The sequence below is a fragment of the Chelmon rostratus genome, chromosome 9 (assembly GCF_017976325.1).
Source record: "Chelmon rostratus isolate fCheRos1 chromosome 9, fCheRos1.pri, whole genome shotgun sequence".
In the NCBI taxonomy this organism is placed as follows: domain Eukaryota; kingdom Metazoa; phylum Chordata; class Actinopteri; order Chaetodontiformes; family Chaetodontidae; genus Chelmon; species Chelmon rostratus.
This window is the reverse complement of record NC_055666.1, coordinates 18,033,168-18,155,063: the sequence shown is the minus strand read 5'-3', so window position 1 is coordinate 18,155,063 and position 121,896 is coordinate 18,033,168. Positions and strand designations below refer to the sequence as shown.

At 42.6% G+C, this 121,896-nt stretch overlaps 8 protein-coding genes across 14 annotated transcripts; 5 read left to right on the top strand and 3 right to left on the bottom strand.

Annotated features, from left to right (window-relative positions):
* Positions 1-3,302: 3,302 nt before the first annotated feature.
* adgrg4a (adhesion G protein-coupled receptor G4a) lies at positions 3,303-5,457 on the top strand. Its single transcript, XM_041944826.1, has 5 exons — positions 3,303-3,537; positions 4,022-4,127; positions 4,357-4,637; positions 4,858-4,959; positions 5,075-5,457. Exons 1-5 carry the CDS (start codon positions 3,303-3,305, stop codon positions 5,221-5,223), a joined length of 873 nt encoding a protein of 290 aa, XP_041800760.1. The 3' UTR covers positions 5,224-5,457.
* Positions 5,458-6,384: 927 nt separating this feature from the next.
* Positions 6,385-10,470, top strand: vgll1 (vestigial like family member 1). The gene is made up of 4 exons (XM_041944206.1): positions 6,385-6,632; positions 8,290-8,486; positions 8,574-8,927; positions 9,798-10,470. Exons 2-4 carry the CDS (start codon positions 8,297-8,299, stop codon positions 9,833-9,835), a joined length of 582 nt encoding a protein of 193 aa, XP_041800140.1. The 5' UTR covers positions 6,385-6,632; positions 8,290-8,296; the 3' UTR covers positions 9,836-10,470.
* A 7,700-nt stretch (positions 10,471-18,170) lies between these two features.
* On the top strand, positions 18,171-25,367 carry tmtops3a (teleost multiple tissue opsin 3a). Its single transcript, XM_041944305.1, has 4 exons — positions 18,171-18,558; positions 19,460-19,788; positions 24,505-24,738; positions 25,143-25,367. Exons 1-4 carry the CDS (start codon positions 18,171-18,173, stop codon positions 25,365-25,367), a joined length of 1,176 nt encoding a protein of 391 aa, XP_041800239.1.
* Positions 25,368-27,089: 1,722 nt separating this feature from the next.
* Positions 27,090-29,063, top strand: cd40lg (CD40 ligand). Of its 2 annotated transcripts, none has more exons than XM_041943484.1 (4): positions 27,090-27,411; positions 28,003-28,030; positions 28,139-28,219; positions 28,348-29,063. In XM_041943484.1, the coding sequence occupies exons 1-4, from the start codon at positions 27,211-27,213 to the stop codon at positions 28,725-28,727; spliced, it is 690 nt and encodes a 229-aa protein (XP_041799418.1). In that variant the 5' UTR covers positions 27,090-27,210; the 3' UTR covers positions 28,728-29,063. The 2 variants fall into 2 exon arrangements, with proteins under 2 accessions (XP_041799418.1, XP_041799417.1); XM_041943483.1 differs by having other exon boundaries at positions 27,093-27,411; positions 28,136-28,219; positions 28,348-29,056.
* Positions 29,064-30,425: 1,362 nt separating this feature from the next.
* On the bottom strand, positions 30,426-57,540 carry arhgef6 (Rac/Cdc42 guanine nucleotide exchange factor (GEF) 6). 3 transcript variants are annotated; one of them, XM_041943481.1, is made up of 22 exons: positions 57,147-57,540; positions 55,959-56,042; positions 53,937-54,021; positions 51,121-51,242; positions 50,282-50,486; positions 50,128-50,180; positions 49,231-49,325; positions 48,930-49,025; positions 47,581-47,703; positions 45,658-45,796; positions 45,250-45,309; positions 43,753-43,899; positions 42,080-42,166; positions 39,701-39,785; positions 39,151-39,266; positions 38,768-38,947; positions 37,657-37,677; positions 35,784-35,880; positions 35,221-35,307; positions 35,003-35,099; positions 34,641-34,695; positions 30,426-33,313 (listed from the first exon to the last, which is right to left on the bottom strand). In XM_041943481.1, the coding sequence occupies exons 1-22, from the start codon at positions 57,309-57,311 to the stop codon at positions 33,191-33,193; spliced, it is 2,322 nt and encodes a 773-aa protein (XP_041799415.1). In that variant the 5' UTR covers positions 57,312-57,540; the 3' UTR covers positions 30,426-33,190. The 3 variants fall into 3 exon arrangements, with proteins under 3 accessions (XP_041799415.1, XP_041799414.1, XP_041799416.1); XM_041943480.1 differs by having other exon boundaries at positions 35,003-35,102; positions 57,147-57,537; XM_041943482.1 differs by lacking the exon at positions 37,657-37,677 and having other exon boundaries at positions 35,003-35,102; positions 57,147-57,537.
* A 570-nt stretch (positions 57,541-58,110) lies between these two features.
* On the bottom strand, positions 58,111-63,921 carry rbmx (RNA binding motif protein X-linked). 3 transcript variants are annotated; one of them, XR_006007115.1, is made up of 10 exons: positions 63,628-63,921; positions 63,393-63,518; positions 62,661-62,767; positions 62,422-62,587; positions 62,133-62,276; positions 61,701-61,818; positions 61,100-61,228; positions 60,923-61,017; positions 58,436-58,528; positions 58,111-58,247 (listed from the first exon to the last, which is right to left on the bottom strand). XR_006007115.1 is itself a non-coding variant. In XM_041944404.1 (9 exons), exons 2-9 carry the CDS (start codon positions 63,499-63,501, stop codon positions 59,794-59,796), a joined length of 1,185 nt encoding a protein of 394 aa, XP_041800338.1. In that variant the 5' UTR covers positions 63,502-63,518; positions 63,628-63,921; the 3' UTR covers positions 59,468-59,793. The 3 variants fall into 3 exon arrangements, 2 of the variants coding, with proteins under 2 accessions (XP_041800338.1, XP_041800339.1); XM_041944404.1 differs by lacking the exons at positions 58,111-58,247; positions 58,436-58,528 and adding an exon at positions 59,468-60,110; XM_041944405.1 differs by lacking the exons at positions 58,111-58,247; positions 58,436-58,528 and adding an exon at positions 59,468-60,110 and having other exon boundaries at positions 62,133-62,258.
* Positions 63,922-65,525: 1,604 nt separating this feature from the next.
* LOC121611779 (transmembrane 9 superfamily member 2) lies at positions 65,526-73,719 on the top strand. Of its 2 annotated transcripts, XM_041944470.1 has the most exons (18): positions 65,526-65,823; positions 66,384-66,451; positions 66,561-66,654; positions 66,782-66,909; positions 67,088-67,217; positions 67,656-67,783; positions 67,909-68,023; positions 68,153-68,232; positions 68,322-68,427; positions 68,971-69,021; positions 69,386-69,518; positions 69,703-69,822; positions 69,948-70,005; positions 70,107-70,266; positions 70,350-70,501; positions 70,623-70,734; positions 71,091-71,262; positions 73,051-73,719. In XM_041944470.1, the coding sequence occupies exons 1-18, from the start codon at positions 65,683-65,685 to the stop codon at positions 73,116-73,118; spliced, it is 2,016 nt and encodes a 671-aa protein (XP_041800404.1). In that variant the 5' UTR covers positions 65,526-65,682; the 3' UTR covers positions 73,119-73,719. The 2 variants fall into 2 exon arrangements, with proteins under 2 accessions (XP_041800404.1, XP_041800405.1); XM_041944471.1 differs by lacking the exon at positions 68,971-69,021.
* Positions 73,720-76,807: 3,088 nt separating this feature from the next.
* Positions 76,808-78,151, bottom strand: gpr101 (G protein-coupled receptor 101). The gene has a single exon (XM_041944750.1). The coding sequence runs from the start codon at positions 78,149-78,151 to the stop codon at positions 76,808-76,810; it is 1,344 nt and encodes a 447-aa protein (XP_041800684.1).
* Positions 78,152-121,896: the final 43,745 nt, after the last annotated feature.

Sequence of the window (121,896 nt, the reverse complement as noted above, 5' to 3'; positions counted from 1 at the left end):
GGATACGGTGGTGGAGAAGCTCATCGAAGTGGCCAATATCAGCGTCATCAAACCTGCTGTTGGAGCCGACATCGTCAGTCTTGTTGCTGATATCCTGCTTTCCAAAACAAACGTAGCTCCAGTGGCTAACATGTAAGTGGAGAGGGTGTCTGGTAAATTTGAGTATGAACATAAGAAATATGCAGTGTAGTCCTTCTAAATCCCAAAACTTTTGTCTTTGGAAAAAGTGTCCTTAATCTGACAGAGAGAATTGGGAACAATATGCATTTCCACGATGAATCTGTCAGCGTAACAGCCCCCTGGCTGGCCCTGTCCATGTTCAACGTTGATCAGGATGAGTTCAATGGCCTCACCTTTAGCGTGACCTCGGTTTCTTCATCCCTGAACCCAGAGGTGAGACTTTATGAATGCTTTAACAAGTGGCAGCAAATTTTTACTTATGAGCTGTTTACGTGACCCACAAACGTGACATATCCACAAGCAGAAGAAATTCTGTTTCATTTTTTTTCACAGCTCCAAAACTGGTTCCACCTGACTGCTTAAGGACACTTTCTGTTGCATTCATGTCCTTGAGCGACCAGGAAATTCAGGAGAGAGATTTAATAAACACACGTGGTGTGGCCTCAAGCAGTTACGGCACATTAAGTTTTACCTAGAACAAGCGAACGTACAAGAACTGGTAGAACATGGAGAAATACTCCATGATCCATGAAGTTAGTTTCAAAATAACCCTGCAGAGCCGTGATTCAGTCTTATTATTCTTTTTCTTTCCAGGTTTTCCTCAGCCAGAGCTTTGTGAGTGAACCACTCCCTGACACAGATGCAACTATCTCTTTGCCATCGGAACTCCAGAACTTTTTCATTCCCGGACAAAGAAAAAAAACTCGCATCCAGTTTCAGTTCTATGGAACACAAGAACTTTTTCAGGTTTTTCAATGTTCCTGTTGCTTTTTTGTCATCTTGTTCTTTTCTTCTTGTTTTTGTTGTAACATTTCATGCAGACCACATAATATATTTTAAAGGAATAGTTCAACATTTTAGGAAAAGAGCTTATTTGGGTTGGGTTACATGAGAAGATCGACACCACTCTTATGTCTGTGGAAAAGGCGACCAAACATCGGATAATTGTTAGTTCTACATTTTAACAAACAAGCATTATTGTGTTCGTTTGTGAGCTTTAGACGATTTTGGATGGAGTCAGGCAAGCTGTTTCCCCCTGTTTCCAATCTTCATGCTAAGCTAAGCTAACTCCTACCATACAGACACAAGAGTGGTATCAATAATCTCCTCTAACGCTTGGCAAGATAACTAATGAGCATATTCAGAAAATGTGACACCCAAATAATTATTTTTTTCTCAATATTTAGAGATGAAATAATCAATTGTTTAGCACACTGTAGCGCACGTTATTGACCAATGACCTTAATTAAACTTTGCTTCTATAGTGCTACTTCTACTTGCTTTGATTTACAGTCCTGCCTCTTAATGCGACAACCATTTTATTTTTAACAGGACCCACTCACAACCAATTCAACACAGAGCAACTGGACATTGAACTCCTACATAGTATCTGCCAGCATCAATAACAGCCATGCCAGCAACCTAAAGGATCGAGTGGTGCTGACCCTCAACCATCAAACACCCAAATGCGTAAGAAATGAATGCATTCAGTTCATCAGTAAAAGAGAAGAGTTTTGTATTTGACTCTAAAACTATCATCAGTACCCTGTTTTTCACAGCCCAAAGACAAGGTACAGTGTGTGTTTTGGGATTTCAAGAAAAACGGTGAGTTGGTTATTATTTATTATATTTTAGACATTTACAATTGGATTTAGATGATTTTCTGTAATTGAGCCTCATAGTACTTTTAAGAGAACCAGTGAGATTAATAAAGGTCCCTAAAACAGGAACTTGTGTCTGCTGATAAGCAGCTTTAATCAAAAGCAGTGTATGTTTTTGTCTCTCTCTCTCTCTCTCTCTCTCTCTCTCTCTCTCTCTGTGTGTGTGTGTCAGGTGGGCAGGGTGGTTGGAACGGCAGAGGTTGTGAAACCCGGAGTATTTCTTCATATCAGACCAGCTGTCTGTGTGATCACCTCACACATTTCGCTGTGCTCCTGGTGAGTCATCGGCCTGCTTTCAATTAATGAGACCAGGCAACAAACAACTCCCACAAGCACCAACATACTGTGTGCAATATGGCCAGCTGCCGACTGCGTGCATGCATTTCTACCAGTTATGGAATGTGCTGCAGTTAAAGACAGTTTTTTGCAATCATATCATTATTGAATTAACAATTCTCATGGGATGTGTTTTAACAGTGTGCACTGCTGGATTTAAATATAAGTAAATAATTGTGTTCTGTATGTGTATTGTGTTTCAGGATGTATCCAGGGCCCCTGTCAGTGAAGCTCACAGTGAGATCCTGACACTGATCTCATATGTCGGTTGTGGTGTATCCTCCATCTTTCTGGGCGTCACTCTTCTCACCTACTTTGCTTTTGAGTAAGCCCCTTGGAACCAACTAACATACTTATCACATACTAACAAGTTTATACTGTAAAGATCATCTTTGCTCCAACAACCAGCAAGAGGAGGCTGTAAGAAGATACAATACAATACAGATACAATCATTTATGATCAAGTTTTATTCTTTGGCATTAAAGTTAATAATTGACCTTGGAAATTAAATTAGACAAAGCACTCCCGAACCAAGGTCCACTCACCAGCTTTTCTTGGGTTCAGCAAAAGTGGGTGCTGGAGCACTGCTATTACAAATGCTCACGCAAACACCAATTACCCATTCACACCATGACTCACTCGTTAACATCCACCGACACCATGACTCATGTGAGTCGTTAGGATAGGTTGGTCAACAACCCTGCAAGAGGACATAGCCTCGGCCTCCCCACCAGTCTGTTAGAAGTGAAGCAGTCCAGCTGCCTTTATAAAGTGCTTAGAAGTATCATGATGTGGATTAATGAACAGCTTCACTGATCATCTCGTTGAAATCTCAGAATCATCATCACACAGTTCAAGACTACAAAAAAAGCTCAGAATTAGACTGAGAGTAGGAATTGCTTTGTCACCAAAGTGCTATATTTTTAGATTGCTATGCACAGATCAAATACTGTACATAGTGGTAATTCTGGCCAAGGAGATCAAATTTTGTCTCTTTGCACAAACCTAACATCGGCATGAAATCCAGAGGTCTTATTTTTCTGCCTCTAACTCGTTTTCTATGTTTATCCTTCACTCTGGGACACTCCAGGAAGCTGCGTCGAGACTACCCATCCAAGATACTCATGAACCTTTCTGCCGCCGTGCTGGGGCTGAGCATGCTCTTCCTCCTAGACTCCTGGCTCTCATCTTTCTCCAACTACGGTCTGTGCATCGCCACCGCTGCAACGCTGCACTACTTCCTGCTGGCTTCTTTCACCTGGATGGGCCTTGAGGCCGTGCATATGTACTTTGCGCTCGTCAAGGTCTTCAACATCTATGTTCCCTGCTACATCCTCAAGTTCTGTGCTGTAGGATGGGGTAAGACAGAACTTCAAGTGGAAAAAGTCAAGGCTCACTTGGCTTTGATTGGCTGATTGGGCTCAGGAGTGGATTTTGATTGGATGGGGTCAGGCAGCTGGGGCTTGAGTTGGCAACAAGTTATTTTACGAGTTCAAGAAGAAATATCCTGGAAAGAACTGCGTAATTTGGTACTATTTACAGGGAAAATATGAATGTCCTTGAAAGAAATTCTCAATTTACACCCATCATCTCTTACTTATCTTTACATTAATTTATGCATGTTCAGGTGACCCACTGTGCTGAGACCAAAAGACTCAACAAGTTCAGTTCTTCAATTAGTGTCAGCATAAAAAATGAGTACCTCAGACCGAAGTCCAAAATTTCAAATCTGGAATATATTTGAGAAGCTTTAATTGTTTCCTTTTGGTTGCAGTGTGTATGTTTAGCAGACTCTGATCTGAGTTTGCAGAATTAATTAGGATTTGTTTGTGTGTTTTCACAGGTGTTCCTCTGGTCATAGTCAGCCTGGTGCTGGCCATAGATAAAGATGCATATGGTAACATTGTGCCTGAAGGGACTGCAGTGGTGCTTCAGTCCACTGACCCATTGTAAGTGCAAGCACTGGGCGAGTCATCTCTATCTTTGGAGCAAATTGTGTGATAAAGATTGTGAGACTGGGTCACATGACTGCCTGGCATGAATTATAAAATGATGACGTTATAGAGAAAATTGTACAAAAAAAAAAAAAACACCCAGGCAAAATATGCATTGCTCATGCACTCGATGGTATTCATCATGAATCCCAGTTTGTATTACCAACCGTCTCCCTCCCTCCAGCTGCTGGCTGCAGAATGACGCCTTCCTCTATGTGACGGTGATAGCGTTCATTCTCCTGATCCTGTTGTGCAACCTCTTAGTGTTCATCATGGTTCTGATCCAGATCAGACAGATGAGGGCCAATAAGCCGTCTGCAGACAGCTGCATGTCTCTGCGTGACCTGAGGACGGTGGCCAGTCTCACCGTCCTACTAGGCCTGACATGGGCAATGGGCTTCTTTTCATTTGAGGCGAACAGGGTGGTCCTGATGTACCTGTTCTGCATCTTCAACAGTTTGCAGGGTAAATATGAGAACATTCGTTACAGGAGGGCAAGTCATTTTCAACACATCTGTAATTCTCTTAGTTAATTTTGATCATTGTGGTAGAGTTTTCATGACTCATAAAGAAGAATGTAATGGTGAGGTTTTCTCTTTTGAGAAGTAGCACAAATGTGATGATTATGGTTCAAGGCTGTAAACTGTGCTAGTCGTGCTAAGAGAAACTTGCTTTATTGTCCTAGGGTTCTTTGTTTTTTTGTTCCACTGTTTGATGAAGGAAAATGTGAGGAGACAATGGAGAGTCCACTTGTGCTGTGGACGTTTCAGACTCAGCGATTACTCAGGTGCCTTTTCTGAAGCAAAGCAATGCTAGTGCATGGAGGACATGATGACCACATGGTTGAAGTCATTTGAAGGTGGATGATTCATTGTTTTCTCTTTCTTGTCCCCTGTGTTCAGACGGGAGCCGCACTGTGACAGTGGGTGGTCCCCGCAAACCGAACAATCTTGTTAACTCTGACTCTGACGCTTCTAACAGCACCTCCACCATCAGGAGGGTCTCGGATTCCTCTGCTGGATCAGCACCAAACCACCACCAGGGGGCATGAGCATGCCTCCAGATGTGGATCTGTAGAGCTCTCGCTCTCAAGGTCCTCCATTCAGTCACAAACACTGATAGCAGAAAACAGCTCCATGTCTTTCATGGGCAGTAAAATAGCAAATAAACCACTTTTTCAGGGAGATACAGTGCACCTTCAATTGAAATCAGCCATAAAAAGTAAATACAGCGCTGACAGGCAATTCACAGCACAGTAAAGAAATGTATTCTGAATTTTTTTTTGCAAGCCGCCCTTATTTAAGAGCCCAAAAGCTTTTAGTCTAGTTCACCTTCAGGGTTTACTGACTGCTTTCACTGTTCAGTTGAATGACTCATGCTTGGAAAAGGAGGATTTTGTGTTTGTCAAACTTTTAATTGAAAAGAAATGAATACATGTAATGTTTCACAGGAAGCAGTTTTAACTACTTTTCCTTTTGAACGAAATGGGAAGGACAGTGTCTGTAACCATGAAGTGTTTTCAATTGTAGCACATGAGAGATTTTTACAGCTCATGATGTTTCCTCTGAAGACAACTTTTAAAGATCCTTAATTCCAATGCTAATAAAATTTTCATCTATTTCGTTTTGTTGAAAATAGTTTGTGTGATTTTATATTATAAAATGAGATTGAGATTGTTTTGTGTGAGTGTGTGTGAAGATTTCAACCCATCGAGAGCACTGCTGATTTTTCTTAACTATAGAAACTAGAAACTAGAAGCAGGCTTCTTATTTTATTAGACTGATCGGGGACCTGTACTACACAGTGTGATAAAATGATTTTTTTCTCCTAATGTTATTCTGTATAAAATATTGTAGCAATTGAAATAATCTTATTATTTGCTAACATCAAATTTTCACCATCAGCAAATAACTACAGTATTAGCATTTGCATGTATACACTGATTCTCTTATTAGACTTACGTTTCCTCATTTTTGTCTTTGTCTCTTAAAAAATTTATATTTACTTATATTTAAAATTATTTAGTGAGTCAAAGCTCCTAGAAACAAATCAGCTCCAACACTGACTTGTTGCAGTGGAAACAAGCTGCTGTATATGTTTCTGACAGTGCGGCAGGGGAATGTTTTAATAAGGTGTCATTTAGGTTCAGGAGGAACTGGCTGGATGACATTCTGCTCATAGCTGCCTGCATTCAACAAGCATCACACGCCCTCCCAGGCCCACACACCAAGGAACTCTAGAGGCCCAGTGGGCGAAATGTTTCGTCTGTAGAAGAGAGGACGAAAGGAAGGACACCTGTCGCTGGCTCTTCAAATCGAATAGATGACTCTGATGTTTAAGCTCCAGCTAAGCGACCAATTTGTTTTTTCCAACAAATTAGGCCGCTGCTCACATCAGCTTTGATCGACCAGTCAATGCAACGACGCCCTCCCTGGTCGTCTTTGGTCAATCATCAGTCCGGTAAGAGGAGCAAGTTCCTTCAAATTTAATTGACACAATGGTTTATATATATACATATACATATATGTATATATACATATACATATATATATATATTAGGGATTTTTTCTATCTGCATTATGGGATGGATGTAATCTGATGATTTACACTTCAGTCAGTCACTTACTGTTTCCCCCAAAAAAGGAAACATTCATTACACATTTCAGCTCCATTATCAAGACAGCAGTGCAAACCCACACAATATATTTCTTATTATGTTAAAAATGTAACTATAATCTCAATCTTTTGGCAGATTGAACAAAGTGATTTTTTTTCACATACTGACATTTCTTAGAAGTGATAATTTGGTGCTGGAGAACACGGATTGTGCGCGCCATCACCTGATTTTCATGCCTTGTGAGTAAAATATGTTTGTACTAGACCTGATTTCTGAGCTGTAAAAGTCACCAGAATGAAAGGTCTGCTTTACACGCATGCTGTTTGTGTTACTGTCTGTGTGCTATAATCAGCCTGTTTTTAAAGGCAGCCGTCAGCAGTCCATGTAGTGAGTCATCAGGGGCAAGTTCAGATTAAATTGCTTTAGATAAGGAGAGACTTTAGTTCGATTTGCCTTTTCAACAGTACAAAAGGTTATAAGAAACATATTCAAATCACTTTTGACTACATGAAAATGTCACCTCATTATTAAAGGAGCAACATGTAATTTAAATTGCAATTTTAGTCTGATAAATAAAGTAAACTCACAAAATGTCATAAGAAGAAATATGCTTACACCTATTTTCCTTGTTAAACAGAAAAATACAACCATACACCTTTTGAATTCAAGTTTCTCTCTTTTACCAAGCTGAGATGCGCTTAATTGCCTTGTGAGCTCATCGTCAAACACAGTTCATTCAAACAAAAAGAGACAAAAAAACTCACAGAAACCATCTTGGTCTGTCTGTCCGCTCTTCCAACAATCGCCAACTCTGGTTTGGTCGAAATTAACCCTTAATTAACTGAGGGAGATGTGAAAATATCCTGGCTTCACATGCTGCTTTTCACGCCTCTCCTGTTCCCGCCTGCCGTGTCCTCAACAACCCCGGAGTCAGTCCTGGTCGGAGCTGCTGTGAACCACCTCCTCACTGCCTTCGCTGTGCTGTGGTCAAACAGGTTCAATCCCAGTCCAGCTGTAATTCACTGGGAGCCTGCTGAGCCCAGTTCCACTGCTCACAGTGTAAACACCAACACCTCCAGTGCTCCAAGCTCCTGGACCAGGCAGACTCCAAGCAGCTAATAGGGCCGCTAGCTGCACAGCTAACTGAGCTAACTAGCTATTGACAGCTAGTAGCTACAGCCATAGATAGCTACGGCAAAGAGCACAGTGGGCAGCATTTTTGCCTTTTATTTGTTTGGACTAACCTTCGACAGGTGGCCAATTGTTACATATTGCACCTTTAAAAATAGACCAGGTGGTAAGTAAATACATCCTAAAGTGAAAGTAAGTAGAGCGATGATGACACTCACTTATCAGCATGAAAACAATAAATAAAAACCTTTTCACCATTACATGCAAAGAGAGACCAAAGAAAATGTGGACAGCCATGTTGTCTTTTTTGTGGCTGTAAATACAGCAGAAATATCAAATCTGTCATCCTGTTTTTCTCTTCCGTCACAGCTGACCCATGGAGGACAGAACCGACAGTCCGATGGCTGTGAAGGTGGAGAAGCACTCGCAGTACGTCATCCTGACTTACTTCCAGGGGGACATCAACAGCATGGTGGACGCTCACTTCACCCGTGCTCTCAGCAAAGTCTGCGTGGCCTCGGCGCCAGCTGCAAAAACAAAGAAAATGTGTAAAACTCTTAAACTGGGTAAGCGCACAAAACCAATACCAAAACCAAAAAGGACAGTCAGTCCCATTCATCCACCCTACATGACTTCTTCCTTTGTCCCCACAGAAGAAGCCAGCCCCTGTCAGGGGAGTGACGACCCTTACTCCGAGTCACAGGTCCCGCCTGTAGGACATCTCCTGACCTTCAGCCCTATGGACGATGCTCCTGACTCATGGCACTCATTCACCTCCAGGCCAGGAGAGGGCCCGGGACTGCCGTCGATTGCGTACTCTCTTTCCCCAGAAGGCTTGAGTCTCACTGGACAGCAGTACGCCAGATCCCTGCTCAACCTACTGCATAATGACCACGGTGAGCTGGGACCCAGCATGGCTTCCAGCTCTAAGCCAGAACTGCTTCCCAGCTGGACGGTGCCACAAGGATTTAGAGAGTCAGTAGACCCTGCAGTGGGCTTTGAACCTGGTAAGCCTTCAGCCGCACGAGAACATCTCTAAAAATGTATTGCAACAAGTAACACAATTAATTCTTAGACAGACGAATGGATGGACTTTAAGGTCTGAAGGAGATTTCCAAAGGTCTTCAAAACAGCATCAGGGTTATCTCACCTTAGACTGGGGACTTCAGATTGTTAACAAAAGGCCTGCGTAACAAACTAGGGTTAACTAGGTTAAATAGATGTACTGAGATGCATTATGGGAAGTGTTTTTGGCTCTTGTCACATGGGGTTCCCGAAAAACTTGGCACCGGGGTCAGTGCCTTGCATCCTGCGCCACACAGTGCTGTAAGCCTGACACGCATTCTTATCGGCTTATATTGGGTCGACTTTTGGATTTGGACTGAAGTCAGACCGCAGTCTGAAAATAAAAGCTCATCGTTGACCTTTGGCCTTACACTGGATTCAAACTCAGGTTTCCTATCTGTGTGAAAGTCCTTATTTATCCTCCCTGTATGGACCGTCCTCCTCTACATCACGTGCCTCATGAAGGCTTTCTGCCAGAAAGCCCAGAAGGCAAACTTGTCTCATAACCGCCCGAGCGGGCTTATGAGACATACTTTCAGTTTCCACATACCTAGGCATGAGACCAAATATACAAATTAGGAAAACAACGTTCACTCAGACAGTCACTTGTCACTATCTGATCCTATCTTGAGTACTTGTTGAGTATTAATGGTTAGTTCCTGCCATTCTTACACATTTTTTGTTCATTTGTGCATTTTATAAGAAATGCTACACAGTGAAAAAGATAAAATATGTGTACTACAGTCTAATTTTACTCAGCATGCATCGCAGTGCTGCTTAGAAACCGCTTTTTTTTGTATTCTCTCTGTCAGGACGGCGTCTGGACAAGAAGGACTTGTACTGGTACTGAAGAGAGAGCGGCTGGAGCAGCTTCAACTACACCACCTACATACCTGTGGCCCCGTAAAGCCACCTGGCTTCCTGTTCACTGGGGCAGCTGTCAGACATTTTCTCGTCAAACAAGCCTGAGTGTCATCTGAGAGCACACACGGGAGAAACAGCAGTGCTTCCTTTCCCTGCCCTGCTCCTTCCACGTCTCGGTAAAATGACCTCAGCTCCTCAGTATGTACTAACTGGAACACACTTTCTGAAAGGGGACACTCTCTGACAAACCTGTTCTGCAACTCAGTCATTCCTCCTGTGGTGCTCAGAGCACTGTGTATGTTGTTGTTTGGAGTTGGATGAAGGGCATTTTCTCTTCGTGGGCCTACACCAGTATTAAGTTAACGTGTGAACATTATGAGCCTGAGTGTATAAATATTAATGTCAAGAACAGTCTACAGTTCACTTGGATGAGTTTTTCTTGCTATGAGAATATTTTATGTATCCAAACGGTTAAAAAAAAGTGAAGTATAGTGATGATGTGTTAATGAGTTTTTTTCTTTCTGTAAAACTGCAAACTTAAAGCCATCTTCAAAGAGTGGAATGTACAAAAATGTAATCATACACAAACCTAAATAAATATTTGAGCAGACAAATCAAAAATCTCAAATGTCCTTCACTGATGAACACAGATAGCAACTTATTATAACAATATATTAATGTGTAATATGTGAATTAAGGTAAAGAGGTATCGTAACACGTGCTTTGTAAAGCAATGAGCATCAGACAACAAACCACACATCAGAGAAAGAGCCATACAATAACAGCTATAATACTAATCATAGAATTATGACTAATAATAGAACAGTATATGAGATGTAAATATGTATGATAGTACACATTATATAATTGTATGCTAGTATATGGTGTGTATGTATATAATCACAACAATATCTATATAACAATAATAGAGATATGATAACAGCAGCAGTATCTACATGTATCTGTCAGCTATAGTTGGGCCTGGCAGTTACTTTTCAGGTCAAATTTGATCTAAAACACACCATAAATTTGTAAAATATGATGAATTATTGTAGATTAAAGCATGCAGACAGGGACCATTCTGTACAATGAATGCAGGACTTTTGCTTGTAATGGAAAACTACCTTGAACAATGGTGACAAAATGTATTTTGTCCTACAGATTTATTCATTTAAGTGACATTTTCCCCACAATGTAGTTTAATAGACATCTGCGTCTGTGTGAAGTCAATGGTGCAAACCCATTAGAGCTACATTAGAGTGCCACTCAGACAGTGAATCGTTGAATGGCCAGTGTTCCCAGCAGAAAGTGTCAGGCTGAGATGTGCTTCAAATGAGTCTGCACACGCTGTTTTTCGAGGACACACACCGTTCATCATCATCACATCCCTGATTTTCTCGGCTCTATTTCTTCCTCTGCCTCCTCACACGTCCACACGACCTGTTTCTTTCAGTAACCCAGGCAGAGGCTGGTGCAAAAGGTAGCCTAATTAAAAATGTCGAGACAACAGTGGGTGTTTTTAGAAGGAAAATCTGTCATTTGGAGCACGTTCACACCTTGAGTTTGGCTCTCTCTGAACTTTACCTGAGGCTTTGTGACGAGCTTTATTAAACTTTTACACCTAGACAGCACTTTTTTAAAGGTGTTGACAAGATAAATTAAGTTTTTTTTTTGACTTGATGGATGAAAATAGGCCATGTAAAATTTAATCTAGGCTAATAGAACACTGGTCATTTTAACATTATCGAGTTTTGGAGAACATGGCCACAGTGACAACACTAACATGTTGATGTTTAGCAGGAATGTTTGTATGCATTTATGACTGTATGCTCACAGACCTTTTGTGGTTGGTTGGTTGATAATCTTTTCAGCAGTAATTGCTATTTTTTGATGTAGCAAAAGACACTAAAGGCAATGGACTCAGCTAAAAACAAGCCTCACTTATTCTGTTTCTGACCACGTTCTGGCCTTCGCCATCGCTCAAACACTGACATCCATAGAGAAGTTTGGTCTTATCTTGAAACGGAGCCTCCGCAGATTATTTCCACATCTAATATGTTATGTTCCACTTTGGCACGATATGAAATGAATAAATTCCCATTTTTGTTATCTTTGCTGCCATCTTGACTCTGAGCCTGGCAGAGATCTGAACTCCACTGAGTGCACTCCTCTAGTTTTTCAAATGTATGTGCGTGGAAAGGGAATTTAGGTGCATTATATATGAGTTCCCCACACTGTTGGCATTTACTGAAAGATGAAAAGCACAATAAAACATTCAGCTCTGTTTTCAGTTTGGACCTTTTGGACACCAAAGCCTTATTCAGACTGCCAGCCCTAATCCATTTTTCGGCTTGTCCAGATTTTACCCAGATTGATTTTAGAAAGTCTGGACAGCAATAAAAACACATAAAATGTGATTTTTGAAAACTGGATCAGAGCCACATTTGGAGGCTCAGATTTCCTAAAGCCTCAGTCAGGACGCTCTCGTCACTCAAGTCAGATTTCAAAGTCTCTTTCGCGTCACTCGCTACCCGACACACAGGCACAGTATGGAGGACATCACAGAGAACAACGGTCTTCTGCATCATTGTGGTTCTGTCTTAGTATCCACAGCAGCAGCATTCATGGCCACAGATGGAGGAGCAGTCATCTCCACATGATGGGTGGGTGGATTATTGATTGTGTTACGCTAATATTAGTTTCTTTCCATCTGGTACTGTATTGATAATGGACGTGTTACCAAATGGGCCAGTTGCGGGGCTGTTCCAGAGTTGCTCATGGACCCCAAGCCAGGTGCAGGCATTGGTGGAATAGATTACCTTTCACGTGTCTGTGCTCGGGATCCCAACATCTCATAATCAGTCCAAGGCATTAACCAATGCCAAAACACCTCAGCTGTCATCACGAAGGAACACACACATAACACATTTGTTGGCAAAAATAATGCACAAAAGCATATGGACATGATGCCCACACAGTCTGTATTTAGATTTCTTTACACAGACTATATATAGAGACATCTTCTCCCAAGCTGGACCGAGCTGGATCCATTCATCAGCTCAGTTAATCAGTGTATCTACCACCTGTTGAACGGCGAAGAATGCAGAATAATTTCTGCGGGTATCTGGTTATGTCTTTTAGCCTTACAGGCATCCAGGCCCAGGTCAGGAACATCCTCCAGCCAGCCACTGACCCATTCTTTCCAAACGATCATCTGCAGAACATTCATCAGCAGTTCATTCTGATCTTTTCTGCCAGTTGGGGTTTACGCTGTTGTCGGGGATGAGTGCTATCACAGCAGTCTCCCCCTGCATTAATGTGCCCTCTCCTGAAAATAACTTCCTGCTGTGTTGATTACAGCATCAGTAACACAGGACTCGGTGGTCCTGATAAAGCAGATCGACATGTGCTTCTTCTAGGGCCACCGTGAGGCAGACACTAGTGGTTTTGAGTGAAATGTCTCAGCAGCTATTAGGTGGATTGGCACAAATCCACAAAATTTGGCACACTCATTTGTGTCCACTTTAGGATGAACTGAAATAAGTTTAATGATCCTTTAAAGCACCAGTGTGTCGCAGTTAGTGGCATCTAGCAGTGAGGTTGCAGATTGAAACCAACTGAATACACGTTGTTTCACCTTCCCCTTCCAAGCACCTAAAGAGGCCAATAAAAACAGGAGAAATGCCCTCTCTAGAGCAAGTATTTGGTCCGTCCCTTCTGGACTACTGTAGATACAACATAATTGGCACTTGGCTAAAGCCCCTCCTACCAACAGCAACCACCCAAGCCTGTCAAGCCTTGCATTTATGTACATGTTGAAGTGGCGTGCTTGAGTCTGTAAGAAGAGCAACACTCTGTATCTCAAGAGTTTTGAGCGTGGCATCTTTTTTGTAGAGAGAGCAAAGGCAAAACCTGCTCTAACCTAAGATGCAAATGTAGCTTACTGCCTACAGTAGTAACCAAGCATTATCTCCAAAGGCAATGGCCATATGTTATAAGCTGTCTACATTATTTTGCGGGGTTGCAGGTTACATTTAAAAAATACCTGCTCAGGACCAACACATCCACTGTTTGTGCACAGGTTTATGTCAACCTGTGAGCCAAATGCAACTATATCAGTATTTAGCGCACTGATGGCAGCTCAGTCCTGCTCTGTGTTTGTTCTGGGGATGTTCACACTCCAGCAGCTGCAGCCAAACATCTCCTTCCTCCTCCTTCTCCTTTATAAAAGTGAAGCACACTGTTTGAAAATATGAATGCAATGAAGCACAGCCGAAATGGAAGTACTGTTTTTACTCCATGGTAAGCATCCAAACAATTCAAGAGAAGAACGTTTTAATTAGCCTACATTTGACTATTTTTATCTTTAATACCATGCCATGGGGAGACACTCTCTACACTGAAATACACTAACAATGCTGCTCCCTTCTATACATTTAAGGTTCAACAGCTGCTGAGGATGCTGGTGTTATGCCTGGGACACGTTGCTTTCGCCTCAGGCTTTTAGCATGGTGTCATGTAAGCAGCCATCAGGACCCATTAAGCCATTAAGACCCTTTTACAGGGCTCACATTTTGAAGTCACATGGAAATGTCAGCTGAATCATAGAGTTTAAGCATTAGCATTAGCTTATATTGGCGGCATAGAAAGGAGAATCCTGCTTTTGTTTACCCCTGTGATGAATCCTAGTGTTACTGTGAATTTCAGTGGTAAATCTGCCAACGTTGACACTGTAAACTCTGTGTGTGACAGGCGTACCAGCAGCAGGAGGTTTAGCAAAGGCACAATTATGAATATAAAATTTTGAATAAATTACTCACGATTATGATTTGATTGACTTGATGTTCTGTTGCCTTTTAATTCCTCTATTATTCAGAGACCCTGTAACATAAAGTGATTTTGGAAGAACAGTTTCAGTATCACTTTTAATGTGATAATTTGACAGCACTGGAAACTTATTGAAGCTGGTATTTAACACACTGTGGTCATTACGACACTGTATTTAACTGTACTGACAATAGGATTGGTTTTCCTGCTGAATCCCATCCTATCAGTGTCTTTTTAGATTTTTTTTCTCTTGTTTTGGCATTTCTGCTTTATTCAGACATTGACAGCTGGAAAGAGAGGGAAAAGTGAGAGAGAGGGATGCAGCAAAGCCAACTCAGACAATCTACGCTTGACAAAAGCCATCCAGTGTTATAATCTCACCCACTAGCTGCACCACAGCTTTGTCTGTTAGGCATCCTGGTGGTATTTGCCTGAAATGATACCCACAGTCCTTTGATTATGAATTTATGTCTACACTCTCTAGCCGTTCCTCCAGGATCAGCCAAGATCATTCTATTGATTGATTTGCTCTGCATGTCGGCCCTGTTGAAAGTATTTTGTGTGATTAATGGACAAAAATATCTTGAGCGTTCACGGTGAGCTTGTTTGGTACTTTGTGTTGCAGACAGACATCAGCTGATTTCTATTTCAAAAGAAAAGCAAATGGAAAATAGTCCTCTGTAATCAATCTGTACTGTACTACTTAGCGTTTTTGAGGTTTTATCTTTTAAGTGTACAAACATGACAAGCAGAATAATATGGAAAAGATCGTCCTCTTCTTTTCAATACAACTGGATAGCTCTTCTTAAACTGATATTTGTTCAGATGTAATTCATTCTGTTGTCTGTTGTCTTCAGAAGTCTGTCTACAGTTAAGTCAGCTAATTATTTCATGCTTCCTGGTTCTTTTATGTTCTTCACATCATAATATGGGCTGACTTTGCATTTTAAGAATTCCCATTTTATGCACATGCTATAACCTCCAAATGGTAAAGAGAAGTGAACTGCATGGTTCATGCTGCAGTTTAAGTGAACTACATTCCTCATCCCCTCCTCCAAAATGCATGCATGATATCAACAAACAGATTAAATCGGAGTTACGTGAGCCATCCTGGAGCATTTCCTTTTGGTTTCTAATATGTCTGGATAACCCAGAAATGTCAAGGGCAACTTTTCAAGAGGGATTTGGACTACAGCTGCCTATAAATTGACAAAAAAGCAAAGAAACAACTAAACAGGAGGTCATAACAACCTTTAAATCTGTGAGAACCTAAAACAGTGAAATAACAGTAAGTAAACAAAGTGATTTTTTATTTGTGATATTAAGTAGCTTATGTCAATTCAAAGTCATGTAACTTGTAATATCTATCTATCTATCTATCTATCTATCTATCTATCTATCTATCTATATGTATGTATGTATATATATATATATATATGTGTGTGTGTGCTTTAAGGAGATCTAAAGGATCAGATGTGTTTTCTTTAGTCAAAGCAAAGAAGCTGCTAAAAAAAGCAATTAAAAAAAGCCCACAGATACAGAATGTCTGTTGCAGATGAAATAATGAATAAGAAGCAGTGGAAACACAGCACAGAGTGTCAGTCTAAACGAAACCCTGAATCTAAACAAAAGCCTGCAAGCTCAGTACAACAGCAGGTGCCTGTTAGGAGGATACTTCACTCCTCTATGCCTTACAGGGCTCACATGGAGTCAGCGGTGTAAAAACGGCAGAAGCTGAACAAGCTGCAGCAGCTATGGATTGGAGGGCTTATTGTTAACAATTTAAGGATCTTTCTGGCATCTTTTTTTTCAAATATCCCAGAAAGATGATTGACAGCAGGTGTGGAGGAGGACCCGTTCTCCATTCCTCCAGGAGGCAGGCATGAATTCAGAAAGCCATGCAGACTTGAAAGTATAATCCCTCTTCCTCCCTAGTGTCAGGTGTAATCAGGCTGATCTGAGGAGGAAGAGGACGAGGGGATTGGGTCTGCAGTGATGATTGCCCATCGAGCTTGAAAGCTCGATGGACAAGCCAATGATGCTGATTGCAGAGTGGGAAGAGGTGGCATTATGTGTTCACGGCTGCTGCGAGTTTCCAGCTGACACCGGTGGCCACGGCAATTGAGATTGACAGAGGTCTCCCCTGAGATGCCGGTGTGAAAGAGCAGAGTGACGTCAGTCCCTCGTGTCATGTATCCACTGTAATCTCACATCCCATTTTTACTGTCTCTGTCCTCAGCATGAGCTAAACACACACTGAGAGATCTAATGTGTGGACACAGATAACAAAACATGGTGTTTGGTGTGAATCAGCGTCAGATAAAATTAATTTCATTGTTATTAGTGTCTGTGACCTGTCGTCTGAGTCTGATTTGGTTTCAATTTTGTTGGAAAGTAAAGTAGGAACAGCAGAGAAGGAAATGGCCAAAAAAGTGACAGTGTTTTGCTTTGGTATTAAAGGACCACACTGGTGTTTTTGCACATTTAAGACCGTTTGCTGCAACTTATATGTTCTTTACATTTCTGCTAAACATTTGTTAGGATTTGCTCACACTCATCCATTGATCTGCTTTTGCTGTTAAAGAGATGGTGTCATTTCAAAGCAAAGCAAAAACTGAACTTTGACAACTTAGATGTAGATTTTCCGCAGGGATTCATATCTGAAGAGAGCTTTAAATCAAGTTCACGCAATGCAGAAATGAATGGGAACTAGTGGTTCACTCTAAGGAGAATTTGAAAACTGGTAAATGTGATGTGGATGGGAAAAAACACTGGAATGGTCCTTTAAATTTGAAAATTGGTTTATTGTACTGGAGGCTGTGCAGAAAAGAAAGTGCTGAACAGGTGCGAAGCTTTCTTTGTTGGTGACTTACTTTGTGCTCAATTGAACCAGCTGTATGCAGCTACTAAGGCAGTCTGGCACAGAGAGAAGCAATGAATATGAAACGCACAGCTTAGCGAAATCATGCAACTAAAGTTTGTATTTCTGGAGCGGAACAGCCAGACTAATTCCCCCCAGTGTGACTGAAAAATTAGAACTTCATTTTGGACAATCGCTTAATCTGTCCTACATCTGCAGTGAAGACTCCTAAAATCCAGTGGAAGTCGGTGTAACTCTGCGAATTTGCTTCACGTCTCAGCACAAGGCATTGAAAGGCGTTGCAATTGCAGCTGGAAAGCAATAAATTTGGGGGATTTGCTGTATTTACACAGGCCATTGTGATCAAAAGGACTCATTATAATAACTGGAGTGACTCTGGGAAAGAAAGAAAAAAAGAAAGGAAAAGTGTTTGTGCGTGGCAGAGAGAAGGGGGTGGAGGTATTTACATACATTATAGAGGTGCAGGTATAAAGAAGTGCACAGGGCACACTCAACTCTCTCCACTCTCTAATAACTGTGTTGTATTGGCCCTCAGCGCGCGGAGCTGCTGCACGGGGGCTCCTCCGTGTCTTCGTCCAGGTCCTCTGCAGCCCTCTGCTCTCCTCTCACTGCTATGGTCGTGCACATCCGCGGTTGCAATTTCAGCACCACGGACAGTTCCCTCTCCAGCTCCAGCCTCGGCACCGACGCCTCCACCCTGCGGGACTCCGCGGCGCCCCAGAGCCCCGGCGGGCTGAGCCGGACCGGCCACACGGTGGTGGCAGTATGCCTCGGTTTCATCCTAGTGGCGGGCATCCTCAGCAACTTCCTCGTTCTTCTCGTCTTCGCGAAGTTTCGCTGCCTCTGGACGCCCATCAACCTCATTCTGCTGAACATCAGCCTGAGCGACATCCTCGTGTGCGTCTTCGGGACGCCCTTCAGCTTCGCTGCGAGCCTGCACGGGAGATGGCTGATAGGGGAGCACGGCTGCAAGTGGTACGCGTTCGCCAATTCCCTCTTCGGTGAGTGACATGTGCGATGGATGCAGATGTGGAACTTTTTTCTGTCTGTTTTTGCTTTTTCACTCGTGTTGAATGTATATATATATATATATTTTTTATTTTTTTTTAATGCAGAATTCAGAAAGTTGAAAGTCTGCCGGGTCATTAGTTTCCATGTATGCATGCGTGTCTGAATCAAATTTCATTGCAAAAAATGCTGCAGTTGTTCAGACTTTTCTCTCAAAAGCACAAATTTAACCTCATGGTGGCGCAACAGGAAAAGTAGGAGATTCAGTGGGAGCCGTGAATGTGTGTACAAGGAAGGAAACTGAATGGCAGCACTTGAACATTCATTTTTCCTTGAAGGTCTCTGTCTCCATGTCTCTATTAAAGGTGGAAGACAGCGTTTCCATCACACACTCAGGAGAGCTGCTGTCAGTCACAGCGCTGGCCTTCAGTCAGTTCTGCCACTAATGTCTGCACTATAATTACTCCCCTGACACAGTGCGTTTAGTGCCCACCTGTCTGACAGCCGACAGGACCGACAGCAGAAAGGAAGCTAATGCTTCTGTAATTCTGCACACTGCAGATCGTCATGAGGGTTCAGTATCATGATCCAAGTGAAATGAAGGTCTTCCTCTGGAATAAACACATAACAAAAAGCACAATTACACTTTTTAAAAAAGAATTTTAAGGATTTCTGCACTTAATTAGTAGCTATTTTTTAATGACAATAAGAGTGCCTGTTGAAGAAGTCATTTTCCAGTGAGTGAAGTCTTGTTGGTGAGCAGATTGGGTTACACAGGCTGTTCCTGCACCATGCGCTCACTGGCAAGCAGTGGGTTTAGAGCTGTGAATGAGAGGGGGGTCATTTCTTATCATTGTGTCTGCTTTTCTGTCCTCTCCTCTCTTGCCCTTGAAGGGATTGTGTCCCTGGTGTCTCTGTCTGTTCTGTCCTACGAGCGTTACACCACCGTGCTGAGCTCCTCGGAGGTTGACATCTCAGACTTCAGGAAGGCCTGGTTCTGCATCGGAGGCTCCTGGCTCTACTCGCTCCTCTGGACCTTTCCGCCCTTCCTGGGTTGGAGCAGCTACGGGCCCGAGGGACCCGGCACCACGTGCTCCGTCCAGTGGCACCTCCGTTCACCCACCAGCGTCTCATACATTCTGTGTCTGTTCATCTTCTGTCTGCTGCTGCCCCTTCTACTCATGGTCTACTCTTATGGCCGAATCCTGGTTGCAATCAGGAGGGTGAGTTCATACTAATCTGTTAAGTCAAGTAAGTTGAGTAGTTGAGGTTTTTGAAAATTATTAGAATAGAATAGACAACTTTACTGGGGGGACACAACAAAGACAGTTCACACACAGAGACATGCAGAAACTGAAGAGCTTCCTCTGCCATGGGATCCAATGCATGAGATAAAAACCATAAAAAAAGTCGGTCTGTCAGAATAAAAGGTTACTAGTGCTAAAATTAAATCAATGAATACATATAAAAACAGCAGCAGACACTAATATATAATAAAAAAAGTCATTTGTTCAGTAAATGAGAGGATGGACTGCTGTTCATCCTGCTGAAGGTGGTTTTTCACACGAAGGGTCCTGAACTATTAATGTTAGGTACTTTTAGGGGGGCTGACAATATAGTTAGAAGTGAGTATCTGAAGTATATAGTTTAGAGAATATTATAGATCCAAGAGGAAACTGACAAACTGAGGATGAGACTGAGAAGATGACTCTGCTTCTTCAGCAGGATGGACAGCGACATGGATTTATCAATACACAGCACAGTTACTGATATTTCAGAGCCATGATCGGGGTCTTGGATTCTACTATATTAAATAAAACAAGCCCTCTGCTCCTGCTCTCTCTCTGTTAGGGGACGGCAAGTTGTCAAGGGGGATATATTTTGGTCATTTTGCTTACAAAGGGGATGGAGACTCTCCTCGGCCCCCCTTTTAATAACATATTACATGTAATAACATATAATGTAGGTCAAGAACTATTTCGTCTGAGTATTTGTGTACCCATATTTAAGTACATTATTTCTTATCCATGTGGAAAAAGAGAGGGGGACACCCCAACACACAGGAGAAAGTTGCTGAACAGCAGGTGGCAGCTCAGAGTTAAAGTGTCTTAAATCTAAATTTAGACATGTGTGTCATTCATATGCAGACGGCGTATCTTTGCCTACAGTTTGCAAATGTGTTTTCAATTATCTCTGTCATGCTTTGACAGTAAATCCGCCCTGAAGGTCGCTGAGATGCTTTACTTTCCGCTTGACGGAAGCGTTTCCATTAGAATCCACGCGCTCCCCGTTTTTAGTCATCAGTGGTTTGCTTGTGCCTCTTTATCTGCAGCATGACAATCCCAGCGAACGCGTTGCATCATCCCTGACATCACATTCAGGAACGATTCCCTGATAGTAAACAACACATTCACAAAAATTCAGTATAACACACACTTAGCACAGCATGTATAGAGCTGTAATTTCCTCAGGGTGACATTCCCGCTCGGCTGTGACGCCTTAACAGCTCTGCCACAGTGGGCTCTGCTGTGGGTCTTGAGCCGTCAAGGTGTTTTTAAGACATAAGATCACAGCTCAGAGGTTGAGTGATGGCTCTCAGACTCCCACTAACACTTGGTCATGTGTTTTCAAGGAAATTTAAGGAGCATCAAGCCAGATAATCTAAGAAGCCACAGCTCTGTGTTTACAATCTCATAATCAATTTACCCAGCAGGAGAAGGAATGAGGGGCAGCGTCCTCAGGGGAGGGTATGGTGTGTGTTCATGGCTCCCAGTGACCCCCCCTCAGTTTCCAATAGCTCATCTCCACCTTTGCGGGGCTTACATAAACCTGCCCGGACACACATAATTGCTAATTAAGGGCTCTGAAATGGTGTTGGGTCCCTCCATGCACTTTGTAGCTAAAACTCCTATCAATGAATCACCCAGAGGGTATTTTTAGATTGTGGAAGCAACTGGTTACTATTGGATACATGCTATTATATAAGCACGTCAATTTTTTTTAAACTTGGTGCACCCGAGGGAGTCAGAGCCGAGACGGGCTTTGCAGACTTGATTACTGTACCGGTGAATGGGGGCTTAGCCGTGCGCCTGTGAGCCTCCGACCGAGAGCCCCGCCTCAGGCTTTTCTTAGAAACTGAGCAATCAGTCTGTGGATCCTTCTGCCGGTTTCTCAAAGGTGGCTTAAAGTGACACGTCAGAGGATGACATTTATATCGACAGCATCACTGTGGTTCAAGATGGGATTTTTTTTTTCTCTGCATGACAGCATCGCACCCAGATTCCACCTCATGACGCACACTTTTAGAGATTTACTGTTCCATTACTGTAGCTTGATGAATTGACAACAGGCATGATTTTATTCCAAAGCGAAAGATTGAACTGATAAAACATATTTATTTGCTGGATCACAGTTTGAAGCGCTCCTTGAGTCATATTTAATCTCTCTGCTCACATTATTGGGATCATGCTTTGCTTTATGTCCGATTTTAGATTTAAAGCAGAGGAAAAGTTCAGCCATGCAGAGGTCACTGCTGATTGGACATTGTCAGGATAGTAATTACATTACATGGGAATCCAGGAAGCAGAGCAACAGAGGTTATGACCAAATATTATACAAGGTGAAGTGTAATTGAGTGTGTGTGTGAGATGTGCAGTAGTTTGACAGAAAGGGCAGGGTCGTCTCTTCTGGAGGACCTCTTCCACCAGGCAGACACCCTCATTTATTCATGAGGAACTGTGATGAGCATCACGGTGGTAATTACACGAGACGGCAGCCACGGGGGTATGAAATCAATACAGAGGAGGTGGCAATCACCACAGCCAACATACTACTTGATCCACTTGGCCTATGATGCATCTGAGCTAATTTTACAGCACCTCAGTACATCAGGAGAAACCAGCAGGACGGACGTAATGAAACACATCTGAGCATGGTATAGTGGACATGCGGCTGCCCACCAAACTTCATTCATTCATTAATGAATGTAGCAACTGAGTCATAAATGTCAGACCTGCTCTGATTTGTTAGATAGTGTTAGCGCTGTTCAGAAAAAAACAGTTACAAACTAGTGGTGTTATGTTTGTAAAATGCTGCAAATCTTTCAAGCAAACACCCTGATTCCAAAAAAGCTGGGATGCGTTAAAGAAATAAAGCAGAATGTGGTAATGTTTTTATGTGTCACGGATGAACAAGGGACTGAACCCAGACTGCATAGAAAAAGGCAGAGCTGGTGCCGCTTCAGAAATCCGTTTAAATCAGTGACAAACAAAATCAAGACTGACAGGAAGGGGATGCAAGTGAGGGTCAGAACCACCAGAAAAAGTCCAAATCAGCAAATAAATCTAGCAAAAGGAGGACAAGAAGTCCAGGGGAAAAAAAAGCAAATGACCAAAATCTCAGGAAGCACAGGGAAACAGAAATCAGAGATACATGACACAAGATGTAAGAAGACCATCAGGCAAAGACAGTAAAAACCCTGGCTTCAATACACTGATGAGGCACAAACGAGGGACAGGTCACACAAATCAATTACAAAGGCAGGAAAACAGGAAGTTAAGGAAAAGATGCCACATGAGGTAAACTTAACATAAAACAGCAAATAGTAATACTAATCCTTTCTGACAATTAAAAATCAATTGAAAACAGTACAAAGACAATATATTAAACACATCTGATGCAGCAATATTTTTCAAACAAGTTGGGAGAGGAGCAACAAAACACTGGGAAAGTTGTGGAATGCTCCAGAAACACCTGTTTGGATCATTCCACAGGTTGATGGGTAACAGGTGATAGTATCATGATTGGATATGAAAGGAGCATCCTGGAAAGGCTCAGTAGTTCACAAGCAAGGATGGAGCGAGGTTCACCACTTTGTGAATACATGATTGTATAAAGGAGATTACTACATGGGCTCAGGAACACTTTGTTAAACCGTTGCAAAACTGTTGCTAATGAAATACATGATCAGCTGATGCATTATGGGGAATGTAGTGTATAATATAGCACTGAGTTGTAAAATATATATATATATATATATATATATATATATATATATATATATATATATATATATATATATATATATATATATATACATACATATATACGTATATACATATATACGTATATATGTATATATATATACATACATACGTATATATATATATATATATTTGTTTATCTACTGTGCAATAGAGCAAATACTGTACTTAATTTATCCATAACCATGTGCAAATATTTTTCAATATTTCTCAAGTACTTTCCATTGGCAATATATTTTCTATAGTCCTTTGTATAAAGTGTACATATACATAGTCAACTTCTTGTTTTGTATTTTTTTATTTTCCATTGCCTTTGCTATTTGTTATTTTTATTGATGCTGCCTGTTACACCAAATTTCCCCAGCTGGGGATAAATAATGTTGATCTTATCTTATCTTATCTTATGATCCAGGAGTTTGAACCATACAAGGGACAAAAATCATTTATTTATTTTTAAATTCTGATGGGTTAAGTTTTAGTTTGTAGACACAACAAACAATCTCAATGACGACTGTCTTTGCCCCTCAGCCAATTCATTTGTCTCAGTGTTCCCAGGTCTGATCCATGAGTGTGTCTTTCAATACTACCACTGGACGGCACTAAAGAAAGTTTATTCTGTCACTTGTGGGTGACAGAGTTGGTTTTGGTGATCAATCACAGAATGAATTGAGGCCATGCAACAAGACGTGAAATCAAGTAAAAGCACATAAATGCATGTTGGTGAGACATGAAAAATAGTTTCCTAAACCTGGCTCCACCTTCCTTGCACCCTCAGAGGGGCTGTGTTGGAAATGACACAAACTTGATCCTTGCTTTTTCTTTAACTGTGGTTAAAAAAAAAAAAAGATTGTGTCAACAGGTTAAACCTTTGCACCTCTTCCTCTTTCATGTTGGCAGGTGGGTAAGATCAACCTGCTGGCAGCTCAGCGCAGAGAGCAGCACATTCTAGTGATGGTGTCGTCCATGGTGTCCTGCTACATGCTGTGCTGGATGCCCTACGGCATCATGGCGCTGATGGCCACCTTCGGTAGGTCGGGACTAGTCACTCCCATGGCTAGCGTGGTGCCTTCCGTCCTGGCCAAGTTCAGCACCGTCGTCAACCCCGTCATCTACGTGTTCTTCAACAACCAGGTTAGAGCATCAGGATCGCTGTCTGCATTGCATTTGTCACCAGGCTGAAGTACGTACTCTGACTGGACACCTTCAGGTGCTACATGCAGCACACATGTGCCTTACTTGTGTCTGTAAAGCTCTGTTTCCACTACAGCTGTGTACAGGCCAGATGTTCTACTGAAGACAGACAAAGTTTGGACTCAGATTTCTTTGTGTTGGTAGATAGAGTACTTTATTGATCCCCTGAGGAAAATTGCAATGATGCAGCAATTCACATGTCACAGAACACACATATCTTACAGTAAACTGACCTGAGGTCGGTTAATCCCAGTTTTAACTTGATGTCTTGCTGTCTTCTGACCTGAAAATCATCAAATTCACACTTACTGGAAATGACCATAGTCTTTTGGGCTTTTACACAGTTTTCCAGATGCTTTTTGGCCTTCGTGAAGTGCAGCGGCGACCCCCAGGCTGTTCAAGGAGAGGAGCACACAGCTCGGAGGACATCGTTCCCTGGTTTCTTTCACGTCCACAGACAGGCCTCCCTCAGCTCTTCACAACCTCAGATCCTCGGCAGCTGCAGGAGCGCTGCCCTCTGCAGCCGCCACCATGACCGCCGCACTCTCGTCGTCCACTACACGCCGTAAAGGCTTCCCATCGTTTCATCTGACAGACTATGAAAGTTGAAACTAATGTGTCAGTGCAACTTCAAGACACAAACGTTCCTTCTATTGCTTCTATTTACATTTGAAGATGAATGTCTCTGTCTGCTCTTTCACATTTGAATGTAAACTCAGTGCCATGTGGTTCAGCCTGCGCTTTAATGCATATTTAATTTTGTTATTATTATTGCTTATTACTGAGCAAATTTTGCTAATCTTCCATAAATGCAAGTGTCCATGTGCATGTTTTGAATAAATGCCCTGAAAAAAAACGTGCATGCATTTGCTGCGGATTTGAGCAACTTAAAGCAGTCCTCCACTCTCTGACAGACTCTCAGTGTGTACACAAAGATTACAAATCAATGAATGTCTGTGATGGTTTCCATAAAACTAAAATCTACCCCAATTTATCAGTTAGACCAGAAACAAAGTCATTCTGAAGCATCATCTTGTTTTTTGTATCTTGATCTTTTACTTTTTCCACATTAAACCAGATAACACAGGATTCACAGGAGTGTTGAATCAAACCGCATAGCTTTTAGTGCCAGTTAACTTTTGTTGTTTAAAGGAAAGAAAAATAGGTAATTTAGCATAATGAAAATGTGACAATAAAGTAGAAAACAGATCAAAGGGGATTGTGGGATTTGAACGTGTTGCAGATTTGATGTATTTATATAGTAAATGTACATAGAAATACTAGTTGAGAATATTCTTAACCACTAGGGGATGCTATGAGCCATCTGCAGTCTCCTCATAGTGGTTGCATCACCGTAAACAAGTTGCTTCAGCTGAATTGATAAAAATGTTTTCTCATTTTGAGAAACAAAGAAAGTTTTTGTGGCTCAGAGATTTATTAATATATTCTACTGTATAATAACACTTTTACTATCTATCTATCTATCTATCTATCTATCTATCTATCTATCTATCTATCTATCTATCTCAGAAGCTGCGCTGACCTGCTGCACTGCAGAACTGACTTATTCTGTAAGCTTACAGAGACAAAACCATCGTATGACAGTGTTGCACAGTTCCAGCTGCTGAGCTGCATTACGCATAAGGCAACACTCTGTGACCACCTGATGGAAATGTGCCACATAAAGAATGTTTCACAGTGGCCCAGATGGGCTGTGTGGGCTCTGGTGGGTCTCACTACAGGTGAATGTGCCACCACAACCAAGCGCAGTTCACATGTATTGCGGTTCAGAGACCTCATCATGTACAGAGTGAATTCGGCGAGCTTTCAGCAGTAAAAAGTAGCCTTTCTGAATTCCTTGTTATAAATAACTGCAATTATCAAATTAATATAACAAAATAATTAAAGGTTAATGAGGGAAATGTGTTATTTCTGCTGCTGCTCTGGTCACTTGTCTGGACACGTCCTCTCAGACACAAAAAATTAAATGAAACCATTAAGCACAATACATAGGCCTTTGGGTCTAATGTTGCCTTCTTTAAATATTAAAATGGTACTATATGTCATGCTACATTAGTGTGTTAGTGTACCTTAATGGGAATTTGTTCTTCATTGGCCATAAATAGAAGTATTGCCACACTGACATAGAAATACTGAGTAATACAAGACCTCATGGCATCATGTGGCATATAGGAACACAGATCTGACACAAAGGAAGGAAGAAATGCAACAAGGTATTTTTGACAACACGCACACGTACACACATGTACACATAAAGGTCACAGCTTTCACAGATCTGCATGTAGAAGAGTTCAGAGCTTCCAGGAAGTCGCAAGAGAAAAACGCCGTCGCTTGACAGAGCTGCAGCTCAGAAGTGCATGGGATGTCACGGACGCCAGGCCTCTCTCCACCATGATCAACACTTACCAGACCAGCCTGGCCCCACCGCCAGTGCCTCCTCGCCTCAGCAGGTCCCACCCGGTCCTCATCCCAGCTCCGCTTCCATCACAAGGCCACAGCAAGTCTCTCATCCGGTTTTTGGTTGGAGTAGTGTTGCTGCATCTATTCCTGTCGGTTGGAGGATTCATCTATCTGTACCACAATGACAAAATGGTAAAAACAGAAAAGAAAATCTCTTATAGATAAAGACTTTTAATTAAGTACAGTTAAGATGTACTAGTATGGGGTGGCACTATCGTAGTGTTTCCAAAATTATTACAAGTTTAAATATTTCACTTTGAACAAGCGATGGCTTGAAGAAAAAGAGATGCTATTATTTTAATTAAAATTTATTATTAAACTTAAATTTTAAAATTAAGTTTGGATTTTCTAAAAAAAATTAAATTGATCTTTCAATTTCATTGCCAAACGAATTTTCATTTCAAAACATGAAGCAAATATACTGGGCACCGTGCGTGGGTTTCCTGACTTGCGGGTGTTGAAATAGACGTCTGCACATCTTCTGCTGGTTCACACAATTCGCTCCGTCTAAAACTGTAATAGTCAGGTCAGTGAAACAGGAAATGCTCTTAAACAAACAGACAAGTTGTGATATTCACAGCTCTGTGACTTGTTATAACACAAGCATCATTTGAACAGATAGAAAGATGTCTGGTTGTAAATATCCTACACATATAATAAGTATCTACAGTCAACATACTGCACTGGCTGTTCCTGATGTTCTACTTTTGTTCATTCCTGCAGGAAAAAATGTATTCAGCTGAAGGAAAAGGTAAATTCATTTCATTTATTTCTTCCTGAATGTAATTTTACACATTGAGTTTTATAGGAAAAGTCTCAACAATGTCTCTGACCAGATGTTTGTTCTCTTCTCCAGCAGCCTATCTGTCATCAGAAAAGCAGGAAACCTCCTATAAAACCTTGGCACGCATGACAGTCGCAGAAACGTCGACCCCTACATGTAAGAACTAAAAATGACATAGGATTTTCGAAAATGTAATAATGGATGGCCAAAAAAATCTATTTAGAAGTAAAAAAGTCGAAGAATTCTCCATAATGTTGCTTAAACTTGTCCCTCTGTCTCTCCAGCGGGTTATCTCACGTGGAACATGAACCACTCAGTTCGCAGGGGCATCAACTACTACCACAAAAGCTGGCTGACTATCCTGCAACCCGGTGACTACTACGTCTACTCCAGGGTGACCTTCTCCAAGGGCGACTCAAAGCGCCCCCAGGCCAGCTGGGTCAAGCTGAGGAAGAACGAGACAGCGGGGGAGAAGACTGTGATGCAGGCCTACTGCAGCCTGGACAGCCACAGTGGGTCTGCGTCGATCCCTCGCCTGTGCACAGCCACGCAGGGAGAGGTGATCACGCTGGAGAAGGGAAACCAGCTCAGTGTCTGGGTACCAGACCTTTCGCAGGTGAACTACGAGGAAGGAGCAACGACCTTTGGGATGTACAAACTGTAGGACTCCTCTATGAGCGTACGCATGGACCTGTAACTGAAGAGCGGGGGACTCATTGAGTGGATGGAAGCTACTGAGAACACTGTTAAATAGACTGGATCAATAATCAAACTAATTATTTCTGATCTCTTCTGTGGATTTCAGAGACAAAGACCACATTCCTAAACTATAATTTATTAAATCAGTTTTAATGTAGAATGTCTGTATTTATTGATGTAAATGGCTGTGAAATGAAACTTTGATATTTAATCTAAATCATTTCTTCTTTCTTTCTTTTGCGTGTTTGTAGACTAAAAATTAAATTAGACTAAAATTTCCAAACTAAGCACTACACATTTGATGTTTTCAGTGTTGGGTTACACTGCACATGTACATGAAAATGCAAAAATATCTTACATGGTGTGAAGGAAAGGTGCGTTTTCTGTAAAGCAAACAGCTTTTAGTCAGGTGAGCTTAACAAGTTAAACATGCCAAGTGAGAAAATTTAGTGAGTTGAGCTACTCAGATATGAAGCTTCATATTTGCTGCATGTTGCACTCCGGCTCAGTCTACACCACTATGGTTTTAAATTTCTAGGACACAAGAAACCACATAGCAGAGATGGATTTAGCTGATGCATAACCACAAGAAACAGAACCACTAAAGATGCAGGTTGAAACCATTTTGATGGCATGTGTAAAGAAACATTTGCATCAAACTGCATCTTGTTTTCAGAGGTAGAAAACTCAAGAACCACAACTTCATTAACCCAATCACAAACGGCAGTCTTTCCATTTTTGTGATGTATTTTCCTTCGTTCCAGGCCACCTTTGGTTCCAAGTAATTTCCATCAAACTCTTGAAACGTTAAGATGCGTAATCCATCACAGTAAATGTTTCATTTCTGATGCAGTTTAAATGCAGACTGATTTAAACATAGAAGATCATAAAACTTTGGCACACGAGATTGCATTTGCTATGATGGATTACATAACTCAAGTAAGACTCAAGAGTGCTATTCGATTTTCATAAAACAGGGTTCGGACCAATGGCTCCTATTTGGCAGTAAAAAAAGGCATAAAAATGTGAAATGCCAACAGCGCAGAGATAGTTTTGAAATATATCAGAAATGTCAAGTAATCAGGATTCATATTAAATTGGCTAAAACATAAAAAAAAAAATCATTGTTCCTGTTAAGATCCACAGTCAGTTCAGACCGTGACCTAGTTTTTTAAAATTTAATTACTAACTACACCATAACCTGAGAGACGCAGTCTTCCACCTGCCTGGTGACTAATATGAAGGTTTTAAAAGTACTTGGTGAGTAATGTAAAACAGCTCTACCCACCAACCCATCCGAAGCGAAACGCGGTGGTGCAAGTTTAAAACGAGACATTACAAAACCTACGGTGGCAGAGCGCTTCACATATCACTGTTGTGGTTGAGCTTAACAGTATGGAAAGTGTGAATCTCTATGGAGGTGTGTACAGATGCAGAGGCAGCGCACTCTCACAGGATGTCATCTATTCTAGTCATTCCTTCCATCCTGCGAGGGGTTTCTTGCTACCGAATCTGAACAGCCTACAAATTCCTGAGCCGCTCGTGCGCTGAAGGCTGCATGGAAAAGCCTTGGTGGATTTTCCAGTGTGAATGAGGGAACGTGCACTCCATGTTGTGTGGGTTTCCATTTCTCGCTCGGTGAAGTTGATGTCAAATGCGCCACTTATATTAAATTTTTAATAAAAGAATGACCATACCAAACACAAAGTACAGAGTGTCTAGAAAAACAAAGCATTACAATACTTGCAACAACAATAATTGCATAGAACAACCTTTCAAAAAACAATACACACAGTGGTCTGGAGACAAGAAGAACAAGATAAAACCAGAGTTCAACCCCCTCCCACCAGTAAGTGCTCACTGGGGCTGTTGGGAATTGAAAACTAGAGTTTGTGGTACTTAATGAAAACAATTTAGAGAAGCCTAAAGTAACAGCAATAATGTTAATCTCAACATGTGTTGAGATAGAGTCACGTGTCTGTACAGGAAGCAGAGTTTCTGCAAGCGTCCCAATAGGAATAGAGAGTAAAGATCAGCTCCAGCACCTGAGCAGGCGGTTTTTCTTTGCTGAAGTGCCCTAAAGCAGGACGCGACTGTGCTGCAGATGTACCTGCGCTGCCCTGCACCCCGCACAGTGCTGTGAGGTGCACGCACAAACAGCACTCTGCAAAGAGGGATTGTACAGCATGGCAGTCCTCCCTTTTAGCTTTTTTTTTTTTCTTCAGTCAATTTTCCTGCTCCAGTCTCAGCCATAACCACAAAATATAACCTCAAAAATTTAATTCTCTAAAGAAAAATCTTCCCCTGCTTCCTTTGAACTGGCTAACGTGCAGCTCACTGCGAAACATCGCTGGCAAAATGTAAACACCGGCTCTTCCATTCTGCCGTAAATCGTTTTATCTGATTTCACGGGAACTCGGGCCCGGGGACAGGCCTTCAGAACGACTGCAAAGAAAGAGCCAAGCACACTCGCTGATGGTCTTGCTTGCTCTCGCGTGTGCACAGGAAGCAGCGGTCTATTAGGAACAGCGTTCCTTGCTGAAGTGCCCTTGAGCAAGACACTGACTCTGCTGCAGATGTGTTGCCTTGCACCTTGCACAGTGCTCTGGCCTTCCTGTAAAGAGGCACGTGAAAGACAGCACAGCGCGAACAGCCATTGTACGGTAATACAGTATTATTACATTTTGGATCATTGGTGATGAAAATCAGGACCTGGTCAGTGACCTTCAGACAATCGTCAACACCAGGATTAAAGAAACGGCAAACTGAAAATAAGGAACAGCCTTTTTTGGTTAATACACTGGGTTAAATCATTCATTATTATTGCAATTTCTCCGCGTCTGGCCCACCATGCTGGATCTAACCCAGAGGCCAGTCAGTAAAGCAGTCACTTATTGCATTTCAATAGAATCCACCGCTGCTCTGCAAAGCAGCGACAGTGGATAACAGTGTTGACAGTGCACACACGCAACCTCGTGAGGAAATGTACCGCTGTGGGTCCGTGAGAAGAGGCTGCATCTCAAAAAGCACACGAAGCCCTGTGTGTTTTTCAGACCCAGTATATACCCACTAAGCTCGAGCCATTCCTATTGAAATATCTCAACAAACCACCTGTGACACTTTCATTATACATCATGCAGTTAGTCCCAGTCTGGTCTTAAACTCTCTTAAAGTTTATCGACCCCTTTCAGGAGGCACTTATACATTTGAGCTCTACTCTACACCCACAAATAAATGTCTGTTCATTTCCTCAGTCTGTCTCCATCAGCTCTGCAGGAACCTGCTGGGAGGCCACACAGGCTGCGACGAAAACCTCTGAACTCTGAAGTCAGACTCATTATTAAAGTCATTTTCTCCCGTTTGAGAGAGAAAACGTCTATTTCCCCTTGGCCAAAACAAGGATATCTTTTCTGCCTGGAAAACATCAGTGTAGTTGAATAAAACGCCGGGCAGACGTAAAAGGCAGCGAAACTATAAGGCTAACACCACAATTAAATGTCTGGGTGAACAATAAATAAAGAATATTCCTTTAAAAATCCAAAATAAAGCAAGGTTATGTAATTAATATGTTAAAATGATACTTGAATACATTTTAGTTAGAAGAGTAGGGCTCATTATTTGCGTACTCTTGTATAATAAATGATACATAGTTAAGCCTTTTCTATTCTATTACGCATCTGCATCCCTGATAGCTTTGGACTATATATTTGTATATCTTGATTATCACATTTCTGATGCAGAATTCATATTGTAGAAACACTGTACATTCATGCAGTTCTTAAATTAACAGTGAAGGGCTGTGTTTGGACACAACCGAATGCAACAGCTAACCTGTTTGTCGCCTACAAAACAGCCTGGAAACTAGAATGCACATGCTCACGAAAGCTCAATGAATCCGTTTCTCCTCTGCGGGTCCTCGTGACAAATAAAATAAGACAAAAGGAAAAAAAAGTTTTGATGTGAAGGGATGAAGACAGCCCCTTTTGCTAACAGAAGTGCATGCAGGAGAACACCTATTGGACTCCTTTTCTATTTCTGGCTGAAGCAAAAGAAGCAGCGGAGAACTCGTTTTGTCCTTTTCCACAAATGGGTCCATTTGCTGGGGGGGTTCACAGTGCCAGTCGCAGTAAGCTGAGCTGCATAATTGTAGTCTCATCTAGTGAGGCCGGACCAGGAAGACAGATTAGATGTCATCAAAACGCCACATCGAAGCGAAGGAACTCCAAACGTGATGGTCACAGAGGGAAGTGCGGCTCTGTCAGGTGTGATTGAAATATGGAGACGCAACACAAGATGGATACACAAACACACACACGTAGACACACCTGGCCCCTCCCATCCCTCCACAAGCACGCCCCACACACACACAGACACACAGACACACACACACAGACACACACAAGGATGAGGATGATCGTGCGGATGTGTTCAGTGGCCGCCGTCGTCCCAAGAACAATCATTCTTCTGCTTGGCCAGTTTTCGAACAGCTCTCTCCAGCTCTTTGCGTGACTTCTGCTCGTCCTCCAGAAACTGCTTCATCCACTTATTCTCCTGTAAAACATTCACAGACCGTGACCATGCTGAAGCGGCCGCTCCTGTTAGCACAAACTCAGACGTACACTCTGGAGACAGGCCGCTACGTCAGCAAGCTGGTTTTATTGGCTGATAGTAGGCGTTCTCGGTTATTGTTTATATAGCTTTATGTCCTTTTATGTACAGTTTTTATTTTGTCATTCCTCTTTAAAATGTACTGTTAAAGTGTTTTTATGTTATGTTAATAAATGAGCATCACACAGCCAAGCCTACTGAGTTTAGCATGGAAATCCATTCATATGGAAAAGGCATTTTCTTGTTTTAGTCCAGTTTGGGGCAATATTTCCTTTGAAACATGGTCAGAAGGGCTTGAAAAAGTTCATGGAAGTTCTTTGGAAGAAAATATCACAAAAAACTGCAGTGACGGAGGTTTAGCATCCTAAGCTGTACGTAAAGGAGGGAAGCTGGTGTTAATGTTCAGATGACAAACACTGAACCCTGAAGCTACAGCTGCTTCAGATGATGCAGACTTTTGACAAATTCAATTAATGCAATGAAAATAATACTGATGTTTGTCTTAAATGTCAAGAGCCTCAACACTCCCTCATTGTCACTGTTAGTGGGTGGGGGTGCACGAAAAGATAAGAGTTTAGGAAGGAAGTTATTAATATCTCAAACATGTTATTCGCGAATGTTCCCTGAGAGGTTGTTTTAGTTCTCATATACCCACTGGATCTAAAACGTTACAAACAAAAGTACTTGTTGCTCAGAACTGGAAAAAAAAAGTGTTAAGCCAATTATTAATATCTGGGTTAAAAATACAGCACACTGTATGGGTTTGGAAAAAATGACATACACTATGAGGAGGTACAGTAAATGTTTATGAAGACATCCGGGAACTATTTCATGAATAAGCATTGTGTCATGTTTGCATGTAAAAATATACTTTATATAAGATATAAGTTTAAAATGTTGCAATGACCGCTCTGTTTTTATTCAGTTTTAATCTTTTAGTTCTTACATTTTTTTTTGTATACGGCAATATTGTTGACAGTGTTTTTTTTTTTTTTTAAATATAACAATTGTTTTTATATGCTGATAAAAATACAGAAGACGAAAACATGAATGTATATTTGTCGGGGGGAAGAAAAGACTATAATCTGATTTGGTTCGTTCTCACGCATCGAGATCAGCCTTCAAAAAATTCCGTATCGGTCTGGTTTTAGCACATTTAACCACATTTATAACCCAAAACTCCCAACAAGCACAGTGGCACCATTACAAAGTAGGACAGAGAAGTACGCTGCTGACACACAAATACAGAAGTCGACACGCACACATTTACCTTTTTCAGCTCGTGAACCTCGTCCTTTAAAGCATAAACAGCATCAACCAGACTCCTGAGAGAAACACAAAGGAAATACCATTTTGCTGGACAGCACCAACATCTTTCTCCTTTTCATTTAAAACGCCATTTGCTAACATATTATTTGTGTATCAAGGTGATACTGGCTTCCAACTCGAGGTCATATTGTGTGAAGATTCATTCCTCAAAAGCCTAAATGGGATCAATATCATATTTCTGAATCTAATTACAGAGAAAATCAGGATCCAAACACAAATCATGACAAATCCTTGTTCGTCACTGTTACACAACAACTAAATGAAAACCTGTTTTCCAGAGTAATAATGACATAACACGCTTACTTTTCCTCAATAACTGTCTGCCCGTTGCTCTTCATCTCCTCCACAATGATCTTCTCCTCCTCGGGCAGAAGCACCTGAGGGACGCACTCTTTCCGCACTGCTGCACACACACACACACACAAACACAAATTAATGGGAAAGCTTGATTCACGGCTGCATCAGCTGTTGAGCGTGTACAATCTAAGGAGGCATTAAAGGGACGATTTGTGTTGAGACACCTGTGGTGGTCTGGTGCAGGCTCGCTCCCGTGCAGTACGCCTCGATCACCCTCAGTATCTGAGCGTCCTCCTCCAGAGCGGCCGTGCCTGCCAACGGCAGAGATCACCCATATCATTCACGCACATTTTAAAGCTTCGTGCACCTCGCTGGGTTTGTTTAAGGGCGGCCGCTGGACACAATCATCATGAACACACATATTCAGATAATAAGGATTCCACATGCTGCACTGATGCAATGCAGTTACATTAGAGGGGGTCTCTCTGAACACTCTTCTATGTAAAGAAGGGGCTGCACAGGCCTCGGCTGTGGATTATTGATTTCCTTGAGAACACATTGACCTGCACAACACTGTAAGATAAGATAGCCCTTATCGATTTGATTTTTGTTCAATTGATCAAGTTAATTAACACATTATCTTAGCTGCACATCTAAATTTCCCTTCTGTTCCACTGTTCATTAACCATTATTATCTTGACCAACAACAGCATTACAACCAACTGAAACTGGTGTTTGTAGAGTAATACAACCAACATTTCATATTATAGTAAGATAGAAGTCCTACTTTTCCTCGTTTGAACCTCGTCATCAGAGGGCTTCCGCTCTTTCTTCCTGTTTCCTGGCAGGAACTTCTTCATGGGCCGCGGGCTCTTGCTGGAGTCCTGGAGGAGTGCAACATTAAATTCAGTGCGTTTCTCTCTACATGTACACACACACACACGCGCGCTGCTACACACACCTGTAAAGCCAAGGCTCCAAACCAAACAGACTGCAAGCGTACAAGGATGCGGATCGCTTATGAACGAACAACATCAAAGATCCATCAACAAAACAAGGCGGCAAGCGCATGATGATGACTGTGGCCAAACGGGCCGGGCGAGCCCTCTGCGCTCACATGAGTCCCAACAGAGCTCTACGAACCAAGACAACCCAAGGCCAAATCACATTCAATAACAATTATTTCCACATTTTTAAAAAGATGCTGGTCACATGAAAAACATCACTGACTACTGTCAGGAAGAGAGAAAAAACGCTTCATAAATTCAAGCTTTACCTGTGGGATACAGTGTTCACAGATTAATAGGCAAGGAGGCGAAGGTTTGATCACATTATTCTTTATATTTCATCAAACCACAATAACTGTATGTGGTTTTATGAATGAGAGATTTTTTTGTTGCCGCAGGGTTGAGTTTAGGGTCTGAAAACAGACGGTTTCCTCTCCTGAGCACATTAAAAGCTGAGGTGTGATGAATAATTAACTTAGCGAAAATGACAGTTTAGTCACGGTGAGGAGCTCGTACCAGCGCGGATGAGTCGTGCAAAATTTGTGACTTACGAGCGTCATGTTCTTAGAATACTTCACATGATGCCACTGGGCCCATGACCTCGGCAGGAACGTAGAAGCTTAGTTAAATATGCGACAGGAAAATAGGAACCAACTCATGGGGCATCCTGAAACTCTGTCACTGACTCCTAAAAGTCCCTCTGAGGAATAATTAGCTGCATCATGTCATCGTGGGATTCACATTAATGCAGGTGCACAGCTCAAAGTGCATTTTTCTGAAGTGTACTGGGGCTATTTCGCTGTTGGTTTGGAACAATGGCGGCAGGCGTGGTGAAGTAAGGTGATGTGCCGATGACCATTCGGTGGCACGCTGCAATTTTTGCACCAAGACTGGCAGCATTTCGCTCCATCTACCTGCCTGGAGCGCGTAAAGCACAGGGTACACAAGTACTGTGATGTTTACGTCACTTCAAAGCTGCGAAATTGATTTTTATGGCCACTCGGGAGCAGAAGAACTTCACAAGAAGCTTTGATTGCCTTATAAAGTTGTTACGGCCAACGTGTTGCGGACACGGAGAAGCATTAGCATTCATTTGGAGTTTCTTTTAAAGACCCCTGGTGAATAATGAATGTGGATCACTGTGATGTCTAATAAAACTGCACACCACTGCACATGGAAAACATAGAAGCCAACAGGTTTTCCAGAAACATGGAATATACATAAACTATTAGAGCATATTTGAGCTGCTGATCATTCAAATGTGCAAATACATGCAGGGCTGAGTGACTGCAGACTTGTTTGCACTGTGCCAACATTTCCAAAAATAGCCCTCCTAGTAAAAATGAGTAGTACTGCTGCATCAGAATGGTTTTTCAACAGAAAACTCATACCGTACACAGTGAGTGACACCTCGCCTCCCTGCAGAGGCTGAGAGAAAAAAAGAAACGAACAGACGCGCACGGCTACAGAAAACAGGAAACCAACAGATGACAGTGAGGGAGGAGTGAAGCGAACAGAGCAATGACATGCCAGCTCAACACTGGGACACACGCACACACACACACACAGGCAACCCCATCCCACCCCCACCCTCAAACCACATCCTTACCCACACACATACACGGACAGAAACACAGTGAGATCTAACCTTACCTTCATGATATAAGACATCCTCTACAGAAGGCAGGATGGAGAAAGAGAGAAAAAGGGGAAATGTGCATGAAAAATATGACGAGCGAAGGACGTGATAGAGAGTTAATGTGAACATTTTTACACCCCCTCTGCCATTCACCTACTGTTTGTCTGTGCAGAGTAGTGTGATTACTTCATGTAAACGAAAAAAAAAAAGAAAAGAAAGAAAGATACAGGGAGAAATGGGAAGATTGGCGGAAAGGTGGTTATGCATTCTGTCGTGCATGCGATCTCTGCCGGGCAGAGAAGAAGACGAAGAACCGAGCGTGGGAGTGTTCATGTGCGTTCGGTGGTAAAAAGCAAAGAGACGGAGTCATTTTTAGATGACAGCTTGTCAAGAAAAGTGCCAAGACACATGTTTGCTGAACACTTGAATCACTAGACTGCCCATGATAACTGAAACTTCTGAAGTGTGAAAGCCTCTCCCGCCCACGGGGGCCACAGAGCGAGCATTATTCACACTCTTCAAAGACAAGGAGTGCACAAGTACATCGCTTTCCGCCGTTCGGCCGTTACTGGAATTCACTTCCTCAGAACCAGGCGGCCTTTCAGACGCACTTGCGGAAACTTTAAATCTATTCCTTTTGCTGCACTGCATTAAGATTGATAATCTTGTAATAACAGTAGCTGCTGCTTTTCACAGCCACCGTGTGGTGCTTTATCTCGCCGGCCCACGCGCTGCGCAAAGTGCCGACCTATGTATGCCAAGAGTTTTCCTGTAGTCATCACAGCACAGAGCAAGGTTTTTAGAGCCTGTGAACACATGTTTACATTACTGAAAAACATCACTGAGGTGTAGCTAAAGAAAAACAGCCAGATCAGACTGGATCACTTAATCTCTTCTCATCCAGCCGGGGTGCATATATTTTCACCTTTTACTGCTGAGTTAAAGGTGTGTGCGTGTGTTTGGTGGAAATGTGTTTGAATGAGGAAGAGGCAGAAAGGGCGGACAGAGGGGGCTTGTAGAGGAGGTGAACTTCTTTCAGTTTCTGAATAATAATGCTTATCAGATATGCATTTTGAGGTTGTGTAGGTTCATCTGCGCAGCTAAAAAAGGGCTGCCAACTCCTACCTCTTTGTATCCCAGTGCAGCGGAGGGTTTGAGAGGGGGCGCAGGCCGCAGGCAGCTGAGAGACCAGGGCTTGCTGATCTTCGGCGGCTCCAGGGGGCCGCGGCTAACTGCACTGAGGCTGCCCAGGTGGGACAGGTGGGTGGGGGTACCGACCATGCTCAGTGGCTTGCCTTCTACAGTCTATGTGGTGTCAAAGGACAGGAGACAAGAAAGTGTGAAAATTATACGTGCGATTAAAGATGAGTTTGATGTTTGTCACCTCTGGTTTTTCACACTTCAGCATGTTGCAGGTTTCACTTTTGATATTGTTTTGACTTCATAGTGTATATGTGTGTGTGTGTTTGTGTGAATGTGTGTGTGTTTGTGTGTGAATGTGTTCTAACCTTTGAGATGGTGCCTGCAGGGCTGCCTCCTTTGGTGAAGGGCTGGAGGTGCTCCAGCCACTCCTGTAACTCCTGGGCACTGCTGCAGAACACTGTGATACGGTCCATCAGGCTTCCTGCAGGACACACACACACACACACACACACACACACTTCCTTTAAAATTCAAATTATGTTTTGTCTTAGTTTATACACATATTTATTTACTGTGGATGTTACGAGATTAACAATTAAAGGTTTTGCATTTACTGAAAGATCTGAATCAAGTGCTTAACCTAAATTCACATAAGCAGCAAATGATTTTCATTGAAAAAGTAGGGCAAAGTTTAACATCCTTTTATTGGCTCTGATGCAGACTTCAGCATAAATACTTCACAGGGAGTACTTGGAAGTTTAAGAGTTTTGAAGACACAATCCCACGGCTGCTCAACGAGCTAGTGCTTGATCTTCTTCATTTGGGTTACAACTCATTATGCTACTTTACTCCATTAATCCTCCACTAAACTAAAGAAGAGGAGCCATAGTTCTCTCCAGAGCTTCAGATGCAAACCTGTGATGTCAAAGGCATAGTGGGCATTGCTGTCTGCATCCTCTGCATGTCTTGTTACTGTGGTGCCTGTCAGTGGCAGTCGTCCCTGAAGGGGGAAAAAGGAAGAAGCAATAAGACAGCACATCATATGCAGGAGACAATGGGTATGTGTGTGTGTGTGTGTGTGTGTGTGTGTGTGGGTGTGTGTGTGTATAATATATATGTGTGCGTGTGTGTGTGTTATATACATATATGTATATATACATACACACATATGTACATATACATACATATATACACACACACACATAAATATACACACACATCATTGCTTAATGTAGCACTGGGTCAATATTCAGACTGTTTTTGCACTGATGGGTGATTTATCATACACGACCTTGTGACATATAACCTTTTTTTCATTGTCATGAAGTACTCAACCCATGCATACATACCGGTGTTCTACTGTGACACATATATATTTATTACTGTGGAATAGTGTAAATGCTGGACTTATTTATCCTTACCCACAATGTCCAATTTCTAAACATGTGAAATTTGTGTAAGTCTATAGATGGTCATGGTCAATAAAATTTGGCTCTCTTAACACAAAAATTTATTGGAAAAAACTCGAGTGTCAAGGAAAATGTCAAGGTGAACAGATTTCTATAAAGTAATGTTAATGAAAGAAAATTATATAAATAAAAATAATAGTTTGCATAATTATTCACCCCCTTTTTAATTTAATGGTCTAATTCAATAGAGGTCCATCAAATTGTTGCCAATAGTCTCACAATTAGTGAAATGAAGATCACCTGAGTGGTGTGGGTGTGTTTCAAGTGATTGAGTTGTAAAACACCTGTGTCTGAAGGGTCCAGAGAGTGGTTGATCAGTATTCCTGGCTAACATTACACCATGAAGACGGAAGAACACTCTAAGCAACTCAGGGAAAGGGTTATTGAGAAGTACAATTCAGGGGATGGTTACAAAAAAATTTCCAAGGCACTGAACATCCCCCGGAGTTCAGTGAAGTCAATTATCAAGAAATGGAAGGAATATGGCACTTGTGTGAATCTGCCTAGATCAGGCCGCCCTCGTAAACTGAGTGGCCGTGCAAGTAGGAGACTAGTGAGAGAAGCCACCAAGACCCCTACAACTACTCTGAAGGAGTTACAAGCTTCAGCTGCTGAGATGGGAGAGACTGTGCATGTAGCAACTGCTGCCCGGGTTCTTCACCGGTCAAAGCTTTATGGGAGAGTGGCAATGAGAAAGCCACTGTTGAAGAAAAGTCATATTAGATCTCGACTAGAGTTTGCCAAAAAGCACGTGGAGGACTCCATGGTCAAGTGGAAGAAGATTCTTTGGTCTGATGAGACCAAAATTGAGCTTTTTGGCCATCAGACAAGACGTCATGTTTGGCAGAAACCGAACACTGCACATCACCAAAAACACACCATCCCCACTGTGAAGCATGGTGGTGGCGGCAGCATCATGCTGTGGGGATGTTTCTCAGCAACTGGACCTGGAAGGCTTGCAAAGATAGAGGGCAGAATGAATGCTGCAAAATACACTGAAATCCTGGGGGACAATCTTTTTCAGTCTGCAAGAGAACTACGACTTGGGAGAAGATTTATTTTCCAGCAAGACAATGATCCAAAACATACTGCAAAAGCTACACAGGAATGGTTAAAAAAGAACCAGGTAAATGTTCTGGAGTGGCCGAGTCAAAGCCCAGACCTCAATCCTATAGAGAATTTGTGGCTGGACTTGAAAAGGGCTTTTCATGCCCGATACCCACGCAACCTGACAGAGCTTGAGCACTTTGGCAAAGAAGAATGGAGCAAAATTGCAGTGGGCAGATGTGCAAGATTGATTGAAACCTATCCACACAGACTCACTGCTGTGATTGCAGCCAAATGTGCATCTACTAAATACTGACTTAAGGGGGGTGAATAATTATGCAAACTATTATTTTCATTTATATAATTTTCTTTTATTAACATTACTTTATAGAAATCTGTTTTCACTTTGACATTAAAGAGTTTTTTCCAATAAATTTTTGTGTTGAAAAAGCTAAATTTTATTGACCATGATTGATTTATGAAAGCAATAAAAGGGTAAAACATCAAAGGGGGTGAATACTTATGATAGGCACTGTATATATATCCTTTGTATAAAATGTACATATTAAGTATTTTGTATTTCTTTATGCAGTTGATATTCTCTCCTACTGCCATTGCCTGCTGCCCATAACAGCCGAAATTCCCTGACTGGGGATTAATAAAGTCTTGTCTTATCGCCTGAATTTAATGAATTTAGTTGGAGTTTTTATGCCCATAAAAATGAACACTGATACAAATTGGGGAATTACTCAATAAAGGGAGGGAAGGTGTAGCTCACCTGATAAATAAAGCCACTCATCCGGGGACTGGCGGAGAGCATGACTAACACGTTAGGGAAAAGCATTAGATAGCGCTCCTCCTTTTCCTGCGAGAGAGAGACAAAAAAGATTTGATAATAATAACTGATTGTCAGTGAAAGGTGGCGGCTGCAGCTGCTCTCGTTCTTCACGCCGTTTGTCAAAAAACAACTTATGGTTTATGTCACACCTAGTGACGCGAAACCATCATTACAGCTGACACCAGCAAGTCTCAGCGAGTTTGCAACCAGATACTAGTTTGGCAAAGCTTGTTACATGAATGGAAAATAAGAAGGTTGAGTAGCGAAACAAGTTAGGTGACTAGTACGGTGGTTGGAAAGTGGTTGACAGTGATTACAAGATGATAAATCCAAATGTCTATCTTGGGCTTTCTTCCAACCACTGACTTAAAGTCGACCCCCACACAGAAACCACACGAGAAGGAGGAGACGGCTTTTCACGGCTCGTATGGCCTACATAGGTTTCTGTTTTGACACTTGAAAGGGATATTGAATTAGCATGTCCCATGGACATATGGGAAGCCCTATATCACATTTAGGCAAAGATTCATGCTTCACATTGGTCTTGAATAACGACACGCTGCTGGGTTTTCTGGATTTTAACTCAGCACCAGTGCCTGTAACTCGTAATAGCGAAACTTCGAAGTCTAGCACAGTAGAGGTGCAATTCACACTTCCTTCCATCTGCTCACCTGCACAGAAAAGTAAACGCAAAGACCCGACATAAGACATGCAGGCTGTGGAGAGACTGTCTGATGCTGGAAGTTGACTCATAAAAGGAAAGAGCTTAAAAGTTATTAGCTCTTTAGATGGCGGGCTAAATTTGAAGCTAAAATTTCATGACACACTGAAACACTGACAGCCAAACAAAATCCATCCAAATTTACAGGCCGTCAATGTAGAACATTGCAGACAGACTCATTATTGGGGCATATTTGATTAAAAAAAAGAAGATGGACATCTCTGAAACCTCTGAAATCTCCTCTTTGACGACCACCAGGATACCACCATCAAACTGAAGTTGAAATTTAACTCTCCTAACAGAGAGATGGATTCTCCTCACCCACATCCTTCTGGCCTTCTTTTTGTTTCTCTGTGCAACATACAGCAGCAACAGGTCATCAGTACCCGACACAGCTGGAGCACATGTGGAGCCACTGTTTCCAGAACTTTACTGTTCATCAGTGTGGATGCTCACATCGTCGACGTTATAGTTACAGTTACCGCTCTTGGTGTGGATGGCCCTTAACTGCCAGTGTCTGTTATAGGGGAGCAGGAGGGGTTACCGGTGGGCTTCACTGAGAAATGGATAAGATCATTTGAATGTGTTAAACCGTTCTAAAGTCTTTCAGAGGTGGGAAAGAGGCACACAGAAGTCCTTCTTACTGTCTTCTCTGTGCATACAAATTGTGTGCTTAGTATTGCATACAAATCCTTCTACAATACAATCTCTCCTCTTTGACTGAATGAAACCCAGAGGACTGTAATCCCCAGCTTTCACTAAAACAGCCAAATCCCAACTAGACCCAATTAGATTTTTTTAAAAAAAGAAAAAAGGTCAATTCGAAAGAAAAAAGACAATTGATGTTAGTTCTGCTCAACCTAGACGAGGTCAAACCCGGCACGTCTCTCACCTCGCTGGACCCGTTTTTCATGTGGACCTGGGACATGTAGGCCACGTGACCCAGGCTCTTCATGCTGTCTCCCTCCCAGGCCCGCACTGGTTCTGACAAGATCTGGAGCTCCAGGTTCTTGCGTTTCCGCAGATCCTGGCACTGTGTCTAAACACAAACACACAAATATACACACCAGTCAATGCAGGTGTCAGGGGAAATAAGTTTGCTGTTCATTATGGTTTTCTAGATTTTAAGATTTACATCAAACATCTGATGCTCTCACTAAATTAGTAACTGTGATATTTTATTGAACCTTTTCATCGAACAAGCTGGTTTCTCGCCTTATTGCGTAATGAGCAGCATTGATTTAAATACGGCTTCAGAAAACGTAACTGTTTACTTGAATATTTACTGCGTGTGTGTGTTTTACTTGTCAGAGGTATGTGGAGTAACCCGCAACATAAAGTAGAACATTTACAGGTGCAAGGCTGGGGCTCTCCCTCGTCAAACAGGAAAAATGACAATGCAACATCTGTCATTTTCCCCTGCACAGTATACAAAAATGAGATTCTGTAGACGGAGCACTGCAGATGAGTTGTAATTGGCATTTCTTAAGCTCCTGCCCACCCAACCACACATTCAAAACACTCAAAGAAAAATGAGACTTGCAAATCACAAGCCTGCACTGTGAGATGCTTTTTTTCCCCGTGTTCCTGTGCAGCCCTGCTGAAGAGACACGTGTGAGTCACCTCATCTGTTCTTAAGAGGAACTCGGAGCCACGCCGGGGAAACTGTGTCTCAGAGCGATGCTCACTCAGGTACAATGCGGTGGCTCGTTTCTGATCCAGCTCCTCTAAAATGGCATTTCTGTTCACGCCCACTGTAGGAACGGCACGATCACGCAGCAGGCAGCAGGGAAAAAGCTCAGGCGTTTTCATTCATTTCTTTTTTTTTTCCCTCGCGCCTGGGCTGTGCTCCATTATGAAAAGCTGCATTACGTTGTTATGTGTGCGGAGCCTGGTGACAACACTAAACAGACTGTCTACCAACCCACACTTGATTTAATTGGAGTATTTTACTCATTTAATTAACATTAGAGATTAGAATGAGATGTCTTCTCGGGAGAATACAGTCGTATAAATATGAAAAGCAAATTCACTAAATACACATTTTAACCCCTGACACAAAACAGTGCGTTCAACTCTTTAATAAATAAAGGAACAAAACAGAAAATCCACCGGATTTACGATCCAATAATTAAGAATTGACATGAGAGGCTTACGGGCTGATTAACTCAGCCTTGTTCATTCCATTATCTATATCGCTGATCCTTCTGAGGGTCGCGAGGGCACCGGAGCTGATCCCGGCTGACACTGGGCTAATGGTAGGTTGTTTAACTCAGCCTTGTTCAGGACTGATAAAAAGAAGAGGCCTAATCCCTGGTGGAGATAACAAAGATGGTACAGTTTAAGGCTAGTTTCAGCGTGCAGAGCCCCCTGTATGTCCCAGACTTACCACCAGGCTCCTAAATGCTGCGGTTGCCTTTACAATGTCAGCATAGTCGGGATGGGCTTCCTGTGGAGGAAATAAACAACACATCAGATCAAACGTACAAGCCCAAGTTCTCTGAATGTTAAAGTGAGACACGTGTGCATGCTGGGTATGCTGAGATATAGCGAGGGAGTCAGAGATTGATAGAGATCAAGACTCATCAGGGTTTTTTAGGTTTCCGCTAACAGTAACTGTCATTTAGCTTTCAAAGGCAAATCAGATCAAGAAAATCTGAGTAGTTAAAAGCTGTTCAAACTGTGGTTATAAATATAGCATACGTTTCATTTATTTTCTATTCTGCATGCATTAAAGAAATAGATTTCTATTATTTCAGCACATATTTAGACATGATATGTTTATTTTCTCCTCTACCTCCACATGTCTCTCCAGCTCCTGCAGCAGGGTGGGGTATTTGTCCAGTCTCATGAAGGGCTTACTGAGACTGGTGGTCAGGGTCAGGATCCCTGGAGCACTGGCTCCCTGGCTCTCCATGAACTTGTCTAGCTCCTCACTGTTAAACACACAAACACACACTTTTAATACATAGTTAAAGACAGTGTATATACTACAGCGCCCTGGCTGTGCAGGTCAGGGTTCATGGACATTTCATTGTTTCAGACATGATGTTATCTGTGTAGCTTGATTTAACAAAATTAGAGCATTTACAAGCTAAAAGCCACTACTGCTTCCAGGTATGGCGACAAGTTTAGCATAGCAGGCAGATTCACTTCCCTGGTATAATATTAATATTATATTTTTAGATAACAAGGCCTTAATAAGGCCTAGAAAGTGGGTCGCATACTGTATGTGACCACTTTTTCGAGGTTTCCATTTAATGGTCGTTGCTGTGAGAACCACTAACACTGTGATCAAAACCCGCTGTATGTGACACCTGTGCTGGACCTCAGGCGACTGTAATGGTGTTTACCATTAGTGTGAAAGGCAGCTCAAATCAGGTCAGCACTTCTTGCACTTTTGCTGCAACTGGACTGCAACACTTTTCCGCAAACCCGAAAATGCGCTTTGGAAGTAACACCATTCATGATTTTCCATGATCCAAAAGCTGATTCAGACAGAATCCTGTTGCAACACTACCTGGTAATATTGGGCAACATGGGGCAAATGTGAATGTCACAAAAAGGCTCCTGAAACTCAAATGCAAATGTGCTTACTGTGAAAATGAATCTCTCTTGCCTGTCAACATAACCACAACTTCATACATCCTGTCAACAGTGGGCTTCCTGTGTGTAATTCAACTTTGGTTCACAGAGTAGAACCAGACAAGCCACTGCTGCATTATATTCAACATCGTCTCATTTAAACTGCATCACGGCCATTTCGCTATTTCACAGCGACTCTGCTCTGTGCTGAACAGACCCGTCACAGTTCTCAGCTGTCCATTAAAATGATGCATTTTAACATTAACTGGACTTGAGAAAACCTTCAGCACGCAGGGACTCTGTCACAGCTCAGACCCAGTTCAGCCTCCTGGTCACTTCCAGATGGGAAGCCTGACACCTTGTGGTTCAAAGCTGAACTTCAGCTCTTCGACAGAAAACGGCATGCTGTAGTTTGAGGGTTCACACTGCTCATCATTAGGTGAAATTTTAGCCGCTGATTAATTTCCAGACAAATGACTGTAATTAATGTTTAATTGTCTTTTTCTGTTCACTTAATGTGACCATAATTGAATAAGCCTAATAATAACTTAAGTTGTAATACACATACACCAAAAGAAGATGAAGAGCCATATAGCATATATGGCATTGAACACTAGAACATTTAGATAAAATTTACGTCTGCTTGTTTAAGGCTTTGTTGTGTCAACAAGTGGATGGAAATGCATCATATTCACTTTCTATCTGTCGCAACATTCCTAACAGCCACGTTTCCATCCACACAAAATAATGTGCCTTTCCATCCAATACCATTATGCAAATATTAGAGGCAAAGTGCCTCGAGATTAACAGCCAGTGGCGCTAACTCTCCACTCAGGTGCCATTAGACCAAAGTATCAAAGGGGGGGGCAAGATGACGTTGTCAAAAGAAAACCAGGCGAGGCTCAAACGGCGGAAAACAACGCGGAAAAATGACATTTCTGTGTCATGTAGTGTAGTTGTTCTTACGCAGGTGAATGGAAACAAGTCTAACAATTATGCAAAATAACCACAATCAAAAAACAGCAGGGCTCGAGATCTGCACCATTCATCCCAAGTCTTAAAGCACCCTCATGATATTAAACCAGGCTTTTCTTTGTTGTGGTAGTGAATGGCTGTTTTGTGTGCAGGGGCTGACCTGTGGTCAGTGAGGATGCAAACAGCTGAAGGGTGGCTGGAACAGTAGGCCAGGTACAGAGTCTTGATCTGGCACATCTGGTTTAAATAGCAGCCCGCCACTCGCTGCTGGCCCTCTGAGACCCTGCAGAGTCAGACAGACAGAGACAAGGTTAGAGAGGTGAAAGGAACCCAGAGAGAAGAAAGGGTTGAGCAAAGAGGAGAGATACAGAAAGAGACAAATGATGATGATGTGCTGAATCATTTCCTGATAACTGAAAAACTGTCCTTACAGGTAGAATACAGTGGGGAGAGTCTGCTAAGAGGACCCCTAAGTGTATGGCTAACTGTGCTAACTAGCTAACAGCAGCTAATGTTAGCTAGTTAGCACAGTTGGTTGTTACTTTTGCAAATACTGACACTATCTGTCCATCAGGCAAGTCAATAAATCACAGAGTGTTCAGGCAGCGCAGCCGCCGGATAGGAGAACCATTAAATATGATCCAGATCAGAGTCCTGGTCAGAGCCGCTGTCAATCACCTCAGTACAAATAGACAGACTGAGCAGGAAGATGGCCACATCTCCCAATAAACAAGCTGACGACAAGTTGACAACTGATTGCAAAAGCAGAATGAAACGTTTGAAATCTAGTATTCTGAGCAGTCTGATGCCTGAGCTTATTATTACATTGCAGTCATTACTTTTACATACGTTATCTAATTATTTGAAACTAATTATTTGGCAATCAGCTGACATTGTAACATTACATATGACAAAAAATTAAGGAAAAACCTAATAGGTCCCCTTTAAGAAATTTCAGGATTATTATTAGACTACATGCTTCACGTTGCTAATGGCCATTTTCCAAAGCGTGGCGTACGTTCTGAGATGTATGAATGCATTCTTCTTCCCCCAAGGCAGCCTTTGTTCTCAGTAGTTATGGATGTCAGAGTTCCCCCCACAGTGCAGGAATGACACCAAAAGGCATGCAGATTTTTCAAATTGTGCGTAAAAATAGCAACTTTGAGGAAAAGATATTAGGCTGCATGGCAACTGTGATGGATTAACTGTTTTTTCAACTCTTTGTAAGTCGATGTTTGTGCTGTAAAGAAATAAAGAGGAAGAGATGTCTGGAAGGAAGAAAATGTTTGCAAAAATATAATCAAGTCTAGTATGCTTTGTGGAACACTTGGCAGTAATGTATAGTATACACGTGCAGAGTAGCAAATGAGGTATTATGGTCTTCTGAAGGCATTTGATTATGTCTTTCAGAACAAGCACAGGAGGCTGTAGATTGTAGTCCAAACTTGCTCTGCACTGAAACTGATGTGTGGGAGGTTTCCATGGAGGTCAGTGTCCTGCTTAACTTACTTGGTACAGTCCTCCAAAGCCACACATAGTCCCTGCTGGAAGGTGAGAATCTCCTCCAGGTTTCCACACAGGGTGGCGCTGTCTGCACTGCTCAGCCTGAATATACACATATTTAGCACGACGAAAGAAAGTTAAATCAGAAATACATTAAGCATCACTACAATTCCAGTAAATTCACGAATACAGACTTATTTCTGAAAATGTTCATATCATATTCATGCATTAACCAAAGAGACTTTCCTGTGAATCCACAACACCCTGTGCCCTAATAATTCATTAAAGGATCTGTCATTGCTCTTACTTGTCAGTGGCTTGCAGAGGTCGTAGATAACAGCTCAGCACTGTTTGTAATTCTTTGACAAACTCGCGCTCATGTTCCAAGATGTCCTGTACCACCTGCAAAAGCAGCACAAGCAGCAGGATGCTTAATGCTGACGCCAAAGCACAGAAGTACCTCCACGCAAACATTTGAGGGAAAACTGGTTAATAATCAGAAGGATCAAGATCATTTTTGCCTTTTTATTCCACAATATTCGATCAGTGCTTTGGTTTCACTTTAAAAGCAAAAGTGATGCCTGATGTGCTGATTAAAATTAGATAGATAGATAGATAGATAGATAGATAGATAGATAGATAGATAGATAGATAGATAGATAGATAGATATCTACAGCAAATGGCAAAAAAGTGTACCGTTACTGTAAGCATAACACAGTGAAAAAAGTGAAAATTTGTGAAATAGGACTAAAAAGAGCAAACTATACAGAATAAAATATCAAAATAGCAAATTATGTACATAATAATTAAAATATCAAAAGTAGCAAACAGTAGTGGTACAAAGTATTGTATTTTTTAGCTGTTATTGTACAGTGCAATGGCATGTGGCAGGAAAGATTTCCTGTATCTGTCCCTTCGATGGATTAAAAAGGGGAAATGACTTGTAGTATTTGTTATAAGTTAAAAAATAAAATAAATAAATAAAGAACACAAATATGACTAATATGAGTACATGGTCACGAAGAATTTTGGATTATGCAGGATGAAGCAGCTGTTTAGAGCAATTTTTAAAAAAAAATTAGTCAGTATGATCTGAAACCCTTAACTTCAAGATTTTAGCTCATTTATTCTGCTATTCTGTTTTTTTTTTTCTCTTTTAAACCTGGACAACCAAAATCTCTCTCTTGCATAATTTTGACTCACCACACTGTAGTAGTTCTTGGTCAGCTGAGTTCCTTTAGGAGACACTGGCTTCTCTGTGGAGGAGACAAATAACTAGAATTGGAGAGCTCCTCAGAACTAATTGGTAATGATCATCCGAACCTTGCATGGCAGATTTCATAGTGGCCCCACTCACCGCAGGGTTTGATCTCCCGGACGTAGTTACTGGGGAACCAGCCCGTCTTGCCGTTGAGTGTGCCCTCCCACCATCCTCCCTCCTCCTGCCGCGTCACGAGGATCATGTCACCTTTGTTGAACGACAGCTCGTCCTCGTTGTTCTGCTTGAAGTTGAACCGGGCCTTCACCATCGACTGCCCACCTCCACCGTTCTCAGACATCTCCTGTTAGAGCGGTTGTCGGGGGCGGTCAGCAACACAAACAGAGATCTCGTGGGGCTGATGACTAGGAAGGTGGTTGTGCTGAAGCTTGTGGTAATGTTGGTGTTCATAAATATGTTGATGTCATCTACAACCACTGACATATACCAGTGCAGCCACTTTGATGTTTACACCATCTATTATGGTGCTTTGCTCTCCCCTTATTCTGTACTGCCTTGAGATGTGCATGCCTTTCCCTATCATCCTACATGCTGCCTGTCCATATGGTTGTACTGTGTTTCCCCTCTGAGGTATTAATAATGTATTTTGTATCGTATCAGCAAAAAGATCTGTTTATATGTGCATATATACGGTGCAGTGAAGAAATGTTGCTTGCACATTATGCTTTTATTTGGCATGGGCTTTGTGCGAAATGCTTTGTGCGAAATGCTTTGTGCATCTCTTGATATAATTACTCCTTCACTGTGGAACAGAATGCAACGTGTACTCATCAGGGGTAAATATCTACTAAATCATCTACAAATTTAATGTGTGCAAAATGTGAAGAATCAAACTAGGCTGAATCAGTTTCAAGCATCTGAAATGAGTGGACAACAGAAAGACTTATGGAGATATATACGTATAGAAGAGACCATACCACTGATTTGGATTGTCTACGCAGAGAGCCTTTGGATTTGGTGGAGGAGAGCGTGTGTGACGATGTCGACTGACTAGGAGACGGAGCACTGGACTGCGGACATGACCTCTCAGCAGCACAGTCTATGGACACACACACAGGGGAAACATGGAGCATCTGTTATTTCGGCTACATGGATGTTTGAACTTATGACTCTCTGGTCCCTGGCGAATAACATAACACACACATCATCATCATCATCTCAGCTGACGTAGGCGCACATAGTTTGGGGGTTGACAACTTGCTGATAATTCATGTGAGTACGGTCCATTGCACTGCACAGCCCCAGGATGTTAAACACACGCACGTATGCACACTTACAGCGCCTGATAGAAGCACCTGATTGGACCAAAACTGGCACACGGCTCCAAAATAAGATCGAGCAGCTGTAAAGAGGACGGCAAAATGCAAAAAAACCACAAAAAACTAGCAATACACTCACACAGTCTGTGTGTTGGTTCAGCAAAAGTTCATTTTGACTAACCGACACACATTTGACAAAATTTCCTCCAACCCCGTCAGTTCAGAGAGGGACTTCAAAATCAGATTAATGTTGTCGACACCCAGCCCCTCTACAGTGCCATCACTGAGCCACTGCAGCAGACGAACGGTGATTTAGGGTCAGTAGCTGCCAGCTGTCCTGCAGTGTGAGCGCAGTCCTTGAGATGCACTGACAGAGGTATCAATTGTGTTGCCAGAGCTCACTTCAAAAGTGACACATGGCAGCCCTGCACCCTCTTACGGGCTAAGGAGCAGAAACACACTAGCTGAAGGCTCCCTATCAAATGCCAACTGGATGCTCGCCAGCTCCACTGTCTAATCCTTGTGCAAATTACAGAAGAATCAATAATAATGACAGTGCACCACTGGCCTTGGTAACCTTTAATTCAGATTGAATAAGGAGTTCAACTCAGACGCCATAAAAATCGACAAAGGCTTTTGTGCACTTTCACTTTCGGGCGGTGAAATGTGCCATGGCGACACTTTTTGTTTTATCAGCAGATCATCTGGATTGTTAATACTGTATATGTTGAGATGGACGAAGGCTGGAGATTCCCTGTTGTTTTCCATATGTTGAGATGCCAGGATGCATCACTCTGAGGCCTCGCTGATATGACGAAAAGGACACTGACGGCAGTGGGTAGTGCACATGTACTGCAGGTGGGGCTCATGGATCCCCACACGCCACTCCTCACACACACAGAGAAGCCTAACGAGCCCTTCTGTCAGCTAAGCTCTGTGGTTACTACTGTTATGTTTGCACGCAGGCAATGGTCCAAAGCATTTACCCTAAACAAACAAATGCTGTGCTAAGACATGCACAAGGCAAAAGCAAAGCTGAGCTTGGGAGAGCATTGCGGATAAAAACACAGAAGCCTCTTCTTATGTCCGATCATATCAACAAACTTTAAAAATCCACTTTAAATCAAGTTCACTTTTGAAGATGGGAGAACAGCTGCTGGGCATCGCCAGCCTATAAAGATTTGCATATCAAGCAGAGCCCAGCACTGGCAGAGACTTCTGATCCACATCTCACACTATTAACTGATGGGTCAAAGTGAATTCGCAACAATTCGGATAATGAATGAATCATTTATCAAGTCGTTTAGCAAAGAAAAGTACTCAAAATTTGATGATATTATCATTAATTCAACATCTGGGTTTTCTACTGTTAGTCACACAAAACAAGCAATTTGAAAACATCCACTTGAGGGCTCGGCAAACTCTGAAGGTCATTTTCCACAATTTTCTGACATTTATAGATTAATTAATTAACTGGAAACCTAATCAATACAATAAACAAATAATGAAAAGTATCATTAGCCCTAGCGCTAATATTATGCTCCACCTTTAAGTCATTCATGCACAATCTAAGGCATGTATCCCCCTACACTGTTTGCTTACATGAATGTCACAAACACATGTTTTCAAACAGCCTGGAACATTACGCATTCATTATAAAGCATGCAGAGGTGGCAGACTGGTCTTAAAATGCTGACTACATGATTGTAAGGCTGCTGGTTCTCTGGCAGCTGTGAGCTGGAAACTGGAAGGAGACTGGTATTACCTCTTCAGTGCCCCCAAACAAGGACTCTCGAGCGGAGTAAATAGCCCTAAACTGCTGTGGGACTGCTGCACTGCGAACCATTTTGTGCTGCGTCCTTATTGAAGAAATGCACTTGAGAAGGGGGTGTACAGCGTATGTGTGTCTAAAAGCGATACTCTCCTATATTCAGTCACATGATGCAGATTGCTTAACCCTGAGTTTCATTTAAACGCAAAAACTAAATAAAAAAAAAAAAAACAGAAAATGAGCAAACTGTTCTGTTCTGCATGCATCAAGCTACGGATGCACATGAGTAAATCTGGTGCCCAGCATGCCACAAACACACACTGCCATGCCAGCTGCTCCTGGGTCACACATTCGAATTATGAGTTTGAATGGCTGCATGGACATAATATGTGAAAATTTACAAAGACCACCATTATAGCACATACTGTATACAAGACAAAAAGGCATCACCTGGTCACTGCTGATATGTAGCTACATGTACTGTCAATTACCTAAGATTGTTTGTTGGATTAGAATATTTGCACCAAATGGCATGGAAGAGATGAATACAGAAGTAGTATTTTGAGTGGTATATAGTGTAATCTGCAGACTTTCACCTCATGGTATTAGAGGCGTCATTTCCTTTGACTAAGCAGGATGCTGTAATGCATGAGAGAGAGGGAGAGAGAGAGAGAGAGAGAGAGAGAGACTGCAAAACTCTTACCTTGTGTGGCAAAGTTGACTGCCAGCAAAGTGGTCAGCACTTTGCCAAAATTCTCACCAGTGTATAACCACTCTGGTTCAAACCCCTGGATGGAGAAGGAACAGAGAAGATGCTATCAGACCAAAACCATAACCATCTGTTCACACAACCTGGAATCCATCAGAGGTGGAAGAAGAGAAAGTCAAAATTAGAACTTTTCCTACAGACAGCTCAGACCTGCGAGCGTGTGCACACACAAACACACACATGCGCACACACACACATAAGAGAGAGAGAGGGAGAGAGAGACGCTCACTCTAGGCTGCAACAGAAACAACAGAAAGACACACACACACACACCCGCACACGCACACACACACACACACAGGGATTTGAGTCAGCCTATAACAAGAAAGAGATCCAAACTGACATGTTGAGCATGACCCATATTTTGTGACTGAGTGGTTTGTAATAAAACAGACAGTGCCAGACTCATTTGTGATTCGCTGTGCACACATAGATGCTCTCTCTCACACACACACACACACACACACACACACACACACACAGTCATACTGCTGGCTCGCTCTGTCTCGGGCAGCTATCTTCTTTCCTCCAGCGGATAAGGTTTCACATTTTAAATAAAACATCTTAAATATAGAGTTTGAGTAGTACAGCCTCGGTCATGAGTTGTGCACAACATCATTCAGAGTTAAAGCAAGTGTGACCAATACATCTAAGGGTAAGGGATCAGCCTAAGGGTCGACATGGCAACCAAGATTTGCACAGACTGCTTTTCATCGTGTAAAAAAATAGCCAGAGCACACTTCATTCTTTATAGTGTATAATGACTGGCTTTATAAAGTAGACAACGCAGGAAAAACAATCCGCATTGATGGAACTATATGAAGAGTAAGTAGGTCACATCACAGTATTGACCTTGATCTGTAATAACTGTTGCCAGTATTGACATCTTGACCGTGGTTAGGGCCAGTAGTTTCAGTGAGTCATGAATTTGAGTTGCTCTGAATGACTATAGCAGTGTACGAAATCAGACCAAATAAATGTTCTCATGCAGTTTATAATGCAGCAAAAAAAGGAAAAAAAAATCATTGCATCCTTTTTGCTGTAATTGACGCTTCCTCTTTCCGCATCTCAGGGCAGAAGTGAAAGGAGCGTGACAGCTCTCTTTGTGCAGTCACAGGACAAACAGCCACTATTTGCTATGTCAAAAAAAAGACAGAAAAAGTTCTAAGCATGATCACATCACTGACCAAAGGATGGGTAGGGCTCTCTGTGCCGCCACAGACATCCCCGGGCTGATACATTCGACAGTAGCTCCCTCCAAAAAACTTTTGCCCATGAGCTACTGGCTGGCCGCAAAAGGTCTAATTATGGGCTGAGGCAGGGTTGGTGAATAAAAGCAAAGGGGACCTCCCAGACATAACAAGCCAGCTGGGCAGGACTACTGAACCACTTGACTTTGCAGCGAGCCAGGCTTGCTGACTCAATTAGCCATTTAAAGAAACCAAACGATGTGATTCAAGACCAGAAAGGATTATTTATAAAAGCTGGAGGAGAAATTACTGTCCAGTGTGGCAGACGCAAACAAGCCGGTACAGCGACAGAGAAAACTCCCAACATCTGCAAGTGATTTGTCCCTTTCCAATATTAGAACATCTTTTAAGTGATGCGGCGTAGGCAGAGGAGTTTTTAACCTGCAGCAACAAGCCAGCATCAACGATACACTGCAGCATGAAATAGAAAGGGAATTTATAGGGAAGTAAACGCTGCTGAAAACTAACTTGTGGCCATTTGAAAACTGAGGCACTAGTCATAAGGGGCATCAGCTCCCTTCCTGTCTGGTCAGGGGGGAGTGACTGACAGCATGGACGTGTGAGGAAAGCATATGCCAGCAGGGTAAGCACACCACAACACCAGCAAGAGTGAGTTCAAGTCTTCTCTGTGAGCTGCAGAGGAAGGAGATGATTAAAGAGAAAGATCAGGCCATGCCAACATATATACACATACACAGCAACTTACCTCCACTTTCAAGGACGAGCATCCTCTTAAAAACTCCCTGATGTTGGAAATGCAGTCGGCTTCAGTTCTCGGATCCTGGCAGTACTGAGCACACACACACACACACACGAAATAAATATATAAACACAAACCTCGGCTTAGTATGACAGACAGACATCTGACACAAGCACTAAGTAAATAACGCCGATGCTGCTGGCTTTCCGGTTACACGTAAAAGCGCGTAAAGTCACACAGTTGTGGCGATCCAAACGTGGTTGCGTACAGTTAACAAAATAACTGTGGATTCTGCCTGCGTCTCCTTCATGCATACATAACCACTAACACCACAGAGACGTCAAAGTAGCCGCATTTAAGCAAAACATCCGCTCACTTTTGAAACTTTCAAAATAAAATTCCTCTCAACGGCCGCGTGGCGACGTTCGGGAATGATTATGAAAGAAAAGTTTGGCTTTTGTTGTGAGTGAAGTCCAGCTTGCACTTTTTAGAGCACTGTGTACAGGCAAACAGAAAGAGACAGCAATCTAGGTAGGACAGCAACTCACGCAAGAGAGAAGTCACTGCTTCCGGTTTTATGCTTGTTAGCCGTTTCCGGCTGCATTGACGCCTCTTTTTTTCGAAAGGGGACGTCGCACCGGGAAGAGCCGAGCCTCCGAGGAGGAAGTGACGAACTGTCTTTGCAACTGTTGTTTATCATTATCAACTTTGTCATCTCAACAACTAAGCAAAACATGCTATTAACGCTGATTATCGCGTTAAAAAAAAGTTGCTGAAAAGCTCCCTTAGCAGCACCTCGCTGTTGCTCCATCTCCCCCAAATATAGTGTACGTTCAACGCACTCTTCCCCACCGAACTTGTCCTGTTTTGGTGGGTGTTCACACCAACTCACTCGTATCAAGAATGCGGAACATTTCGGTCGCTTCACAGGAAACCACATCTTGAAAACTCGCGACTGAAAGTGCAGTAAATGCAGCAGTAATTCGATGCAGTGCGCATCGGACAAAACAAGCGGCTGTTAAAACTTAACGGCTCGGCTGTTGGGAGCTACAGGGGGAAAAAAAACCCGACAGGCCTGCTGCTGGGAGAAGTTCTTGTCGGTATCAGTTTAATCAAACCCCTCCCTTCCTTTCACAAGGAGCCATCGATCATTTGGCTTTTGTTGACTCGTGTTAACTTAAATCAACACCTCACCTTGGGAGCGAAGCCAGGTATGAGCCGCTCCGTGAGCTTGCACAAGACGACCCCATCCTTCAGCGACGTTTTCAAAAACTCCTCCGGGTCCGCTATATTCTTCTTAGGCGAGCTGAGCACTCCTAGTGATATTAACCACGTAACAGTCTGCTCCTCTGGATTCATAGCTCCACAAAATGATCATAGCCTAAAGCATTGCGAGGAAAAAAAATAAAAAAAAACTGGCGGCCTGTTCCGTATCAATATGCAACTCACATCCGCACTTCTGCCAGAAGTTAAAAAAGAGGCGGTGGGGGAAGGACGACGCTGTTTCTATACGCAAAACTGATGATCACCCCTACTGGCAAATAGGCACCTCAACAATAGCCAGGAGTCCTTCTTCCTCTGCGAAGTAGCACATGCTGGCAGTGGGCAATATTGACTCCCAGATTGTATTACAAGTTGAAATGCAGTGAGGATCAGGACACGCCATCAGGGAACTGATATATGATGTGCATCAGCATGTTTCGCAAGAGAAAAAAAAATATGTAGCACTTGCTGCAGGAATTACAGGATGTGTGATCAGCAGGCCTGATATGTGGTCTGCTTGCGGGGTCATTTGGTAATTGGGCCTGTTGAAACGCAGAGCCTCTACAGTGTGGTTTCAAACATTTAACTTTTCTGACGAGGAAATAAAAGCTGTGTGACTACTGATATGTCAACTGAACTGTGGTATTTGCAGGTCGAAATCATTATCACCTCAATAGATGTAAAAAAAAAAATCCAGTAGGAAGAGTTATTCATGTTAAGTTATTTATCACCAATAGAAAAGCTACAGAATTCCAAAGGAGATAAATAAAAATCTACATATATAACTCACTACCACAAACACCTCCATGTCCATGAACAGTAACTAGTTCAGGGCCTAACTGCACTAATTTCACTCTTCTTTCATGACAAGAAAAAACTGAGCGAACAACAAAAATCCTTTTAAAGTTTTTATTGAAAACGCCACAAAAACTTGAATTTTAGCAAAACTTCAGCCGTTGCTCCTCCCACTTCCAGCACGCTTTTCCACTTGAAGATTCGACCAGCACTCTCAGCAGAAACCTGTGCCGACATCTGAAAGACAGCAAACACGTAAAAGAACGGATTACATACTTTAATTTTACAGCAATATCAATATCGCACAACCTTGGTGGTCCTTTGCATTTCAAAAGTAGAATTTGTCAACACTTCAATGCAAAAATATTTAGCAAATAATATTTTTATTTAGCACATATGTATTACAATTAGTCTGGTTGACATACCCGCACTCGTGAACTGTGGTGTCATTGGTCCAACAACTCGAAGACACAATTCTGGTAAGTAGCAAAGGCTGTTGCCTTGGTGGGATGTTCATCCTGCAACGAGAACAAAATATTAACATGTTGCCCTTCTCTTAATTGTGTATTCACGAAACATCTTAAAGTGATTTTGTAGTCCTTGGTCCGACTGAGAATTCGCTTCCGTGATTGAGTCCAGTTTGGCAGTTAGGACGAAGGTGTTCTTCCAGAGGTCTCCATTGTTTGAATTGGCATGCTTGTGGAAAATGTTTTGAAACTGAGAAAATGGCTCTTAGTTAAAAAATGGCTTTTTGAAAGTTTTACCAAGAAAAAAATGCTTAAAAATACCTACGTATCTTTACTCAGGATTTAAAAATGCCAATTATTTTACTGAGGTTTGGACGATTGGTTGGGCAAAAAGATCATTTTGAGGGCTCAGTTGGCAAAAAGGCTGTTAAACTTTCACTGGTGAAAAGGGACGAAACTTCTTGGGATGTTGTTGCACTTTTGACAATTTTAGCTGATGAAAACGGACTACAATGAAAAGGGCACATTCAGTTGACCTCCTTTTTTCTTTTGTCCTCTGAGGCAAAAATGTCTTGAAATCACTCCCCTTTGAGAGGAGACTGTAATAAAGGACAATGAGAAACTCATTTACAGATGAGAAACAAAGAGGTTTGCTTTGCTTACCAGCTGTTGACTACCAGTCGAGTTGCATTTGGTTGTTGTTGCCTTTGGTTTTGTCGTTGCATGCCATCAAATGGCTCTAGGGTGATGGATCCATTTCCAAGGAAACTACATTGGAACATTTTGACAGTAACATTTGCCTAATGCTGGAAAACAGCAGCGTCCAGTTGATGGCACATTTGTGTGAAGACTTGAGTCACTCGACCATTTACGTAGCACGAGCAGAGACTCACCTAAGCTTTACAGAAAACTTTGTAAAAGGAGATTGTGCTGTTACTCAACATTCATGGTACTGTCTCTGGTCTTGTTTTGAAAATTGATGAGCAGTGGTCGTGATACAACTAAAAGCTTTATTAAAGTAGGAAAGCCAGACTTATAGGGCATTGCAGACTCCAACAGCATTGAATGTACAAAAACTAACACTCACTTGGTAACTGTACTGTTACATGAGCAAGAGAAATACTAAAAAAAAGGAAAAAAAAAAAAAAAAACCCTTTACACATAAGAAAACTGGGAAAGTCAAGATACAGTTCTAATCTAAGATTTATATTCCACAGATGTAGACATGGCTAGTTTGTCTTGTCAGATTTCTTCCAAAACACTTGTTAACTGTGACGGAGAGTAAGGTTTGCTTTCATGTGATATCCAAGTCCACTTCAGTATCTGCTGCGAGCCATTCCTCTATCGGGTCGATTGCCCCCACGGCCACCGCGTGGCACTCCACGACTTGAGCTGTTGTACGAATCACGAGGAGGGTAGCCTCTCTCGCCAGGGGGAGCTGGGCCCCTCTCCTGCCTGCCCATTCGCTCTCCACGGCTAGGTGGATATGGGTCACTCCGACTGCTGGGGTAACTGTCACGACTGCCATAGCCATCCCGGGAACTGCTGCCATAGTCATCGTAACGACTGCTTCCACTGCTCCCACCATAGGATGGTGGGGGGCCCCTTGAAGGTGGGGCGCTGCGAGAGTTACCTGCAGGGTCAATGGGTCAGGTAATTGGCAAGGTTCAATTTATACATTTTCTTGCACTGTCAAGTGCTCATTTTTTGCCAATAGAATTCATTCTGTGACAAATAAATTTAAGGGAGGACACGATTGAATGTCCCATCATGTAATCGATCTTAAATTTAACATGGACATCGAGTCGATATGGGCAGTAACATATCCAAGCACAGGGAATAAAGGGCAGTGTTACCCATTTCAGCATGCCATTGATCTGAGTAGCCATTTTTCCTTTTAGAGCTCCAAGTGTTAGAACTGCAGGTAAGGACGAGGTTTTCAGAGTTGTCTTGATGGATTTTTTGAACGTTACTCCTTGAGGGAGTGCTTTGCTAGGCAACACATACTGGGTGGTCAACGGATGTTTCCAAGGACTTTTTGGGGTTCCTTATGGTTGTCAACTCTCTGGGTCACATTATATACTCTGCGGTATTTCTGCATGATATTGCCTCAACCACTGATTCTTTTGCTGACTGCAACAGCCATATGGACTGTGATAATGTGGACAATATCATTTTGTTTTTCAGCCAAGATGCCAATAGTTATGTTTCTGATAGCATGGAATATGCAACTTGGACTGCAGATCAGGGTTGCGGCAAAGGGAAAGAAAAAAAGTTTAAAGAGGCTGCCTGAAATGCTGTTTCCTCTGGGGAGGGAAAAATTGCAGCGTCTTGTGACTGGAGATTGCGCGAGTCAAGGCTGTGATTTGGCTGATTATTTGTGCAGCTCTTCCTTGTGCCACAGTGGTCACCTGTTAGCATGACATTCATGGAGTCATATCTTACCGTAACCACCATCATAAGAATCTCTGTAAGAGCCACCACTTGGACGATCCATATAGCTTCTGGGTTCCCGGCCTCCGCCATAACCATCGCGGTCACTAAATCATACAAACAGTTGTTAGATGATGATGACCAAGTGAGATCTGATCTAATTATTTAACTTTTTGTATCAACCCATACCTATATCCTCTTGACATTGAGCCATAGTCATCTCTGGAACTGGAATTGCTGTATTCTCTGTATGAATAATCTCTGGGAGGAGGTCCATAGTCCCTCGAATCTCTGGAATTATAATCCCGACTGGAGTAACTGTGAAATGTAGCACAATTAACTGCAGTGCTGTAAAAATGATGTGTTAAATATTTTATTTGGAAAGTAACAAAAAAATATTAAAATTGTCAAAAATATACTGTATTCAATTTCATTTGCCTGATTTATCTTGCCCCCGAAAGATCAATACTGTTTAAGTTACTTTAGTTCAAGTACTTCACAATTCGTTTGTGGGATGTTATCTTCTCACAAAAGGAACAGCTCAGACTCAGCTGCCCATATTTTTTTCAAGTCAAGTTAGGCAAGGAAAACAGTTTGAGATTTAGGCATTAGCATAAAAGATGAATTTGGAATCAAAAATTTATTTACAAACTTTGGTTAGTAAAATTGTAGTCACAGTTTGTGTATAGCAAAACACTGAAAAGATGTCAGAAACAAACATTCAAATCTATTTTGTTTCAGGTCTACTGATAGGATTCACACCAATGTATAATGCAACCAAATGTCCCACCTGTCTTTTGAGTTGTAATGATCATCTCTTGGTGAAGGATAATCATCCCTCCTGGACATCATGGAGTCTCTGCGAGGAGGGGGTGGACCATAGGGATCCCTGTCCCTTGACATTGGGGCTGGAACACACAAAATAATGACAGAATGGCTCATTAATCACCAAATAACTCTGAGATACACACAGCCTATTTGAATACTTACAAGAGAGCTAGCTCACAAGTGAAAATTGGATTGAAAGCTGCTGAAGTCTGCACTTTTTGAACCTGAATGTGTTTGTTGCATGCTTGAGCTTTTCAGACAGGGAACATGAACATTTTTAAGCAGGGAACCAATGGGTATCCTGCCAGTACATTTTTTTTTTAATTACTTACACAATTACTTACTGGGTGCATTTAGATTGAGAAAAGTTGTGACAGAATTTCCCAACACTTACGTCTGCTCATGGGACCAGATGGGGCAGATCTCTTGGGTGGGGGACCTCCGTTACGAACTGGGGGTCCTCTCTTCATTGGAGGGGGACCTCTGGATGACATCCCTTTAAAGAAGGTTTCTACATTCCCTGAATTATCATAGTAGTCTTTTAACAGACAAGAAACGCAATTATTAACACACAAAGTTCATTAAAATGTATGACAAGAAGATACACTCAATGAGAATATTTTTCAATTGCACACATTTCATTGTTTCACAAACTGAACTGACCAAATAAATTAATAATTTACCTCTGGATGGTGGGCCCCTCATGCCACCAGGACCTCCCCTTGATCCACGGGGGCCTCTGGGTGGACCACGACTGCGAGAGTGCATGGGTGGAGGCCCTCGCCTGCCAGCACTCTCAAACTGAGGTTTCGTAGCTTGCTCCACTTTGATAGACTTGCCATCAAGAGACTGTGGTAGAAGAGTTACAATTGTAGTCGTGCAGATTTACATAGGATTATGGCTGATTAAGGACAGTGCATACCTTTCCATTCATCTCTCGTGCTGCATCCTTTGCATCGCCTGGACTTTCAAAAGTAACAAAGGCAAAGCCTCTTGATTTGTTTGTTTCACGGTCCTTCATCAAAAGAACTGAAATAAGGAAACACAGTCAAACGAGAGCTTTGTGATTGATTGTTTGACAACAATGTAATCGCTTAAAGCAAAGGTAAACCAACAACCTATTTTTAAATTATTAAAGTTTAACAAAAGCTTGCTCTCATTACTACCGCCAATTTTACTGTGAAAAAGACTCGGGTGTAACCAATGTGTCTCCTTCACGGTTCAAAGGTTTTCTCATTTTAAGATATGTTTAAACAGGAAACAAGCTCCTTTGCAATAAGGACAGCTCAGAAAAGGTCTTATGTTAAGTGAAAAAATGGCTGCTGGAGTAATTAGAGGGGGTGAATTGAGCCGTTGAAGTGACAATAACCTCACACATTTCATATCAAAAATGAATGCATATACATTCAGACTTGTAACAACGGTAATTCGCGGTCCTCAAGAAAACTGGAAAAGCAGACAATTTTGATGCCTTTACAATTACAGCCCAGTAATGATGCACACATTTGGCAGGCCTGTACCTTAGAAGGCTGTATTGACAAACACTAGGCAACTACACGAAAAGAAAAACAGCATTGCATTGTACACGTTAAATATTTTATCCAAAGTTAAACACGGTACGAACTGAGAATACAATGGCAAGCTCAATTCACACCTTCGACAATTCTGCCATATTTGCTGAAGTATTGCTCCAGGGCCTTCTCGGTGGTCTCAGTGTTCAGTCCACCGATGAAGAGCTTCCCTGGTCGGTCCGCCTCTGCCATGCTACAAAATCCACCACCTGCAACAACAGACGAGTAGAAAACAGTTATTGATACTTAAAGAATTTGCAAAGACAACAAGGAAGGCTGAATATGTCCTAGGTATCCAGACATTCCTGTGGTGCCTACCTTAGTGCTGGCGAGAGTGTTGGGCTGTTGAATGCGCAAAATGGCGATAAATGTGCCAGCAGTGGCTGTAGCTGCTTACTTGGCTAACGCTAGCTAGCAAGTAGTCAAGCTACTATCGGGGGCTCGTGCTTCACAAATGCCGACACGCTACTTTAAAAATATACGTTTAAAAAAGACAATACTGTTTTTTCTTATACTGAGTATGTGAGCACACAGCTAACTGTTACGATACAACACTTTACCGTGGCTTTATGGTAACGGTAAACGTATTTTTTTCACTCCCTTCCGTCTTCCTCCTTTGTTTCCGGCAGAAACCAGACCCTCCAAAGTGTGACACCGCCCCCTATAGTCCAAAACCGTCCACTTTTTCTATCCTCTTGAAAGCGAGGAACGAACCTCTACTTTAATGCTATACATGCTATAATTTGTTAGTTAGTTGTATTTGGGTTTCAGGATATATTCCCAGAATAGGTCTCTAAGACTTCTTTAGAAACAGAATGATGAGATAGATACAATGGGTTAAATGTCTTCTATGGCAACACTGCCCACAATTGGTAGGAGTGCTCAGATTAAGGCTAGTAATAGGCCCTACCACATAAAAATAGTCAACGTCATTATATGTAAAAGTCCTGCATTCAAAATTTCACTTCTGTAAAGTAAGTACGAACAGTAAAATATATTTAACGTACCAAAAATACTCCAAATTTTTCCCAAAGGCCCATTTCAGAGTGTGTCCGAATTATGTATATTTTGTCTCATCAATATTGATTCATCAGCATGTAGGCTGCATTTCAGTGTAGCTGATTAAGGTGGAGCCAATATCACACTGTTGGGTAGTTTAACCTTTAACAATGCATTATGTTTTGATTGTGGAACATGTTTATCTCTAAAATCTGAATCAGTGAAGTAACTAAAGTTCTCAATAAAATGAAGTACAGTCAAAAGTATAGTTTCTTCTAAACTGTAGTAATAATGTAAGTATAATTACCCATTAAATAATTATACCTAAGTAAGGTAGCCTACAAGGACCTCGAAATTGCACTGGTGTACAGTACAGAAATAAAATGCACTTAGCTGCTGTCACTAAAAACTGGACAGATAAATCAGCCAGGCTCATATGATCTTATTACAGACAGAGGTCTGCTGATATTTTTGTATTCTATGCTTGCCAATAAGCAACAGAGACAGGTTTTAGTGAGATGACCCACCAAACATGCTATGCAGGTGCCTCCTCTTTTAGGGACAAGTGACTGTGGGTTAGTGGGTGCTATGCTTATTTAGTAACAATGGTTGACATTTAAGCTCACAAAAGATGTAGTGACAGTATTTTGTACTTCTTTACACTTCCATAGTAATATGTGTTCTTGCATACATGTAACTATTCTGGTTTTTCTTGTTAGGCGTCTTTTAATGATCTCAGTGTTATCTGACTGTACTTTACCTCTTTTTTCTTTCTTTTTTTACGTTATAGTCTTTCATAAACCATTCTTTCATTGAGCGTTTTCTAACTTATGTGCAGCGTAACGCAATGTATGGATCATATTAAGAAGACAAGGATGCTTATCCTACTAGCAATCTGTAAGCAACGTCAGTGTTACTTCCACGGTGTCAAGTCGTTCAGGAGGAAAATATGACGTCCGTTTTTATCCTTTCAACATAAAACCATTGGCGATATACGTGTAGCTCAATTTTAAAATGTAATTGTTCATAATCGGATTTAGTAAAAAATAAATCCCACAAGAGACATCATGAGTTTATTGATATCACCTGTAAATGTCTAACTTCTAATTAATAAACAGATAACTCATGACACGCGTTTATTTCGAAGGTAAAATTATCTGATTTCCGGTACTAATCTTGTGACTTCCGCAAAACTTGACAGAGGCGGACGTCACTGATGGTAGTTGCGCCAGACAGTGAAGCTCAGCCACTGCGTCTCGATAGAAAGACCAAGCTAACAGTGTGCAGCTAGCAAACACCCCCCTTCTTTATAAGAAGGAATAGTCTCCTTTGACATAAGTATACAGATCTTCGAAGAACCGTGTCCGCGTTAAAATGAAGAGGCGGATAGACATTGGTTTTGTGCTGGTTTATTCGCTAGTCTCGTATTTCTTCTGTTCGTGCTCGGCGTTTTATCTTCCGGGTTTAGCCCCAGTGAGTTTTTGTGAAGACGGCAAAGGTGGTGATGATTGCCAGGTATGGTGAATTCATAAGACTCACATTTTGTATGTACAGCAGTGGATTTTGTGCTGTAGTTGGATTTGGCATACCGTACTCATTTCAGTCTGTCATCTTCCGTAGCCTTGCTAGCTAGCCTGTCCTCCTTCTTAGGAAGGCCCCGGCTATTACCTGGAACCAGAGCGCTGGCATAACGTTAATATTTTGATGCTCTTTGATGCTTTTGTTTTTTGGAGGGCGGGGCTGTCATTGCCAGTATAACATTCATATTTACTTAGTTGTTGGGTTTTTCACCAGCCAAATATTGAAGTATGACAGAGAATAGTTATGAATGTAACCTTAATGTTTACTCACATCGTCGTTCACCCTTTTTAGAGACAGATCAAATATAACGATCTATCACAAATTACTCTTTGGTTACGACTGAGCCAGTTCCTTGTTATTAACAGCAGCATAGAATTCAGTATGAATGGACCCGTAACATGGGCAACCTGTCTGCTACTGGCCTGTGAACAGCTTTGTTTCACTTAAACAAATATAGCACTAACGACTAAAAAACTGTTTTTGCGTCTTTACAGACAGTGATTGAGCTGTTTGTCAATCGGTTGGACTCAGTGGAGTCAGTCCTGCCTTATGAGTATGATGTGTAAGTATCATTTAGTTTCTCCTTGATGCACTTTGTGTAATGTCTGGTTATATGCTCTCCAGCTTACTATCATCTTCTCATTGTGTGTCCATCTGTAAAATTGTTAAAGGTTCGACTTTTGCAAAGATGCCAAGGAAAAGAGGCCTTCTGAGAACCTTGGACAGGTGCTGTTTGGTGAACGAATTGAGTCTTCACCATACAAGGTAGGTGGTAACCAAGAAATCTATGGCTGCATGGCACTTATCGTGTTGCCTATTTAAGATTCCATATTAATTTTCTATACGTAATGGATTCCATTGATGCAATGTTACTCTAATCTGCTTTTTACAGTTCAACTTCAAACAGGACATTAAATGCAAGGCAGTGTGCACTAAAACCTACAAAAAAGATAACAAGGATGATGCAACCAAGCTGGATTTTCTTAAGATGGGAATGCAACTGAACTACCAGCACCACTGGTCAGTAAAATACATACTCTGCTCTACTGTAATTCTACACTTGTGTCTTTTTTTTAGTGTGGAGATTTTGTTTGAAAGATGGCTTGCAGGGGTGAAGTAACATTGTCAGCAAAAAAAAAAATTGAGCCCCAACTTTATTTATGAAGAAGCTTGTTGGGGTAAACCATTTATTTTTCAGGATTATTGACAACATGCCGGTGACTTGGTGCTATGATGTGGAAGATGGTCAGAAGTACTGCAACCCGGGCTTCCCTATTGGCTGCCTTGTTAACACAGATGGCAGACCTAAAGATGCTTGTGTTATCAATGTGAGTTGAGATTTCTGTTACCTTGAACTTGTCGAGGGTGTCCCACAAAGAAATTCAGTGTTCGTACAATGTCTTGAAAGTTTGGAAAACACTTAATTTTAATCATTATGAATTGTTACATTCAAGGTTACGAATATGCTTGAATTCTAATCATACCCCTTGAAAAAATAAAATGATGGTATACATTAATTGCTGAATTTTGTAAACTTTATTTTTCTCACTGGTATTTACAGTAACAATTTACATGTGATGATAAAGACTTGAAGAGTCCAAAATTGTTTTGTTTGGGTACATTGAAAGTGCTTGAAAAGTAATTGAATTTTATGCTCAAAAATAGTAAATGTAAATTGAGAAATGAAGTTTAGAAAATATTCAATGAAACACAGATGTTTCTTTACATAAGGAGCACCTGACATTGAATAAGATTTTTCTTTTCAGTCTGAGTTCAACAAGAAGAACACATTCTACGTCTTCAACCATGTGGACATCAGGATCACTTACCACAGTGGAGCATCAGAAGGGTGGAGAGGGGCTCGGCTGGTTGCTGCCACTCTGGAGCCAAAGAGGTAATTGTGGTTGGCAGTAAACTGATGTGATGCCACCACATTTTGAATTTGGTCTAATTAACCTTATTAACACCAGATTCATTAATAATCTGACATGAAGGATGTTTGTGTTTTGTGCACAACAGTATCAAAAATGCAGATGAGAAGAACCCAAGTTGTGAAGGAGGTAGCCCAATGGAGGTCCCTGGGGAGTTTGATAATGATGTGTCGGTAGTTTACACCTACTCGGTCACATTTGAGGTAGGCCTCCAAATTACTGGACTTATTATACTGTATGTAACTAATATAGTTTCTATGTACCTATGGGAATGAGGACAAATAACATTTTGCATGTGATGCTACCTGTAATAACTTTACTTCCTTTCACAGGAAAACAATTCTATCAAATGGGCCTCTAGGTGGGACTACATCCTGGTCTCCATGCCGCACACCAACATCCAGTGGTTTAGGTATGAAGATATTTTTCACATTGTGCAGCACAGAAACACTCTCTCCGCTTTTTTGTTGATGCTATGTTATGTCTTGTGTGTTTGTCCAGCATCATGAACTCCTTGGTCATTGTCCTCTTCTTGTCTGGGATGGTTGCCATGATCATGCTGAGAACGCTGCACAAGGACATTGCCAGATACAACCAGGTGGACCAGGTAAAGGCATTGTTGAGCTGTCTCCCAGTTGGAGCTGATCCAGATGTGTACATGAAACACAAGGATACAAATAAAGATTTCTTGAAGATGCAGTTGTTAGCAATAATCCCAAACAGATTATACAGATCTCAGTAGTTCATTTTTGTGTACTATTAGTGTACTACAAGACGCCATGTTGCCACCATGCAAATGAACAATTGAAAGTACCCTATTGATGAAAACCTCATCTTTGCAGACCTACAGCTCTATGGGAACTTTGAGGAGAGTAGCCTTGGTCTTAGCTACTGTAAATAACTATACATTATTGAGGTCATTGGGGTTTAAAATGTCACTTAATGTCTGTGGTTGTCAATTTTTGTTATCCTGCCATTCTTAGATATTGCCTGAAACATTTAACTGAGAAATATTGGAGGTTTTCACCTGGCAGTAACCTAGCTTTATCACAGTTACATGGATAATGCTTTAATTCTGCAGTGTGAAATGCCAGCCAGCATACTGTGTGCACAGTACCCAAAATTATAAATATTCTGTTACATTTCACAGGCAGACTTGATAAAGCTTCCATCGACCATGGGGAAATCCTCTTTACCCTATGTAAGCTTATTGAAAGCTGTTTTGAACGAAAGTTTTTGGTTATTAAATCAGGTGTTTGGGTGTGTGATTGTGGCAAACAGGCACATTAAAAGAGAATGTAAAATGTGGTGTGAATATTTTTTAATGTGCAAGTTTCAAGAAGTTTCTTATACTTTGGAATTGACGGAGGAGTTTTTCACACTTTATTTTACAGTTGTTGTTAAACCAGGTTTTCACAGCCTTCACCTTATTTTGCTTTGCTAGCACATTGTGAGGTAATATTCACTGCTTGGTGGCTGGTTTTCCTTTAACTTTATCATTTGCAAATATTAAGCACTTTGTCGATCGTGACTCTTGCTGTATTACTGTCTGCCTCCCTTCCCAGGAGGATGCACAGGAGGAGTCGGGGTGGAAGCAAGTGCACGGAGATGTTTTCCGTCCCCCCAGGAAAGGCATGTTGTTGTCTGTGTTCCTCGGGCAGGGCACCCAGATCTTCATCATGACCTTCATCACACTCTGTAAGGACTATTTTACATTAGGTTGTAATAAATATTATATGGTAGATTCTTATTAATTTTCAAGTAAAAGGTCAGCAGGTCATCTCCCTAAACATGCCTTGTTTAATGCCCTTTGAAGAGTTTTATTTTGCCGGAATGTTGTCTTTACTGAATGAGTGCACTGATAACTGTGTGTTCCCGGTAGTCCTGGCCTGTCTGGGTTTCCTGTCACCGGCCAACAGAGGGGCTCTCATGACGTGTGCCGTGGTCCTGTGGGTTCTGCTGGGCACGCCTGCTGGCTACGTGTCTGCACGCCTTTACAAAAGTAAGAGTCCAGTGAAAACTTTGTAGCTAAGTGTCATTAAAGTCCTTTGAGTCACCACAGGCAGTGTGTCAGTCAGTCTGATCTTTGTCATCACGATATCTTCATCCATTCAATTCTGTTCTCAGCTTTCGGAGGTGAGAAGTGGAAGACGAACGTCTTGCTGACAGCACTCTTGTGCCCAGGGTAAGTTCACTCAGTGCATTTGCTCATCTGTTGTTAGTTTACTAATTTCTGAGTGCTGGATTGACCTGTTGCCTTGCACCCCCCCATCCACCCCCACCCAGTATCGTGTTTGCAGACTTCTTTCTGATGAACCTGATCCTTTGGGTGGAGGGCTCCTCAGCAGCAATCCCCTTTGGCACTCTGGTGGCTATACTGGCTCTGTGGTTTGGAATTTCCGTGCCCCTCACCTTCATTGGTGCCTACTTTGGATTCAAGAAGGCTGTGAGTAGTTTATTTATTGTCAAGCTTGAAGTGATTGATTGGGATTTTTTAATCATTGCTTTGGTCTTTCTTTTCCTGTGCAGGCAATTGAGCAACCAGTGAGAACAAACCAGATCCCCCGTCAAATACCTGAGCAATCATTCTTCACAAAGCCCATTCCTGGTATAGTCATGGGTGGTATCCTGCCCTTTGGCTGTATCTTCATCCAGCTTTTCTTTATCCTCAACAGCATTTGGTAAGAAGACAGGAATGCTGCCTGTTCAGATTGGCCTGTAATTCCTGTTTTGAACAATTTACACGCCACTGCAGCAGAAGAAGCGCTTACCATATATACCATATCTCTGTTTGTCTTTCAGGTCTCATCAGATGTACTACATGTTTGGATTCCTGTTCCTGGTTTTCATTATTCTCCTCATCACCTGCTCTGAAGCCACAATTCTGCTCTGCTACTTCCACCTGTGTGCTGAGGTACCAGGATGTCGAGGGAAATTTGTCACATTTGTCAGACTAGAAAAAGGAATTACTTCAACTTGAAAATAAATTCACTGATAATAGCTCGTACTACTTGACAATTGTCGTATTGTAGTCATACTTGTGTAAAAACATTTCTTCTAGATCTTGTTCCTAAATATATTCATTGTGCCCTTATTTTTTATCCTGCACACAGCCCTGACTACATGTTATGCTTATAATGATGCTATGTAGAATGATTGAGTCAACATCAATATAGCTTTTTATTTCTGCATATTCCATCTGCTCTAGATTTCAGTTGACACGTCCTAATTAATGGATCCTAACATCCTCTTTGGAAATTTGTCTTTCAGGACTATCACTGGTGGTGGCGTTCCTTCCTAACCAGCGGCTTCACAGCAGTCTATCTGTTTATCTATGCTGTGCATTACTTCTTCTCGAAGCTGCAAATAATTGGAGCTGCCAGCACCATCCTCTACTTTGGATACACTATGATTATGGTCCTCATCTTCTTCCTCTTCACAGGTGAGGCTTTTTGTCAAGTGATGTGTGAGCTCTTCAAGCAGCTAGAATGATTTCCTGCCTGTCGTGACACCTCTCAGTGATACCAGAATGTCATGTTTTGATTGGTTGCTCTTACTGGTGTGTGCAGTTTATATAAAAATCAGAAATGATGATGAATGATATACATTTTTTGAGTTCATTGCAATCTTTTTTTATGACCAGTGAAAAGTCTCAAGTGTGTTACTGTCAGTCAGACAGAAAAGGGTGTGTGGTGTGTTGGTATGAATGGCATTGTTTGCTCTGCTCAGTGTTTGTAGCTCCACCCGACATCTGTCAAATTGTGTGGTGAAGATTCAGGATCTCCTTTCTGTTCCCATGAACACCAGGAAGCACTCCACACTATTACACTATTACAGAATTTTTTCATGTAATATGGATAAAAGCCAAAGTCTTGGCTTTTTTATTTCTACACTGGCAGTACAGAAGAACTGTGTCAAAGGCTGTAATACAGCATTTATTTGCAAGGGTCCCATTTTAACTGTCCTTTTTGTTTAAAGTTTAATGAAAATCAGAGAGACTGTGAGAAATGAGACTGGAATGTTCAAAGTCCCTCTTGGTCAGATCTAGTTTTGCAGACTTATTTGGGTCAACTTTACTGTCTGTGGTTTGCAGTCTCACAAGCCAGAGCCCAGTTTTATCAGGGAGTTCCTCTTTTTTTTTTTCTTTCTGTAGATCAATGCTTTGCAGTGCAATGCAGTGCTTTGCACTTAGAATCAAGCTGTGTTAGTAAGGCTGTGAAGATCTATACACCAAGCATTTATCACAAAGCGAGGATGAACAGAGCATTGTTGTTGCCTTTGTCTCCATGTTAAAAGAGACAAAGATTGATACATGTTGACATGGTAACGGCACTCTCTTGTCCTGTCCAGCTCTCCTGCACACCCACTCAGACAAAATTAGGGGTGTGTGCAGAATAAGGATAATATACAGGACTAGACAACAGCATCGTCTTTATGTCGCCTAGAGATATACTGCTCACCATGATGTCAGCTGACGACATTTTCTTTTCTGCTGTTTTACCGTCATTAGGCTAGATAAGTTAGCCTGTAGCCCTGCTTGTCACTGCAGCACTGCCTGACACTATCTTAAGACAGAGCTCTAAGTAGCAAGGGGACGCAATGTCAAAAGATTACCACCAAGAAGTAATCCAAGGATTCAAGGAAAAGATGATCAGTTTCCCTCCTTGCTTCCAGTTTTGATCTAAATAATCCTAATCTCTCTCATTCTCCATTTTTAAGTTTTTATTTTCCTGTCTGTCTTCTTCACCTCATCCCAACTTTGATCACAACTTAATTCGGGATTGGGCTGCGTAGCGCCCATTGAGCAGTCAGATAGGACTTTTATACCCACATGAATTGATCCAGGATTTTGACCATAATCTGGCTTCTCAACACTGGGGAAGAATATTCCCCCTCTGCCAAAATGAAACGCTGGTGCTGGAGTTTTTGCTGTCATGTGGAGACTGCAGTTCCAACCCTGTCAAAAGTAATTTTTCAAGCTTTTAGTGCCTGGAAGTTTTTGCTGCAACAAATTTGGCACTCGAGTTATTCTTTGTGTCTGTGCTCCTGAAGTACATTCATTTCAAGACCTTGTGGCCCTTTATTAATTTTGTACTGCACTCATATTTGTCCCAAACAGATTTCCAAATGCAGATAGTCCCACTTGAATGTTTAAGTTTGTCAATGTCTTTGCTTGGTTTTTGTGTTAATTTTTATCAAATAATTCCTCCAACCTGTCTTTCGCTCTCAGGTACAATTGGCTTCTTCGCCTGCTTCTGGTTTGTAAATAAGATCTACAGTGTGGTCAAGGTGGACTAGAGGACTGATGGAAAGACTGACTCCTTGCTGCCGCAGTACAGGCCCCCTCAGCGCTGGCTGTGTGATAAAGAGGTCCGAACGGACCTGAACTGAAACCATCACTTATCATAGAAAAGACCCGAAGAGCAGAGCCCGTCCTCTTTTGTGCTTTAAACTTATGTTGCTGTTGTTTTCTTTTTAAAAATATATATAATTTTGTGTTCACTGTTGACCAGATTTATTTTGAGTGGCTTCTTGAAAATCTGTGGGTTCCAATGATCTAGCTGTCAGAGTGAGCGGTTTGTTTTGGTGGGTTAACAGGAAACGCTGAAATGTTTTTATTTTTAATTTTCTAAAGAAAGTAAAATGTTCTTTATTTTGCTTTTCTATTCCCTTATGGCTAAATGTTTTGTTTTTCATTACCTGTAATGTAATGATGGAAAAAATGTGTACATATACTGTATAGAGAGAGCGAGTAAGAGAATGCAACTTAAAGATTGTCACCATTATGGAAACTTCTGGAGTTTTTTTTTTTTCTTTCTTTTTTTCACGTAAACATGGGGCTATAAATCCTTAAATGTCAGCCTGTATTGTACTATATAAAACACTGACATTACTACAATACATGTCCATTCTTTTGTATTTGATGGCTAAGTTTGCATAGAACAAACGGTACACTTAAAAAGCACATCTGTATCATAAAAGAATATGCTGCAGCTACAGGATGTTGCACATGAAGGATGATCTCACGATGACATGCCTGATCTGTTTGGCCACAGGCGAGATTCTCACTTAGTTATCATAACACAGTCGGTGAATTTACTGATTAAGTACATATGAACCGTTGAGATGCACCCTTTTAGATATTAATAAGCGGTTTGCTGAGTTTAACTAAATAAAACACTGCTTCCTTTTCCTTCGAGCAGTGTGGAGTCATCACCCAAGGTGATAACATTTTTACAATAAATGCAATTAATTCAAATGAAGGCCACATGGATTTTTTTCTCTGAGCCACAAGAACACTTATGTAAATGTTTTACACACGATTGACTGTGTTTCTTACTTTTTGTGTTCAGACAGCAGTGGATGGGATTCAGCTCCTATCCATAAGTTTTCTTGGCTGAAACCAAACCAAAACATGCCGAGAGATGGTGTTGTGAGGATGATATACAAGAATTCTCGATGACTTAATGCAGATGAATGCAGTTTAGTGCACTATTCCTGGCCACATCTAATTCACCCTCCTTGCTTACAATTATCCACATATAGCACACAATAGTCTGCATTTGTGTGGGCGTGACTTCTAGTTATTTAAGGGCAGGGACCAGCATTACCACCTTTTAAACATCTGCTGCTGAATGTTCATTAATCATAACTTACATTTTTCATGCAGAATTTTTGAAAATGTAGAACTTCACTACAACTGCACAGGAACCTTTGTTTAATTTCTGACATGCAGACTGCACAGTCATGCTTTTCTTAAAAGCTGAATATTCAAAACCATTCTAACATCTGATTTTGATCTCATTAATGCATTTCTCGTTTTGGTTTCTGGACTTTCCTTCACTCTTGCCTCACTCGAATCCCCTGGTCATGCAGAACGACCTGACTACACAGACTTCCCAGCAGTTATTTAAAAATCCTGCTCATTATTTATATCTAAAGCCAGGCGTTGGTCGATGGGGGCAAGGAAGAACCCTGACACGGTCCTGCACACCTGGTCTCAAGTGTTTTGATATGAAAAAAAAAACCCTAGAGTTTTGAATATAAAAGTTGACACATATCACAGTTAATTCACTTTTATTAAACATCAGACAACTTCTGATGTTAAAGAAACCGGAAATAATAAAAAAGCACAATAGAAATCACAAACATGTGTAGTTGTAAAGCACTTAAAAACATTACTTTCTTAATTTGATGATACATTTCATTACACACTGTACTGTACCCCTTTGTCCTTTATAGAGCAACATGACAAACTTATTATGCAAGTTTGATTGTCTTTATAACACTATGAACTTCTCCAGTCACTTTTTGAATAAACCAAGGCTCAAATCCACGCCAGGTCCAGTCTGGTCCGATAAATTGTGAAATGTTTCCCAGAAAATTACCACAATCTAATGATAATAATAATGACAGTAGCAACAATAATAATTATAACACACAGGAAGCACCTTGGCTCAGTCTGCTAAATAATTTTTTTCTCTTTCCCAAAACATTACAAAAACATGACGAAATGGGGACTAGACACACTTTTAAAATAAAGCAAATGATGACGTGATGCACTCATGACATCCTGTGGCAACACATCATAAATAGGTTGCCCTCCTTTTAGATGAGTCATTGCAAGAATAAAACCCTTACATAAGTACTCATCCTCACCATGGCTTTAAACAAACACATCTCTCTATTACAAATACTTAATCAGGAGGTATCTTTACAAATCTACATGTATTCAGTGGACTATACGAAATCTCTTACATAAAATCCTGCGGCATGCAGCCTACGTTAAAAAAAAGGTGCAAGGGGTCCACTGGAATTAGTTTTTTTTTTTTTTTTATCATACCCTGCTCTCTATGCGCTGTATTTTTTCACCAAAAATACTGTGCTTCCTTAAAGAAAGGCTGTCGTTACAAAGGCAGCAAATACTCAGTCCAAATATACAGTGTCAAAAATTTCTACCTTGGTTGAGCAAAGAAACAAAGAGGCTAAGACAATGTGGCCGTCACATCAGAGAGAGGGAGTCACCATCTACTAACAAACCACTACGCATTTACTCAAAAGGCGCTTTTAGACTAAGACCAGTTACTGCGACAGGGACGTAAACACACATATGTCCACTTGTTCAACAAGATTGGAGAACAGGGGTTGGCGCCGCACATTTTTCCACAAGCGTACCCTGAGTGATTAGTTACGGGCGAGTATGTTTGCACTAATACAAGGCCGTCCTGTGGCCTCAGGCAGGATCACAGAGAATACAAAGCACTAAATGTTTAAAGGAGATAGAGTGGTTGTGCAGATACTGCAGATCAATACCTTATCAGAGACATCTACGGTTCATAATGAGAGCGAAGTGATCAGAACACCAACCACTTTGATCCAACGTACAATTTATATCTTAGATTTGGTTAGAAAAAGACCCAGAGGCATTTACAGCAGACCTGCGGGTAAAGATGTAAAATACTAATTATAAGTGCTTTCTGGTTTTACTTTAGTTTTAATCTTTTAAAAATTTAGATAAACAATAATAGTTAAATACCAATTTTGCAGTTGCTGGTTTAATTGCATACATCTGAAATAGTAATCATAGACAAAACGGCTGCACTCACTGACTTATCAGACATGTGCTCTTAAAACTGCATTTACATATAAAACCTTCAAAAAAACAACGTGTTTCTCATGTTTTGACCAAGTGAGATTGAAGTAATAGTTATTGTTTTAGGATTTCTTTCACTATATTATACATTGCAACAATGAATGGACCCTCATTCTTCAAACATATATATTTGATCTTAAGTTGATCATTTAATCAAGCTTATGACACATTTGTTGGTGATTAAGTTGGTAATAGAACTATTCCTAAAGCCAGCAGCTTCAGAATGAATAACCCTATTGTCAAGAAGGCATATTAGCTCATGTGTGAACACACTGTGTGACAAGCTCTTCAAGTAACAGCAAATGTGGTGTGTCCGACGAATCCTCAAGGCAGTTTATGTGCTTCGTTTGCTGTGGACTGTGAGCTCCCTCTCAGAGCTGACGCTGGTGGAGGTGGTCTCTTTACGGCTGTCCCTCGACTTCCTCTCGCAAGTGGGCGAGGAGGATGTTGTGCACTCTTCCCAAGTCCGCAGAGGGAAGACCCGAGCGGTCAGGCTGGGCAGGTGGGAGTGGGCGGCGAAACGTCCCTCTGTGGTGGTGAAGCAGCTCTCCACGGCGGAGCTCTGGCTGGGACGGCCCTGTTTGCAGAACAGCCCGCAGAGCAATGCTAGGAACTCCTTCCTCACGCTGCGGTGCATGTAACCGTAAATGTACGGGTGGAGGCAACACTGCAAAAAGAAGAGCACGAGGGCGAGGGAGGACAGCCAGGGGGGTACAGCTGCTCTGGCACTCATAGATATGGTATTTAGTATGCTGTAAGGCCCCATGCTGAGGATGTAAGAAGCCATGATCACGAAAACTACACGAGCTGCCTTGCAGTGGTAGTGGAAGCGTCTGTGCCTGACTCGAACAGGGTACCCCCTGGCTGAGTAGGGGCCTTCAGGTGAACTGGCCTGCTGGGGCTGGGGCTGAGGCTGCCGTTGTGGACTGCTAGGTCCCTGGAAGTCCTGCGGGCAGGGCTGGGAGTAGGATTGTGTCTGTATCGGGTGCACGAGTGCATTTTGCCTCCGAGCTGCTCTGAACACCATCCAGTAACATCCGAGCATGATGAGCACAGGCAGCCAGAAGGAGAAGGTGGACACCACAGCGGAGTAGGAGAGGCTGGAGGACCACACCACTGAGCACACGTTGTGATGGCGGTCAAAGTCAATGGCGCCCCAGCCGTAAAGGGGCGGCGTGCTCTGTAGGAAACTGAGCACCCAGGTGCAGATGATCAGGTTGGTGCCCAGGTGAGGGGTCATACGGGTGGGATAGGACAGAGGGTGGATGATGGCCAGGTAGCGATCCACAGAGACAACTATAATGGTGTTGACCCCAGCAAATGCAAAAAGGTGCATAAGCACCACCAGAGCCTGGCACAACCGGGCATCCAGGGGCCACACACCTGGCACGGTGGCTGCGATGGCAAAGGGCATGACTAATATGGTCTGGAGCAGGTCCGCCAAGAGGAGGTTGAGGACGAAGCGGTTGGCCACGTGGAGGAGCTGAGGCTTCCTCTGGAACACCAGCAGAACCACCACATTCCCGAACAGGGACACACACACGATGAGAGATATGAGCACCATCTTCGCCACGCTGTTGGCGGTGGAGGACCAGGCCGGGTCTCGACTGGAGAAACCAGGCTCCCAGGGAACATTGGTGAAATTCGTGCCCACGCTGGGCGCCTGAGAGCTTGGCATTGTTCGTCCAGCAGCAGGGCCAGTGAGAGCATGTGTGTGGCCTCACACCCAGCAGAGTGTTGACATCAAATCAGTTCAGTCCCATCTCCACCAGCAGGACGACGGGGAGGGAGAAAACCAGCTCAGGTTCGGTCTGCTTTTCAGGATGTCAGCACGATATGCTGCTGTAGCTCACTGGCTGGCTTTCATTCAACATGCATCTCGCCTAACATGTCACAGCATCCATCACGCGTGAAAGCAGTCCACCGGGCTCGTCCTCGAGCTGCCTGTAATGCTGGAGGTGATCAACACTGATTTCATCGTGATCACTGATTTATTAATCCCTGAACGTTTCACCCGCCCCACAGGCCTAAATATTCCTCCTGCAGCCCACATCTGCAGGACGGAAAATGGAATTTGTCTGGCGACAGTAATCACCGACAGACAGTGGCAAACATCGCGGGCTGCTAATCTGTAAATGATGTATAATACCTTGAAATCGGTCAGTGACGCCGGCGTTTTTTTTCCGCTGGAAGGATGCTCACTCTCCTGCGCTCGGTTTTCGTCGTTTTGCTCCCATTTCAGCCCTCAGCTCCAGTCAATGGCAGCGCGCTTTCACGGCTCAGCTAACAGACGCTGCGTGTCTTCACCCAGCGGGGGTCTCTCATCCAGACGAGCGTATCTCTCCTCTGCTGCTCTTTTCGGATTTCATGGCAGATCAAACATTTATTATTTTATCAGCTCTGATTCATCCCGAACGGTGTTAGGCTCCCTCGCGATCGGGTCTTGTCTCCGAGGTGTCAGGGGGAGGGGGTTGGGTGGGGGGATAATAACACAAGCAAGGACACCTGCACTGAAATCCCCACCACCCACCGCTGGAGCCTGTCACCGACCCCCCTCCCATCCGTTTTCACCTTTTTTGTTGTGGATGTGCAACACGATCCTGTCTGACACTTGGTGCAATCCTAAAATACAAAATGTTAACCCTCATTTTTTTGTATTTTCCTTTACTGGATATTTGATGAAGAAGAAAAAACACCACAAATCATCATCATCTGTCCTTTTCAGCAACATGTAACCACAGTTCTAACCATGTGGATCATTAGGCCATCAATTAACAAGACATTTCTTAAATTCAGTCTTTTACTTCCCAGAATGAAAAAAAAGGCTTACAGTAACTCAGCCAGCCCTCCACATCTCCTTAGTAACAACAAGCGATTCAATCAAATGGCTGTTAATGTGATCTTCACTTAATAACATGGCTGTCAGAGAACAAAATAAGGCCAACATCAGCCTCCACTCCGAGTACCAAGCACTATAATGTTGAGTATGTTAACGTTTGTTTTGTGTGGTGCAAGGAAGATCTATGTGAAAGCCCTAAAACTGCACAATTCACATTTCTTTCAGTAATATCACAGATGTAGTTGGTAAAACACTCACATCTCAAATCCCAGCTTCTAGTCGATCTGGAGCTTTTGAGCACGTCCCACTATCTTCATCAGCATGGAGTTGCGGATGTTCAGTTTTCCATTTTTAATGAAAACGACGGCATTTTAATCATTTTCGACTTTTCAGTGTCTGACAAAACAATCTCACTCGAAGGTCCCTTTAGTAGCTGCTCTGGGGCTTTTGGTCACATCACCTCATCTTCATAAGCAGACAGGTAGCTTTTTCCATGCAGATGTCTTCTCTCTGTCTGCATCACCTCAGGTCGGGTTTCCCACCTGTTCTGCCAAGGATTCATGCAGACAGAAGATAAGGACAGAGTTACACCACCTGTTTCAGTTTTGCACTGGTTTACATGACTTCCCAAAGTGCTGTAGGATAATTCATATGTCATCTTAAACTCCATCTTTTGCTGCCTGAATTGTATAAGACTTCATCAACAGTAGGAACAACCTTTTAAGAAGCACTTGGCTTAAAGCAAATACTTTATTTGCCAAACAAGCTATTTTAAATTTAGAAGGAAATGAACTGCACGTGTTTCATTATCACAACTCTTTCAAGCTTCATTATTCAACCTCTGACAGGAAACCAGAGCTCGATTCATTCTAAATGTAACAGAGACTGAATAGATAAATAGAACCCCATTGTACCAAGCTGAAAAGTATTTACGTCAAACTTCCATTGACACAAAAAAAGCATTCAAATTTAGTGTCTATGGATACTGGTGGATGGCTCAGTTGTGATCAAATCACCACAACCTATTTGTAGAATATACACGTTTGTACAAGCCACCATTTTTATTGCTGGGAACACAAAAATTGCTTCACCGTTTCAGCCTTTCTAGCAAAAAGACTTCATTAAGATGCACAGAAAACAAAAGCAGCACTGCATTGTGCAATCCAATTAGTCTGTAGCTTACATGGCCTACTAATCAACGCTCGTAATTAGTCATTTTATTTCAAGTCTTTGGTCTATCCGAGCGATCAAAAAGCCCTTTGATATGACTCTCGAGCACCCTGTGTTTTAAATTTAGATTGCAAATGAAATAGTGGGGACTGCAAAGGGCTGGGTAGATGTTTCGCCTGTTCTTATGTTGAATGGACTGTGGTTCAAAGGGAGACCCACAGGCCTGCTGCCTCGTGGGATTATTAGACTGTTTGTATTAGTCAATATGAACGTTCACAATGGCCTCGGTTGCCCATCTCTCTGTCTAAAGCCCTGTCACGCAGCTGCTTTCTCATTCACTGTCACTCACTGACACCTATGGGCCGACTGAATCAAACACACAATGAGCAGGAAGGACTAGCCCTGTAAGCTCAAACTGTGCACAACCTTTACTCTGTTTCTCTCTCCTCCTGTTTATCTCTGTGTCTATTTTAAATTTAGTTGATCTGTCATGTAATGGGGGTTTATTGGCATGACTGTAAATATACAACTTTGCCAAATTACAGAAGTATAAATAATAATAGGCAAATCTGTCGCTTATTAATTTAAACAGAAGCCCTGGTTACTTTTTTCTAACTTGAAAAAATGAAGCTAAATCATCTTTATCACAGTCTCTGCTTTTGCTTCACCTTTCAACATGCAAATGTTAAAATCTAATTATTTTACTTTTTCCTTATTCTAGGTCTGATTGTCTTTCAGTTCAAGAAACTGATAGATTGACGCAATTTTAGATCAGCTTGGTGTTTTAATTCATTTCTCCAAAGCCAATGCTTATGTTGTGTCTGCTGCATGAGAACATACTGGCAATTGTTTGCTAGCTTGTTAGCCATTTTCAATTTTAGATATACAGCCTTTATTGTTTTAAAAAGGTATTATGGCTGACGTGAACAAAAGTGCTTATTACTCACTGCCTTAAAACTGCCTGCTCCTGAGAAAAATATCTGGGTCTTTAGCTTTTAGCCTGTTCTTTCTTTTCTCGCTAACAGTCCGTCTGCTGGTTCAGTGTACTGTGCTGCTCTCATCAAGAAAGCAGCAAAAAAAGCTTCAACCCGCCATAGCCCAGCACCAAATGACAGACAAAGTTAGCAGTACGTGGTAAATGTAGCAGCTGCTATAAGCTAAAGAGCCAGATATTTTTCTCAGCTTGATGTGACAGAGACCATAACAAAGCTAATAAGTGAGTAAATGTTGAACTTAGATTCACCAAGTGGTCAGAAACGTGACTCAAAATTAATGCTAATGTTTCTCTTTGTCTGCTGGATGTGAGAGTACCAGCATGTCCGCCATTTTGAATTTATGCATTTTGGCTACTGTACTGGAGGAAACAGAAGACATGCATAACAACCTGATACATACACAGCCCTGACACATTTACTTTTAAAAATGTTATGGCTGATGCGTTAGCAAACACTAGTCTATCTAGCCAGCTAAAAATTAGCTAAACGGTACGGTAGCTATTTGCTCAACACCAAACGGCAGACAAAATAACCCAGGGAAGAACAAAAACTAGCGTCTGGCAGGAAAAAGACCCAGATAGGAGCTGGAGACCAAAACAGAGCTAAAAGGTGAATTAATGTTCTTGTCCAGCAACCTGAAACCTGATTCCAATTGAATGATGATGTTGTTGCTCCATGACTACTGTGAATGTATAGGCTATTGTTTGCTATGTCACTGTAAATGTTTGCATTTTATAATTTTTAGCATCTAAGGGTGCAGAAGAAGTACAAAAATTAGCTATTAGCACCACCCTGACATGTTGCCTTATGGAGGTTTTACATCTGGTGTGTTAGCAAACAGTTGCTTGGTGTTTACTGCCTAAAAATGGCCTGTTCCTGAGAAAAATGTCTTACGTCTGCTAAACGCTTTTTCTGTCGACACTAACACTAACTCTGCTGTTTGTGGATTATACTATCCATCAGCTTGTTTTCATGTTTTCTGACCTCTGCTGGTCAAAAGTGGATTCATGCAGCTTTAAGTTTCTTTTTTTTTTTTTTGAAGGAAAAGTTGACCTTGAGGGAATAAACACAGAGGAGACGATTCTTATTGAGTGCCACAGCCAATAACTTTCTTTGTCCCTGTGCTTATGTCAGCAATGCCCACATACCCACATACCCAGATAACAACACCCAGCATTGATTCAGGTGGAAAAGGCCGTGACTGTCCTTTGTCTCTTAGCATTAATGAGAATTAGCCATTGGTATGAGATCAAATACACGGCACAACATAAAAAACAATATGTACATAAAAATGAGAGCAAACATAACTCAGCTCTGGATCTGTATTAGTGTGATGCTGTTTGCTGTTAAAACAACATGCAGATTCAACCATTTGCTGCTTAAATAATGGCTAAAAATCTACCGAATATCCACATATGCAATTCCAGAATTTTTCTTGTGTGTGAGTAACCATCTGAGCTCACATATGATTTGTGTGTGTTCATGCAAAGCTACTAGAAGCTTGTGAAAACAGTCTACAACTGAGCATTTTCCCATAAAGCCACAAAATGTAGCACCAATGCAGCATACTGTTTCAATATATATTAATCATACTGTACCTCGCTGCAGCTGACACTATTAATCCTCAGGTCTCACATTGTTCACACATTAACACAGTGTAGCTCATTGTTCAGTACAGTTGATATCACATCTCCAAAGAGCATTAACCTCGGCACATAACTGGCAACAGTAACATAGTGCACAGCTGAACAACACTGAGCCAATAGTTAGAATCAAAATGCATATGAATATGTTTAATAAATGTGTTATTATTATTATTAACATATTTTGATGATTTTCTTTACATGGAGACATTTGTTTGTTCTCTTCTGACCTGTATGAGGTGCAGTTTGGTGTAATTTCTCCCCCTTTGCACCTGCAGTAAGCTGCTATCGTGCTCCTTCATCTTTGCTGAACATTAGAACATTTGCATATTTATTCTTCAAATGTGGAATGAAAGAAATTTGCTTTGTATGTAAATAAATGTAAATAATGCTTTATAAACACAGCCTAAGCTTAGCTAGAGCCCAGCTAGAGTCCTGTTTGATTGCTGCAACCCCATTTGTCTTGGGTGCTGAAGTCATGAAACACTGATTTGATGTATAGAAATGATCCAAAAACACCTGTTTGGATTATTCCACAGGTAAACAGGTTCATTGGTAACATCCTGGAAAGGCTCAGTCATTCACAAGCGAGGATGGAGCGAGGTTCACCACTTTGTGAACACATGACTGTATAAAGGAGATTAATACATGGGCTCAGGAACACATCATAAAACTGTTGTTTGTCTCTAAATGATTGCATTCTGTTTTCATTTCCGTTTGACACAATGTCCCAACCTTACCCAATGGTATACATACTGTACATGCACGCACACACACACACACACACACACACCAACACACAGAGAGAGAGAGAGAGAGAGAGAGAGAGAGAGAGAGAGTATGTACTGCATTCTCTACATTGAATTTACTGTGGTATCATTACAGTGCTATTTCCTCTCTCGGCTCATTCCAGATGAGGATGTAATATACAGATGTTTCTGTTGTTCCTGTGTTTCAACCCATCAGGACACAAAATTGCTCCTCACAGCTTTGCTCAGTTTTGCTATTTTTTTCAGACACTTTTGAGAAATATTATTTTCTAACACTGTATAAAAAAACAAAAAAACAAAAAACACACTGCTTATCTTCTGTGTGTTTAACTAAAAAATGCAATGTTTGTATGTATCCTCCTGAGACAGCATCACTTTTCATAACCATGTTTAATAAATAACTTTACAAATTTGACCCTAAAAGCTACTGCCTTATAAGAGAGAATACATTATGTAAAGTAAAGTAAAAAATTGTATACAAATTCTTATTATGGATTTAATTCATATATTTATTTCTGACAGCATGAGAAGCCTTGCATGTCGGCAGTCAGGTCCCACGGGTCCGCGTCAAAACGACGAGATGAGCTCATGGTGAAGCTAAGGTAAGTGACGGTGGTGTTCAGTTAGTCTGCCTTCAGTGGTGAAATGAAATCTACTTCCTTAGATTGTTTTCAAACGCCATTTCTCCTCTGTATTAATTGATCATCTCTACATCTCACACACAAACGCATTTACTGTAAAGCACATAGATGTGGTGTAGTGTTAGAAGTGAAAAGTGTTTGATATTTGATATTAAAGAGATTGCAAGGAAAATTAAGGTCTTATGACATTAGAACCGTTTTCTTGTTGCCATAGGAACAGTTTTACAGATCACAAAGATTGTGTGGCAGTGTCAGAGTCACAGTAATTTCAACAATTTTAATTTCTGATGCAATAAACAGATGTCTGATTAGCGGTAAATCAAATAATTTCGTCAGCGGAGCACTCTTTATGGAGGCACAGAGAAAATGTCAACAAGTTACATTAAAGTCAACACTGACATTGGCTACTTTAAACTATAATGTCACAAAAGGTCAGCGTTCACCCCAAGAGACTCAAAGAAAAATTCATCACAGTGTGCTCACATGATAATATATTTCTTAATGCTTTGAATTGGTGGTAGAACATAAGGAGAGCAGAAGTAGAATTTCCGAATGAATCCAAAACTTTGTGTTGTGGATGTGTTTTGGTTTGTAGAATATGACCTTTCAGTAAAGTCTCTGTACTACATGCACCTTAATCCATAAATGCTGCGGTAATTTTGGGCGTTGGCATAATGTGCAAGCAGGAGTTTATCTAAGATGATCAGCTCCAGACCAAGTAAAATGAATCTTTATTATTATTATAGTTCTTTTGGGAATAAAACTAGCAACATTGCTGTATAAGATGTGATACATTCCTAGCTATGGCATCTTTGCAGGTTTTTAAGGTGATTAGAGACATTAAAGTGGCGATAGACTACCTGTTGTGGTTTTTTTAAATTAGGGGCAAGCATTAAGCATCCTATTCTCATTTGAAGGTATTTCTACAATATATTATACTTTGATAATTCAGCTCGGAGGATCAGCATTTATTCAACTGCAAATTTTATTTTGACATTTGTCATTCTGAAGGCTGTTAAAGAATTCAGCAGACTGCTTTTGTTCCTTTTCTTTTACCGCTCTGGTTGAATGCAGGAATGCACTTAATTAACAGGCTTTTTAGGAACGGAGGGAACATTACATTTGTTTCATTATGTAATTGAAATTAAGAGATATTATAGTTTATACAGTGCAAAGTGTATTTTAGTAGGCTTGACGAATGGCAATATGTTCTTTCTCTGCAATACAGGCATAGAAATGTGTAGGGCATGGGGACACATAAACTAAAACACCCTCACAAACACGTATGATAAAGCATGGTTGCAGTGGGCAACTGCAAAGAGAAATCTCTGTAAACAAACAGATGACAAAAAGATTGAGAGCAACCACCACAGCACTGCTCTCTAAAGGGAGCCTTTCATTTTATTGCACAATAGCAGTTGTCTCCGAAGCCCAAACAGTTTAGAAGTAATTACTAGTGTTTTCCCCAGAAGGTGATTACTTTGCCACACTTGGCAGCCATTGTCACCGGCCGGGCACCACACTCATCAGCCGTACAAAGGGGAGAAGTGCTCGATTGATGATGAGCCCTCTGTGGCTCAGGGAGAATTTAAAAGTACTTGTATGAGGCTCTTTCAGGAGATTAACTTGCAATAAGGGCTACCTGCCATGGACACATTCCCTGTATTCATGGTGCTGGCACAAAGAGTTTTTTAAGAGGGGCACAGCTGCATGAAAGCAAATGGCGAATGGGGATAATAGTCACAAAAGACAACAAACCTCAAGTGTAAAGAAATAAAGTGTTTTTTTAAGATGGGAGGCTTCCATTCAAAGCCAGACCGTTCCCTCTTTTGACCATTGAGGATCCGGCCACTCCACCACCCAAGGCCTCAATCTAATTATTTTAGGACAAGACATGTTATGGTGCAAAGTGGCAAAGAGAGAGCACTCCGGACCAAAGTGCACTTTAATTCAATCATTCTATTGGACAGATTCCCCCTTCAAATGGACGTCACACATCAGTGGGCTGGTACAATCGGGAGGCTTCTGGCAAGGCCTCGGGCCCTGTCGGCCGAGGTAAATAACACAGAAATCACATGCACTTGTAGATATGAGTAAATGTATAAGTAGATATGAGGAGATGTCTTATTCGCTGGTGTGTTTTTTGCAAAAGAATAAAACTATGTAAGGAGGTTCGGGTTTATTTTTTTATCGGGAAATTGTTGAAATCTTCAAAGGCAGATTAGACCGCCACAGGGGCCCAGATCTGATTCCATTCATTAAGCAGAGAGAAACAGAGAGAGGGAGACTGCATGTGTCCTTGCTTGCCTAAATGTGAAAATTGCTCATGCCATTATTTCAGATGAGAAAGTGGGAACTGAATGGATTTGCTTTAATATAACAGACATGGGATACCACATACAGAGAGTCAGAGGGGGGGCCAGACTTCTTTGCTTTTGCTCACACAGTGGAAAGGCCCTGACAGGTGTGCTTTTGTATGCGTATGTCTATATGAGGGTGAGGCAGATTGTGTGTGTGTGTGCGTGTGTGTGTGTGTGCGCGCACGCATGCTATGGACACGAATAAACACGGACATAAGGTGCGTATGTGTGTGCATTTGTGAGTGTGTTAAGCCTCTTGATGTTGTGCTGCCACTCCCTGGCGAAGAGAGGGGCCTTCTCACTTCTTCTTGGTCTGGTCTTACAGCAGGCCAGGATTCAGTACTGACCTTCGTAAGACTGAGACTAACGGATCCTGAGATGGAGAGAGGGAGAAAGTGAAGTGTGAGAATGTGTGCAGTGAAAAGCTAGTTGTAGCTGCTGGAGAAAACAGCATTTAAATAGCAATCAAATTAAAGTAACTTGATTCTTACGACTATTTCGGAGATCTCCCTTGGCTGGATTTGTTCCAAACTGCAAGAAAGTCGGCAATCCCACCTTGCATCTTGGATCTTTGGTAAGAAAATTTAAATGGTCTGCTTTTACGATTGAAATTACTGCATTTTATTCTGATTTTTTTCCCCTAAACCTAAGCTCTAACATAACAAAAATGTCTGCATGACGGCAGGTCTTGCAATTCTTGGCAAGCATGCCTGTGCGCCTCCTCAGAAACTCGGGTGTGAGGAAGTATCACCTCTTTAATTTTGACGTCAGTGCCACGGTCAATGAGATGAATGACATTTGAAGGTCAGAGGTCACCTCACCCAATTTAGTGACCCAGGATCAGAGATCAGGGAGTAATCACAAAGCTGAATCTGGATAACCTCTTTGTTGAAGGGCTATTGTTAGAAATGTTGAGCATTTGTGTTACGTTTGTGTTTTTCCTACATTATTAAGAAATGCTGCTCAAGAAAAGGGGAAAAAAGTTCTCTATGCTTTTATTATGGCAGCTGGTGACTGATGCGGTTTGATATTTGAACCACTAGATGTCAGGATTTGCCTAGTAACAGTGCACTACCCCCCACCCTTCACCAACACCTGAGGGGGAAACTTGTGAGTAGCCTACACATGGTGTGACAGCTTCCCCAGGAAGCTCGGGTGACATTTGCCTCACTTAATGACACAAGCTAATTAATCATTAGCTGTCCCAGAGGTATTGCTGTTTGAGAGGCTTTGTCGTGCCTCTCCCCAGTAGGGGGTCCCAGCCTCAACATGTTATGTATGCATAACTGCCTCATCCCACACTACAACATCTTAATTCTCACCCGTTTAGCTAGTTTGACTGAGCTGCACTCGTTTTTTCCAACCCTTCATCTCGGATAAAGTATAATCTGCTGAGAGATAGAACACCTCAATTTATGTCAGCCTCTTGCATGTAACATAGTGGGCCGTGGAGCCTCTTTCCCAATGTAAGGTAGGGCTTGGCCTGCGTTGAAATCGTCTGCCATAGTGAGGAGGAGAGATTTTATTGATGGTTGATTGGGCAGACGAGGGGATGGGGGTTTAGATTTGCTGCATCAATGGTTTTAACCACATCACTTTATCAAGGCCCAATGGACACCTTCACAAACATTAAATTAATGTAGGATTAGTATGAGTAGTATTCCTGTCTTTTTAAATGATTGTCATTTGTTGTCCTTCTCTAAGTTGGTGGTTTAAGTTTGACTTATTTTCATGTCACTATCTATGGTCAAAGGTTGGAAATCCAAGAGAAGATCACTCTGTAACTCCAGGCAAATTGTAACATTTTATTGTGGTTCTGGTTTTGGAGCCTTTGAAATTTTGAGTGAATGTGTATTCAAAAAAGTTAGAATGCTGTGTGAAATGTAAATGAACAGAATGCACTTAATTTGCAAACAAACTGTGTTTGCCGGCGGTAAACGCTTTTACGAAGCCCGTGTATCTCCTTTATTCAATCATGCGTTCACAAAGTGGTGAACCTCGCTTGTGAATGACTGAGCCTTTCCAGGATGCCCCTTTCACACCCAATCATGATACCATCACCTGTTACCAATGAAGCTGATTACCTGTAGAGTGTTTCAAACAGGTGTTTTTGGAGCAGTCCACAACTTTCTTTCAACAGTCTATTGTTGCTCCTGCCCCAACTTTTTTTTTAAATGTGTTGCTGGCATCAAATTCAGAATAAGCAGGTATTTACAAAAATCAATGAAGTTAAAACATTAAATATACTGTCTTTGTGCTGTTTTCAATTGTGCATATCTCAAAAAGGATTAGCAAATGATCACATTCTGTTTTATGTATGTTTTACACAGTGTAAATCAGGGTTGTTTGAACCCCAAGCTAACAGGGCCATGTGGGTTATGAGTAATTATCTCTCATGGGGTGAAACCCTCTCTAGCTAGTCTCTGAGTCCAACAAGAACGTGCAAAAAGCCTTTGTGAAATATGGAGAAAATGAAACCTTCTCCCTGTTTGTGCTTCTGCCCCTCAGCCTCATTACTGCCCCCCCCTACCGGCTCTCAGGCTGGTCTTGGACAGACCGAGTCTGTTTGTCTCACACTGGGGGCTGCAGGTGATGCACTCTGGTCCCCCCTTTGCCCACCAGAGAGGAGTGTGGGGTAGTGCATGTGTGCACAGGGCCATTGGGGGCACTCGCTGATGAGGGCCTGGGCTGCAGGAGGGCTTTGAAAAATGTTAGAGGTTTTGGGATGAGACTCAAGGTACCCTTGGGATACCGTGACCCCTGACACCTGCTTGCTGGCCCTTGTGCTTTGTTCTGTGACCTGAGAGTGGTGTGTACATGTGGAGAGACACAGACCAACTTGCAGCTAATCCAAAAGTTTCATCTGGACGCAGGGTGCAGTGGTGAGTCAACGCATGATTGCGGCACACTTAAGCACCGACGGATGTCCACACGTTGTTACAATGTGCTTCTCTATGTTCGAACGTAACGTTTTTCTTTATCCACTGCCATGTGCACTGACGGCAGCCATTATAACACAAGGAGTGTTTGGATGTGCTCTATTGGTAATTCATTTTCTTCTGTGATGATTATTTTTTTATGTTAAATCTGTGCTGCTTTGCGTGCAAGTTGTGGCTCCTACATCAAAAATCATTCTTGTAGTCCAATACACGCATGGTTGAATTATTCCATTTCACGGGAGCGCTTACTTATTGATATGCAAAGGAGTACCGGGTGAGGCTTTAGCGCCCCTGCTCTGCCAGGTGCCATTTAATATCACTTGGATATACGCAAGATCCTTCATTTCCACTCTAATCACGGGCAAGATTTCACTCTGCCACGAACCGCCATTGTAATTCTGCTAGTATAGAACAAACATGGGCCCTTTCACTGCAGCGAAGATATAAAGTAAACTTAAGTTCTGATCCATAGTGGCGAGAATGAAGTCTGTAAAACAAACACAGGTCCCTGAGTAAACCCACCCTCCAAAGATGAGAGCCACTGTGGTGCATTTATATGCTATTATTGTGCTCACACTATGTCACCTTGATGAAGCTCTACATGGTTTAGTTTTCTCTGTTACATTTAATATAAAGCCTACTAAAGAAAAGCTTTGTGCAAGACATCTAAGCCTTGACCTTGTGGATTCAGACAGCGCAGTTTCCACAGCCCTGGCAGGAGGCCTTTGGACATGACACATGAAGAGACAACAAGAACTCACTGTTCTCTGACTATAGAAGTATCTGCCGAAGCTTTAAGATGCAAAGATGGCTCTGCCACCACGTTTGCCTTCGTCTCTGTCTCGAAAAACACCGGGGCGTGTCCCTCCCGTGGGAACCCCATCTGCAGGCCTAAAGTGATGGCACCACCCTTTCCTCCACACCCATCACCTTTCACTGTCAGTAAGACAAACACACGCATGCACATACCCACCTGCACACACACACAGAACAGGGAGCAGGCTGCGCGAACGCACCTGACAGTGGCAGTGTTTGTGCCCTGGAACATGTTTAACAATGCACACTCGACACCCGTACCATCTCAGCAGGAGGCCACAGGAACCAGATGACGACTAGTCAGGTTGATCAGGAAAACTACAGCCTGCCTATACTTGCCATGCACTGTGCTCACACTGCCAACCTCTCGGCTTATTAACAATAAATCAACATAATTTTCTGTGGAAAGCAGCGTTCACACTTGAAAGAGCCCATACTATGAAGCTGAAAAAAGGGAGGGGAATCACTTGTCGCTCGGTGCGATTTCCACCCTTCCTGATTTCTAATGAGGACAGCCAGTCCTCCTGCATCCATCAAGCTCCGTGCATGAAATTACCCTTTCTGATGCAGCAAGTGTTAGATTTGAACCAGGACCATTAAGATAACTTATTTACTCACTTGTTTATTGTGCATCAAAGTGAAGCAAACTTTTCTGCTCACCCAGCTTTGCAGTTGAAGCTTCACAAGCCTTTCATGGTGTCAGGGGCGGGGCTACGCATTGCATGTGATTCTCTATCTCCAGGAACCCCGCAATTACATCTGGCACAACTCTACATGAAGTAACGCTTTATAAGCCTTTGTGCATTGCGGCTTTGAAGAGCCGTGGCCTTCTATAAGTTTGCTTTTTGTCCACCCTCTGTTGTACACCCCCCCCCAAACACACACACACACACACACAATCCCCCCATCCCCCAGCTCGGGACAGAAGACAGAATGTGATGTGTCGTCTCCCTCCCCACACAAAGCCCCAGTGCATTGGACACACCTTGGACAGCACAAAGGATGAAAAGCACGATGAGGCTTGGACACGCAGGACCACGCTGCCAAGCCCGATAAAGACGCTTCAAAAGTCGAGCAGCAAACAGTGGCCTTCTTCTCTTCTGCTCTCTTCTTTTTCTTCCCAGGGCCTTGCAGTGAGAGAGAGAGAAAAGAGACAGACAGAGAGGCTAACTGGGCAAAAAGATATTTTTGTCTTCTGTGTTTTTACCCACATGAGACCTATGAATGTGATTTTGGGTAATGTTGTGTCTGCGGCAAAGCAGACAGTGTAAATGTGAGTGTAAACATCTAGATTAACGCTTGTATGTCTGCTCTTGGTATGAGTACAGGATTAACCAAAAACATCCCAGCTTTGAAGCAGGCGGCCCATAAATAAACTCTGCCGCCCCATCTCCAATCCCCTTGTCTCTTCAGCCGTCTGCTCACACACGCAGGACATGGCTATGCCGAAAGCTGCAATTTAAAACTGGAAATGGACACCATTCTACCTCTTGTCTCAAAAAGTCACATTTGTCCTATTTGTGTTTGGTTATTGGGCAATAATTGTCACTCCTGGCCATTAATTTACTTTTTGGGTTTATTTGCATCGAATGGAATGGCCAAGTTTTTTATTCTAATTGTGAATAGCGATACATCGCTGTACAAGACTTTTTCTTCCCTTTCAATTTTTATCTCCTTATTAGTACACAAAATTGTCCAGACATCATAAAACATGACTTTTCACCGGTAGCTCCCTCCTCCTTCCTCTTGCCTCTCTCTCCCTCTCTCTCTCTCCCTCATTCCCTCATTGAAACAGATGGCGTTTTATGCTGGGCACAATCAGGACTATTCAGCGTCAGGCAGGGCAGGCCCTCCCCACCTGCGCTCAGCCCAATCACAACCTAATGAACACATTGGGAGCAGTCTGTTCCAAATTACTCCCAGTTGGAGCCAGGGCCACAGGTAACCCCCCTTGCCATCACACTCTGCCCCTTCCCCTCCGCTTCACCTCCTTCGGTACAGTCTCCCTGCCCACCCTCCTGAATTGATATTGGCTCCAGCGCTCAGACCCTCAACTTCGACTCTTAATCAAATCAAGATTCATATCTCTGTGCTGTCAGCATTCCAACACAGCTCAGAGAAGCTGCGTAGCGAGAAGCATATAAGTTACATGTGGGGAGATATGGATTGACAGCTCAGGTGTTTGTGTTGGAGAAGAAATGGTTGTGTTTGATGTGTGTCTTAGTGCTGTTTTTCCATGTGTATATAGATATACGCTTTTACCATTAATCATCTCCCTCACCTGTACACACAAGCACACACATATACACACATGCACGCATATGAAGGACCTCTGAGGTCCCTGTGGTGTTAACAACATCAGGCCTATCTGTGCGTCTTATCAGCATGTTTCCTCTGCTTCAAAGGACATCGTTTATGCATTTGTGTTCGCATTGTTTGCGCTCTTAGCTTCATGCAATCTGTGTTCGCAGCATTTAGGTTCTATGCATTCATGTTTTATTCATGTGTTGAGGTGGAACGAAAAAAAAAGGAGAAAATTGCCTGTTTTTTCTTTTCAAAGGCACAGTATACTTGCACGTCATAGCCACTTGAATATCTTTTTCTTGCTGGTGTATGTGTGGGCAGGCAAGGGCCAGCTGTATATCGTAGGCAGTTGACACCAGAAGTGTGCTGTAGCCAAGGCCCTCTGACATTCTGATACACCCTCTAACATCCCCAGGGACAAAAGAATGAAACCAGTGCGCCTGCCTCGTCATGTCCCATCAATTGCTATAGGACCTCAGGAACCGCAGGCCAACTACCAGCCCCCACGTGGGTGTCCATCACTGGATTTGACAGGAACGCTGGCCTGCTGGCTGCCCTTCTTCACTGTCCCTCTGGTCAATCTGCACCTCAATTGGCCCTGCACTGGTGGGTGATGCCTGCTCCTTCTGCCGCATGTCAAAAAGAGCCAGGAGCCACAGAGGAAGTGCAAATATCCTCTAATGGCCTTGATCCAGATGGATGCGCCCATGACAATAGGCCCCCGTGCCTGTGGTTTGGGTTTTTGTCAGTGAGAAACGCAGAGGCCACCACAATAACACAGCAAAATTATGCATGCAGGCCAAGTACTATTGACATGTTAAAGAGCACTGCCAGTTGCTATGATAATTAAGTTAGCTCATTCCAAGGCAGAGAGCTCTTTTCTCTTAACATGTCTTTAAAGGCACTTCGGGCACATAAGGCAGGCTTTAAGACAATGCATTTAGAAGGAGAAATAATGGATTCAGTGGGTCACCATTTCTCTGCCCATTTGCTTAACACAGGGCTATACATCTCTTAGTGAATGCTGCTTGATGGGATTGCCTTTAGGGAGGTGTTTTGTAGGTTTTACATTCTATCAGTCAAGAGATTGACACTTTCTATGAGGTCCATATGGACGTTTTAAGGATAAGGTAGATTAAAGACGAGAGTATGAAATATTTAGATGACCACTCTACTCCCTGACTTCAGTGGCAAACTTTGAATTCTCTTTGTAGAGGCCTCTGGGCTTGAGTGTGATATTACTTTCTGTAATATCACACTTGCCATGAGTGAACGCTGACCTGTTTAAGCAAGCAATAACATCAATAGCATCCCCTCTGTTCACTTTGCTTTTAACTGGGATGTTTGGTTACGTCATGGGGTGTCTGCTCTCCCTCTGCCTCCATAGGGTCTCAGTGAGAGTGGCCACTTTGTGTACAGCTGGGGCGTGTTTGGCCAGTAACGTAAAACCAGGAAGCCTTTGAAACTTAACCAAAGTCTCTACAGGAAGAGGTTGGAAGTTCATTCTTATTTGGAGACTCCAAAGCTTTCTCCTTGGACACGCTGGGGTAGGTCAGGGACACCAGAAGCCACCTTTCTCCCTGCGCCCTTACAGCTGTAGGATGAACTCAAAGTCACTGAAAGTATCTGTGCCCTACATTTTTTTTGCTGCTTTCATCAAGTTTCAGCCAGTATGTCAAGAGCAGGTCATCAAAGTTACCTTCAGTGGTCACTATCCTGTTCATTCAAACCAGATACACATGCTGGAGGCGTGTCCACACTGCCACGCTCATTTTTTTATATCTCCTCTAAATGGTGCCGATCTGCCACAACAGACAGGCGCTGAGTGAAAAGATTTTAAAATGCGTCTCTAGCACTTTCGAGGCAGGTCCTCTGTGTTAACAAGATGGTGGTTAATGGTTCTGCTTTTATGGCGGTGGTCGCATGTATAATTAAGCTGCTGTTGTATTTGTCATAAAAATCCCCAGGGGTGCAGGAAATGTTGCAGGAGCCATTTTTACTTTGAGCAGTGGAAAATTAAAACCGTCAAACCTCACAATGTTGTTTTGACATCATTCCAATGTTTATGGATTTTCCTGTGTGGTTGAGGTTTTGGTATTAAAAAACACTTAGGTGCCTCACCTTGTGTTTGTTGGTGGAACAAAGGTTGCAATGTTTGCACAATGCAGATTGTCACTTCTGGGAGGTCTTGCCTCCGGTGCTACTTGTTGAGAAACATGTTGCATGTCAACCATTAATGGATGTCTGGCTGTTACCTGCATTGTTCCTGAATCATGCACTTCATGTAACAATATTTGATCCATTTATGGCACAACCAGTCATAACTCCATCATACTAGGGGATTTGCTTTACCAGTATGTCATGGGTATAATGCCAAGCCAACACTTTGAAATGGGCGGGCAATCCTATTGAAACAGGTTTGCAAAGCCACACTGATAACCTCTTACCCCAGATATGACCACACTGAGCAGATGTGTGTTAATGCACGTAAGAAGCACGGACATAAACACTGAACTCTAAGTAGCCTCTCTAGGATTATCTGTAAGTCATGCAGTTTGTGGAAGCAGCCATCAAGCAGACTATGCAACCAGTTTAAAAACAATCACTCTGACAGCACAGAATTTTTAAGCAGTTTTCCATTTCTGCGTTTTGGGGACAACTAAAGCAGTATTAGGAATGAATCGCTTACAAGGATTACTGAAACTTAAGGTGGCAGCTTGTTGGCAGAATGTCACGCACTACAGACGTATCTTAGATAAGCCTGATGTATGATTTAGCTGCATGGCCCCAGTGATATCTATGGAGATGAGTTGGGGTGTCGTGGCCCTGGTGTCACCTCCACAACACCGGTTCCCTGCCATGCTGATGACTCTATCTATGCTAATATGGGGATCAGTGGAGTAGAAAGCTCATCTGGCTCGTGCTTTCGCTTTATCTTATCACTCTGCTCACCCTGCTCTTTTCTTCACTGCTTCAGCACATACCTGGCATGCTGCGCACATGAAAAGAGCACAGCTTCTTCTCACTCTTCCTCTGTCTCTCACCTTCACGCTTTTCTTCTATTTCTCATTTCTACATTTCAACTTTTGCTTTCACTGCATCAACTTTAATGATGCTTTATTTAATCATCCCCCACTGCTACCTAATATGTGCTGCGCTTGCTATTCAAATTCCAAGAAGAGCTAAATCAGATTTCTCTGGTCTTTGTCAGTCAAAGTAGAGGTACTTTTAAGTACAAAGTAAAAAAGCTTTAGTTAGCTCTCTATGGGAGTATCATCAGTACGAACTAATGAACAGTCAGATCAAAAGTACATCCAAAGAAGTTGTCATCACTTCCATGTCAATTTTTGGTCAAAACTGTGTTCGCCCAGACAGTAAATCCTGTCTGACTTAACTAACCTCCCCGCCTCGTCCCTCTTAGCCTCTTTGTCTCCATCGCGCCCTCCCTCCCTGGCATGATTATTTCTTATCATGTATTTATTTGTTTAATCCACCCCTCCCCCCACAACACTTGGCGGCCCTCTCCCTATGCACGAGCTGCCTGTCTGGCAGCGAGGCCCCCTCATCCCCCACCTTCTCCTACTTGTCCATATCCAGTCCCCATCCCATCCCCACCCAGCTCCAGCCCAACCACAATGGGCGGATGTTGCTTCCAGAGCCCCGAAGCTTCATTCGGGGGGAAAAGACCCCCACCTCCTCACTTCATCCTTGCATCCCTCCCACTTGCATGTGGCCACCACTAGCCAGCCTCTGTGCACACTATAAATAATGGATGCATTAGCATGCATGAATATCTTTTTAGAAGGGGGGTGGGAGTGCCATAATTCATTATTAATCCCTTTCAAGTAAAAATGGGCCGTGGCTGTGGTAGAGCTGGGCCCCTGCTAAACCGTGCTTTTGGGACTTCACTGGTCTGTCCTATACCCTTTTTTATCCCAAAATTGGTGACCAGCTCCACCCACCAACCATACCCAGCCCCCTCTTAATCAGAGCTCCTCCTGCTGTCCCCTCAATCTCTGTAAAAACACATCTGGAAGGGTGGGGTAATCTGTAAATTTTTTTTTTTTTTTTTTTTTTTGGAAGGGGGGCAAATTGTGATCCTAGGCCGAACATCTCCAAAAACAGCTTGGCTAAGTCGCCCTTGGTTGATTGGAAAAAAAAAGTGGAGAAGGGGGTGCTCCTTTATGGATGTTGGGAAGTCATCGAGCTCCTGACTTTGAAGTTGCCATCAGTGCCATTTGGTTAAAGAGCAGGGTTTGGCTGTGGGAGGACGGAAATAGGAGCAGGGGGTTATTTAAGGTGGAGGGCTGGGTGGGCTAACATAACAAATACAAACCTGTTAAGATGGCGTTAAGTCATGTATGTGGGTGGCTTGTAGGGAATTATCTGTTATTTTTAAACCTGGAACACTATATCGGGTATTGAGGACATTAGATCAAATACATGGGTTAGGGGTTAAGAGCATGTGTTTCAAGGAGATAAATTACTATACAGCGAATTAACAAAGCATGTGGGTTTGTGTGTCTATGAGCAAGACAGAAAGTGTGTATTTGTGTGTGTATCTATGATCTGTAGTGCACTCCCCTCTCCCCTCTGCACCACACACCCCTTTTCCACCACTAGGTCGCACTGCCTGCCTCGCAGCCTCTCCTCCTGCTTGCAACAGCCCTCTGACTAATCCAACCAATCGTAGACCTTTACAACAGAGCCACATGAGAGTGTCCTCCTATCAAAAAATACTACATTACACACATGCATGTATACTTGTGCACAGGCTCCTACGCATACTGGATATCTGCCTGCCTTACTCACGCTGATACAATGTACATAATCCTGTTTGTTCGGATCACCGTGACATACAAGTAATCCACATAACAAAGTCAAATACAGCTTCATTATGCTTGTATTTTTCAATACAGTATGAGTATTTTTTTATTTTTTTTGCAGAATATTGTTACAGTATATGAAAAAAGGGTGAAATAAATAAAAATGTATGTTATACCAGGAAAAAAGTTCAACATTTCCCTCTCCTCTGGGGATTTCTAAGGATTTTATTATAGAGCTGGTATTTGTCATGATTTTATGAGACAAAAACCACCATGGGATGGTTGACAGCACCGACAAAAGCAAGAGGAAGTTTTGGTTTGGTTTTGGTGAAACTGTTGTTTGTTTATGGTCAAAAAAGACATTTCATGCTCAACAAACACAAATTCTTGTCTGGTGTTTAAAAAATTCAGAAGTGACGATAATTTCAATTTTGGGAACCCAAACCAAAGTTTTTATGGCTGAAGTCAATGATAGCTACAAAATATTTTGTGAAAATATTTAATAGCTTTTTCCAAAAAAACAATTTTTTTTATCCTTATCAAGAAGTCTTTGAAATGTGCCACATCAGCCAGGCCAATATCAGGCAAGCAGATCCTGCAGACAGAATATTCACTCTCGGATAAAACATCTAATTTTTGTAATGTTGCACTCACGGATGTTGGGTCTCCTGTCAGTGTCCTCTGCGCTGCTGTCTGTCAGGCAGGATGATGGCGGCAGGGCTTGTTTTGTTGACACAGAGAGGACCTGGTTTCTGGAATGTTCTCAGTTGAATATTTGGATCTCGGGTCTTCGGCATGAGGCTGGGGGCTGGTTGTGAGCTGGAGGCACCACACTGTGCCTCTGAACTTCACTCAACCCCTTAAATTCCTCTTCCTGAGCAGGAAATTGAAATATTGTGCAGTATTGGCATGCTGATGGTCATCTATCACAGAGGCCTGCGAGGGGACGGGGGTAAGAGGAGACCCTCTTTAGATCAGAGATGGGCTGCTGGGCCTGGGTTCAAAGGTAAAGAGGAGAGACCTGGGTGAGGAAAGAGGATCGGGCTCTTAGCAGGAGTCGACTCACAGACCGACTTCCATCACCTATCTTGCACATCACCTCAGTGTGTCTCCTCATCAGAGAGGAGCAATCAGTCTCCCCCAGGGAGCCAGAGAAGAAATCTGTGTCCTCATTATTACTATTCCAAGTTATCTTGACTGTGTGTCAAAGGACATGCAGACTTCTTAAAGAAACTAGTGGCTTGAAGCCAAACAGCAGTGAGTAATAAAGTCAAAACAGGGAGTGAGCTAAACAGAATAAGAACAGGGAACATGATGAGCCTTTTTAAAACATTATTTTAATATGGCAACAGGTGTCCCAGGACTTTGTGATAAACTCTGTTTTTTAAAGTGCCTGATGTTCTTTTTCATATTCTCACCGGTTGTGATGCGTAGTCAAAACAGCCAAAGTGATGATGCCGCCTCATCGTTGCATAATCGTGGCCGTAAATGCGCACAGCGTACCAGGAAATGAACCTCGCCGGCGCATCACAGGGGGGTAGGATGATGTGGATGTGACTGGTTATATAAAAGTATGGGGCACATTTGGAATGAACCAGATGGGATGACGGCTGTCATTTTAAAGACTACCGCGCTTCATGTTTACATCTGGAAATGTCGCCTCTGCATGACCTTGTGAACTCGCCTGTCGCGTGACCTCGAAAAATCCCTCTAACGGCTCCCCGAACACCCCTCCACATCCCTGTGCTCATTTGTACAGGCTATTACCCAGGCAGGAAGTGACATCAACGGGTCTAAACTAAAAATATGTCGCAGGACTGGCTGACTTGGATGTCCAGGACCGGTGTTTGCACAGGAGGATGCCTTGCACCGGCTCTGCAAAGTGATGCTCACTGAAGGATGCAGGAGAGCGCCACACAGGCGAGACACACAGACGTGCTGGAGGCTGAGTGAGTCGCCTGCTGACTGAGTGATTTCATTCCGTCACTTTCATTCACGCAAGTTCAGATATGGTGCCATACTTTGCCCCTCTCTGAAGCCGGTGACGCAGCGCATAGCAGAGGCGATGAGACTTATTGTGTGAATTAACGAATTGTGTCGGTGTCGCTCTTGTGAGACGGGGGTGAGGTGTGTGTGGTGCGATGGAACAGAAAACACCACTGTTTGACTTGAATGTGGAGTGCAGGAGGGAGGAGTGAAATCCGTGCGGGCTTGGCTGTGCGCTCTTGCGCATTTTGATAAAATAAACTGAGCAGACTGTTTAAAGAGTGATTTGTAACCATTGCACTAATAAAAACAAGCGGCTGTGATGAAGTTCACCAAGTTGGATGTGTATTATGTTGCTTTACAAGCGTCCTCTCAACACATGAATGGCGTCTATTCTTATCTTCCCGGTGCGTGTGTGCGTCGTCCTCACTAGGGAGGCTGTGACGGATCCTGCCGTGAGTCCAGACGGAGTGCTGCAGTCACGTGGTGTCTGCTATTATCCACTCCCACGACAGGTACAGCCTACGCTGTGTAGAGGCAGTGTGAGTGAGGGAACAATTAGCTAAGGAAGATGCAAAGTGCCTGTAATTAAAATATAATATTAGACCTTGATAATATCTATCCATTTGTACTCATTCCAATCTAGAGGTGTGTGTGTGTGTAGTATTATCCATACTGACAATCCAACTGCACTGCCAAAAATATTTTTTATTGATAAATAAACGACATTGGACTTGCTCTCCACCTCACTGCACAATCAAAAGTGGGTTGCACTGCCTTTAAAGTATGTCTCATCACAAAAAAAGCTGCCCGTCAAAGTAAGATGGACAGATGGACATTATGTCCAAAGATGATGAACAGGATACTTGCATCACCTCACCTCCTGTCGTCCAGACTGCCGGCACTTAGTCTTACACGAGGTGGAGAGGTCATAGTTTGCCTCACAGGTAATACTTATTTATAATATTACGCAGACACATGTTTAACCGTACCTAGTCATCATTTCTATCACTGCTTCTGCCAGCTGGAATCTATCAAACCTCAGATGGTCTCTCTCTTCTCATAATTCACTTTTTCAAACAACCATCTTAAATTTACCAGTTGAACTGAAATGTTCATAGATATATTAACACGGCATGTTTCTACAGATATATTGTGTTGTTTTATTTGTCTTATAATACAACCATGCTACATTTCATTGAGCGTTCACCAGTGCTGACTCCTACCTGAATGGATAGTGGCAAATAAAGCTCTGTTTGCTCAGGCTGTGAGTGTACACCACAGTTACTTAAGTAGTTTGGCACATCTTTGCAACTAGGGCCCCTCGGCTCTTCACATCAATAGTAAGATAATAGTAAAGCTAAGTTGAAGATCTTATGCTGAAACCCCAGGCCACTGAAAATCTTTAATTGGCTCTAAGTGAGTCTTCTGCAATGTGAAATGATGCATGAGCTTTACAGTGGTGCTGCTACTGTATACGTTTTGCACGTGTGTGCTGCGGCCTATGGGATTACTGGTGTACATAACTCACACTGCTGTTGCCTGCCTGTCTAGAGTGATAGCTTCATTATTCATGGTTGCGTGTAGACAGCAGTGCTTAATCTCTGGGTTGAATGGGGCAGCCTGTGACTCTGGGAGTAAATGCTTGTGCTCGGTCAGCCTTATCTGGCCCTTGCTGAGGAATGGAGGGGCACAAGAGAGAGGGAGGACTGCTGAGCTGGGCCTCAGGGTGGCAATGGCAGCTAAACGCCCCGTCCCGTCATGGCGTTTGGGGCCAATTTGAGGCCAGTAGCAATTAGCCAGACTGGACTAGGGAGCAGGGCCATATATTCTCTGTGGTGAAAGGGTCCGGGCAGGGGGTCTATTGGTGCTCGACAGGTGCAGTGGAAGGAAGGCGTCAGGAGTTTAGGGAATCGAAACCAGAGATGAGGCCAAACGACAGCGTCTCTGGCTTCTGGGGTCAGATGTTCTCTTTCACCCCTGGAGGCTCCAAAGCGCAGCGAGAGCCTCTTCCTGCCCTGACACTCTACCTTTGTGAATGTATGTGCATTAGTGCACGTGTACACGGTTATTTTTGCGTGCATGTGTGTGTATGGGGTGTTTTAGGGGTATGTGTGTGACACTGAGGTGAAAAGATCAGGGGGTCCTGTTTTGAGTTGCAGTAATTATCTGTCTTACTTTATCTGGCTCACGTTCGCACAAAGAACATTGGGAACCCTTTTTTGCTTAAACATCCATGTGTCCACTAGAATTATACAACTCTCCCTGAGGAGCTTTGATCACTCAGCTGTACCAGTGGTGATAAAAACAAACTGCCATGATGTGTTTTGACATGTTTTTGATGCCAGAAAGTGTAGCACTGATTTTGCTGTGCAATTACATTGAGGAATAATCTGGACTATTCTGTACCGTCGGAGGGGACACAGATGAGCCGTTGTACTGGCCGTTAGAGGGAGGAAAAGCAGTGTTGCCGACCATGTCGTGTTTTTTTTTTTTCCTTGCTTCCTGGCTGTTCGGCTTGAACTCAATAATCCTGGATACAGCCATTACAAATCCTGCTGTCTTGACTTGAGACCCCAGACAGGAGACAGGCTCTGCAACTTGGTTTCATTTAGCATTCCTCTGGGCTTTACGGGCAGGTGTTTAACATTACTGGCAGGATATTTATTGGCAACTTTAAAGGCAAGTTTTTTGCTTACCTCTCAATTAGGCACACACACACACACACATATATAATGTGTGCACTGTAGATGCAAGCGTGCACATGCACGCAGATAAGCATAAAAACATGCGCTCGCAAGGATGTTCTGTGCATGCAACAAACTAAGATTGACAGTGTGGATGCTTAACGTAGCATATTCTCACCTCTTTTTCCAACACTGTCACACACTTTATGCCTTTTGAAGCACAGATCCACATCCTTAGAATCCACCCCTGACCCGTGACCATCTCTATCTCTCTGTGTGCACCCCTCTTCCCCTCCACCCATTATGCCAAGTCAGTGTATGATGTGGGGTAGAAATAGGTTTGGAGGCACGATGGGATGTGTGGCCTGTAATTACCGAAGCTTAGCGGGGCCGGTGGCTATGATGTGCAATTCTCAAATCAAGGTGCAGCCTGAAGACTCAGCCGGCCGCACTGCTGCCCTCTGCTACTTGATTGCTGGCAGCTGGGTGAGCCATGTCAAGTGGCAGGCTGGGAAATGTGAAATCCCAGATAAAGCACAGAGCCCTAAAAAGCCATGAAGCTCCAGTAATGAGGAAAGTGATGGGGTTTGGGGTTTGGGCATGCTTAGCAGGCAGGCAGCAGCCAACGGTAACTCTTTCTACCTCTCCTTCTCTTCCGTGTGTCTGTATGTGAGAAGAGAGAGAGGTGAAGGTGTTTGTATATTTGACTTTTCTAATCCTGGATTTAGAAGGATCCACCGAACTCTAACAATGCAGAACGGGTGGGTAGGTCGGCACAGCTCTAGACATACCCAACCTAAATCCTCCGGGGTCACCGTCAGACATAAATCATAAACCTACAGTGCATCCTGCCTATGCTTCTCATGTTTTCCCAGGACCAGTTCCTTTGAAACGCATGTTAAAACCCCTGTAATGTTTCCCGCTCACAAGCAGCAGAATAATTCCTGATATTAATGGCGGCAGTCTGATTCAGAACGATTCCGGAGCCGTTGTAGCAGTTAAACACATTCCTAGTTTTGTGGAGGCCATTATTCCTGCTTCTTAATCACCCCCTCGGCTTTTATAACCTCCCCAAGCCTTAGTCTGTGGCTGGGGGGGAACCACATGTGGGCAGAGACCAGGAAATAACGGCACTGCCAGGCCCTCCCCTTATCTAAACTAACCACCACTAACAACGCACAGGACACCAGCGCATACATCATCTCTTTTTAAGTATGATAGTGAGTCAGAGCAGTCGTGATTTTAAAGAGTATTTTTGTTATTGTAGACAAATGCCACGAATTAGACCAAAACCTACATGTCAGTGTGTCTCTGTGGCTCTCAGCCTCTGGCCCATTCATTCGTGCTGAAGACATAAATCAAGACAGAAATCAGGTAGTTTCACGCTCGAAAAAAAAAAAAGAAAAAAAGACTACATAATTTCCTAAAGCCTTTGCACTGTAGTTCATAGCAAACAGGGACTATTTTCAGTCAGGGAATAATACACATTTGGTGCACTTCTCACTCACTGATGTGTTGTTCATAGTTTTAGGATAACAATGCAGGTCTCATGGCACAGAGGAATAAGATATGTCAGGATTTGGCTACAAAGACAATACTTGTGAGCGGGATCAATTCATTGTTGTGTTATGTGTTGACAGCAAATGCACAGAATTTTAGCAGCCTCCTTCCAATTTTTGTGCAAAAGCAGTGTGATTTCAGTCATTGCTGAACTCCTGAATTGCAGCAACAGGCTTCTGTTTTACCTTATTGTTCCTAGAAATAGAAGAGTCAGCCTCTCCCGATAAGACTAATGTTTTGATCTGTGGATATTGTGATGAGGGTGCAGCAGAGCGCAGGAGAGGGAAACAGAGCCAGAGTAGACCTGACTGTTTCCCTGCTTCCATCCATCACTCTCTCCTTACCTGCTCCCAGCTTTGCAGACCTATAGCGAAGATGGAGAGGTGTGATCAGTCTGCACAGATTGTGTTTGTTACAGCACTGTTGTTCTGAGCAGATCTTCTGCTGAGCTAACAGTCTATTTAATGCAGCTAGCCTTTAGCTTCCAGCTCGTACTTGACAGTATGTGTGAAGTGGCTTGTCTGGCTGATGGTTTAGTTGCAGTTAACGGACACACCTGGGTGCTCAGACACCAAACAGACCCTGTTCACCGTGATGGGTGACATGCTGTCACACCAGGCTTGATGGCATAATTTATCCAGGTCACAGCCATGCATACTGTTTAGCAGGGTGGGAAGGAGGGGGTGCATAGAGAGTCACTGCTTGTTTACCCTGCGCCTGGTGACCCCCTGCCAGCAGTTACATCAATTACCACCTTGGAGGAATGTGGGACCCTTGTGTTAAATTCCCTTTGACCCCTCTGTTGGAGGAGGTCAGGAGGTGGGCGCTCTCCCCAGGGGGGGCATGCAGTTAGTGGGTGCAGGGTGAGTGCTGTGTGTGTTTATGTGTATGTGGTGGTCCAGGGAGATCTCCATCCTCAGTCCTGCAACCAACCACCATGCCCGCAGACCCCCAGTACAGTAAACAAGATTTGCATGGTGTGTTTACGATGTAAATTGGTTTCTAAACGTCTTAATTTTGTTTAGGGAAGCACCAAAGGTGGTCTGGGAGCATATATGACACCCAGGTTTCATGTAGAAAGTTGTGGTTAACTGTCAGATTTCTTCTTGTAGTTTAAATGTATTAAGTGGAAAAAAAAACCCCAACTTTTAACAGCAATTTTTTTTCCTCACTATTACGTTTAGGATGCCTCAATAAATTAGCCCAACTGCTGGCACATTTTGAAGACCTCAGGATTTATGTGATTTTACTGTGTTTGTTTGTCTCAAGCTGTTTTTAGTACACAAGTGTAAATCCCAACTTTAAAAGTCAGTGTAGCGCACCGTAAAGGGTGGCTGTTAATGTGCATGTGTGTGTGTGAGAGGGAATGAAAGCGAAAAAAGAAAGAAAGAGAGGTCTAGACATAAGAAGTGTATTATGTCTGATGCTCTTCGCTTTAGAAGGGAATTGGATGTGAACATATGACATGTTTGGGTGCAGGCATGTACTCTGACACACATCTTTTTTCCTCCTCCGTCTTCCTGCGCCCCATATCAAATGTCTTCGTGAGTGTGAAGAAAGTCGTTGGGAAATAGTATAGTATGTGCTGTAGGGAGTGAAGATACCACGGAAATCGATTTCGTATGGAATCACTATTTTCTGACCATGATTTATGCTCCAAGCTTATGCATTTTTATCTTCTCTTTTACAGGCTCTCTATCACGGCTGTCTGCAGAATGTGGAGCCGTCTGCTATCCAGTTGTGGCTGAGGTAAGATACCAAAATCATGAGCTTGTCTGCTGCAGTCTGCTTTAGATGACAGTGTTGACATAATGTATTGGTACAATTTCTTGTGTGATGTATTGCTGAAGGTACAGTTTCTGTGTTGTAATAGCTTCAAAGTCAACTGGGGGGAAGTAATAGTCTTCCTGTAATGTCTTGCTGATTTTAACCTCAGTTGCTCCGGCACCAGCAACTGCGCTCTGTCCTGGGTAGTCTATGTTAAGCTCTGCATTGATTAACTCCTTGAAGGCAGCCACCCTTAAAATGTGAGGGCCTTTACACGTTGTGACAAACCAAAGTATCCCTGCAGTGTCATCAGATCACCTCGTCACTTCTAATTAGTGGTCTTCTCTGACCCTTTTTCGCCTTGTTGACAGGACAGAAAAGCTGCAGCGGGCCTGAGCTGCGGCCTGGCCCCAAAGATCCAACACATAGCATATATTTACACACAGGCAGACAAACTAACACACGTCCATCCTGTACAGCTGCTACCTTGAGGAGGGTGCAGCAGAATTGGGGTGGGGTAAGGTGGAATAGGGAGGGACTAGCTCAGCCAGCACACTCTCTCTCTCTCTCTCTCTCTCTCACACACACACACACACACACACATATAAGGCACAATCAGACCATCATCTGCACCTTCTTGTCAGTAGTTGAACTTCTTCAGTGTTGTCATGGCGACATAATTTTCTCCTCCAGAGGGGCTGTTGTTCTCTGTTTCAAATTGCACTGTAATGTTGGTGGTGGCTGGAAGGAAAGGGAGGCACTTGACTGTACTCTGATAAGGAATTCTTTGAGGAGAAGGCTATGATGTACTGAGCTTGAGAAAGCCTTTTGATCTCAGTTTGTATGCTAATGAATCTGGTCTTATGTATGCATTGTAAAGCAACGCTCTGCCTTTGTTTATTTAGATGCTTTTTATTTGGAGCCTTTATCCATCAGACATTATTGTGTCATTTGCATTACCCTCATTTCAAAGATAATTGCAGCGGTTGCAGGGTCTCTTTTCATTTTCCTGTGTTGCGTGCGCTGGGGCAGACACAGCCGAACTCCTAACCGTGGGTTTTTGTCTGTTTGATAGCCTGACTGCAAGTAAGCCCCTCTCGCTTTGCAGACTTCTGTCTCCCTCAGCACACTCGCTGCCGCAGCACTCATCCACGAGCAACACACTCATTCACACGCGCTTTCGCATGACTACACAAATGCACAAACAGGACTTTCAGCCTTGACTGGCTCACGCACACAAAACACACACGCTTACTCACTCAGGAATTATTGTGGTAGTAAAACTAGAGAGGAAGAGTGAGAGAGACAACGAGAGAGGAAGAGGGACTTAGACGGGGGAAGCAGAGGGAGGGAAAAGGAGAGCGATTGCCCCAGCAGAAGTATTTTATCCCCAAGCGGTTTTTAAACGCTTGCTGTGTTCGTGACCCAGTCATGAGGACAAGCTATTGTTCTCTCCTGCAGCCTCTGTAGCAAGGCCGCTGCAAGGAATGAGAGTTGCAGTAGTTACTTATTTTTGGTGAGAACTTACAGTTTAAGATGCAAAGTCTATTCTACACATACTTCTTGCACTAACAAGAAAGAAAAAAGTTGAGGTTTGTTTGCAGGTGTGCAGTGTCGCTGTTCTTGCACCACTTTTAGCGGCTGGTTAAAAGCTGGACAGCTCAGCAGCTTACTCATGTTGGGCTTTGAAGGATGTGACAGACGTGTTCTCGAGTGTCTTGTTCTGCTGCTCTCACTTTTTTTTTTCTTTCTGTCTGTATTTCCCCTACTCTGACTGTGTGTATACGTGTATACGTGTGTGTGTGCGCGCGTGCGCGTGTGTGTGTGTGTGTGTGTGTGTGTGTGTGTGTCTTCTCTCCGGTCCGCTGCCTTGGCACAAAAAGGAAGACCAGGCCGCCCCATTCTTTGTTTTGCTTCTTGTAGGAAACTAGCAGCAAATTGTGGCTCAATGAGGCGTTGCTGTTTTGTATGGTCTGATAAAGTGCAAACGAAACCGTCTGGGCTGCACTGGCCTGCTGCAGTGTTTTCCATTGTAGCTGTGAATGTAGGTCTGTGTGATGCTTGGTTAGTGTTGAACATTAGGTGATTGGGGGGGGGGGGGGCTGCAGGGGGTAGAGACCATTCACACAGTTTTAGATGTCACCCAGTGTTTGGAGCTGCTGTCCGCTGTGTTTAATTGTGATGAGGGCTGATTAGAGCTCTGCTTAAGACTCGAAGAGAGTTTTCTGTCTTGCTGCTTTCAAGGGTTTCAAAATCCCAATATTGTAGAGTTCTCAGATAGCGCCAACATGACACACTTGTCAAAGTGATCAGAGCAGGGCATATGTGTGTGGGTGTATTGATGTGCATGTGGAAATAGCCCAGTTTTTACTTCAATGCATTCATCCAACACCTGCAGTAACTACTCACGTTGGAAATGAAAGGGGTGACTCACTAAATATGCAATAATTTCATGACGATCCTGTACTCCTGGAATTTGAGCTCGAAGCAAACAGCTACTTGAACATGATCTTAAGAGTTAATTGGATCGAGCATGGAAACATTCCAGATTAGTGAAGTATGGAAATGTTGTTAAATAATTTGCACTTTTTAAGAGAAATGTTGTGCATTGGTTTGCACATTAATCTGTACTTTTTCTTAACCTATTCTGGCATTACGTTGGTTAATGCTGAATTCTCTTTTGCAATAAATGAAAGGGAAGGTATATCATTTTCTTGGAGCTGAAAACACAAGTGGGTTGCACCTGAGAAAAAAAAAACCCTTTGCATATTGCATTTTCAGAGTTGCTCCGTGGCTTCATTTAGCATTTTATAACACCACTGGGAGGCACAGGGAACAAAATGCTGTGGAGATCCACAGATCAAGTTCATTGAGTCAAGCAAAACAAACACATGGCTTGGGAGATGGACAAAGAAGGAGGGTCTTGGGTGTGCCATGGCCCCTGTCTAAAGCGGTTATGGGCCCACATGGGCGTTCTGCTCTCCAGAGGCTGTTGGGGTAATTATCTGCCAGGGTGCACGTGTGGGAGTGTGTGTCAGAGCGAGTTCGTTTCTGCGCTCGTGCCTGTGACGTGTACTTGGGACTGTAGCGCTGGATGCTTCCGAGCATCCTGTCCTGCGTCCTGATGCTGTGGCCCCAAACAGGATGAAATGCCTATCCACTCAACCCTATACTTCTTTACGCTTGTGTGATCTATATGTGCCCCGGCAACAGACACACACACCTTTTATGGCCATCTTTTTCTTATACCCCAGATTTGAGGAAGGGGATCTGGGAGTCTCAGAGGAGGAGCGTGGCTGGGGGAAGAGACCGAGGAGCCATCTTTGACATGGGGCATGGGGCCCGACGGCACAAAGCCCCATTCCCTGCTCCTCCATGTGGAAAATGGCAGGAGAGCAAGAGGAGGAGGGGAAGGAGGCAAAAAAAAGTGGAGGAAAGAGGAGGAGGGAGCGACAATTAGTGGGATCTGCTAATCACCAGGGCAACACTCATTTAATTGACATGTGAAATTTGAATTCATCTAACAAGTCGATGGGCAGTACTACAATGGACCAGTCGTCTAAGGTCTGCTGGTGGAAACCAAGGAGGGGAAGCGGCAGCTGAGGGCTGAGGCCAAGGTCTTTGTTAGAAGTAGCAGTGTTGGGTGAGAAGGTTGTCCGCACGGAGATTATAACCCATTATGCCTTTGACCCTTTTGGAGAAGTAACTCCACGGTTACCCTTAAACACTAACGCACGACAGACACACACCACAGACATGGCTCGTTTATGTGTTTGTTTATGTTCTTGTTTTTAGTTTTCAGCAGACGGCAGAGTGAGTAAACAACTATTTTTTATACCACAATAAACCTGACCCTGATAATTCCAATGGCTTGGAAGAAGAAAAACACAAAAGGAGGTGGGCAGGGGAAAAAAACCCTGCAGTCTGTCCATTCCTGCTTTCACAGAAATCAATAAGCTATTTAAGGTCATCAGAAAGCAGCATCACTGTCATCCAGCTGCTATGGGAAGTGAAAGCAAACCTTTACTCACAACATTCTTTATTTGGGATATTGCAAAAAAAAAAAAAATTGAAGTACTATTACTAGTAACTGTGTAATTGGCATCACCCTTTTAGCCACACTAGCAATGGGTAGCTATGGGTTTGCACTGGCGGTCAGTCCACCACGTTGGCACCCATGGAAATATCTTGGGAAATATTGGTTCATAAATCAGTACCTGCAAAATGATCTACATTCCCATCAGCCTTATCTGTACTTGTAGCTGTACTTAAATGCTAATACGAAAACATTAGCATTCTGAATTGCTAAACTAAGATTGTTACCAGATTTTAAACATGAACATGTTCGTGTTGTCATTGCACTACTCTGCTTGAATAACAAGCAACAAGCAACAACAAGAAAAAGGTATGACCCTCCTCTTACTTCAGGAAATACCATTTAACAAATCAATGAACTCAACAATTAAGTGACTTGTCTCTTTCTAAATAGATAAATATAAGTTAGTAGTCACCAAATCACTCTAAACATGTTAAATCTGTGTAATCTGACCAAAAACTACTCAAAAACTAGCTAACTTTCTAAATATATATCTCAGCCCCCCCTCTGCCTTTACCACTTTTGGTACATTCCTCCAGGAACACCTCCATAAAAGGTGTCCTAATAGGTTGGCAACGGTTTGGTACTTCCTAGGTCTGAAACAGCATGGTCAAGTGTAGCCTACAGGAGCGGTAAGAAAATCAAACGTGATTATCAAATATCTTAAGATGTCATTTTTTAAATCAAATTTTGTGTGATCTTCCCTGCCCCACAAGCAAATGTTTGACATTGTGTAAAAACATCCACAACCAACAAGACTAACAGTGTTGTCAGCAGGCCTCAAACACTTATAATCAGCACCCATTACCAAATCACACAGCCTATGAACACTTCAGTATCAGGTACATGACATGGAAAGTGGAAGTAGAGCGTGTTCCTCAGATTAGAGTGCAGACAGTGAACGTTTCATAAAACCAGAGTCATATTTTTGCAGTTGTGGCCACCATCCCCACTTTTAGTAACCAGACACGCCTTCAATTATACATGTTTTAACCAAACCACCAGATTAACCAAACTTATTTGGAAGACAACAACTATCTACTGTCCACTTTAGACTTCCCAGTACGACTATGACTGACTGTACTGGCACATGCAGTTTTCCTGAGCAATAAGGGATAGTTAGCAGCACTTTGCATGCTCGCTTTCGGATTTCCATCCAAATAAAGTGTTTCAGATCGGCTGGCTAAACTGTTGCCTTGTTTACGACTGTGTGATCGTTCTTGCCCTGTGATATTTTTGTTGTAGTGAAGTTGCTCTATATCTCTGCATTTGCAGTGCTAAATGCAATGTTATCCTAAATAATAAGAACGATGGCCAAAGCAATGCACATAAGAAAAAAAAATCCTTTGAAGTGTTCGACAGAGACTGATTCTCTGTACCATCCTGTGCACACTGTAAACAGACCACATCATGGCCAAACGATTCCAGTTGTTTCCTCGATTTCTCCCATTTACCCTCATAGTCAACCTGACTATTTAGTAGCATGCATCTCTTTATTTTGATTTGGGACTTTTGAATGACCTCCACATCACTACAGCGTACTTCCCAAACAGGCTTGTGGGTTTTTGATCTATCCCTCTGCTAACAGATAGTTCCATTGTCAGAGGTGACTTTGTAGAAGTGGCAGAGAGTCAGAGGAGACTCAGGATACTTCCAAGTCTTTCTGCCAGAGTGTAATCCTCTTCCTTTATCTCTCTGGCTGATCTGGGCCAAAGCGCTGTGTGTGAGAATGATTCAATGAGTGCCTGCTTTTCTGTAGCTCCCAGTCACGTTTTCCCTCCCTCTCTCACTGTCTCTCTCATTCTCTAATTCTCACTAGTCCGTCTATTGTTCTGTGATCTTGCAGAGTGACCTTTCAGAGTTCACCTCTGCTGTGTTTTGTGTGTGGATAACAATGATTGATTGATTGATTGATTAATTGACTTTATTGTCCACGTTAGTGTAAATTCGTCTTTGGCTTCTCCCAAGTACAGTAAAAGCACACTATGCATGGCACAACACACCATTACACAATATAGAGTACAACATACAGTAGTACTAATAGACAGGTAGCAGCAAATTGATGCTATAAATAAAAGTGGAGAGCAATCTTCTAAAATAACAAGGGTTCCTTGATGCATTCATTCTCTGTTCAAATCCTGTATGGCATAGGAAATAAAAGCTTGCATATGTTTCAGCAGGCCCCTGTGACACTGAATTAACGGCCAGACGGAAGCAGCTCAAACTCTGAATGTAGTGTGAGATATCTGCGATTATGTGTTCAGCCTTCTTGGTACCATCAAATATATTGCAAAGTTGTTTTTGTGACTTTGCCAATCACTTTCCCTGCAATGCTGAGCCTGATTTTGTTCTTTAAACTCAAGTTACCGTAACAACCTGTCATGTTAAATGATAAAATGCTTTAACCAGGCCCCTGATTATAAACAATCACTTGCTCTCTGAGTTCCTATTCAAAGTTAGGATCTGATCTATTGTTCTTCTAGGTTCTACTACTTCTACAGGCTGGTTGTTGAGTGTGACAGCATGTCACTGGTTCCACTTGGTTTTGCTTGTGTTTTAAGTCTTTTTTTATGCCACATTCATTTCCAGTTTACTTGCCTGATACCAGTCCTGCAGTGCAGTGACCTGGCTGAAAGAAGCCTCCTCATGTTCATGCATTATCTCTCAGGAGAAGAACAACAAGGGCTGCATCATCAGCACATTTGAACAGCTTTACATCACTGCGCTGAACAGTCGTTCATTTGTGTACATGGAAAACAGCAGTGGTGGCAGCACACGGCCTTGGGGTGCCTCTGTGTTTAAGACGAGCTCATCTGAGTAGACTTCATTCTTCAAAACTCAGTTTCAGAGATTGTTCTAGAAGAGTGTCAGTTTGCATAGTGTTAAAAGAAAAGTTAAAAATAAAAAGAACATGAGCAGGTGTCTATTTAGTCCACGATAGTGAGAGTCACGTCCTTTGTTCCCCTGTGCGATTTGTGAGCAAATTGTAGGTGGTCGAGTTGATTCCTGACAGAGGACTTGAGGCACAAGTCTTATTGCAGATTTTTTCCATGAGTTTGGAAAAATACAACTGTTGAGCAGAGTCTGAAACAACCCCTTTAAGCTGGTGAGAGCATACTTTAAACACCCTTCCTGTTTGGCCCAGGGGCTTTATTTGGTCTGATTTTAGAGAGACACACGTGGCTATTTGGCAATGAGTGCTGAGAAGATGCTGCTCTCTTTTTATGATAGAAGATCGTCTTTTACACACACACACACACACACACACACACACACACACACACACACACACACACACACACACACACACACACACCACCTTGCATTGCACACCAGAGAGACAACTTGGATTATGTCCATGAATCACAGCTGGATTGATGTGTGTGTATGTGCTTTCTGCAGATATTTGTGCATTTCTGTGGGGGTTTGGGGAGTGGGCTGCAGTGGGGGCATCTGATTGGCCCACTGGCACGGGAGCCAGGCAAGATGCTGATTGGATAGATGTATGTGAGACGAGCGCACAGGGTTCTGTGTGCCATGTAGCTTCACCCCCCAGAGCGCTGACCGATAGCTCCACATATTGGATGCATTACAGATTAGAGCCAATGCAACTGCGTGCACGTAAATGTGTGTGTGCATCCGTGTGCGAGTTTGTGTGTCTGCACAGCTCATCTGCGCAAGAGCACTTTTATCCTCTCTGAACAAATCTGCACTGTCTCTGCTCGCCGAGGTGATCTCGAAATGCATTTGCCTCTCCCAGACTCATCATTAATTATTAACGGCAGATTTGACTTGGCAGATCGATGCAGTGGCCGCCCGTCGTTAGACGATTAAGACTGCTCTTGAATACGTTTTCAACCAATCAAAATGTGCGAATCTATTGAAAATTCCTTATATAACGACAGACAGTTACATGATTTACTGCAGAGATTGTGAGCTCATCTTGCTCATAGCGAGCCACCCTATCACACATTTTCAACATGACAGATGAGAAAAGATGCAGCAATGAATGCAAAACCAGCTTGAAATCTATGCAGGTATTAAATCTGGCCAGTGGTCACAGGACTTTCAGCTTGGGTGTCCCAAACTCAGAAAACTGCGATAAAAGCCTTCCCATGCGGACTGTTGTTCAAGTGTCGTTGCAGTGTTTGTCTGAATCGACTGTCTTGAGGTACTCCTTTGATTGAATTATAAATCAAAGTGTAGGAATATTTAATACTTTCTCCAAATGAAATTCTGTCTTACCTTCACCGCCATCAAAGACATTCAACGTCAGTGTGAAACATTAAGTCAAATTATTAAAGCCCCAGTCTGCAATCTGTATACACAGAGCCTCTGGCTGAGTGTACACGGTTGATTCCAGATCAGGACTTTTAAAGAAAAAAGGTTTGGCTTCATCCTTGACGGTCAGGGATGAAAACTCTCTATGGGTACAAAAATAGAATAAAACAGGAAAATGTGGCAATAGTTTTGAGAAGCTCATCAAGCCTTAAATTGAATCCAGATTCTCTTCCAAATTTCTACCGTGAAGTTTCTTTTTAAAGAGAGAAAAAAGATGACATGCAAGACACGACCGAACCATACTTTAGCAGTTAACTTCATCGATATCACTGTCAGAATCAAGTTGTTCTGCTGAGTGCAATGAGGAGCTTCCTCTCCTTTCTATTTTCACCTTCCATGACCTTTTTAACCTGATGACAGAAGAGTGGAAAGGAGAGGAATAGACACAGAGGGCAGAGCAGAAAAGATGAGAGGGAAAAACAAGAATAGCACAGTGACATGACGAGTACTGCAAACAGTAGCTTAGACTCCTCTCTGTGGCAGGATCTGGCCTATTAGGGCTCCTAACTCTGTCATTACGCTTGTCAACACCATCCGCTGTAATTGATGCAAGTGCAGGGTGAAACCACCATGGCTCGCCATACGTGAGATACACACACACACACATGCATTTAAAAAATAAAGCAAATGTGACCATGCACGCAAACACAAAATGCCCATATGGACACGCAGAAACAGAATAACAGGCACACATACATATTCACACACAAAAACAGCCGCACCATCAGCATGGCTGCACATGCCACACGGCAGGACACACACACATACGCAGCACCGCTTATTGAAAGCATGGCAGCACTGTCAACCCCAGACGGCTCTTCTCTGTCCACCTGTCAAAAAAGAATCGGGAGCAAAATTCACCTGGCTGGTATCTCAATCTTCTTCGGCGCTTAGCTTAGCTTAGACCAACCATCTGGCTCAGCAGCTCTGCTTCCCTCCCTCCCTCTTTACTAACTCTCACTCTCTCTTAGTCTTTTTAAAGCATGTCAGCAGTTACCCAGCACAGCGGTCTCTGTAAGGCTGCTAACGTGGCTAAGTGTCCCTGGGCCTCTTAGTTAGTGGGTGCCGTCTTTCTTTATGTGTGTGTTTGTGTGTGTGTGTGTGTATGTGTATGTGCCTGCGTGCGTGCTTCACAGATGGCAACGGGAGGGGAGGGGGAGTTGGAGGGGGTGATGGAGAGAGCTGTCTGAGGCTCCGGCAGCTCTCGTGTCTCTCAGGCAAGGCGGTCTGTCTGTGGGCATCTGCACTGGCAGCACCCCCCCCCCCCCCCCCCCCCCCACACACACACACACACAACCCCACGGCTCCCCACTTTTCCCATCCACCGTCGCCACGGCCACCTCACCATCCAGCGCCGTGGCTTGGCAACCACCCGCAGCGCAGAGCAGTCCCTGAAAGATGATTCCCCTTGACCTCAGATGTGTCACTTCATCGCCAAGCTTCTCCGCCGGCCCCAGCAAATGATTATTTTGATAAATGATAGGGGTGAATTATGGTTACGTTGGGAGAAGAACAGGCTGTGACTGAGGCTAAAAGTTGCCCAGGGAGGAGTGTTTGTGCGTGTGAGTGCACGTCTGCGTTCACATCTCTGTGTGCGTACATGGATGCACGGGTGCTGTGTTCTGTCAGCCTGGTTGTTGAAGAGTTCTAGTCTTTGATCCAGAGCTGGTCTCGGGGTTTGTGTTGGGCTGTGAGACCTTGAAGATGATGAGATGAGTTGTGTTTGTAGTGTACCCTGTAAAATAACTGCGTTCTTTCTGCTGCTGGCTTATTGATCACAGCGCAGCGCGTCGTAACATTATATTTAACGACATGGCTCCTCACTATAGGCAGATAGGTCAAGATGCTTTTTTTTTCTTCTCACATTTTTCTTTGAACTTGTAGTTTTAAGTGTCTCTCCCATTTTCCTATCCATTTGCTCTTCTTCTGATTCTTCAGACACAAAGAAGCTGCTTGATGTGGAATTTTCTACTAGAATCTAATGTAATATTTAGTAGTTAGAGTTCAACAGCTATGCCTCAGCACACTGTATAGCTCCTTGAAGTTTTGTGCAACTTTGACCTCTTTGTCTCCAGGTGGCACTTGCACCAAGAGAACACAGGACTTGTCTTGAATCCATTGCAGACCTTACCTGCTTTGCGGACTGCAAAAAAATAAATAGATAAATAATAATAATAATAATACAGCAGTTGAGTACAGAGAGCAACTTTGGATTCTGAATACATTAAGACTACACCAAGCAGCCCACATGCATCCACACGCACGATAATTTATGCAACCATTCTCTTTGAGTAACACAGTTCTGATTGGCTTAGACACTGCAGCGGCACAGCGGAGGGCCAGCACAGTTGACACATCTGTTCCTGAGAAATTCATGGAGGTTTGGGCGCTGGAGGTGTTGGTATGCACTGATTAGCACAAGGCTGTCTTTACCCAACCGCCGGGTTTCCTACTGGGCTTCCATAAACTGTTTACTAAGGAGTCTGTTGCCATGGTTTTCAGCCATGTTCCAATCAGTCTTTTTTTTTTGACCACTCAGCTTTATTTATTCCTCAAAAAAAAGCCCATGCCTTCTGCATCAACCAACTGTTGTTCCCCTCCGACCAATTGTTCTAAACCATCTATATACTGAATGCCGTTTATCTGCAGGATAGCGGGCTTGGATGATGATTCGAGCCTGATTGGATGAGCTTTGGAGAGAGTCTTTACAAGCTGACACCTTTGGCTCATGGGTGGTTTTGAAACAGTGGCTTTGATGAGAGAAAGCGATCACTGTCATAATAACACTGTTCTCTGTGTGTGCTGGGGTTCTAGTTAGAAACACATGCTAGCCATGGTTTTTGATCTTCCCTGAAAACAACATTTTCCAAATAGACGTGGTCAAGTTAAGTGAGATAAGATGACCAAAACTGTCTTTACTCTGATCCCTGCATGCCCTTTTTTCTTTCATTCTTTCATCCTTTCATTTTCCCCCATCTTGCTGTGTCTCTCTGCCTATTTTCCCTGCTTTAATAAAGAGGGAACCCTTTCATAGATCTGACAAAGCTAAAGCAGCACAAACATGAAGCAGCTGCCGGAGGTCAGGTCACACCTGAGAAGTGGACTGATGCTCAGTGTGTCAGTAAGGTCAGGGGTTTGTCCTCCTGTAGGCTGTAGGCCGCATCTTTAGTGTTTAATAGTCTTGTAAGCTGTTTATTTCGACCCTTTGCACCTCTCTTAACAGGAAGCCGTATCCCTAAATTGGATTACGGCTAATTAAATACAGCACACGTGTAGAGTCAACAGACAGAGGTGTCACACACCCCCATCCCCTGCCACAGCAGCAAAGTTCCAGCTTTACTTTGAGACTTTCGTTAAACTTAAACATTCTGCTCTCGTATTATGAATTTTTTAACAGCAAGCCCACTTTTCACTTGAAATCTCTCAGTCGTGGACGTTTTATATTCATCTCTCGTATTTTCCTCTGTTTCATGACTCGACTTCTATGGAGGCTGACGGACAGTTTGGTTACGGTCTGCTTAAGGAACAAAATATAAAATGTTTGTGGTATGTTGTTTCCAAATGTCACTATGTGGAAGGGATTATGTAAATTATGTTTGTAGTTCAACATGTTGGGATATGCACTGTCTGGCAAACTCATGATGATGACAAGACTCCAGGGAGTCACTGCGGCAGTTGTTGTTGCCAAGAAATACTTAAAGCATGCAGCTCTTGTAGAACTGCAACTAGTTGTTGTTATATTTCTGTTTGTGTATGGATTGCGAAAACTAACCTTTTAAAGCATTTATTAGTGAGCTTTCGAGGTGGTACATTCTTTTTTTTTTTACTTTAATTTCTGGCAAAAAAAGTGAATAATCATATATCCAAAAATGATGAACTATCCCTTTAATCTAAATGAATATGGTAGGATTAATGTCTTGTGGTTAACAGCTGATTAATTGTTGCCTGAGGTTTAGTAGGTTACAGTTCAGACATTCACCTCTTTGACCTCCTCCTGACCTATAAAGCTACTTTCAGTCCCCAAGCGTATCAAGTTCTTTCACTTAACAGCTGAATCCTGGTACTTTTTCTTATCAGTACTTTTTCATTGGCCAGTTTGTCAGCTCTGTGGTGACACAAGGTGACGTGTGACTGTTTGCAGAGTGTAAAGATAATCATCGGGCAATTAATGGGCACCAAAAGGGAACCATTAGCAAAGTGTTAACTTGTGATACCTGCTCTCTGTGTGATGGGAGCTTGGAGGAGGAGAACTCGGAAGAAAAAAAAACAAACTTGGAATTTAAATTGCACCACGCAAATGCAATGAATTGAGGCATAAAGTTCATTGGTCTCTGAGGTGTGTTTATTTGACTGCATGACGGATGAGCGGATTTATCTGCTGAATAAGAACAACTGCAGAGGTCTGTGTAACCTGTGGCGCCAGCTGTTGCGCTGCTCAGACCTGCTGCTACAGTTAGGTTATCATCATTTGCAAGGTCAAATGCATTATACTAAGGGAGTCTATTGCCACTGTGAGATGCAGTTTCTCCTCAAAATGCAGTCTTTTTCTTGTGGATGCATCTTCTCTTTACCGGCTCTCCTGCAGCAGCTCTTTGTTGATCAGACAGCTAACTCACATGTTAACTGTCTCAACTCTTATAATCCAATAAAATGACAGGAAAGATGTGAAGTGATGGACTTCAACAATCTGTTTTCCTGAGCAACAGGCAGCTCTTAATCCTCGCCCTCCTGTGTGCTAGCATAGCTGTGGTGGTTGTTGTTTTTGTTGTTGTTGTAACTAGTTTGAATGTTCTAGAAAAAAAAAACGCAGTTTTGCCTGAATGGATGGAAGTGAGTGACAGTGGGATCCAGTGATCACTGAGGGAAAGCTGTGAATACAAGAACTTCAAGGATGCTGGAAGCTTAAACAGTCTTATTATCCTCCCCCGAAACCTCTCAATTGGATTCAGAACTTGCCTAGAACCATACACACACACACACACGCACGCACACACACACACACACACGCACAAGCGGTCATGTGATTTCACAAACCTCCTCACACACATGCATACACACAGACACACTCTCTCACAGACAAAGCCTTTGAAAGACTCAAGAGGGTTATTTTCTTTTTTAAGTCTCTAAATCTTTTTATTTCCGTCCCTGTTTCAGTGTAAAGCTCCAGTGTGTGCGTACGTGCCTCTGTGTGTGTGTGTATTCTGTAATCAAAGGCATGTATTTTATGTTACTACTGCCCTACATATCGTAGCTGAGGTGGAGACCCATCAAGGGGAATGTTCTAATTAACAATGCTGCCATTCTCGCTGACACCTCCATCTCTGGCAATATCTCTTCAACTTCCAGCATCCTCAACTCAAACGCATCTGCTCAACAGGGAATGCGCAAAACACACATAGGGTTATGTGTATTCTTTGCTGCAAGGAATATCCTGAGCGCTGATCGAGACAGGAGTCGTTTTGCCTCAAATAGGACAGTAAGGGAGGAGGGGGGAGGTGGGTGGTGGTGCTGGTGGGGGGAGAAATGCAGGCAGGCAGGTTGCCACAAAAGGGAAATACACACAGATGGCCTGACAGACTGACAGACAGAGGATGAGAGAAAAGTAGACTCACGAAGAGACAGACACAAAGACACGTACGTGCAGGATGTACATGCATGCAGATACCTGCACCAAAGTCTGAGCACAGCTGTGTGGCTCGCATTTGTGCATTTGAGGTTTCGACCTGTTTGCCGGACAGCTATTGGCTTTTTAATCGATCTCTGCTAATCACTGTCATCCAGTTCTAACGTGATGCCCCGGTCATGATCTGTATGACTGTCGGCGAGACAAAACATGAAATTTGAGGAAGTCACCCTGAGCCCTGGGAGTTTGCCCACATCCTGTTTGCACTTTATAAACTGAACTGTTAATCAATTAATCGCACAGCTAATCAGTGACTAACTGATACTGAGCATGAGCTGCAGCTACAGTTCTTCATTTATGAGTAAAAAATTCTACTTCCCAGCTCAACCCTCTTTCCTAGAAATGTGCTACTGCTAATTTGTTGCACCAAATACAAAATGCTGCCCTGGATAATGGTTTTTTTTTTTTTTTTTGTCTTTAATGAACACGTCTGCCATGTCACAAAATGTTCATGCTGTGAAATTGCTCACTGACGACGTATTTAATTCCTTGTCCCAACAATATCTGCTTGTGGCGAGTAAAGCACGATTGATAAATCTTGCGGTTATGTTGAGGCACTCCCAGCAGTTGTGGTTAGTGACAGATCGAGGTCGTGGTTAGATGCTTAAAACATCTACACAGACTTGAAGCACGAGACAGGACTAACTACTGGAGGACTCGGGATGCAAATCCTGGTCTCTGGTTTCAAAAACGTATAACACTTATTAAACTGGAAAAGTAAATATAATTCTTTCAGAGACATGATTGTCTTTGATTACCTTCTTAATAACAAACTTTCATCCAATGATGAAAGTCAGAAGATTAATGGAGTTACATTATTTTTATAACACATGCCACATTCACCCATTCACACACGCCCACTCACACACTTATAGCTGAGCCATCCGGAGCTATTCAGGGTTCAGCATCTTGCCCAGGGACACTTCAACAGGAGGAGCCGGGAATCGAACCACTGACCGAAAGCTGCTAAGATAATTAGTGCTTTTGACCTTTAAGTTGAGCCTTTTTTCTGACACAATGATCAAAACGTCAAGGTTCACAAGGTTTAGTAGAAAAGCACTGGTGCTGGCTACATCTGTGATAACTAACAACACATAGACACAGGTTGGAGGCAGCAGGCGGGCCCTTGCTTGTTGTGGCTGATGTTGTGTCAGGGTCGGGAGGGGGATGCTGGGCTGGATCCTGCTGGGTCTTTTATCACCCCTGCTAATTGAGTGATCCTGGTGACCCTGTCATTGCTGCCTGGTAACACGTCAGCAGGAGCCGGTGTCGCTGCCCTCCGCTTTAAGTCATAACTACATGTCTGGCTCCATGATGCGTGGTGACTGTGGGATGTATTGGTGCGTTGATGGGAGGACAGATGATAGACGAAGGCTGGATGTACCAGTAATACCATTGTCAGGAAGCGAGGTTAAGTGCAGTTCAGTGGCTCGGCATTGACTCAGTTAACGTTTCTGCTTTGTTTCCTTGCAGGGCTGACAGAGCCAGAATTGACTGAAATCACAGCACTTTAAGGCACATTGAATAAAAGCATCCAACTACTGGCCTGTGACTTTATGAAAGTGTGGGTGGATGCATACAAGAAGTGTAGGGAGAAATAAATGCTTTATCGTTCCTGGAGGACTTTTCCTTGCTGCAGGTATGCAGGCGTAATGAAGAAGATGAAGGGATGGAGGGACTGTTTGACTGTTTCAAAATTAGTATGCTGCGAACATATGAGAATAACACTTGACAGATGCTCACAGGGTGATATCATGCCCCATCTTATGATTTTTCATTAAGTATGCTATAACAGCTGCACTTGTACATCTCACTCAGTGGCGACAGCCATAGCATGCCAAGTCTTCAAAAAAAAAAAAAAGAAAAAGAAATCACTCATATTTCAATGCATGCCTTTGGAATGTCTTTCAGTGAACATGTGACACTTTTCAGATAAGTGTTTTTGTGTTAACAAAATGGAAATCTTAATTTTGCTAAGCTAATTATAGCTTGTGGCCCGT

Excerpts from the sequence above, each read along its gene's own strand:
- adgrg4a (XM_041944826.1), top strand. The coding sequence starts at position 3,303 with ATGAACCTTTCTGCCGCCGTGCTGGGGCTGAGCATGCTCTTCCTCCTA. Across the intron at positions 4,638-4,857 it reads CATCTTCAACAGTTTGCAGG|GGTTCTTTGTTTTTTTGTTC; the intron begins GTAAATATGAGA and ends TTATTGTCCTAG. Across the intron at positions 4,960-5,074 it reads CAGACTCAGCGATTACTCAG|ACGGGAGCCGCACTGTGACA; the intron begins GTGCCTTTTCTG and ends CCCTGTGTTCAG.
- vgll1 (XM_041944206.1), top strand. The coding sequence starts at position 8,297 with ATGGAGGACAGAACCGACAGTCCGATGGCTGTGAAGGTGGAGAAGCAC. Across the intron at positions 8,487-8,573 it reads GTGTAAAACTCTTAAACTGG|AAGAAGCCAGCCCCTGTCAG; the intron begins GTAAGCGCACAA and ends TTGTCCCCACAG. Across the intron at positions 8,928-9,797 it reads TGCAGTGGGCTTTGAACCTG|GACGGCGTCTGGACAAGAAG; the intron begins GTAAGCCTTCAG and ends TCTCTCTGTCAG.
- tmtops3a (XM_041944305.1), top strand. The coding sequence starts at position 18,171 with ATGGTCGTGCACATCCGCGGTTGCAATTTCAGCACCACGGACAGTTCC. Across the intron at positions 18,559-19,459 it reads GTTCGCCAATTCCCTCTTCG|GGATTGTGTCCCTGGTGTCT; the intron begins GTGAGTGACATG and ends TTGCCCTTGAAG. Across the intron at positions 24,739-25,142 it reads ACGTGTTCTTCAACAACCAG|TTTTCCAGATGCTTTTTGGC; the intron begins GTTAGAGCATCA and ends GCTTTTACACAG.
- cd40lg (XM_041943483.1), top strand. The coding sequence starts at position 27,211 with ATGATCAACACTTACCAGACCAGCCTGGCCCCACCGCCAGTGCCTCCT. Across the intron at positions 27,412-28,002 it reads TGTACCACAATGACAAAATG|GAAAAAATGTATTCAGCTGA; the intron begins GTAAAAACAGAA and ends TCATTCCTGCAG. Across the intron at positions 28,031-28,135 it reads GTATTCAGCTGAAGGAAAAG|CAGCCTATCTGTCATCAGAA; the intron begins GTAAATTCATTT and ends TCTCTTCTCCAG.
- arhgef6 (XM_041943480.1), bottom strand. The coding sequence starts at position 57,311 with ATGAATCCAGAGGAGCAGACTGTTACGTGGTTAATATCACTAGGAGTG. Across the intron at positions 50,181-50,281 it reads CCGGGAGATCAAACCCTGCG|AGAAGCCAGTGTCTCCTAAA; the intron begins GTGAGTGGGGCC and ends TCTCCTCCACAG. Across the intron at positions 49,026-49,230 it reads CCTCTGCAAGCCACTGACAA|GCTGAGCAGTGCAGACAGCG; the intron begins GTAAGAGCAATG and ends GTGTATATTCAG.
- rbmx (XM_041944404.1), bottom strand. The coding sequence starts at position 63,501 with ATGGCAGAGGCGGACCGACCAGGGAAGCTCTTCATCGGTGGACTGAAC. Across the intron at positions 61,819-62,132 it reads ATCTGGTCCCATGAGCAGAC|CCCCAATGTCAAGGGACAGG; the intron begins GTAAGTGTTGGG and ends TGTGTGTTCCAG. Across the intron at positions 61,229-61,700 it reads CATTACAACTCAAAAGACAG|TTACTCCAGTCGGGATTATA; the intron begins GTGGGACATTTG and ends TACATTTCACAG.
- LOC121611779 (XM_041944470.1), top strand. The coding sequence starts at position 65,683 with ATGAAGAGGCGGATAGACATTGGTTTTGTGCTGGTTTATTCGCTAGTC. Across the intron at positions 69,519-69,702 it reads CATGACCTTCATCACACTCT|TCCTGGCCTGTCTGGGTTTC; the intron begins GTAAGGACTATT and ends TGTTCCCGGTAG. Across the intron at positions 70,502-70,622 it reads TTTATCCTCAACAGCATTTG|GTCTCATCAGATGTACTACA; the intron begins GTAAGAAGACAG and ends TTTGTCTTTCAG.
- gpr101 (XM_041944750.1), bottom strand. The coding sequence starts at position 78,151 with ATGCCAAGCTCTCAGGCGCCCAGCGTGGGCACGAATTTCACCAATGTT.